The sequence below is a fragment of the Channa argus genome, chromosome 6 (genome assembly GCF_033026475.1).
Source record: "Channa argus isolate prfri chromosome 6, Channa argus male v1.0, whole genome shotgun sequence".
In the NCBI taxonomy this organism is placed as follows: Eukaryota; Metazoa; Chordata; class Actinopteri; order Anabantiformes; family Channidae; genus Channa; species Channa argus.
In genome coordinates this window covers 17,146,903-17,271,200 of record NC_090202.1, presented here as the reverse complement: position 1 = coordinate 17,271,200, position 124,298 = coordinate 17,146,903, and the positions used below count along the sequence as shown (strand labels likewise).

The window sequence follows — 124,298 nt, the reverse complement described above, 5'->3', positions numbered from 1 at the left end:
ATGATTTATTAATGATCAGTGTAAAGAGTTTGCGTATGAAATCAACTGATAAATAAACTCCTACAACTTTAATATGTTCGCATTGGGTATGTTTTAATCCGTAGTATTATTCCTGCATAAAACATAAATATGCATTGGATTAAGCATCTAAACTGTCGCTGGGATCATGAAAGGGGAATATATAACATCAATTATAAATTGTGTTCTGCTCAGCCCGTGCAGATAAGATGGCAGCATCAGGGCTCAGTGTAAACTGTCAAGCAAAAGGCTTCAGTCTAATCAGGCAACTCCGACTTAGCAGCCCATAGTCAATAGTGTGTGTCAGGCCATGGTCATCAGCTAAAGAAATGATCATTTTAGAGGTCATACCTGCAGGAAATGGAATTGCTGCTTCCATTCGTGGAGGGAGGAGGCAAAGAGCAAGTGTGATTTTTCTTAATTTTTTCTGGGCTGTCTTTGCTGTAGTATTCTTTTTCCTCCAGCTACTGTACCTACAGTATAAATCCCCTCAACCCTACCCCCACCTACACTCTCACATTCACTCCCCCTTTGGCTCCATCCTTCATTACTTTGTACCACCTCCTCCCAGGCTTCATTAGCTCTGATTGATCTCTTGTCAGACCTTATGGCACCACAATAAACTGCATTGTTACTAGTGGCAAGTAATGAAAAGAAGTGGGAATGAAAATCTGAGGATGAGATAATGTAATTCTTGAAAAGAAAATCAAAGTCCAAAGATATGCCAGTGAGGCTAATAGGTGACTATAAATTGGTCATTAGTGAGTGTGAAAGGTTGCCTGTGTGTCAGCTCTGTGATAGACTGTAACCTGTTAAGGGCTACTGACCCACTGACTGACTATTATTCAAGAAAAGATGGCCCAAAGTATTTACTGTGCTAAAGGAAAACCCAAAAAACAGAATCATAAAATAAAATGTTGTACAATACACACCAACAGTAACAATAACTGCATCACTTAAAAATAAGAAAATGCATGAGGGTTCACAATCTGTCAACAACTTAACCAGCCATTACATGGAGGTTATGTTATGTCCACTACAGGTGTGCTCATGCACATGATTGACAATACGCTTGGCCTAGTTCATTGCTGGAGCTGTTTGTGTACACCTGCATGTTCCAGGTGTAACTGCCCAGATGTATTTCCAGTGTTTACTTAGTTAATACCTTTGACCTTTAAGAGGGACCAGATGTCACTGTCACATCTATACTGTAATTGTAGATGAAAGGCATGTACTCAGTACATTTATTCCAAACCTCTTATTGCTTGTCATGTTGACAGTAGTCGAGTGGGTCATTTCAGTTGTCATAACTTCTTTCCTGTGACAAATTATCACATGCATGCAATAAAATGCCAGTGTGATGGGTGGACATGTCAATCCCTAATATATGTTCTTGATCTTAATTGTTGTATCCCACTTTTAATTGCTACATCATTATATAAAACACCCACAATATAAAAAAAATTTTGAAAATTTATTTTTTGTGTTTTCATATGATCCATGTGGAGAATTTCACAAAGCCTACTTTTTCACCAGCAGAGTACTTCCGAATTTTTGTAAATCGGTCACACTGACCAGAACACACATTTCCAAGGTTGCATGATAATGCAGGCAATATTACCCTGTTTAGCCTGCCAGTTTTATATTTGGTGCTGCATGAGGAGTGAAGCTAGGCACCAGTATTTAACAACACGGTGGACTAGTGGATGCATGCATTAGGAGGAATGTTCGTAATGGAAAATCTGTATCTGAACAAGCTGGTAGATATTTAACTTAAACAAATAACTGTTTTGTCAACATATTGGGCAAACTTATACTGAAATATTTTGAGGATACCAGCAGCTGGAATATGCGGCATATTTTTTCAGTAGGTTCTATAATTTCTTTCTTAATACACATTGACACAAATCTTATGATAAAGCATCAGTAGAAGCCTCATATAATGAGCAATCACTACCAAACAACATTCAAAGTGATGCAAAAAAACTTTGCACTAATTATAACCATGTTAATCAGGTTTGACATGAATCAACATTGTTCTATTTCTATTGTTTCACTGGAAAAAAAAATTCACAACCTCACAGTCAAGGGTGAGTTTCCAGAATAGTACAGATGTTAAAAAAATTCTTCACTAACACAGACATCCTCAAATGAATGGTGTGTGCTCTATTAGTCTTTTCATGATGCAGATTTTCTTCATTATGAAATATTGTAAACTGAATAAAATTTGTAATACAGAGTTATTGCATTAATGTTTTAAATTCGGCATTTTGAACTGGGAAATTGAATTGAATGTGGTTGGTTTGCAAAACACTACAGTCCAGACACAGTGACACCGTGTGGAGGAAAGAGGCAAAGCAGCAGGTGATTACACTCACTCACTGCTCTGCTTAGAAGATATTAAGGCTCTCCTTAGATGTTTGGCCTTATGAACATAGGAGTGAATGCCTGTGCACTGACATATGAGGTATTTTTGCAATTGTGTAACAGCTGTAATGATTCCAATTTCGGGTGTCTGTTGCTTACAATCCATTAGTGATTGACACTCTGAAGGAGTTTAAAGCTGTGTCGTTTCCTATAAGAGCTAAGTAAAAGTGGCTGATGATACTAATGTCCAAGGACAAAACAATCAAACCTGCAGATTTTAAGTTTATAGTACATTCTAAGTGAAGAGTAAACAAACATTTGATGTCATACCTTGATAAACCTTTTTTTATTTCCCTATGACAAGAATGAAAAAATATATAGATCCTCAGAACCCTCAGAAGCAAATGGCAGTTTAAATGTGAATATTTATTGGACTTTTTCAGCCCACTGCCTCATTTGTCATGTAGTCTTTTCTCGGCCCAAGCCCATCACTGTCAAAAGCTTTTGCATCCTGGCATTAGAGCAACTTCTTCCACTAATTGGTATGTGTTAAAAATACAGTCTGCATAGAGATGCTGTCACGTTAAGAACAGAAGGATTTTATAACCTCTGATTTCGTCCATCCCTGAGATATTCATGTGAAAGGTTTGCAAGTTTAGAGATAACCTTCTCCTGCTACATTTTGTTATGCAGGAAGGAGCTGTCAGGCCATCACTGCAACCACTGACATGCAGAGATTAGTCTTTGTAACTTTCTTTGGTAACTAGTCTTAGCTCCATATTGCAATTGTATCCTATCCAAAGATCTTCTTGAAACCAAAAATATGTTCTAATACTGTTTAGACAGCAAATTGAAGATGTCTGACATAGTAAAAACATATGTAACTCCATTATGGCACCAGTTGGCTCAGTGAACATCAGGCTGGGATACACAAGTCTCCTTGATAAAATCCCAGCCCATATGCCAGGTGTGTCGTTGAAAAAGCCACTCAGCTCCTTGTGCAATGCCTGTAGCTGCCCACTGCTTCCCCCTAAGGGGATGGGTTAAATGCAGTGAACAAATTTCATTGTACAGTAACATGTACAACCCTAATTCCAAAGAAGTTGGGACAATGGGTAAAACATAAACAAAAACAGAATGCAATGATTTGCTAATCTCATCGGCCCATATTTTATTCACAATAGAACATAAACATCATATCTGATGTTGACGCTGAGATAATTTACCATTTCATGAAAATTATTAGCTCATTGTGAGTTTGTTGGCAGCAACACTCTCAAAAAACCTGGAACCAGGGCAACAAAAGGCTGGAGAAGTAATTGAATTTGACTATTAAACCAGATACTGCATACATCACAACAGCATGGCTTCGCAGAAGAGTCTGCTGAACTGGGTGATGCTGATGGAGAAGGTTGAGGAACTTGAGGATGCTGATGGAGTACAGAGAGGGTCATGCGGAGTTGCATTGTGTCTTTGTAGATTTAGAGAAAGCATATGACAGGGAGGAGCTTCAGAACAACGGAGAGTGTTCGAAAAGAGATGAAGAGGCGAGTGCAAGCAGGTTGGAACGGGTGGAGAAAAGGTCAGGCGTTTTGTGTGAAAAAAGACTATCAGCGAGAATGAAAGGAAAGGTGTTCAAGACAGTGGTGAGACCAGCGATGTTGTTCGGCTCAGAGACAGTGGCACTGAAGAAAAGACAGGAGGCAGAGCTGGAAATAGCAGAGCTTAAGATGTTGAAGTTGTTTTTGCGAATGATGAGGATGGACAGGATCAGGAATGAGGACATCAGAGGGACAGCTCATGTTAGCTGTTTCAGAGATAAAGTCAGAGAGGCCAGATTTAGGCGGTTTGGACATGTACAGATGAGAGATGGTGAATATATCGGTAGAAGGATGCTGAGGTTGGACCTGCCAGGCAGGAGGTTGGAGCTGCCAGGCAGGAGGTCTAGAGGAAGACCAAAGAAGAGATTAATGGAGTGAGAGAGGACATGAAGTTAGTTGGTGTGAGAGAAGAAGATGCAGAGGACAGGGTTAGATGGAGGCACATGATTCGCTGTTGTGACCCCTGAAAGGGAACAGCCGAAAGGAGAAGAAAAAGCTGAACTGGTGATGTGTTGCTGTCATCAAATTCAAAATGGGATAATTTTTTTCCATGAAATGTTCAAATGCTTCAGCTTCAACATCTGATATGTTATTAATGTTCAACTGCGAATAAAATATGTGTTCATGAGATTTGCAAATCATTCTGCTTTTATTTACGTTTTACACATCGTCCCAACTTCTTTGAAATTGGGATTGTACATGTACTCAATGACAACAAAAAAGGTTCTTCTTCATTAGATTGGATGAAGCCCAGTAGTATATAATAATAGTAGTAGAAAGAAGAAATTGTCACAAACCCTGATCATGCTTTTATCATTCTCCACTGGTTCCTGCTGAGATGCATATCTGCATCTTTAATTTTTCAGACAAGATAATTTTGTCCTCAAAATGTGTGCTGACAAAGTGCATTAACATCTTTTTAAATGTCTTTGCAGCTCATCTTTGTATTAAGATAAGAAGCAAATGTGTGACAAGCACAGCTGGGGATTTCAGTGCTTGGCATTTTGCATTTTGACAAATTTTCTCTGAGAATGATTGAAATGGAAAGAAAATGCTCAGTAACCCAGGAAAGCAGTGCATTTTATAGCAGTTTTAATTGTGAGGAGACCTAACCTTTATGAAACGGCTTTATAATTTACGGCATAAATCTGGCTTTAAATAATACATGTGATACTGTTAATACTTATAGAGTCCTGATAGTTCGTGTGGAATTACGTGTATAGATCAAGGGCTTTTGGCTTGTCCCTTCAGAGGTCACCCCAGCAGAACATATCCCCCACGTCGTACTATTGAGTTATTAATCATTGTCAACCTGCTTTTCCAGAGTTACTCCAGATGACATCATCTGAACTCCTAACGATGAAAAAGAAGCTTAGCTAGAAGCAGAGAAATAGTTTAATATAGGGAATTCAGAGGGAAGTTTTAAAGCTTCAGTGTACAATTACAATCTGAAGAAAAGCCAAAGAAAGCAAGTTGAAAAATTTGTATAGTTGCCCTTTAAAGCTTGAATTATTATTAATTTGTAAACTGTAGTAGATGCTTTTTTAAAAAATGAACTAGTTTGGACTAGTGTGTTTAGGGTGGAGGCCAAGCCAAGGGAAGCACAGCATGAATAAAGTGAGGCAGGAAATAGACCTTAAAGACGATGCAGATTTATCCCATTATAATAGATGTTATGTATAACTTCTGTTTTGTGCTGTGATTACATTCTTTGGGTCCATGTTTACTGAGTCATTTTTTATTTACTTTTTCTTTTTTTTAACATGTGAAGACACATGTGAAGACACACCTAAATTTTCCTTTTTTTAAGTGGTCTTGACAACATGTTGAACATTTACCAGCTTCAAACGAATACCTTGGTCAAGTGTCAACAGTTATTAAAAAAGATTTCAGTTTTTTTATTTCACTGCCTACAAAGTGCTGTCTTTTGCAGTAAATCACCAATTTCTCAAAAATCTAAACAAACATCAAAATTACTTTATGAACAGCACAATAAGGGACCTAACTCTAGGTAACATTTGTTGCAGAAAGCCTGCAAATTTCCAGTAGAATCAATGCTGCTCAAAGTCTATTAGGCAATATTATGCAGGACAACTCTAACTTTTCAACCCAGTATTTTTCCACTGATGTTCAGAAGTGTTTATATTTTTGTTGATGCAAAACATATGCATATTGCATATTACCTATGCTGGGTTTGTAGGTCACTCTGTAATGAAGTGATCAGGGATTTCTTTTTCTCATGAACAGACTAACATATTTATTAAAGCCTGACAAAAATCATAAAAAGTCCAGTATTGTTTATTTGAGCGTTCCAGCTGAGAGAAAGTCTCATACCATCATGACACGTAGTTGTAAAAGGCACTTAAGGGCTGTAAGTAATCAAGTTTTGTGTTTTGTATTAATAAGTTTAGCATGCATTTAAAGATAATAAAAACTTCTAAAATCCCACCAAAAATGACCACATTTGTCCCTTGTCATTTTGTTACAAATGATGCTGATACATATTTTTTTTATTATTCAGTGCCTGTTCGACACAGCCCTGCCAGCAGATTTTCACGTTGTTGGTTAATTTTTTCGTCATTATTATTCAGTGGCAGTAATTGTCTCAGATGGCACTGCTATCAATCGAGCATAGTGCCCTGAGCTCTTCAGTTTTTAAACCAGCCCAACAATCAGCGCAGCTGTGGTGTGGTGGCCCTTCGCCAAGCTGTTGTCTAATATCAAAGGAATTAAAAATGAGAATCACCTTTGAATAAAAATAAATACATTAATTAATTAAATAAAACTTAAACCTCGTTTTAACTGCTTTAAGATTTAGAGAAAAAAAGTCATGAAATCCTAATCTTGTTCTGTGTCAACAGTATTGTATTGGCTGTCAATAGACTACACGCATACAACTCAAAACATCCACTCCCCAGCAATTAATCTCCGTAGCCTCTGTTGTTTTATTCCATCACTTATGTTCTATGAAAATCATCAGAACACACCTCTGTATTTGTGTTAAGGGGGAGTGGGGCTAGGGGGCTGCGGCTGTTGCTTGGTTGAAGACGACTGTATTGAGCTGGAAAGTGTTTATATTTAATTGATAGTGACAACATTGTGCCAGGGATGTGTGAAGCATATTATTATTGGTGATAATGTTTAACGAAGGAAAGTGATACATAAATTATACTCTCTTTTTTATCATGAACAACTATTCCAGTGGCAACAAGATTAATATAACAAATTAACATCAGGTGCTAAATGCTATTCCAAACGATTCCACCGTCACATCACATTAACTTGCCAAATACTGGCACTGGCATATTTTAGAATTCCCCAAAACACTGGTCATCAAAGTGTGTGTGTGTGTGCGCGTGTGTGAGTGTGTACATGTGTCTACAGTAAATAATGCCCCACAGGCCTTTCGTCATTGGGATGCAGAGAACCAAAACCATACATATATAGAACATGTAGGTTTTTACATTCACATAGTTATTATTCAGCTGGGGATTTGAGTTTACAAGTGTAAGTCTCCCTGCAGCAGTGACCTGGTTCCACTGGCAGCCATACATGCGCATGCCTTAACACTGCCCCCACAGTGTTTGAAAGATAATGTGTTAATGCTTCGGATCATGACCTGTTCTTTTACTTTTCTATACTTTCCCTTCCCATCAAAGTAATCTGGCCTTTCTGTTGTTGAGCGTTACTAGTGCTTTGCACCTTTGTTTTGAAGCCTCTGCATTCGACTCATAAAGGTGTCTCTTGACTGTAGACTTTGACAATGACAAGCTTACCTCCCCAATTGAAAAGGAGCCATGGACAGAATTCTGTGGTCATCCACCTCAGTTGTCTTCCATGGTCTTCCAGGCGTTTTGCTGTTGCTGAACTTGACAGTTAATTCCTTCTTTTTAAGAATGTTCCAATCTGTTGTATTAGCCACTCCCAGTGTTTTGTTTTTTTTTATGTTTCCAGTGGGTTGGTTTTGTTTTTTCAGCCTTATGAAGGCCTCCTTCACCTGCATAGACGTCTTCCTCTTTGGACCTGTTGAGAGTTCCAGTTAACAGTTACTACCATAAATGTAACACTCAGAACCACCTCCAGGCCTTTATCTGTGTGATTTATCATGAAGTAATGAGGGTCTTTTGTCAAACCTGTTGAATTGAAGTTAAAAGATTTGAGTGACGTCTGTGTTTTACCTCAAATTCAATGTGGTGGTTTACAGAGGCCAAATGCCAAAAAACATATCATTTTTCCAATAGGTAAAAGCCTAATTGAATGTAAACTGAAATTCACAAAACAAGTTCACTTAACGAAAGCTATCAGGTTGACTCAACTGTTCTAGTCATGGACAGTCATTAAATACACATTGTCTTTCCTTTTCTCATTTATTTGTGTAAAGAACCAGTTCCTTATTTGACATTAAGTAGTTAGAGCTGCTCCCAGGGATGTTGCTAAATTTGACTGGGGCTGAATTTAATAGTAACCTTTTTCGTCATCTGTTTTTTTAATCATATGATGAGGGGGAAAAAAATTATTAAAGACACACAAAAAGTTTCCATCATGACTAATTTCTACAATAAAAAAAAGGGTATCTGTATTTTATTTCCAGTAATCGCTTTAAAAAGGAGGTAACTTTAACAAATAATTCATTCAACTCAACATTTCAAACTGAAACACTTTTAAATTAAACAACTTATGTGTATTAGTTGTACAGCGGTCTGAAAAATCAATTTAGACATTCTAATCTGAAAACTTTGTAAAGCCTACATTTACTTTAAGTTAACAAGAGAAGTTTAATTGAGTTGGCTAATTGCTGTATAATGTTTTACAGTTTAAGAAAATATCATAATAAACTATAAATCTAGTTCAACTGCCAGTTTATAGATCAAAAGCTAAGATCAAAAGTCTTGCAGTAGTGGAGGACACAGGTAAGATTGGCACTTGGTGCCAGATGTATTAAACCCAAAGAAATATGAGTTTGTGTGTGTGTGTGTTTTGGTGGGAGGTTACTTCATGTTTTTGTGGGCGTAAACACTCACCTGGATGATTTTAGCATAGTGAGGCAAGACTGTATAAATGCACACAGGTGTTAGCGTGAGGGACATAGGTGAAGGACACACTGGGACACCCACTGTCACAATAAGAAAAACAGACAGTGAGGAAGAGAAGCTTTCGGCTGAAGATTGCCATTCATCAACATCTTTTTTCATCTCATATTGCACAGGTAAGTTTGTAGTTTTTAAGTTTGCACTTAAGTTACTTTACATTTGTGTCGAAATAGTACATTTATATCTGTATATCATCATAATATTTATGAACTAGTGCTCAGCCTTTAATAGAAGAACAAAAAACATACTACAAAGGAGGAATCATGGCTCATAAAGACTTCCAGTAATCTTTAATTTACTTTAATTTAATTTTAATCAAAGGTATTGCTAAATGCTGCTGTAGCAGGATTTGTTCGCTGATCATTGACTCTGATATTAGAATGTGTCAAGAATTTAAATAAGCGAAAAAATTAGCTCTTAAATATGAAATGAATATTGATGGCGCATGGTAAACGATGCATAGAAGTACCTTGAGTAGTAAAACTACTCATTTACAGCTTACTAGCCTTGTTTTTATTTGTCTTCACTATAGGTCTGAGTTATACGTTATCATTCCAGATTTAAACAAGCTGCACAGTGTGATAATTTGAGAGCTGAAAACAAAAACACAAAAACTCACTGGACTGATTATATTGTAAAAAACTATACTCACTGAGAAGCATGCCGTGATCCAAATAGGTAGTTTGCATGAGTTGGCAAGAACAGAGGCCATATTTATTTGGAAACCTCTGCACAGCCAACACTACCAGTTACCATCCATCAAGCAGCAGACTTATATAAAGTCAGAGATTGTAAATGTCTGTGAGCAGATGGTCTTCTGGCTTGCTTTACCCAAATTATTTTAATGCCACCTTTCCTTTTTCTGCACTAAAATGCAGAAAACAAAGATGAACCTTGTGTAGACATACTTGCATAGGACCAAAGTTTTTAAATTATTTGGCTTATTTATGTGTTATGCTTCAGTGGAAACTTGTGTTTCTCATTAACTTCAGGTCTTTACTGCAGTACTGAATCCAACCCAGATAATAGTCTTTCAGTAAGGATTAAAATTGCAGTGAGACAGAGCAAGCTTGGAACATGTAAGACTGTATGTAAGCAGTCCACAGTGAGCAAAGAATTTGGAGCAGTATAACAGGAATGATACATACTGTTTACAGAAATGGGACATGTGTTCACTGGAAGTGTATGAAGTTAGCTTTTTTATACTTGTTAGTCTCCATAAAACAAATTTGTTGACATTACTAGGGCTGCCAAAGTGTGTTGGGGCACCAGCTGCAGTCAAATCGACTATAAACAGTGAAACATACAGTTTTTATTTTGCAGAATACATTTTCTGTTTCTTTGATTAAACTATGAGACTGTTTTTCTTCAGGAAGTCTTTCGGAAATTACTGTGCAGCGACTAAATGCTATTCTGCTTTATTGTCTTATAGGTCATCTGCTTTTAGAAAATGTGTGGATCCTTGAGCAGACGTATTAGGGACTGTCTGTCAAGCCGAAAAAACAACAGAACCAGACTAGTGGGCAAAGATGGTCGATGCAACATTGCATACGGAAACATCAAGTACGCCAATCACTATGCATTTGTGGCGGATTTCTGGACCACTTTAGTGGAGATCCAATGGCGTTATGTTCTCTTGTTCTTCATTGGTTCGTTCACCATCACCTGGTTCCTTTTTGCCCTGCTGTGGTATTGGATTGCCAAAAACAATGGAGACCTGTATTGGCAAAACCCCTCCTCAGACCACAAACCATGTATTTGGGGGGTTTGGGGACTCACCACAGCGTTCCTCTACTCCCTTGAAACCCAGACAACTATAGGATATGGTGTGAGAGCAGTCACACCTTATTGCCCAGGGGGGGTGGCCCTAGTCACCATCCAGGCCGTTTTTGGAGCCTTTTTTAACTGCTTCATGTGTGGGCTCGTCATGTCGAAAATCTCTTCACCTAAAAAGAGGGGAAAGACCATTACGTTTAGTGAAATGGCTGTCATCAGCCCCAAAAACGGTTCTCTTTGCTTATCAATCAGAGTGGCCAACCTGCGGAAGAGCCTGATGATAGGAAGCCAGATCTATGGCAAGCTGCTGAGAACAAAAAACACACTAGATGGGGAGACAGTCATCATTGACCAGGTCAACATTGACTTCATGGTGGATGCGGGGAAGGACAGCCTCTTCTTCGTATACCCTTTCACCCTCCACCACATCATCGACAAGAACAGCCCTTTTTTTGAGATGACGGAGGACACGCTTCACAAGCAAGACTTTGAGCTGGTCGTTTTCCTAGATGGCACAGCAGAGTCCACCAGCTCTTCCCACCAAGTGCGGACCTCCTTTGTTCCTCAGGAGATCATGTGGGGCTACGACTTCTTGCCTATCATCTCTAAAAGCAAGGACGACAAGTATAGAGTAGATTTCTCCAACTTCTCCAAGGTGGTGCCCGTGACCACTGCAGAGAGTACCTACTGTTTCTACAACATCAGCAGTCATCTTCCCCACCCCAGTGATGGCTATGACAACCAGGGCTTTGAGGTGATTGAAATCGGCGATCGATCACATGTCACAACAATGTGACATAGAGACAGTGGTAGCAATGAGCATCAGCAACTGAGACGGGTAGGGGCTATTTTAAATGCAGCTATTTGTATGTATAACCTCCTACTCTATCTCTGACCAGGAGACAAGATCATGCTAGATATGTAGCTACAATTGAAAATAAAGGTTTTTCATACTTGCATACTTGCACAGGTACTACACATACTGTATGTGCTCTTGCTATAAATGAAGAGAAGTGATTCCAATTTACCTCTAGCCTTGCATGAGTATAGAGAAGCAGAGAAGCACAGTCCTGTATATAAAACTTGAATAAACTTGACGGATTATGTGAAGCATAATTTTTTTTTCTCGGCTTTGTTGCTGTCAGTGAGTGAGACTAAACTAAAGTGGTACTTCAGTAATTTATGCAACTGTAGGGTGCTTTACACAAAGATATGTTTGGACTTGAACTATACTATTCAGACACTAAGGCACTAGCTAGGGTTGGACTCAGGGGTCAGTCTTTTCTTTTTGGTGATGTAGTTGTGTTTTATTACTGTATTTTTGTTTCCTATACAATGATTTCTAGTTGTTTAAGTCTTTCTTTTTAAAACTGATGTCATAGTACATTGAATAAAAGCTATTTTTGCAATCAAAAATGTCTTTGTTGTCATATTATTATTCTCAGTGTCGAAAAGGTCAAAGGCAACATACTGACAGGTGCCAGGCACAGCTTTAAATCTATGAACAACGTGACAGCAAACAGGTACCCCGACACAACAGACTGAGATGAAAGCTGTTGCTTACTGTCTGTTTTTTCACAGGTGCATAACATATAGCTAGTCCACTACATTTAGAGATATAACAGCACATATTGTATGCTAGCGTGACATTGTATCAGGTGTGGTTAAGGCAGACCCCCCACCATGACCCACCAACAGTTTTCATTAGAGTTGCACCCAGGGATGTTGTTGTAGAAACCAATTATGGTAATAAGGACAATCAGGGTAAAATATTGTGCGTATGTATACTTAAGACAAGTAAGAGAAACTAATAAGTAGCATACATATGATGCATGTGCAATGCATATGACATTTACATTCATAGTCCAGTATATTGTGAAAACTATGATTTCTTACACACTTAAATGAATAATGGGGTATCGTGACAGCTGCGATTGTCTCCAGCACCCCTGTGACCCCTAACAGGACAAACTGTTGAACATAATGGATCGATGAATGGACGTGTATGACCAAACAACACGGAAAACCGCTACTGTCCCCGAACACCTCACTTTCAGTGTGCCATCACAGCCCTACTGAAACAATAAAACCCCATCCACTAAGATTTGGAGGTGGCTTATGACTCCAGTGTGGGTCTCCTATAGCTGGTACTTCATTTTTCTCAATGATATGATGAATTGTCCACATACTCTATGCCAATGTCTGCACATTAGTGCTGCACCAAACAATGGCACATGTAGTCTGACATGAAATATAAATAATTTAAATTAAAACACTGTAGAATTCAACAGTAGGACTACAGCTGCATCTAAACAAACTACACACAAAGTACAGCTTGATTTAATTGTCCAATCAAATCTACAAAATAATTTTGATAAAAGTTAAAATTACAACAAAGAAAGGATTCATTGCATCACTGTTGTATTGGCCTGCATTAGGTGTATCTAATAAACCAGTAACTAAGAGCATATTATTTTAAATGGAACATGCAGTTTCCTGTAACCTTGTCACAGTTAGTTTGTGCATAAATTAGATTATTTTACAATCAGATAGCAAGCCTTCTAAGGATGATCAAGATAAAGATCTTTGGGTCTAAGCTCTTTTCGTCTATAAATCATGTGGGAATCCAGGTGAAAAAGCTACACCTCAATCATATTTGAAATATTAGATTGTTTTGTTAGATTTAATGCATGCTTTGATTTCTAATACAAATGCAAACACAGGTGGCTAACACAACTGTTTAAAAAGGTAAAGTACAGATACACACTTGGAATGTCTAACAATACTAAAATATGACACAACTTAAATTTATTTTACACATCTTAGACAATTGTTGCAAAAAAGCCCCTATTAAGACATCAATGTGGGTTGTAAAACACCTGATAGCAACTTTGATTTAATCTGTCCAGATAATCTTGCGAACCCGGGGACAACTGAAGATAAAATGAGAGGTAAAAACATTTATTTTGTCACATTATCCTATACAAAAGCTCTTTTCCAAAGGGTAGAACTTTATACATTTCCGGAATGACAATATTAATAATAATAATAATACAATGGTTAATTGTAAAATTATAGACATATATATATTTATAATTTTTTTGATATCCAAAATACATTGCATATATGAAGTAGCACAGATTCTTTTTCCTATATAATGCTTATGAACATGGAAGGTAAGGGTACATTAGAATAATTTTTTTATGCTACAAATTACATTCCCTTTTTTATTTGTTCCTTTAAAGCTATAAATCTTCAGAAGAAGCTGGTTGGTAGTATTTTGCGTAAAATACCTGAAATTGTTTAATGCACAGGAAAAGCTACCAATCCCAGGGCTATTTGATATGAAAAGTGATTCACTACAGAAATAAACCATCATTATCACATGTGGTATATATTGAGTAAAGGCAATCCCTGGCTATTGGATTATGATTCAAGCAGGCATTCATAGTTTTGGGAATACATGAAAATATTTTGTGCACGTTAGGCACTTAGAATGTTACAACTGAATTTCGGAGAAAAAAAAAAATTACAATAACAAGAAATCAAAATTGTTAAAATGTATAGCCCAAATGTACAGATATAAAAACGCTTAAAATGCCAAACACACTACTTAGCAGAAATGGACTCAAAATGTTTGCATTTTTGACCGAGGTCAACTCGTATTAATTCTCTTGAATTTTTATACTGTGTCACATATGAAAATAACTCTGCATAATTTATACAGTAAGTTGCTTTAATGCCTAGTTGACTGATGCTTATAAAATAATAAAAAATAGGTCTGACAAACGCACAGCGTTTGCGAATCTGAGGATTTCTTTGTTTCACCTCGTCATACTTTATTGGTCTTGTTCTCTGATAAACTACTTAGTCCCAAGTAATTTATTTTCAAGTGTCCATTTTTCAGTTACTTTAAAGGAATACTTTTGCTATCAACAGCCTTGAACAGCTGAAGATGGATATGTTTTGACATGTAATTACTACATGGTGGTGATGATGATGATGATGATGGAATCCTGACTCGAGATTCATGTGCATTTTGCTGGGCTTTAGATCAGTGAGAAACTAACATTCAAACACACATGCTGCTCGCAAACTAGGATCCAGCCCTGGTAAAATTGCATCTGAAAATTACTTGCTGCTAAGCCACTTCTCTGTGCTGACCTGTATAGTCCTGACTGGCCTACATAGAGAAAGGACATGCAGGATCAGCTGTTGTTGTTAGAGTGCACATCAAAATCAAAAAATGTCAGATGTCTAGTGATCAATTAAACTGGTTTGTGTATCTTACAGTGCATCAGTAAGATCAAACACTCTTTATTTTTTAATAATTAGAAAATATATGGTATAAAACAGCAGGCAAGGCAGAGCTTCATTTTAGCACATAAGAAACCATGTAGTAGTAAAAGTATGCACTCATGGTACTATAGGGTATTTTGGAGAAAAACCACCACCACCAACAACAAACACATCCACAAAAATATCCAACACATACAGCCTTGTGTCCTCTTCTGTAAATAATATCTACAAAATCACTTCTGGATCATGTTTTAGATTCAGACAGGTGCAGCAATCATGGTCTTAAGTGTAAAGGAAGTTTCTCGGTAAAAGGTTTTTACAACGCTCTTACAAAATGCAAACATCTGACAAATTTTGATTTGGCTGCAGGGTGTCCCCTTTTACATCTGTTTCACAAACCAAAAGGCATTCACATTAATACTGACATGGTCGAGCAACAGAACATCTGGAATTGGCATGGCTGAAAGGCAACAACATGGCAAACATTTTATAGCCTTGTGTGTGGCCCCCTGAAAATATCTGACCTGGGTTGAATTATAGTTGCAAATTACTTAAATTACATCTTGACTCAGCTTCCCTAGCACAACAAGTCCACTGTACACGTCGCCCATCTTGAACTCCGCACACAAAACAAAAAAAGCATTTTAAGTACTGTAATTGAGTTGACCCAGGTCAGCAAAAAATACAGCGCTTCCCTCTCTGGCATTTAACTCTTCTCTAGCCTTCCAGTTTGGAGGATAAATTAAATTGTGATTGGCATATTCCAGTTGCCAGATTTCTTTCAGTGCTGAGATAAGTCCATCTCTTTAAGAGCTCCTCCTTGTCCACCGAATTCCAGAAGACTCTCCTCACAAACATAAAGAAGTGCAGATGGACAGACGAGCAGGCGGAAACAGAGGAAACCGAGGGCTAGATGTGGTGGGAAAAAGAAATCCCTACAAGGCTGTAGACAAGTGGAAAAGGCAGATGCTTTAAGGCATAATGTACATAATGTACTGAGGAGGATGCAGATTGAGACCCATAAATAATGGGCCCATGTCTGGTACTGTTGCGGGCTTAGGAAGCAGACAGACTCAGGTTGTTTCTCCTGTCCTCAGGTTTTGGTTTGGGAAGATTTTAGGAAGGAAGAAAAAGGCACAGGAAAATCAGACGCATGTCCAAATACATTTACAAACAGTTGCTATTCCTATAAAGATAAGTAGTATTCCATTTTGAACAATAGCATCCAGTTGTTTAGAAATTCCTACATATAAAAAAAATCCTTCATTAAAACATCCTTCATTCAGGAGTTTCTTTAGAGGACAAATACCTCTATCCATTTAGTCTTCATTGGTTTGGCATTAGTGGGAGTGCAGGTCAGCAATTGTGGACTTTTTTGTGACAAAGGGAAAGTTTTTAGTGGGTGGTGGTTGGTCAAAGAGTAGTCTTTTAATAGTAACTTCCCAAGTGAGATGGCACATGGGTGTTAGGATGGCGGGGAACATTGGTGTTAGAGTAGATGCCTGCAGTGGGCGAGCTCCAATACGGAGCAGTGGGTCCAAAGAAGTTGGAGGAGGTGACAGGCATTGAAGAAGGGTGAGGGGATACAAAGTTGACCTTCTGCTGGTGGGGGTGATAGGAAGGCACATAGGCTAGATCTGTGGGATACTTATACATGGAGGACTCGGTGGGGTGCGGCTGCAGCGCCTGAGCGATGCCGTGGAAGTCAAACTTGTAGGCATAGCGCTTGCCGTGCACCTTGGTCATGATATTTTTGTCATAGTAGTAACGCAGCGCACGGCTCAGCTTGTCATAGTTCATGTTGGGTTTGCTTTTTCGCTCGCCCCAGCGCCTCGCCACCTCGTCTGGGTCTGTCATCTTGAACTCCCCGTTGGTCCCCTCCCAGGTGATGCAGCCAGCATTTGCACTGTCAGACAGAAGCTCCAGGAGAAATTGCCACAGTTGGATCTGACCTGAACCTGATGGTGGACACAAACACCGGTCAAAAAAATAAAAGCAGGCTCATCCACATAAGAGCTTGTTCAAATAAACTAGTACCGCTTCTATCCTTCAGTTAATTCTGAAAAACTGCCTATTCAGAAAAAGTATGACTGGAATATGCTCAAAATCTTACCTGGATTGGCTAAGCGGCTACTGGTAGGACCCAGAATTTGGTAAGGATCTGTGGACAAAAGGATACTGTATTGTTTTCGATTGACATAAACGTATGTGATCTGTACTGAGTAGTATCCACACTTTACATCTGGTTAAAACATTCCATTTCAGGTTGAAAAATAAAATAGAAAATGCACAACAATGACAAAATTACGGTCCAGGTTTCTGTTAGTGTGAGTAAAATAAAAAAATGACAAAACAAATAATGAAATTCCCGTATATGCACTTTTCTGAAGTTGTTAAAACATAGTAATGCTGAGAATTGCAAAATAACATTAAAAACCTTTGTTATGAAGTCTGGCACATAAGGGAGCTGATACCAGACTAACAAATTATTTTTAAGTTTGCACTAATAAAGACAATCACAGGGTAAACCAATACCTGGCTGAGCTCTGGGCTGCTCAGTAGATTTGGTTACATTTTGAGTAACAACTGGTGAGCCTGCAGAGAGACAGAGAGACAACCAGGGAAGGAGACACGGACACACACAGAGAAAAAGGGTTTAGTAGGGATCAGTGGGGTGGCTACAGATAACCAAGTGATACATCTTGAAGGCACGTCAGCAGAGGTCCAAAGTAAATAAGTCAGTAGCTGGTGGCTGGACTGACTTCTTTTGGCTTTGCGGTCATTACAACAAAGGTTGTAATCTTTACAACCCAAGGCCTAGATATTTGAGTCTCTCCCAAATGTCTAGACCTTGTGGATATTGGAAATGCCTCAAGTATGATCCAGACTCCAGTTCAGTAAAGTAAGCAGGTAAAATGTAGAATTACATCCCTTTCTGCAGTATAGTTACAGCCAATAATAAAAGCATTAAGATGGTCTAAACATTTAAATGTGTGTGTCCTCACCTTTGCCACTGTGCATGTTGTTTGACCATCCCGTCCGTCGTACAGCATCATATGAAGTGTCTGGGGAGGACAGAAAAAAGGAGGGAGAACAAGTTTTTATAAACTTTGTGTTGTTTTGGTCCAACTTCTAAAAGATCAGTGATGCACCTGCGGTGAGAAGTATTTGTAGAACTCAGAGTTGTCTGACCTGAAGACCTTTTACCTATACAGTCTTTAAATTAGCCTGTGTGTGTGTGACAACTGGAAGTCATGTCTCATACTGTGTTTGCTATAGGCTGTTGAAGACATGCTACTGTTTCAACACAAAACAGGGAGACTGATGCCAAATTGGCATCAATAAATCTATCGAAAAATGGTTCAAGATGCTCTTTACTGGATATCTGGACAACATAGTGTGGGTTTGGTGGTCACACTGTGGTGCTAAAATGTAGATGGCACAATGTTTGACAAAGAGTACAGTTGGTTGAGCAGCTTGCAAGAATCTGACCACAAATAATGGAAGTGATGCAAATTAACGTACAACAGTCAGACAGATAGACAAACACACACACACGCACACACACGTTCTTCCTGTGTTCCCACATATGCGGCTTCTATGAAACTTTGACACACAGCCAAATTGGCGCAGTTTGCATGAGTTCTACCTGCTGTTTGTCTTTGGTTCAAATCAGAGTGTGAAGCTGGACTACTTCCAATAACAAGCAATCACTCTGACTGGAGCAGATAAAACAGAGCATGTATCATTCCCTTGGCATATTCACTGTGCACCTGGCCAGCACCTTTGATGGTTTGTATTATTGCGGCCTAAAACAATTCAAATACTTGCCAGAATTCAAGGGAATATGATGTGTATTGCAGTTAGATATGCTTTACACTCCATTCACACTGCTACTGTGATCTGCAAATGCTTTTGTCAGCAGTGTTTCTCCCACAGGGTTGTGAACGGAGGCGGTGTAAACGTGATGACAGATGTTCCTGGGATCAGCAAGGTGTTGGAAGGTCAGGAGGCAAACCAATACCCCTCCCCTGAATCTATGAAAAGCAAGCTTATTGATAAAGGAAGAGGGATAACAAACCTTGCAAACCTTGGACCAAAACAGTTTATGAATCAATAAATAGAAGCAGGCCTTCATCGCTAACTTAACATGTGGCTCGCATTGGATTTTACAATATGTAAATTTTTTAAATAAGCTAGATAGATATGATCATTAAAGTATGCTGACAACAGGCCATGGTACAGTATTTTGTGTGTGTATTTGTGTGGGAGGCTGTTTGTTTGCCAGACATAAATATGCATGTCTTTCAAATTATTCTCATTTGTTTTATAAAGGGTGTTTTAAATCATATCAAGAAGCTGTCAATCATTATAAAAAGACAACTTAGTGAAAAATCACCTTGACTATAATTCTTTTTAATGTTCCTACATGAAAAGCCATTTAAAGCTCTTCTTCACAACAGCAGGTATGGGCTTTGTGTGCCACCCTGAACTATGTGACCTTCACAGCCAAGCTAGTGAAACATCCAGTGGCTGCAAATTGACCATCTGCTGACACTACCTGCACAGCCGGTTCCATGCACTTCACCATACTGCCCTCTTGTGGATATCACAACTCCTTAACCCACTGCAACCACGAAAACAAACGTTTCCAATTCAAATGTTTTGTTGCCTTTTGTCCCCTTTCCTTAGTAGCTGCATATTCTCAAATGGGAAAACTTCTTACTGCTTAGGGGCCTCTTGATCTCCTTACTAATTTCTAGCATTTCAACTTTTAACCCCCCTGTCATTTGAGCAAAGGATCTATTCCTGTCTGCAAACAACAAGAGGGGGGTCTGCTCTCTGTGGAAAGGGGGAGTTCAGGGGAGAAAAATGCAAAAGCAAAAATTGTAAAAAATAAAATGAAGGAATAGAATAAAACTAGCAACAAGGTAAAAACAGTGAATGAATTAGAATATGATCAAACTAATACACGAAAAGATTGGGAAATAGAATGAAAGACAAAAAGAACGAAAAGGAGGGCAAATAATAAGCCGGCTGCCGTGGCTCAGCAGGGCTGTCAGGTTCAATCTAGTGTAGGCCGGTAGGATAGCCAAGGAGCAGTGACTGGGGGAGAGTCCTGGGAGACTTGTGTTTCCTGCCTGCTTTGCCTGCAGACAACCTTTCTTTGTTTTACTGGCCCTTTTTTCCCCTCTACTCACTGCCAGCACCCCCTCTCTCCATCTACTCTACACCACCCTGAAAAAAACACAACGGGGCTACCTCCATCTACGTGCAGAGAGCAGCTTTCAAGCAGAACACATAGTGGGGGAGAAGCACAGATGAATGACAGAGAAGGTGAAAAAAAGTTTTTAAAAAATTGACAATGAAGATGGAGACAGTGTGGATAAGTGCATAATAACGCATGGAAGAGAAACTAAGGAAAAAGTTACTAGAGGGAGGAGAAAAATAATGGAAAAAAAAAAGTCAGACAAAATACAACTTTGGAATTTCAAAAGAAAATAATGGCAGCAAATCCAGCTACTGTCTGGTATGGGCAGGGGGTGGAGACCGTAGTAAAACAGGCTTATACTGATCTTTTTGATACATTATGTGTTGTTGTTGTGTAACTTCCAAACAATTTTCCTTTTTCAACATGCAAGCAAAAATAGAGCACACTGGATCACTCTGTTCGGCTGCTAATTGGACTGAATAAAAAGTGGTAAAGTGGAAGTGAAAGTGCAGAAGAAGGAAGAAGCAGCAGATGTAAAACATACAAAGCCCAGTTGGTCGAGGGTATGCAATGCAAGCCACCCATGCAAACATATACACAGGCCCGAATGTGCACACACAGAGCTGCCTCATCCCCAACCACCCCCTCCCACTTTCATTTTTCCAGGCCTTGCTCTTACTGCGACTTGAGCCAGTTTCCACTCTGGTCTGGGGTGTGGTGCATGCTCCTGGGAGATTTTGACTGCAGGACCAGTTAGTCAAAACAAGACCCGAGTGCTAGACAGTGAGGGAGAGAGAGGCCGAGAGACGTACAGAGTGAAAGAGAGAGGAGGGAGACTGAGTGGGAGAAAAGGACACAACAACTTGAACATACAGGGTGAGATAGAGAAAGAGAAGACAACGAGAAAGCCGAGTCATGGACTGTTTTTAACCCGGAGTCTGAGCAAAGGGGGGAGACTCAGACAGGACAACCTTTCTTAAAACCCATAATACAGGTGCTTTAAAAACTATCTGTGTGAGGAAGGAGCCATAAAAGGAGGAGAATGATGGCAAGGTACAGAACGTAGACGCAGTGAGGAGACAGTGGGTGCAGAAGAACAGAAAAGCCTCAACTTAAAGGACATTCAAGGGAGGACAACATTGCTGCAAACAAACAAATGGCAAAATATGCTGACATTATTCTCTTTTTAATTCAAGGAGAGAATACTAATACATTTTTTTCTGTGATTTGAAAATTCAGCAACCGTGTCATGACAGCTTGTGACATAACAGTGACATAACACAACAGGTGTTGCATTTTTAAATGGCTCACTTTAAGTCACATTGCCACTTTTATTTGGGAGCAAAACAATTACATTCACAGATGTGAATCATCTCTTTTCCTCAGTAACTGAAAAGCAGTGGAGAATATGAGCTTTTGTGCTGCAAATCATAAAACTCCAGTATTTCAGAGCAGCATCACATTAAAATTAAGAAAGAGACTTAACACAAGGGAAAAAAGCTAGAGAAGTAGCCTACAACCAGAAAGGTCAATGTACAGTCCCCAATATACTCACTTAAAAGAAATGTAAATGTATATTCTAATACATGCTGGACTAAGACATATAAGAACCCACCCACACACATGCCTATCTACAGCCAGATATCCTTCAGATAGATTCAAACAGAAGCCACAAACACACACACAGGCACACACACTTTCATAGCTGCTGCATTCCGTGTTTTATATGCTCTCCTTTATTCATAACATTGCATTTTACACCAGCGAGTCTGGAGCAGATTAAGGGTTGTCTCCTGCTGTATGATCGTGCTTACTCTACCCCAAAGAGTCTGTATGGTATTTGACTGTACTCGAAAGGCAATATGAACTTGAACATCTGGCAATGCTGATCTGAGAAAATGTTGATAAAGGCCTCTCCTGAAGCGAAACGTCTTTTATTGTTGAGTCACTAAGGCCTAACTGCAATTTAAATGGGTTTTGTTTTTCAACTTATTTCACATTTTCCATGAAAGTAACATTTCGAAATATTTAGTATTAGAATTTAACTTTTAATACAAAGTTTTAAACAGAAAATGTTTCATTAAAAAAATAATATGGACGTGGTTGCATTTCCTAGTTCTTGAATAGTCCCCCTGTTGGTTTTTCTCCTCTAGAAGCTGTAAACAGGGTGGGATCACGAGACAGCAGCCCATAATAGAAGTCACCTCTTGTGAACGGGAAATGCTGATGAAGGGAGTGACCCTCTATTCCTGCCATTCCAAATACCTGGTGCTGAGAACCAGGAAGTCCAGGGTCGGGGGTGACTGAGCAGAATCTTATCTGGCCTGCCCATTGGTGTACTGGTATTCAAGCTAAGGCGAGAACAAGTGCATAGCCTGCTAATGCTCACCACTGGGGGAGATAGAGGGAGGCAGAGGGCATTCTCTGACACTTATCAGACCTACTGTTTCCTCTCCTCCTGCCTTGATAGTGCCCCTCATCCTGTGAGCAAGGCTATCATTGTTATTACAGTCCTTTCTCTCATCTCTGGTGGTGACACTGTATAGTCGCATGTAAAGGATGTGTTATTTTTTTACGGATATGCAATGCAGCCTTCAGCTAGTTTGTGTTTTTTCACCATAAAATAATGTTTGCAGAGCGAAAAGGTATCCAGAGCGAAGAGAGACAATTATCCTGAGCTGCTCTGGGTGTTGTTCTTAGACACCCAGCTTGACTTTGGCAAAAATTACTGTACCGACATCAAAGCAAATCCTTTTCTGCCGCACTTCTAATTTAGAGCGTTGTATAGTTACTAACAAAGTGTTTGTGACCAAAAAAATTATATGCTGTTATCTTGCATTTATTCCACTTGCAAAACATATTTATACATTGACAAGCAGTATTGATCTTTTAATAAGCACACATCTGATCTAAAACAAAACTATACAGCAATGTCTTGTAAATCCCACTTTAGATTTTGTTACACAAGTATGCACCACAGGATTTTGTAGACATTGTTGTAATTGTTATGGCCTACAATGTTTTTATGACAGCTTTTCCAAAAAATGCATGGCAACACTGGAGCTTACGTAGCAGAAATGTCAGTCATTAAGGGAAATGTTTTAAAAGTTTGCATATCACGCACAGTTTTCTATAATCATGTTCAAGGTAAAGCTAAGAGCTTGTACAAATTTACAGAAAGAAATGTTAACTCACTATTAAGGATGTGCCCATATTTTCCTCACATCTAAACACAGGACATTTGTAGGGCTGTACAATATGTACAATAGCTGACCACTTTGTGATATTTAATAAGCTTGTGTTTTAAAATGTATCTGTTGTCTTCTGTTGCTGGTATTGTGATATATTGTTGTTGTTGTATTGTATATTGTCACAAAACCGCTAGGTTGGTGATATATTGACATTGTGAGCAAAATATTGTGATTGCATCATGATTCCTACCCCATTACTATCCATTCATTCATGTATACTTTCTTTTTCAATTAGCCTTTTCTCCACCTGTGCAATTCCCATTGTTGCTTCACCACCTGTCCCTGTTGCCTGTCTCTCCAATAAATAATCTCATCCACATGCCTTATGTCCCACTTCTTTATCGTAATTGCTTCATGGACAATCTGTTCTTGCTCATATGTTTTCTTCCTTTCACGCTTGCTGCTGTTGATGGAATTGATCAGCACAATGCTTTTGTCTCGTTGTTAATATGCCTCTATTTTGAGACTACTCTCCCCTCTGAGCTGTGTTGTTACAGCGTTCAGGTAGTGGTTCTGAATAGCACCGTCTGCTGTAGCAGCTTGGCTTAAACAAAGGATGCACCTGCCCAGAGCTTTGTCACTGGAAATCAGTGACTGCATGTGCTTTGGATCTGTGTAAGGCCTCTGTATTCTCAAGTATGTGTGTGCTCTGCATGCATTTGTTTTTATCTGCAGGTCTGAAGCTGTGAGTACTACAAAGCACAATTCACCCTTTTTGTGGCTTTTACAGAATTCTTTGCTCACTCTGACTTTTAATTTCTTACCTCTCTCCGTTCATATAACACAATCACACAAATCCAAATATACAGACCCATGACTGGAGTACAGACTAGAAAATAAAGAAATTAAAGTACTCCTACCCTCTTTGGCAGCCAGGCGTGGTGAAGGGTCTGTGTGAGATGGCGCATTGTAGGCTAACGATGAGCTACCTGTAATAAAAAGATATAAAAGAGGCAAGAGTTAAACAAAAAAATCCCCCAAATCTGCACTATAACTTTATAAGGGCATGGTTTGCACGTGCAAGTGTTTTTTTGCAAAAATCATTAAAAAAAAAAAAACAGTAGCCAGCAGGTGGCAGTACAAGGTTTAGCTCAATTCCTGTGTAGCAGTACAATGTCCTTTTTATTTCTTGAATAGTCTTCTTGATTTGTCTTCAAAATTAATCTCAGGGGGAAAAATAATTTTTGACACATAAATCATTTCTCAAATAAAGCAAATCCAGCACACAGTCAGCCCTCGGAATAAAGGAGATCCCTGTAGCTCGTCAGCATTTTGACTGCACACCCTCTTGAATGTGAATAATTAAGTTGGAGAAGCTAGACTCTACATATGGTTGCCTATTCATTTCACCTTATGGAGCAGAGCTCTGCACTGCATTCCTCCACTTAGACAGGCACCCTGGGCGGCACCAAAATGCTCTCTTAATTTTAGCTGCCCCCAGGCATAAATCAGCGAGTGGAAAAACAGACCCAAAAATGCAATGAGAAAACACAAGAACAGCTACTACGTGTAAGTGTTAAGATTTAACACTAAGGCGGCGAAGGGGAGCTGCTGAGTAAAGGAGAAACCTTTTCTGAATGGAGCAATCCGAGAGGAACACAACTGAAACAGAAAATTAAGTTGCTCCAATGGTGCTTTTCTTGAGATTTGATGCAGGTCCTAAATTACTGTGCTAGGTTTGGGGGGAGTGAAGGGGCCCATGATGGCAGACTAGGGCTCTGTTTTTTTAGGGGGTAGCTGGGGAGAAGAGTGTGGTGCTCTACAAACGTATTCTAACCTCCCAACACCCCACCTCTCCCACTTCAGCCTACTCCACAGCACCCCCAAGGCTCTGGGTCAAGTTTAGAAACCTGGGGGCCTCAGAACAGGGGAGCCATTGTATGAGACCGGGTCCCTGCACAGCAATCAAACACAGCTTCCCGTACAAAAATAATTCCACACGTGTGTCAGTGCAAGTACACAGGGGTAAGTGAGCCACCAAAACACCATCTTTGGAATGAGGAAGAAAGTTTGAGAGAAAGATGAACAGACTGACAGAAAATCAGAGGGAGAGAAGGGAGGAGGAAGGGGCTGTTAACCCTTTTCCTACTGTGTTCCACATATGTGGGCTGACCCAGACAGGCAAACAGGCAGCCTTGCTGAGAAAACCTCAAACCATCCCACAGAGAAATTCAGGCCTGCTGTATGACAGAGAGCGAGAGTGAGTGGGAGCGTAGAACTGAGTGAGAGAGACAGAGAGACACCCCAGCTGATACTTTAGTGGAGGGGGTCTTGGCTGTGCTGCATATTTATTTGGACGGCCTCTTCCTCTCTCAGAAAACAAACATATCCCAGTAATCTGACAGCACAGTGGGAGGACTGGCCAGTGTTCAGCCTTTAAGACCCCCACTCTCTCTTTAACTACGCAGTCGCATCTGTTCAGAGTCTGTTAGATTACATAATACCCACCACAATTTTTTTTTAAAGCCCTTTCCTTAAGTTTGGCATGTCTATAATATTGACAGAGATCTTTCATGGCTTGTTCAGCATTGTGATAGTCCTCCATTTGGGCCCTGCTGTTTATTCTGTACAGCTTGATCGTTCTATTGCCTGACAATGTGGTCTGACTTTTTGTTCCTACCATTTATTCAGCAAGTGTTTTAATCTTTTAAGGTATTTCTGTGATCTCACAGATGTCTACGAGAACATCACGGACACCAACAGTCGTCTCCTGCTACGGGTTGTGCGGAGAAGTCTACTGCGTGTCCTGAGTTGAAGAGCACCACGCAGAGAGCAAAGGTCACAACTTCTTCCAGCCCTGAACAAAACCGGGGATTCCTGAATTTAGGCTTACAGAAGCCACCAAGTTAGCAAGAGAAAGCATTTAAACAAAAGACCTTTTTCATTTAGTCTCCTTACACAGTGAGCCCATGCACCAAGATAAACCATACTAGGTCCGTCTGGTAACTGTAAAGAAAGCAGAGACACATCAGTCCTGAATCGAACTCCCATTAGTCATTGAGAAAACTGATCTACGTTAATGTAATTCCTGGGAATCCTGGGCTGGTACTAGGGTATTAAAGACTGTTCCTAAACAGATAACAACAAAAGTGGTTGTTAGGCTCAATACCTAAAATATAAAATGCTAAAAAAGAATGTATTAATAGTCCAACGACTTTAAATAATGAGGTGATGGCTGGATGGCTCAACAAAGTGAGGGAACTTGACACAATCCTGGACTGTTTGCATCCCCATTTCCTACTAAGAGTCATCATTGTTTCTGACAATCTTTCAAAGTTCACAACTTTAAGCCTCCTAACTGAACCACTGAAGTGTTTTTGTTGCCTAACCTTAAAGGCCAGACGAAGCCAGAACAAAACTCATTCATTTTTTGGATGTACTGTACCACATGCAAATTTGACAGCGCATTACTTCTGTTGGCGTATGTTGTCATCATGACATGTAATTGATTTGGCATTACCTTGCTCTTTTCCAATTGCAGTATGTAGTTACAGTGCATTGCAAAAGGGAAATATTTGAATTCATTTTTGGTATTAAAGTAAAATGAAATAACATAACAAAAACTTCACTGATTGTAATCCAAGGTTTTCCACAAGTGCCCAACACTAACATTCTTAACTGGAAATTGGGTTGCAAGTACAACTAATATGCATCTGTAAGCAGCTAGCTTCAATTATGGCTGAGCTGATCACAGTATTTACATGAATAGCAACTGCTTATTATCCACCTCCACTTATGTTAATGTGACATGTACATAAATTCCTGTAGTGCTAAGTGTCTGAACCTCAGCAGTCAAGTGAGCAGCCGCAGACTGCGCTGTAATGGTGGCTAACAGCAGACAGCTAACAGTAAAGGGCGCGGAGCCAGGCCGTTGAGCCTCTCTGCACCAGTGATAATCTGCCAATAGAAAGAAGTAATGCAAGGGGAGCTCAATAAAAAATGTTGTGAGGGGAGAAAGAGGGGAGAGAGAGTGAGAGAAAGAGCTCTCCAGCCCTCATTTTTCCCTACTCAGCCTTCAAGCCCAGATGTTTATGGTCTGTATAAACTATTGAGGGCTCGAGAATGTCCCCCACTCTGCAACGAGCAGTAATAGTGCAGAAGCCCAGACTTATCACTTTCTCTCTCTCTCTGTCTCTCTCTCTGTGTCTTGACTCCCTCACTGTAAATCCACCCAGACACACAAGCAACAGCGACAGCTGGGAAACAGAACTATTGCTATTCTCCAACAGCACTCAATCATGACCACCTCGGACAGTTTCCACACATTTAACCCCCCCCGCCAAAGGTTTGCTTTTCTATCTCATATTCACTTTCTCTAACAGTTTTTTTTCCTGCCCTTGTCCTCAAATAACTACTGTAAAATCCATCTTTTAAAGACGGAGATCTTTCTTGATCTAATTTCTACTATTATGCCTCACAATTGTCCCTCATTACTTTCTCTCATTACTCCCTCCTTTTATTTCTGCCTTCTCGCCTCTCTTTCTGCCCCCCTCTTCTCGCATCTCTGTTTGTCAGAGGATACAGTCTCTCTTTGTCTGAGGTTTTCAGTCTGCTCCCTTTCCAGCACATGTGGTATCAAACCGACCTACGTAGGTGCGATAAAGCAAACAGTCCATGGTCCCTCCCTGACAGACTAATTTGAACAAATTCTCAAATTGCACCCCAAATTGAAAACACATTGGGGTGCGGGCGGCCATCATGTATGAAAATCTGAAAAAGTGACCAACAATGAGGTTGAAATAAAGCCTGGGCAACTACCCTTGTTACTGCAAGCAGCTGAATAGCCAGACAAAACTTCAGATTGTGCCCGCGGTTACACCAGTGTGGGTGTCTGAATGATATTTCCGTGCATGACGTGGCAGGAATGTTTTGTTATGGTATGGCTGTAGGGTGGGGAAGTGTGTCCCTGCCCCGTGCCGAGTGTACATGCAGTGCTTAATGACTCCTAGGAATGTTAATCAGAGGTTCAATAAACAGAACCAAACACACACACACATGATGCACACAGATGTGTATGAATGTGTGTGTTTGCTTTATCATCCATCTTTTGGAGAAGAATGAAGGCAATATAGACTGGTGAATGGGGTTGATAGAAGACATCACATGACCTGCAATCACTAATACTTCCAGGGCTTGGCTCAGCCTTTACCCTCTCTGTTTTTCTCTATTCTGGAATCTCAGCCCAGCTCCAGTTCTCGTGAGTAAAGCCAGAGGTCTATTTTCTGGACGGAGTTTGCTCCTCATCTATGATTGTGTTTGTTTGTGCTTTGGGGGAGAAGAGAGAACAGCTTCAGTTTCCAAATCATCAGCCCTGCACTGTGTGCAAATAGCATCAACCCTCCTCCTCTTCCTCGCCATCCAATTCCTTTTTAGTCTTCCCTTAGCGTTTATTTACTAATAGGGTTGCTTTTGCCCTTAGCCTCGCAGTGTCACCGATACCCACTGCACTAAGACAGGTCAGTCCGGGCCAGTCACTGGATGGGAGCATTCATCTTTTTGACTGTCTGGAATGGATCCAAAGCAATTTCAACTGCCAACTGTAGAGGATTCCCAAGGTATCTTTTCTATATCCAAAACACACAAGGCCTAAATAAAAAAAGGGCACCAATGGGCAGAGTCATGGCGCAGCACGCCTAAGCCATGGCTAAGTCCTGCAGTCAGTGACCATAATGAAAACTGCTCTACGGAGTGTGCCCAGTGGCAGCCAGCGCTACACAATGAGGCTGTTATACTCATGACAAGCATCTCTCTCTGCCCAGACGCTGTGCACGGAGAAAACTGTTGACACCCACAAAATACAGTTCCCATTACATCACATTGAGGTCCATCGCGATTTTTTGGGAGTAATGTTAAATTTAGTTGAGCTATCCATCACTCCACCCAACTTGGTGTCACAAAATTCTGCAGCCGCAGCAGACACACCTCTCGCAAATTTAAAGTACAGATTGCAAAGAGTTCAAAGATGAGACAAGTTGTTCTCTGTGTGTAACAATGAATTATCTGCTTATATTTATACTAAACAATAAACATACGTCTTGGCTGAACACATCCGTGTGTCTTCAAACTGCATGCCAGATGTTACATCTTATATTAAAATGCAATCTGCATACTGCCTCAGAAAATTGGCTTTGTTTCCCCACCGAAACATTTGAAGCTGGATTGTGCTAAGGTTCTCTTCAAAGGTAAGAGGCTCAAATTTAGTTGCTTCCATTGCAAATTGCAGATCAACTTTCTTTGCTGTGCTGAATACACAGGCCTAGCGTGATTCCTGAGGCAATGCACCTGGGCTTCATCTTTCTGTGGACCACATGGAATAAGGCAATGCAAAGTGTAGTGGGGGATGTAGTCGATGGTTATCTTGAGGGGGGGAAGAAACCCACTTGGTTTCCACAGCTCTACTTAATATTGGGTAGACATTACAGCAAAATGAGTTTCCAGTAAAAGCATTTTCATCGATGGAAATATGAATATAGTGTGGTACCAAGAAAAAAAAAAGAACAACTTATTTTTCCTGCTTTGGCAGATTTTCATTCTCACTTCTCATTAAAAACTGAGGATAGTTTTTAGTCTGACAGTTGATTTTAACTCTAACCACTCTTTCTGTCAAAGACAGATGCCTTTAGTCTTGGCACAAACAGCATGTATAGCAGGGATAGAAAAAGAATAGTTACCAAAAGCTGATTATCTTATACTTTTAATTTACTAGTTTTTCTGTTTCTTTTTCTATTAAGCAATTGACAACCTTTTTTTTGTTTGGGTCCGAAAATGTGTTTCAATTGCAACCAATCAGGCATCGCCCAATTATTGATTTGGTTTGTCTTTATACATAATTTCCACATCGTGTACTTACTTTCCCTGAGGTAATTAAGATGAGAGACGAGCACTTCAGTATTGTATTGGGTGGTGAGCCGGAGGAAGTCATCCTTGCTCATCTTGCAGAGCTCTTTGCCGTCTGTGTTCTGAAACATGGCCGTGTCAATCTCTAACAGGCCGTATTCCTTGATGGCCCACTCTAGCCACTGGCGCACATGGTCCTGGGACCACAAAAAGGGGTCTGCCGGAAGTCAGAGCAAGACAGAGGAGGTTTGATGACTGTATAATCAAGTACAGAGCTGGGAGACACTAGTATATAAGAATAGTATAAGAGTAGTATATAAGTAGTAGTATATAAGAATATTCAGACATTTGACAGAAAAGTAACAAACATTCAGATGTTTACAAACCTTTTCTCTCTTAGTGTAACCACATAAGTTTGTACGAGTAGCGGGACTCGATTTCAGCTAAATCACAAAGAAGACTTAATTCTGAAATCTCTTCTTCTATTTGTAAGAAAGCTAAAACAACCCAACACATGACATTTGCAAATACTACTGGCCCCATTTCATACATGCTGCACGGTCAATCTGGAAACCAAAGCTCCAAACTTGCCAATTGTAATTAAGGAGTGGCCTACACATAGAGTTCCTAATGGGTTAAAAGATGAGTTGCCTTTTGCATCAATTGAGCACTAAAACTCAAATATCTTGGTCATTTTACCACGAAAAATACTGTCCTTCTCTATCTGGCTTTCTAGATTTATTGTAACAACATAATCAGTGTATGAATTGTAGTTATTTTCCTGAGGTCTTTATCCCTTACGCTGCACTTGTTACCACTTTAACTATAATGTGTCAGTTACTGAAAGATCAAGTCTGTGAGTCCAGTGAATAAATGCAGGCCTGGCAGACAAACAGAAATCTCTACCTGCATGCAATCAGCCGTGCTCCCACGGGTGACGTAAAACACTGGAACAATGCTTTAGTCTGTGAAATCGCTAAATAAAAATGGGACTCATAAAACATTTATAGCATTGGCAAAATGATACCAAAACAGAAGTGATTCGGCACCACAGGACCTGCACCTGTATAAATATGCAGCGAATAAACAGATCCTCTCCTTCATGAACACAGATAACATTCACCCGTCTTCATCTCATGACACATTTGTTTTTTTTATGAACAGTTTACATTGCAAAGTCAAAAAGATATTCTTACCAGCAGGTACAATAACTCTTCGCTCATTGGTAGTCATGTTGGGGGGAGGGGCGTTCTTCTCATCCATGTAGCTTCCATAGTTCATCTGAGATGTGTCGTTACCCCCCACCAGCTTATTACATTTACCCACACTGCAGTCCACTGGAGACTCCCTGCTACATAAACACACATATACAAGTTAAGTTGTAAAAATATTATCAGCAGATAAATTGGGTGTGTTGGTTTTCTTTTCCAGCCATTGACTTTGGCATGGCATATTTAAGCCCTAGATTGAGCCAAGATATTGAAGATTAGAAGCAAAAGTGACAGTTAGTTGTAGCAAAAGAAATGGACTGTTGAATGACAAATGACAATGTTTGAAACAGCAGCTGTACTAACGAACACCAAATGTCCAATGTGTCTCAAAATGCAATATGTCTCTAATTGTCTTTAAAAAACAGAATTTCACATAACACAAAAGAATGTCAGACACAGGAAGTGGTCGCCCCGACTTACCTGGATCCATTCATGTGCTCGTATTCTCTTTTGACGTTCACTCGCACTTGTTGGTTGATCCACTCTTGCTGTGGGGGTAATGGGTTGATTTTTTGGGTTTGGCTGTAGTCCTGTGTGCCAGATGCAGTCATGTCTGTCTTGGGGAGAGGGGCAGCAGCAGCGTACGGAGGCTCAAATAAGGACTGGTCTTCACTCACCACTGATAGCGCCTCCTGTAGGTGTAGAGAACAAGTACTTGGCTTAAAGTTTTTGACTCCAATTCCAAAAACATCTATATTTAGCTATTCTACCTATAGCCAACGATACTAAAGCACTGTTGTCTTACATTTTCAATATAAATAAGCCACCTAGATGTTAAGGTAATTTTTTTAATTTTAAGTGTATAATTTCTTTTTTTTTATAATTTCTGAAAACATCCCTAAATTAAATGTAAAAATTCTATTAGCAAAAATAGCTTCTCTCTCATGAGAGCCACAGACTTTACTGTACTTGATCAAGACATAGACTTACATAGATGGTTAGAAAGGAATTAGGTTTGTCCATACAAGTTTGGCTGCCCTGCCTTTGTTCTAGGTTTCCACATAGAATTCAACTACCCAGTTTCCTGTCATTGTCACAAGGGCTCAGACATGCAATGTGTGTTTGGATAAAACTATAAGTTTTTCTTCGCATGCCCTTTTTGAGGGTAATTATTTAGGCACAGTGATTTCCTAAAGCCAGCTGGAAGACATTTTATATTTCAGTTTTTGTATACATTTAACAACCACCAAATGTTAGTGTTGCTCATTGTGTATTGTGTGTGTTTATTGCGCCTCTGTACAGATTCAAGCTACCGTCCTTAGTTTGTTTTTAGGTAAAGCTCTGCTAACAACCTGCTGACTCTAGCTTCTTATTCAATGAACATTTATGAGAGCAATATCAGTCTTCAATCCCTTAAAAAAAATCCAACTATTTATTTTAGAGTGGGAAGATACTGTCATGCAACAAGTATGATATGACTGCAACATGAGCAACATCAATCTCTCAGAAACTTGTGATGTCCAGTTTTCACTCTCTTGTGTATTTTTGTTTACAGCGATTATGTGCAGTTTTGGGTCATATCACCGTTTGCCATCCTAAGTAGTTTGTGTATAGAGCCCACATAGCAACGGTAGCTTCCTGTTGATTTTAGCATGACGTCAATCATGCCCACAGTGGAGTCAGAGTTGTACAATTTGGCACATGATCCAATTTGTATGGCTTTTCTGTTATACACATTTCATTCTACTTTTCTCATTACAAATTATAAAAAATTTGTAAAATTCTACTCAATTTTCCCAGACTCATGGATGTGTAATCATTTTCTAGTGACTTCTTAACGTCACTGTATCCTAACATCCCCTGTCAGGCCCTGACGTGTCTGGGTCTCGGGCTTCCCTCCATAGCTGAAGACTCAACAGAAGCAAGTAGGGTCACAACTACACTGACCCCTTTGCTGTGGCTCAGCTGGAGCAATGTAAGTTTATTAAAGAAAACAAACGTAGAAACTCAGAGCTGGCCAAGATATTATGTGGTTACAACATGCTCTCCACTGGAAGTAAAGAATGGCTTATTTACTGTGCGGGTCACTTTTTAGTGTTTGACAGTGACCAGTAACCCACTGAGACCTGTGCCACTCATAAACTTTCAGCTGGCACAGAATAATTGTTTGTAATGAATTGCTGAGTCAGCCTTTGTCATTATTGTCCCATTCATCATTGTTAAAAACAACCAACCCAACAAATGCAAAAGATAATAAGTCAGAATATCAAGTGAAATCATTACAGTTATATGATTCTGCGAAGGATTACGCTTGACTCTGATGCACATCTGGATCTGATGGGATTTAATGGCACAGCTTAGACTGAGACGTGTCTAATCCCTGCGGACTGAATTATTTCATTTCAGAATGCCACATATCTGCTTCAGGGAGAAAACACTACTTGATATTCATTGATCAATATTTCCAACATGTAGCCTTTTGCATTCTCTAAAATGTTACTTTTATGAAAATGTAATCCTCATGAGCTCGCAGAACGTCAGTACCATTCCTTTGTAAGACATTTCATGCGAGTAGAAACTCTTTACTTATGTTTGTTTGAAGGATAACAGTGTGCATATGGTCATTGTAGAAGGCATTTTCAGTGGCACTGGAACTGACTACAATATTTAGGTAGTACTTATACACTCTGTTAATATACCACAGTGACGTGACAGCGATGCTCTCTCACCAGCTCAATTTTGACCCTGAGTTGAAAACTTCAACACGTGAAACCACAGTGTTTTAAAATCTGTGTATGTAAAATTTGTAAAGAAAAAGTTTTGAAAACATTTAGCATTTCATTATTTCAAACCTTTTGAGCCCTGCCTGTCTAATTTTTGGACCAAATAACTAATGATTGAAGACAAAATTAATTTAATAAATAATTCTCATCTAAAGTCTGATCTAATAAGAGAATGTATCAGATGAAGTCTTATATAATTTATTCACTGAGGTTATATGGTGACCTTTTTGTCAAATGATAAAAATTGCATTTGTACTATAGTGCCCCCTGTTGTAATCTCACACTCCTAATACTGGTTGTGTCTATACCAGTAAAAGCGTAATATGGATAGAAAAATGTAAAAAGTGTGACATCAAAATAGCTTTTTATTGCTGATTTTGTGAACACCCTGACCTAAAATACACATGTGTTCTGTTTTAATAATGTGTTGAAGTAAACTGACAAGTCCAACTGCCTGTGAATCAAAGTTCAGACAAATCTTGGCTTTTGCAATGAATTTGCCTCCACACAGTTAGAAAAGGTTTGGCTTGTGCCACATGGCAAATACAAAATAATGTGTGAGGCCTACTTTTCAGGTTAACGGTTGAATAAAAAAGCTGAACCTTTCCAGAGTGTTTAACCATCTCGCCAGAATTAGATTTTCCAGTGATTTCATCAGTGGATCCATCATAGACTGATCACTGGCAGCAGGACTCACTATCTGAGCAGAGCACAGCAGCTAGTCTGAGGATGATAAAGTGTAGAAGAGTGAGGGAATGTCTCATTACAGCCTGATAAGGGCTTAGTCAACTACTTTAACTGTTGCACGTTATATTTACAGTGACATATCAGCCTGTGCAATTGAAGCCATGATTGGCAAGTGGTGTGTGCTTATCAAGATTGCTGTGGTATTTTAAAAATAGGGGCATGGATGAAAGACCAATGCCAGTTTTCTGTGTTTTCTTTCCAGTATCTGAGGAACACACACATACTGCCAGTGACAGCTTAAGGCAGTTACAGTTGGATTTTTGTTTCTCTATCTCACAATGGTTGTGAAATGGTTATGCCACTTTTAAGCAACAGACATGAACGTATCATGATCATGTCTGAATATATAGTCACAATTTCTAAAATATATTTTTAAAAACCCAGTCTTCAAAAACATCATGAAATTATGAATGACGTCTGAAGTCATACATCTTTCTGCAGTGCCACAGACAATGGGGGCCAACATCAAATGAACTGCAGCTCAGCTGTGAAGCTGCAAACATCGTTATAAGTATTGTGTGAGTGTGACACCTGCTGGGAGTCACCTCTGTTCTGTTTACATGAGGCAAGTCTATCTCTCAAAATGCGTCACGACGCGTCTGGAGCAGACTGGATACATGCAATAGCTCCACATCCAGACTACACGTGTGTCTATTTGGCGTTCACACACAGCCATCCAGCAGGAGCCACCCAGGGGAGGCATTCCTGCCTTTTGTTTAAGGAGGAAGAGGAAACCTGTCAGGAAAAGATTGTGTAGAACGGGAAGCTCTCATGGCTAGAGAGCCCTTCCTTTCTTTTACCGAGTGTGAATGCAGCTAGCAGCCAGTCATTTATACCCAGGGATTCAATTATGATTACACTGATTCACACAGCTGCTTGATTTGTTACAAACACGCAGAGTGAGGCAGTGGAGGTCTGCGTGGAATTCATCCTCTATAAATAAAACAGTCACGAGAGAGGTAAATGGCGGGATTGAAGTGGTTATATGCAGGCTAACGTTTTTGTCTGGCCACCGTTTACACTCTTCCAAAACTCACACCACACCCAGCCGCCACAAACCCGCAGCTTTAAATTTCCGAAAAGAAAACAAGTCGCATCACTTTTCAGTAACATATAAGGGAAAATGCAGATGCTGCGTTCTTCTCGGCTTACACTTGTTAACCGGAGGACACAGAGTGAACGAATCGCTGGGTGAACTATTAGGGACTTGCCATTCAACATCTGGCGACTGCAGACATACATCTGGAATTTGAATGTCGGAGGCCAGTAGCCAAAGTTAATGTAGACCAGCGCTCTCGACTACCAACATACCATTTCAAAATAGTTGTGCAACTATATAAGGAGCAAGCCAAGGTATCATTGTGAAGCCCTGTGGTTTAAAGTGTTGCAAACTGTGCAGTTGCCGCATGAAGTTACCAAATGACAGCTTTCCTTACACTTTGAGAAAACCCTGTCGACAACAGAGGGAGAGTGATGACAACAACCAACAACCAACAACATCGACAAAGAAATGCAAAAACACCCAACAGCAAATAACAAACACCAAACCATCACAGTTTTCGAGCCACGACAAGATCGTCGGACCGAGCCGGGCTGTGTGCCACACCGCTGTTGCGCAGCTCGACACATCTTATCCAGCAGTAGCTTTCATCCGCTCACGGCTATTGCTCAATCCCCGCTGCCCAGACTAAACCAAATCCTTGAACTTGTGGATCAGTTATACCTATATGAAACCGCACTCTACGGAGTGTTGTCTGAGACCAAAAGCCAATCCTTTGTGTTTTTCCAGACGTGCGTAATTGTGCGCCTGCTCACTCCGCCAAATCCAAAGCGTGATTCAGATTTAGCCTTAAATCCACTCTGTAGCGTATCCTCTCAACCAGGCAGCTTATTGTAAAGGGAAGGGGATACTTTCAAAGAAAGGAGAAAAGAAGGAAATCTGGTTACCGCTTTCAGACCGAGAGAAAAATGCCGCTCATCGTCGTCGGACTGGAGGTCCCAGCTCACAAACCGACACAGAGGGGCATTTCAACCCGTTGCTTAAAAAAGGAGGCGCAACTCCGAAAAACAGTCTCCCACAAACTCATACACCCCGTTCTCCACCCTTACCTTAATAGTTCCGTCCATTTTGCGCAATTTTCAGCGGACCCCGACAATATCCCAAACATGACACGCTCTTGAATTAATTCCTGCCCCCCGGTATGTGGCGGAGAGAAAGAGACACTTTTACCGGATTGAGTTTTTTTTCTTTCCCCTAAATTTGGGAAGTGAAGTCACCACTGTTGAGAAGGTTGAGAAGGAAGCTGTGTGTCACCGAAAGCCCTGCCTTCAAAAAAGCAGGATACTGTCCCAGAGAGATAAGCAGGGAAAACAATTGAGTGTTCGCTCCGCTGTTATGTTTTTCTGCTCGGAAATATTTACAGGATGGGTGCCTGCGTTGTGCACAGCTATTGCTGTGTTGCCTGGTGTAAAATAGTGTTGCGTGTTTTGCTTTCTGTAACAGATTGTGTGGATGGTTTTATATTTATTGGACTGAATTATTTCTGCACACATTTAACTGAGGTTTTCTGGAATGAGGCTGATTGTCGCAGGACACTCAAAATTATGGGATCCCCCTGTTTTGAATCCCCTTTACGTCTGCTCATCAGCCCATTTTATCCTACATTTCATAGTGAAAGTAATAAAAAAAAGTCATTGAACGTGGGTGAATGTTTCTCTCAAGCTTACTGCTGATGGAGCTCTAAATCAAAACAGAAGAGAAACATCAACACCTACGATGGGAGTTGTTGCAACCCCCTCTTTTTTCAGCTCTACGTGAAGCCTCTGTGAAGGTTTCCTGAGACACCATTAATAAAATCCCAGCATTCATCTAGTAACCGCGCCACAGACTGACGGACTGCTCAGCACAAAACTGAATGGATGAAATGCAGCCTGCATCAACACAATGAACACAAATGGATATTATTATTATTATTATAGCCTATGTTTAAGCTCAACAAGAACGTTTCCTTTTCCCTTCCCCCACATAGGTGTTTTTTGTTTGTTTGTTTGTTTGTTTGTTTGTTTGTTTGTTTTTGTTCTGCTCTGTGGAATTGCTCTTATCAATTCAAGCACAATTTCTTTCCAGATGCCAGACAGACCAGTTCAAGGAACCTCAGATGTCACCAATTCATTGCTGCATTCAGCATTTCAGATGTTTATTTTTTTTCTTAAAGAGAAATTGGCCACATGAATACATAAGTAGCTTAGTTTTACAGACTTGAGTTTGGCTTTAGACCAAAATGGATGTATCTAGGAGCTACTCTGCCAGGTTTTATAATGTTTATTAATACCATGAGGCTTAGTTGAAATTATGATGTTGAATATGTTTGAATGTGTTTGGATTTAAACAGTGACTGTGCCGCCACAACGACTGACAGCAGGGCCGGCCAGTCTGCTCTTGACTTGGGGGTCTGGTTTGGCTTTGGGCCCCCCACCCTTGGGACCACCACATCTGGATCCTGCTAAGGGTCAAGGCTTCTCCTGCCTGAGGCCAGTTCAGACTCGTGTAATTAAGAGAGACACCTTGTTTAACTCTTTGATGACTGGTTTGGTTTCGTTTCTGTTATTCTACACATTCCAGTGTCTAAAGGTTTCATATACTCACTGGCATTATAGGGACGCTGGTGATAAAGTGACAAATTAAAGAGGTACTTAAGCTGTGACCTTGAGTTGGGGATTCTCCATTGTGACCACTTATACAAGCACGTATCTCTATTCTGCCAGTAAGACACTCTGGTGTTTGTCTTTGGATGTGTGTCATCATGTTTCCATTGATAAAAAAAACAAAACAAAAAAGGTTTACCTTTCATCCCCCTGGAAAGGCCAAAGTTAGTTTAGGTTGTGTAAATAAGTGTGTAAAACAACGTTTTCTACATTTGCAAATTTACAGGATGCTTTTCAAATGACACTGAACCTTCAGGCTCCATCTCTGTACCTGCAATCATTAAGCTTATTAGAAGAACTGGGGGTCCAGGACCTACCAAGACCATAATGAATACAGTGGTAACAAACATTTTGGAAGGCCAATAAACAGATGCAAGTTGGTTTACACAGCGAACCACAGAACATCTGGCTTGACACTGGAACTAGACAGCCAGACATTTCTTCCTTACACCACGAGCCAGTAGCTCCTCTGTCTCTCCGCTAGGGCAACAAGCCAGAGGGGGGCGGACACTAAGCTGAGTTTATGTTTAGCAGTTTTTCAATTGTTGAACCATCCTTTTTTTTTTTTTTTTGATTTATCATAAATGAAGATCTACTAAGACTAAGTGTTTATTAAGAATTTGGTTTATAGTCGGTATGGAGGAAACTATGAGTATTTAGTCTTATGGTAGTCACACAGTCAAAACACATCTGTCAAAAGGGGAAGGTTGAATTAAAATATTTCTTTAATAAAGGCTGTTTTCTTGACACTGCTCTGCCTCATACAACGAAGGTGGAAATTGTTTAGATGAAAAACAGAACAAATCAATATGCAAATGGTATTTATTTCAAACATGCTAACACTTAAACCTGTCATATGCTGCCTATCAAATCACAGTGTCACAGAGTAGTCTTTAAGGTTTTGTATTTTTTAGCATCACTTGTCAGTCTTTGCCTGGTCACAAACACACGAGAGCCTCATTTGTTAATTTCTGAAACGATGCCTCTGAGTGTTGTTGGAAACCTTTCTGCAGAGTGTTATTCAAGCGAAGAAATAGCCCCAGTCCGCGTGAGCCTGCTGTTTATTAGACTGCAGACTTGTATTCAGATCATTCCTTCTCTCGGGCTAACAGACAGCCCGAGTCAAAATACTGAAGGCAAAACGTGGAGTCTGCAGCACACTCAAGCACGAACTGTCTGGCCTCTCGCTCTAGGCCATAATTAATTTGAGATTTATTTTTATTGGAGAGTTCCAGTCTCGCCTGACCTTAACCAAACAAAACCAAATGCTGGGCCGTGGATTCGCTTGATTGAAGAATATTTCTTTTACATTTTGCATTGAGGCATGCCACATTCTGACCAATATCTTCATGAATGCGAGTAAGAGAGCGTAGCACTCGCACGCACAAAATACACGCTAAACCTGACTCCGGGCGGAAGAAAAAAAAATTAAATTAAATAAAATAGAAAAACAATCAGAAATAATCTAGGTTGCATTTCCCAAGCAAATCAAAGACAATATGACATGCGAACACAGTAAAATCGGAAGTTAACTGAATAAAATCCCTTTGGTCTCTGTTCCATTTTTCTCTCCTTCACTGGTCTCCTGACTTTTTAGGCAGCAGCGACGCATTGAAAAGCAAAACATTCCTCACAACAACTCAAGAATTGTTCTGAGGCCTGAAACACCGAGACTCTCTGCAGTGGCACAAACCAGGATGAAGGGAGCCCTTATTCAAAGGGGGGCAAGTCTTCAAAACATTAACGAGCCCCCCCCCCCCCCCCCCCCCCCCCCCAAGAATAATACCTTGATTATAAAGATATTACCTTAACTCGACTGTGCACAATGGCTCATTTTAATGAGGCACAATTCGAGCAGTCAGTCTTCGCAGATTCTGATGATAAATGTGAGCAAACGTCATGAAAACACCCAAATTCACACACACAAGCAGCTGAGAGCAACTGTGCACACGGGGCTTGACATAAAGCGGGTATGATTTTGCCTTAGTGTCGAAAACAAACATTTTATGGTAAGAGTGCGTCAGATCTGTATAGTTGCTGGTGTTCACTTTGCGCCATATGTGACGCGGTTTTATGTGAAAACCAGATGTGCAAAGCTCGCTTTATTTACATTCTGTGGACTGTGGTGGAGAGAGAGAGGGAGAGAGAGAGAGAGAGAGAGAGAGCATGAAAATAAACTGTAGCAAAAACAATCTATACCAACAGCGTGTTTTGGATTGTAGAAATATAAGGCAAATCGATTACCAACCACAACAGGCCAGAGCCACAGCGCATTTTCCGATGACTTTACAATGTCAGCATAGAGACATTTTCAACTAGAGTGGATAATAAAAAGCTGGCAATTATCTGCAGCAAATACACAGGTGCCGAACGTACGTCACTGTAAAACATCTATACAGTAAGTCGTGTTTGATGTTTTAAATACTAAAATCTCCATTAGGCCATTTTCACTTAATTGACTCGGTTTAAAAACAATTTTAGACTAAGAATTCTTCTTCTTCTTTAGATTTATTGATTTGTTTTACAATATTTTTCCAGTCTCAGCCACAAGAAATGAAAGAACCCAGATTGTCTGTCGAACTTTACCTGATCGAGGAGGCGGTGGTGTCTTACCTTGACGTAAGACGACGTGTCAGGGACAGTTTGAAACATGTCTATTGGCAGACAGTCCCAAGGGTGCTCGATGTCCAATGGGCTCTAAGGAGAGAAAATGATAGATAACTATTAATGTTGCTGTTATTATTATTATTATTATTATTATTATTATTATTATTATTATTATTATTATTATTATTATTATTATTATTATTATTATTATTATTATTAATTGAATGATTTTAACATGTTTTAAACATGGCAGCTTGGTGTTGCACAGCAAACACTGACAGAGCACCGCTGCTTCTGTGCACTTCCACGTAGGGTACTCATGGGTTACCACTTCCACCAAAATAAAGGGAAAGTCACATTTGCTTAATGGCTCCCCTGTATTTCTCACTGCACTAATAATAGCTTCATTCATTCATACAAACTTGATTTTTCCAGCAGTGGTCAGAGGTAGCAGATACGGGGTAGAGTTTTTTCAATTGCTCATATATTAAAAACGTACAAATTGCGATTATACTTCTAACCTACGGGTAACAGATGAATTACTCCAAGTCGTTGGGCAGAAAGAAGAATTGCAGGGCCCCATCCCAACCCCCATCACGTTTTCCCCTAAAGCTTACCACATATTGAAACGCTTTTCGCTTTAATAAGTGCAGCTTACAAAGTCTAGGGTGAAAGGGCACTTAGAGGACGGTGTCTTTAGCCCTTCCCTCCCTGCGCAATTATTAGGAAGGCAGTTGCATATACCATCACAGTTGGCTGTGTGATAAAGCAAATGAATGTGTACGGACCTCTACATTGGCACTAAGGGCGCATCAGTAATGGCCTACAAGGCCTATGGGACATCTTTTCCCTGTTCAGTAGCATGCGTGTTCTGACCTGTCAGGATTATAAATATACAAGCATCAACCTTTTTTTCTAGCGCTAATTGTGCTGAATTAGCGCTGGATGCAGATCCCGGGCCCTTGTACCTGACAGGCACACTGAAGAAAAAACATTAATACAAACAATGAAAACACATGGGGACTTATAGCTCACGCACTCAGGAGTTTAATGGCACTATTCACAAATGCAATTTTTTTTAAAACTCAACTTCAAGTTTCTGCGGAAGTTCTTTTGTTTTGTTGGGCATTTATTCCAGCCCAGGAGAGGGGGCTTATGAATGTAGCATAGTTCAGATATTTGTACAGGACCTTTTTTTTTTGTCTTCTCGGCTCCTGCAGGCAAATGCAGGGCTCGCCTCATAAAGTTTCCCAAATGCATCCAATTTCTACGCGGTAAAAGGAACATAGGATACCGCATCTGCAGCCAATTAGACAGACGAGGACTGGTGAATAACGGCGTGAACCTTCCTCCGAGACAGCCCCGTGGGCCTGGACCCCTCTAGTGTTACATTTTAAGCATCTTACCTTGCTGTTATCCATCATAAACGAGAGCCAACAGATTCTCCACTATTACGACTTATTATTAGCATTTTACCTCTACTTTTCTAAAGTGAGACCGCGACGAGGCGAGCTGTCAAAAGATGAATATTTTCGATGGCAAAACTCAAATTTAAGTCAGCCCCCGTTTGCGGCACAACTTTAAATAACAAGTCCGATGCAACGAGACACGAGCATTGACAGACATAGGAGATGAAGGCTGCAGCTTCATTTCACTGTCATCCACAAACAACCTGCAGCTTTTAACAATGCGGCTGTGCTTCAAATATAGTAACAAAACTAGTGAAACTGATTTATTGTCGTCCTGCATGTACACCTACGCTGCAGAGTTTGCAGGATCTAAGCAAACGCGAAATCGTCTTTGGTATTTTACTTACTCACCTGTCGCGTTATTGTGCCGGTCGCTTGATCTTTTTTTTTTTTTTCGATTTAATCACTCCACCTCCAATTCTAAATAATTAGTCCAGGCCAGGCAGAGCCGTTTGCCAATGATGATGACAGTGAGTTATTTTGAAAGGGGCTGCAAAGGAGCGTCGGGTGTATGAATGGAAATGTTACTGAGATGGGGAAGCCGCGACCAATGAGCAGAGAGAGAAAACCTCCCCTTGCCTGCCGTGTGAGGCCACTGAACCATGAAATAAGGGAGAAGCAGGGAGAGAAACAGCGTCATAAATCTGCTTCGGAAAGTATTGTGGAGTAGAAAAGTGTCGATAAAATGTTTCTGGGCAGGTTTTTTTTTTTAGGAATTCACAACAGTGCAGTGCTGCGTGTGCGTAAATTGCCATAACAAACAGCCAGGCGACTGTAACATCACCACAAACAACAGGTTTCCCTCCAAGAAACTGTAAAGTATCTCACCTCTCAACGTTGCTTCTGCAAAGAATCATGTGATCTGACACAACTTGACAGACTAAACGTCATTTATAAAAACTAAACATGAGCGGGATTGTTTAGGGAAAAAAATACAAAAACACATTTATCCTACTCTGAAAAGTAAATCTTTATTCCCTTCACTTCGGCTAAGGATAAATAAAAGCTCGGTCATGGCTAAAGATGTGTGTATGTGTGTGCATTTAAATAATCAGTCACCAACAGCCTTTATTCAGGAGGTTCATTCATGTCCCTGTCTATCCTCGTGGTGACAGGTCCCGTAGGAGCAGAGCAGCAATGAGAGTTCCTCTGCAGCCCGTTTGTCTCTTCCTGCTCAGTTGACCCCACTCAGTTCACTAACTTCATTTCCTCCACATTGCTGCGTTCGTCTTCGACCAAGAGTCCCCCCAAGGATGTGGGGCAATTCACGGTGAGCAAAGTCGCCCAACCATAGCATTTTATAGCCTTGTCAGGGTCGCTATTTCACGCAGAGCAACCAAAGTGTAAGAGAGAAATCACCTGAAACTTTTTTTAATGCACAGTAGAGCCTATTCGACACGCGGTGCCAGGTGTGAACTTGTTGTGAGGTGTGGGACAATCATTGCAACAAGCATCTTTTTGGATAGTTATTATTACATCTTGGATATTTGGTTTCATGTTAAACGGGGTCGTTTATTTATTGTAGGAAGAAATTCAGTAATGACGCTCAATAATAAATAAAAATAGAAAAACCCTCCATCTATAAAAGACAAGTTTGATTGACTTCGCTGCGTTTTTTTTTCGCGGTCATCTGGTAAAAAGGTCGTCTTTCATCACCGCGGCTAGACCTTCTGTTTGTTGCACTGTTTCCTAATGCAATGATTAAGAAAAACAACATTGATAATAGTGTTCCCAGCACCAAACAATGGACGGAAACCCTAACATCCGTTTTACTGAAAAATGGCATTCATGTGCCTGCTGTGTTGCCTTCCTGAGGATACAGTAGAGTAAGTTTTCTAACACATTTGGACAGCAACTATTAAATTCTAAAAAAAAAAGAGAGAGAGAGAGAGAGACTTAAATGACACCCACTGTTCTATACCAATATATCTAAACATCAAGTTTAATATAGTTAATTCTAGCACTTGTTTTGCTGACAATCCAAAGCAGGTCGAAAACCTGCTGTTTGTCAGAATTTTCAGACGGTTTGTGTTTTTCAAGAGGCAGAAAAGCACAATGCATTTACAAATTCTTCAGGTCTGGTTGTTTCATCAAGGCTTGCATTATCCAAGACTTCTTGTTTTGTGCTTTTGTGGTTGTAATGACATAATGGACTGCATTCCTCTTGAGGAGGCTTCAGATACACAGAGTACACACACATAAACCATGTAGATAATGGATGAAGGTATCTTTGCAAAGACATAAACCCAATCTGCATAAAGGCCAAACAATCTGCTAGTTTTCCCTGTGCAGTTCACTGCCAGTCTTTCACTGTTAACATTTGAGAGCTCCTTCTCTTGGGATTTCACTAAAATACTTGTAGTGAGAAGTTGTGCGCAACCTTCAGACATCTGCGATTGCATCGCCTGGAGTAAATGAAGCTCCTTACTCTGAACTGTAATGAGTTATTTATTTATTTGAAGGATCTACCAAGACACAATCTGGAGATGGAGATTGGTTCTATTCAAGCTCTTTTTCTTTTTCTGTTTTTCTCCATGGGGAGAGAGAAAATGGCAGTGTGGCACCAGGGGAAGGCAGGGCAGAATGTGCAATCTTTTCACTCAAGCTCCCCGACAAGTCATGTGCCCAACATGAAACAGCATGCAAGCAGAGGCCTTATGTTCAAGAATCAAAGGCCCTTCAAACTGGATATTTATGTAATTTTTATGTTTTTAATCACAAACAAGACTTATAGGAGAAATTGGGGCCGTGTTTAAAAATAATCACTGTAATATCTTAATATATTGTCTCTTTATAACCTATCCTGACCTTTGTCCCCTCTCCGGACAATTACATGCAAGACACTGACTGAATAAAGCCCTGACTGTACCAGGAGACTGTACTAAAACAGCAGTGGACGCCAGATCATTACAAATTGCTCACAAAATGCAGTATGCAGACAATAACCCAGTTGTGTGAAGTGATAATTAGCAAGGGGAAGTGTTAAATTAAAGCAAAGTAGTCTTTTTATGAGACAGGCTTTTATGAAGGTTAAAGCATCCCCATAAATTAACGACCTCCCAATGTCTCCCACTGTGTTGCCACTCATCACATCCAGAGCAAACCGCTGATACATCCATTAAATGACCTAATCCCTTCAGTCTTGGTATTCCTGCCCCTAGGGGTTGCCCTGAAATTAATGCTTGGGATATTGGATGTTGGGAGAGTGATAGGTGGTGTCCAGACAAAATGCTGTCATTACAATGTGTTCTTGTGTGCACGTAATCAAAAGAAAAGTGAATGTGTTTGGGTCAGTGCCTGTTGAAGCTTTTTGTCAGCAGTGTGTGTCCATATAATTACTTTTCACAACACCGCAAAATACTGTGAATTCCTCTGCTCTGAGAGTATGTATGAGGATTTCCCAGACCACTTATCTTAAGGCAATTCAGCTGTAATTGTGGACACACCCTGCTTCTAGTTCAGACTGGGCATTGGGAACAAGGTGCTCACTTTACATTTCGAATCAAGGCTGGTTGCCAAGGGAGAGTCATCTCTACATGAACAACATGAGGCTGAAATAAAGCCCCTGAAAATGACTGCTCCTGTGGAAAAAAAAGCCAGCTGAGCTGGAGTAGGAGGAAAGCAGTGCCATTTAGAAACCTAAATCATCCCCTTAACTATAAATCTACTGACCGCTCATCATTCAGCAGCATTTTAAAAAGCCCTTAAAGAAAAACACTGAGTGAAATGAATATGCTGTCACCTCTCATTTGGGTCTGGCCCTCTGGCTCAATAAGAAAAGTGTTGTTCCCTGGAAGGCTCCTAGCCCAGGCTGAGCTCTCAGGTTTAGGATTTACCCCTCTCCCGCATTCTCAAGGCTTTTACTTTGAGGCCCGTGTCTCTCTTTCCTCCCCCATGTCCCCCCAGACATGTCTGACAGGCTGAACTCGATGTGGGCTGCTCACCAGACTACAAAAATCATTCATCTGTGCCTTCAGACGGTCAAATCTGGATCTAATAAAGGGAGCTTGCCTATTGATCCTATTCATAGGGAGAGGTGGTGCCAACTGTCACCACTGGAGGGCTCTCTGGCCCAAGCTAGAAGTGACTCACTGTGATGCCCTTTTTCTCAGAGTCACTATGAACAAGCAGTGGTGACATTTTTAGGTACTGTAAGTTAGCTCAGCTGATTTATGTTAAATTTATAAAGCCTTTATTTGCCAAGACTTTTTTACGTTTACATCTGTGTGAAACATTAACTTTGACACGTGTGTGACTTTTCTAAAGGCAAAACAATGCTTTCCTTCGAGCTTCACATCTGCATATAACGTGTTTGTTTGCTATTCTGAGCTGTTTTGGGGCTTTACTAAAAGGCCTGTAGGGTTACTGAGGTCAGCGACAACAGTGGCACCCTCCCAGTTCACCTGTGGCATAAACAAACATGTGAAACAGGAAACACGAGCTGCTGTGCACTGACAAAGTGCCAACCAGATGAGGGAAAGGCATTGTTTTCTTCTAAGCACCCAAATGAAGTAAAGAATGCGAGTACAGCCCGCAAACCAGCACAAGAAACCTCCTTACACAAGTCGACATGGATACAACTGCCCCTGAGAATGAAAGAGGAGAGAGGCAGCAAGATGGGGATGGAGTCTCAACAGTAGATTTTTGGGTTGTGTTTATGTGTGGGTGAGGGCACTACCCAAAACCCTTAGGTAAACCACAGCATTCCACTCCCGGTCTTGAAGAGACAGAGTGATGCTGTCATCACGGGTATTTGGGGAACAAAGTGTTAGCACATGGTGAGGGCTATTTGAGAGGGCTGGTGAGATGCACAGAAGCCAGTAGGTGGCCGTGCCAGCCTTCTAATTGGATTCTGACAGGGCATGTCAAGTAGTGTTTTAGGGAAAGTTGATTCAGAAATGCTCCAGCTTTATTTTCAGATAAGTTTACAAAGTGTCCAAAAATATCAAAATGTCATATTGGGATTTTTTTTATTCAAAACCAAGCAGATAGAAGTTTTTCTAATGTCATGCTACTGGTAAAAGTGTTTAAGAACTCTGGTGTCTGTATTTCAGAGATCAAATGATAGAGGGCAGAGTTGAGCTTTGAATTTTGTGGTAGCTTCAGAGTGTCATGTCAAGCTTCAGATTTAAACTTTTTCTCAATATTTAAACCTCATATACCAGTTGCAGGATAAATGTATACATTTTCAAATATCAGCATGCTAATGCAAACCTTCAGAGTTGCAGATTTCCTCAGAAAAAAACCTGTGAACCTGTGATCTCCAGCATACCTCTGTTAAGCCTATAATATTTTTAATTTAAACTCTAGTTAACTTTGTAAAAAAAACAGTACATACTAGTGAACCTTCCTGATTTAGAAGTCAAATGAAAACTTGAGGTTTTTGATATTGTGTGTACACGTTTTTTTTTGCATTTTTATGTTTGGCTTTGGTCTGTAATTCACAGACCTAAAGTGACAAAATGCAGGGCTTGGTAAAATGGTAAGGTGCCATACTGAAAGCATCTTCCATCCATAGACAGACAGCAGAGAGGGTCAGCAGTCTGAATGACGACAGGCCCAGATTGCATGTAGAAAAAGAAAAAAAAAGCTGAGTGCTAGGAAAAGAGAGAACGAAGACGAGAAAGAGAATCGTGTGGGTGTGAGGAAGGGGGTGAGAGCATGGCAAGTAGTGTAGTGTGTTGACAAAGGGTGGTTAGATAGGGCGTGAGGCTATGGGAGAAAGAGAAAGTGTTTTGCTGAGGGGGTGTTATGGAGAAAGGGATTCTGAAAAGGAAAGAGAAGGCTGAAGAGAAGGAAATGAAATGGAAGTGAGGCGTCAAAAAGAGAAACAGCTTGTTTCCGTGCTGAAAATCCATGGCGCAATGTGGACTTAATATCCTTAAACTATCAACTGAGCTCTAAAAATAGCCCCATTTCTGCACAGTAAGAGGTGGGAGTGGGAGTGGGAGTAGGGGTGAGTGAGGTGTAGGTGAATAGGACCGGCTGGCGGTTGTAAATGGGACTCTGGGAGTGAAAAGTTGGAGACAAAGAAACACCATCCTGACAGACAGCAGTGATGAGAGATTTCATGGCTGTGCCCACATGTGTATGTAAAAGAGATAGACAGAAAGGAGAGTGATAATGTGGGAGTACGAGTGTGAATGTAGAAAGAGAGAACCCCAATCAAGCTCACTTACTGCACTACTTTCCCTTGGTAAACACTCTTAGAGAAACACTCTTTCTGTGATCATTGTAGTGCTTTTGAATAGTTGAATGGCTGAATTACAACAAATTGGCTGCAGTGAGAAATACATTCAGGGCGTTTTCTGGCACCTGGTATCTAGTTACAATGTGGTGTCAGATTTCTCATAAAAGTATGAGCTCAGAAAACATATGGCACTATTACTGATTCAAGTAACCTTCAGTGCATGAAGTTGTTAAAACTGGCTGTGATGCATCAGTAGTTGCATGTATGAGAATTTGCTTTTTGAAACAACTGAGCTCCATTTTAATTCTTACACGTATTGTAAGAAACACACTGAACCCAAGTGGAACAACACAGTATGGTTTTATATAAATAATGATCTTTCAATATATATATATATATATATATATATATATATATATATATATATATAATAAGTAGAGCTGTTTTCAACACCCAACCCTTCAGCACACACACGCGCACACAAAACACACACACCTGCATTTTTATTTTCATTTTGAGCTGAGTCTGATGAGTTGTTGCAAAATAAAACATGAATCTAGACTCTGGACGTGAGACAGACTCCAGACAGAAACCCAGCTACTGACAAGCAGCTCCTTCTTCCCTCTCATCACCCTGATAAGCCTTCCCCTGCAGCCTGGGCTGAATGAGTTGAATCGAGCCGACAGGTCTACTAGTGGCACTGATGTTGTTATCGGTGTGAACACAAGAGGGACAAAGTAGACCTAATGATGCCTTTTTCTCACAATACATGACGAGGGAATACCCAAGCTGATTTACAGGCTCACATAAGGTCCTTAAACACCCCCAATAAAAATGCAGCCAGATCTTTAAGATGGAATGCTCCCTGGTGTTGTACGTTGAAGATGAACTGGTGGGTTAACCCCGTGAAGAGAGATAATAAACAGGGAGACTGTCCAGTTGACAAGCAGAAAAAACTGCATTCTGATTGTTTAGACTGTAATCTGTGATTCTTTGAGCGAACGTGACTTACTGATCATCACCTTTAAATCTAATCACTCCAGTAGAAAGCTTGAGAAAGATCGGCTTAAATGAATATTAACAAGAATCCGAGCTGATTGAGCTAAGTTTGTCCATACCACGTGTTTGTTGAGTTGTTACTCATGTCCCTAAATAGGGCATTCAATAAGAAATGTCTCCCCTCCTCAAACAAGTTTCTCTTTTTCTTGTTGTTCTCAACACTTTTCTAAGGACATGATCTGTCTGTTCTTTGTTCTGTTTGTCTCCCCATCTGTCTCACTGATTACCCTCTATCTACAGTCCATGCCTCCCTGGCCTGCCTCTCCACCTCTCCTCTCTTGCTCCAGCCTTCTCTCACTTTTCTAATGAGAGTGTGTGTTACACAGGCATTTAGAAAACCTCCTCTGCTAATTACATGACAACCATCTCGTTCTGGGACACTAATGAAGAGGAATAGTGAGCTCGAGACGCCACTGGAGTGGTGGTGTGTGTGCATGTGTGTGTGTGTCTATGTGTGCTTGAGAGAGTGTGGGGTCAAACCAGCCACTGGGTGGGGTGTTTGTATGTGTGTGTGTGTGTGTGTGTGTGTGTGTGTGTGTGTGTGTGTGTGTGTGTGTGTGTGTGTATGAAAGTGTGCATTGGGGGGAGTATTCTGGCGCCAGGCCAGCAGTTTATCAACCAGGGCATGTTGGTCTCAGCATCTAATTTTCTCCCTCCCTCCTCAGTTCCTTTTTTTCTTTCATCTAACTACACTCTGAACAAAATATCAGTATAAGGATGTTATTAGGAACTAAAGACACATAATATTAATATGAGTAACTCAAACTTTACACTTAGTAATGACAATGAGCGTTTTGAAAGAGGCATTTTTCTTCCAGAGGCTTTGAATTCAAATAAATGCTAAAACTTCTCATCGTCCTGTGTGCAGCATAACACTAAACAAGTGTTAGTTTGAATTGTGGGCTGAGTTGGAAATGGGCATATCAGTAATTATACAAAAGAAACGAGACAGAAAAACCCGATACAGTACATACTCACTAATAGAGGCTGCAGATAAACCTACACGCAGAGGAGACAGAACACATAAAGGGAGAGAGAGCGACCTAGGCAGAAGTCCAGCAACTCAGCATGTGATTTGGAGGAACTCTTTCTGTCAAGAGGCACACTCGAACAGAAGATCGCTGTCCCGTTCGATCCCCTCGTGAAACGCTTGGGAAACACAAACCATCTGGAGGCTACAGTGCACACTCTCAACCCATCAAATATTGAGGATGTTTGTCTGATTTACAGAGCCTATTTAGGACTGTTTGGACAACTTGGCTGAGGGATTGGTGCTTTAATTAAAGATAATATCAAAAACTAATATTGCCCCCAAAACCCTTGCCTCACAGTCAACAGTGCAACAAAGTCACATCTCTGTGGGTGAGGGTGAGAGTCTTAACCACAAAACACATCTAAATGAATCTAGTCAAGCCTGATAAAAAGGCCTCTCCATGTTGCATTGAGGTTACTACCCCAACGTCCCCCACTTTCTCTCTGCTTTTGCCAATAGCAGCGCAGACTCTTCCAGACCCAAGCCCCACCGCAGTGATGGCATATTGATACTGTCATAAAATATCACATCCTCACTTTATTCATTAGAACTGGGCTTTAATCTAAAAATATCATGGGCAGGGAATAAAACAGAGTTTTCAGCAGCTGAAAGATTAGGCCTCTACTTCTTTCACTGAGCACCACAGCTCGGAAACACTGGGGCCCAAAATAGATGTTCTTGTCATAAAGGGCTCCTTCTTTGTAGTCAGCATACAGCAACAACATCTGCAGGGCAGTTTCTATGGGGGGAGCAGATTCGGGCAGGCTATCAAAGAGAGAGGCGATCTCCTGTGAGAAGTGGTGGGTGGAGGATTCCATATTCTCTCTCTCTTCTTTTTTTTCCCATCTCACTCGTCTTTTTCTCTATTTCTTGCTTCCAAAAATCTGTAGCAATCAGGACGATGCTAATAAAAGACCATTAATATCACCTGTCAGCGCTATCTTTGGAAGATCCAAAAGTAGAAAATTAGACCAAAGGATTCACAGTCTGGAGCTGCTCACCAAGACACAGGACACCAAGTGGAGGACAGACAACAGTATGGTTTGGTTTACTGGTTTAAATTAAGCCTTATGATGACAGAAATCCATCGATGTCCCACTATAACGACAACAAAAGGACTGTAGTGGAGTCCTTCTTTAAATCAAAAATATTTAATTTGGTATTCCTGTCTGAAACATGAGGTTTTTAAAATGTACGTGTCAAATCATGGCTTGTCCAATTTTGTTTTGCACTTAAACCAAAGTTTCAACTCAAATTGCTCTTTTTTTGTGTGTTTTCTTAAAGGCTAATCAGTAAATGTTTCTAAATTGGCCTAAACTGAGCAGCAATACTTGGGATTATTACTTCTCCAAAGATGGTGAGGATAAGAACATGACCCATACATGACTCCTGGTATTCTTTAAAGGTCATGAAAACTTTAATATTAAAGTTTAAGTTATCTTGTTGATTGGTTTAGGTGAGGAGTGAGGCACTGAAGAAAAAGTACAGTATGTTAAGCATTTCACAAATTCTTGAACAAATGGTCCAAAATCCAGTTTAATTCAGAGCCAATGTAGATGCAAGAGCCCTGTACGGCTTTACTGAGAGGGTCATAGTAAAGGTTAAAAACCCTTGCAGGTTATTTGACTGATGGATTTTACAGGGAGTGATGGCAAGGTGTTCACTATCTGTTTAATGTTAAACATGAGCATGGCCAGCACATCCACAGAGGCTCTGAACGGAAAAAGGTGGCACCATAATGGGGAGGTGAAAGGCAAAGGAGCAGCGTGATGATAGTAGCTTCATGCGGAGCAGAAGTGTATCGAAGGCCTTTCCTTTGAACTCGTGAGCCAGCTAATTGAAACAGTATTGCTGGGGCATCAGCTGAAGATCTGGGTTGCATTCATCCCTGCTTTTATTCAATTTGGTTTCATCGCCGAGCCGCGTCCCATGCTTTTCGCTCCACATGGCAATAAGTCATAGCCTCACCTTTTACCCTCGACATGTTGCCCATCTGTGTCCCCTGGGGGCCTGGGATTCTGAGGCCCACAGAACGCAAAGAGATTCAGACGAGGTCTTGAGAAAATGCAGGCCGCCTGCCACTGAGCCCCTTATGGTACATCTTCACGCCTCTCACCTTGGACTTGACCCCCTCCCCCCCCCCCCCCCCCCCCCCAGCTCCTGACTCTCATACACACACAGACACACACCTCCTTACCCTGAGACTTTTTTCAAGATTTACTGTTAAGAGCAGTGGCTGTCAGGAGGTTTGAACCGTGCACTTTCTAATTTAAACAAATGGTGCACTGGGGTCACGGAATTATCATGGACCCACAAGGTGTTTCAGATGACTCGCAAGTGTTGAGTGTTAAGCTTATAGAGAAAGAGGGTGAGAGAGGCAGACTTAAGAGAGAGTAAGAGTCAGTGCTCTGTGTCGTTAGGTAGCAATTCAGTGGAAAGGTTTTGAGCGTGCAGTGTGGAAATAAAGTGAGAAATAAGCAAATAGATAAACCCTCACACTCATTCCTAGTTATCATCCTGCGTGGTACTGGGGGGGTGGGGAGGGCTTCTAATTTTGCAGAAGAGTGGTCAGTGCATTTGGCATTGCTTTAATCAGTGTCCCCCACACACTGGCTTTTAGTTCAAGTTACAAGGTAGAGAATGATATGATAGTCAGTGATGTACAGTAAATAAAAATTCTTGATGCAGATGCTTCCAAGGTGTATTTTCGCAACTACTGAAACAAACTGATATGACAGCTGCAGCTCCACCAATAGTTCAATTTGATGTCAGACTAGGCTAGACCAACCATGCAGGACAATGGTAGTCTTAGCAGATATTTACCAGCAAATATAGAATATCAATGTTTGATAAAAATTAAAATAAAAGAAAACAGTTCAGACGTGGCTTATTGGTGCTTTAAATAAACATCTGCCCAGACAGATAAACACATACACACAGATGTTATTTTTCAGATGACAACATCACAGGAAGATCAGTCATTGTCATTGTCATCACGCCTGTCTCTGTGCGAGGTTTTCCTGCCACTTTCCTGCTATTTTTCCCAGTGACTATGTGCAAGAGAAAAAAACAAACTAACAAATAAACGGGATTCAAATTTAGCTTAAAACAAGCTCTTTCTATTGAAACGCCATAGAAAGGAGAGAACGTGTATGTAGGAGAGAACGAGTGTATAAAAATGATGAGTCTGAAATGACAAATCAGTTGTTTCTTTTTTTAAATTCATGGTTTCTTTAAAGTGTCAAGTACTGAATAAAGTGCTCGTTGGCTTCTTAATGGAAACATATATTCTACTTCACCCATGAGTATGAGATGTTAAAGTAAAGTGCACAGCTGGAAATATTCTAAGAAAAGTTAGCTCACACTGAAGCCATTACTGAACACGCCAGACTCTGCACAAGTGTGCACCTGTGCTGTGCCTGTCTGTGAACCGCGACTGCAACTGCATGTGAAGTCCAAAGATTACATGCAGGGGAAAAATGGGATTTGGAGAGAATCAGTGTACGACTGAGGGAGGGACTAGGAGAGTGCATAATATTTCTTCCTCTGTGGGACTCGCTGCGAGCAGGTACAGCATCTCTGTGCAGTCCACCGCTCAGCTGGTACGTTCAGCTGCCCAGCCTTAACACTTAACAGGAAACTTCTCACACCGCAGTCGGTAAGTCCAAACTTTTATCGCACTAGACCAACACAAGTGAGACTGTGTGTTGAATTATCGGTGCTTGGAGTTTGATGGGCAAAGGTGAAAGTGTTGGCTCTAAAGTTTCTGTTTTTGTTCCCGTCAGGAATTCTCATCAGGCGTGCAGCGCCCCTTTTTAATTGAGTCGCGCTGCTTTTAATCTGTTTCAGTTCTGCTTTTTCTTCCGACCGCACACCAACGTTTAAGCAAGAAAGAAAGTTGCATGTCCTGCCCGTTTTTATCTTTTTGTGTTAATGAACTTCTATTTCCTTTACTTTGTGAGCTTGTAACTGCCTCAAAATAGAGCACATGAATTATAAAATGCGTAAATAGTAGCTATTTATACCACGTGATGCATAATTAGGGCTATATGAATGCTTTATTTTTTCATGTATTTATTTGGTATTTTTTGTTTTTTAATCCAGCAAATCAATCAGATTTAAGTAAATGCCTAAAGGTAGTGCATGAATTTGAATGCCATAAGTGATTTGCACATTGTTCACTTTGTGTATGGGTACTTTCTTGTGAAACAAGAGCATCTGAATCTTTTTGAGCTGGTGAACATCTGCAAGCATTGAGCACTGGCGCATCTTTCCTCACTTTGTCAGCAGCTGCCATAAACTAGATATGCTGAATTGCTTAACATATGAATATGAGGAAGATGGGACCTGCCACTGCCCATATACACCATTCCTCCTCTGATGTAATACTTCAGCTCACTTTTACAGCTTCTTTTGTTGATGCTGCTTCAAGCAAACAATGTTAAGTGATAAGCAAAATGTGTAGGAGGGGAGGAAGGAGAGGAAGAGGAAGGAAAAGAGAAGGATTAGGACGAGAGTTTGAGGCAGATGAGAGGAGGAGACAGTTTTGCAAAAGGAGGGAGTTGGTGAGGGAGAAGTGATGGAAATGTTCTTTGGCTGACAAGCCTTTAAATAAATGGATTTAGTGAAAGTCATTTTTATTCTCAAACAATTACGCAGTGTTTGCTTTAAACATATTACATCTGTAAGCCCTAAAACTTAGTTCAAGCAAAGTTTGGAGGTGACCACATGATAATGTGTTTTCAATAAGCTCCAAACACTAGTTCGGATGCTGCAGGTTATTGTAACTCAGCTCAAAATGTTCTTACTGCCTCTCTTTCACCTCCCTTTCTTTCTCTTTCTCTCTCTCTTTTTCTCTCTTACACATCTACATTTACAAAGAGAAACACACGTGCCCATACACACACACACACAAACACACACACACACACACACACAGGCACACACACACACATAGCATATACCACACACTTGCTCATAAAGTGTAAACAGTGGCTGATAGATAGGTCACTCCATCCCAGCTCGTCTGTTTGCGCGTTGATCTTTTCAGCAGGCCCTGCTTCTCCTGTCCACAGTGTCCGTGATGAGTTACTACATGGATCCAGTTTCCTACACAGCCCTTCACCCCTGTGACCGCATGGGTGCAATGGTAAGACCTCCCTCGTAAATTACCTTTGTGTTCAGACAGCCTCGGCAACCCACCACGCGGCCGGTCAGGACTGTAAAGGGAATGATCCTCTGTGTGTGTGTATATGTTTGTTAGCAGCTCAGTGACAGCACAGGAGTGTGAGCAGGAGCATCACCTCACAGGAACACTCTCTCTGAATATTTTTCCCTGCTGGGTTTGGTCCACTAGTGTTGCGCTATTAGTGTCTCTTTCTGTACATGCTGTTCCTCACGATTTCATCAAAAGTTAGCAAACAGAGCGGTTGAACAAGGCGACTTTCTACAGGGATGTGAACTCTACTGCATTGCATAACCAACCTACACCAAGATGCACTTCTCTTTAGCAACTAATATTGTAAATACTGAGACCTGTCGGGCTCCAATATCTTTACTAAGCAATCAAATTGAAGTCAGCCCATTCCTTCTGAATAACACTTTTCTCAGCTAAGCCACCCGCACAGTGCTCGCAGCAGTCTGTTTGCAAGAACACCAAGACTCTTAACGCTTTCCAAATGAGAGAGCTGAATACGGAGTCAGAGACAGTGCTTGCTGGGAACATTGGGATTCCTGTCAGGTGAGCATTTGAAGGGTGGAGGCCAAGGAGCGGCAAAATAAATGCCTCCATTTGTATGCAGAGCATTGGCACATTAGGATAAGAGACTGAGGTTATATGCAAATGGCAACCCTACTCTGGCCTGATAGAAGTTCCCTGGGTCCTAATTGGCTCAGGTGGTGGGGCTTGCCTTTGAAATTGAGACTACTGTATACCAAGGCAGACCTGGTCAATAGGTGAACCTAGGTCACCCGGTAGCTCTATTCTCTTGAATTTACATGAATTATCAGCAAAAAGCAGAGGGCCCGATTTGTTGTTTCTTTTTTGTTTTTTGCTTTTTTTTTGTTTTTTTCATTTTTATGTTTCCACTTTAGTGATTGTCAGCATCTCACATGCATCATTAAAACTGTGTGCAGATTGCAGTGGAGAAGGATACGGGCTCCAGCAATAAAGAAAGAGATATCTGAAGCCACCTCACTACAAAGGATTCTAAAAAACATACAGAGATATTATGTATATGTATGTGTGTGTGTGTGTATATATATATATATATATATATATATATATATATATATATATATATATATATATATATATATATATATATATATATATATATATTACAATGTAAAGCTTCTCTACTGTAGTACATGTACATAAGCAACAGAAGAGCCCTTTTTCTTATCCAGTTTTTTGTTGAACTGACATGCAGTTAACCTCATTTTGTCGTTTTCACACAGATTTCTTTTATTATTAAACACAAACACCTTTATACTGTAGCACTTTGCTTGGTTAAACAGAACTGCAGAGAGAGACACCAAGTAGTTCAGATAAGACTGTTCATTGCCCTCAGTGTGTTTGCATATAATAGTTTGTTTGTATATAATAGAAACATTACATTTATATATACATGTGTGTGTGTGTGTGTTTGTGTGTGTGTGTGTGTGTGTCCCTTAACTTTTCTTAATGAAGTGGTGCTTTCACAGCATTCTGTGAGCCACATTTATTGAACAGCATTGGCTGCCTCTTTTCAAGACAGCCTCACCTTTCAAACACTACCTGAAGCACTGGGTGGAGCATGTGTTAGCGAAGCAGAATGGGGAGGAGGGCCGAGCAGGGGGGATTGAATTAGAGCCTATAATGTCATTCTGTATTAAATAGAGATTTCAGACAAAATACTTGCTATTTTGTCTCATCAGGTGTGGCGGTTAGCTGATGTGTTATAGTACAGAGAACATTGGGTAGTTTCAAAATTGTGCACCCAATGTTATGATAGACTAAAAGTTTTGGACAGGAAAAACAACATCAAATACACATATATAGCATTTACTGCACTCAAACGCAATAGTGTGGTTCATTAACTGCTCAGATCTGTGAGATTTGTACTTATTATTGTAATTGTATGAGTCGGAATGATGTTATCTTTCTGAGAGAAAGTGTTTAGTTAATGTCACATTTGGATCAGACTTCACAGGAGTGAAAACCTATATCTCTTAATCTATATAACCTATTTTAATGTATCAAAGTCTTAGTGTTTTCTATATTTTGGCCTATGGTTCTATGATTGTTTGAAATGAACAATTATCTGTCCTCTAGTAATACAGTCTCACTATAATGGCATAATCATTCTTAATAAATAATTTAAATAAAGTTAAGTGCACAGTTTGGTCAAAACAGGGCAGATGAAAGTTAGATGTAAATTATCTTATGAATCAAATATTCCAATGATTTACAGTATATCATAAACATGATGATGTGGAATAGAGATAGATAACTGTTTTTATAAATACGTTTTTCTCGGTAAAGTATTGATTATACTGTACATTTTGGTTAACTACCCCATTCGATTTTCAAATTGTAGACCGCATTGAAAATTTCTCTACACTGATCAAAGAAAATTGTTATCTGCATCTGTCTAATCCATAAATCATCCATGTAGTTCCTTTCATAGCTATCTTACTTTTGCTTCCTTGCTGACTGTGCTGATTGGCGATGGCAGCTCCCCACACAAACGTCTAAAGAGCTTCATGATCTTCCCTTCCTGATCCTCTAGTCAGGTTAGACATCCATAAAGCTGGCCAGCTACTGATAAATGCTGCTGTGCTTAAACAGGCCCTTCTTATCAGATCGGCAGTCACCGTGTCAGTCTGTCAGTTAACATGTGACTCACACTGCTTTACTTCTCTATTTTTCTAGCAACACACTATTCATGTTAACATCATTTAAACATTAAGAGTGTTGGTTGTGTAATCAAACCTCTAATTGGGGGCAGCAGTTAGGAAACCTGGAGTCAAATGAATTAAAGTAGATTGAAGGTGTAGGCTAGAGCTACTTTGACTTTTAAAATACTCAAACATTTGCAAATGATGAAACCTAAAGAAACTAACAATCACCAAATGAGCTAAGATGATGTTAAAAGCACAAAAAACATTTACGAAGTTCAACATTTACAAATCACAGTGCATGGTTGCAGTGTCCGTGTCTTAGGGCCTGGACAGTCTGCCATAATCAAAAATACGCTAACTAAATCTAGTACAAAATTACAAAGATCGCTTTTTCAGTCAGAGTCCAGACTTAACCTGTGAAATGCTGAATGACCACAAGACCTCATATGGGTTCATTCGATTGGCTGTTGGACAGACATGTAATATACGCAGACAAACAGACTTCTAGTCATACTACAATGGAGTACACGTGTATTATTAATGAGACAAAAAAGGCAATACGAATAGAAAATAGGAAATATTATTTTTACTAACAAATGTTAAACTAGCAAATGCTTATTTAGTGCAGTACACTTACACTTGAGTTAAACTAAAAATATGTAAACGTTTTACTTGACTTTGCTTTAGAATTACTCTTGACTTAGTAATGACTACTCATAATTACTATTTCATTCCATGGGAAATATACTTTCTATTCCAAATGACGCATACAGTAGGTGTCAAAAAGAATTACTACTCTACTAGTAGTAGAGTACTAGACGTTTTCTCCAGCTAACATTAAATTACAGTCAATTTAATAAGATTATTTGATTATTACCTATCACATAATCAACTGCTTTCCAGAGTCCTATTCACTGCATTTCAGTTGGGGTACAGTACATTTATCATTAAAAAACTGAAAAAAAAAACTCCACTGATAGAGGCCACCAAGACATCTATAATTCATCTGAATGAGTTACAAGCCTCCTCAGCTGAGATGGAAAACAACTACAGGTCCAGGTTCTTTACTAGTCACAGATCTTTCTCTATTGAGCTGTTGAAACTGCCTAAAAATGACCAAAAGTGCTTTAATAGGACTACTGTCAAACAAAATGAATGTTGTCTTGCAACACTGCACATTTGCCAAAATATATTATATATTACAGTGGCATATTTTGCTGCAAGATCAGATGTTTTAGTGAATAAAAAAATATTTTGTCTGGAAACATTTCAATGTATTTGGAACTCACCTTTTAAGTTACATGTCAGCATGTTAGAAGTAGGTATTGTTGATAACTAAGTAACATTAACAAAGTTGTTAGTTAAGGAGGATTGTAAAACAAACATACCTATGACACATGAAACAAATGTTCATTTTACCCCATTCTGGCAGATTTAAATATATGTTGCACATTCCCTTTGTATGCAAGAAAACAAGAACATTGCTGAGCTGAAACTAAACATTGTAAATTGCTTTTGGTCTCTTTTTATAATTTACAAGTACTATATTAACAAATGGGAAACTTTTGTAAGTAGATTAGCATCAAATAAAAAAATAGAAACTAAAGTATTTCTTAGTTATTAAAATTTAATAAAACTTTAGCAGACATCATGTCAAGGCAGGCATAGTCTTGTGAGAAAAATATCAATTATTTGTTCACATCAGTTTTAAACCGAAAGGTTCATATATATCTATTTAGGTTTTTACAGCTGACAAATGAGGGTTTTGATATGCTAAAAATGGCCACGCTGCTATCTTCTCCACTACTATCTCTTGTATCCACATAGAATTCCATATCTCTCTTGGCTCCACTGTCAAGTGCTGACTTTAGATTTCCCCCTTGGTGAAACCTCTTACGTGAACATTGCTGTGATAAGCAGGATAAAACCACACAGCCAAGATAAACTGAATGAGTCAAATTTAGTCGCAAAGGTTATCTGTGAGAGAAAAACAATGAAAAAAAAATAGTTTTCACAATCCAAGGTTATGCTGTCGACTAAAGCTGCTGGAAAATTTGATCAGTTGATTTCCGCTTAATCTGTCATTACACACTCAGGCAAAGGAATAAATAGTTTTCAATGGTCAACAGATTAGTCTTTGCTTATTCAATTGTTACTCAGAAACACACACATAGTTAAAACAATGGCAAGAAAAAAATAGTTCAGTGTTTTATTCAGAGCTGTTTTGGATTATCTTCTTAAACATAAGCACTGTAAAGGAGTCATTGGTTACTGCAGTGCAGTTACTGAAGTGTTCATACTGAAATTCGTATGACTAAAAAACATACATTTACATTCGTTTCACTGGAGTGTTGCAACACCGCGTAAAATATATGTCACTTTCATGCCACCCAGTTCATTGTGACTAAACCACACTGTGTGTTGTTTGTCTCCAGAGACATAATGGAGGGGTAGCTGTGGGCCCTCAGATCCAGCTACCAGGTGTGGTCCACCCTCAGCAGCAGTTTTACCCATCACAGCCCCTTTACCACCAGGAGATACCGCTACAGGAGGTACCCAATGGGCATGATGTGTGTCCCACAGGTAAGAAATGGACACAGTCTGACATCAAACAGAGTATGCTACTAAAACCAGAAGCAAAATGCAACCAATCAGGGTCAGCATTTAGTCTACTCTGTTTGTCACATAGTTTTCTGATACCAGAAACGTACCTTTATTTTTAAATGCATTTTTTAGCTAACCTATCATTAATATTTTTAAAATTCACTAAACCTAAAATGCACAACCCTCTTTTTTCGTCACTGTCTTCGCTTCAATAATCTACTCTTTTACTAAAAATAGTCAATAGTTCATTGTGAAAAAACAACTCAGAGAAAACAAAAGGCTTTGTGTTAACTGGAATGAAGAAATTGATGAATAGGCAATCAGTCATACTCTAGCATTCAAGCCTGTTAATCTTGACATTCATAAATGTAACTCCCTCATTTAGATTTTTTTTGAACACATACACACACCCACACCCACACACACACACACACACACACACACACACACACACACACACACACACACACACAAATGCACATACACAGTCTCGACTTGGCCTGTTGTTCTGCCTCAGCTCCACAATGGGTTGGTGAGGCTGACCTCGAGGGCAATGTCTTTACCAGATACCCCTTGCTCCTTTTCTCTCCCACTCTTCTGGTGACAACCAAATGCCCTGGATTTTTCTGCTAACAATCCTTTTTCTTTTTTTTTTTAACAAATGAGTTTTATTTTAATACTGGAACATTCCTTCCAGTGCATTTGCCTGTGCTTGACTCTGGGCCTCTTCTCGTCCTCAAAAGTGATTGATGCTGGTGGACTGAGGGACATACACCACGGGAGTCGAGAGTAGGGGTGCTGGGGGGGGGGGGGGGGGGGGGGGGGGGGGGGGGGGGGGGAGCGCAAGCTTTCTTCCCGTCACCTCCCTGAGCTGGATGCAGGGGGCAAGACAGAGGGCCAAAGGGCGGCCATCTTTTTCCCAAGCCTCTCGTTTGGTCTCTGGAGAGGTGGAGGGGGCCTGAGTGTGCATGTGTGTGTCTGTTTGTGTGTGAATGAGAGGGAGTCAGGATTTGATGGGATTTGCTGATGTTTGTTGCCAGAGACACACTCCTTCGGAGCCCTCACTTCATTGCTCCCAGCACTAAACCGTTGACATAACACATTGCTGGGTGGAAAAAAAATGAGCCGAGCATTGACCTTTTTTTTCTTCGCCCTTCTAAATTTTACACTATGCAGACTACAGGTCTAAGAGCATTTGTGGCACCTGGAGGTGCTGTTATAGTCTTTTCTTGTTGGGTGGTGCTATATGTAACTTTCTGTGCTACCAGCATATGGCGTTATGAGTGTTTGCTAACCTCAAAAGCAGCTAAGCAACCTCTGACACACCCAGGAGCCGTTGATTTGACCTGACACACCCAGGAGCCGTTGATTTGACTCATTTCTCTCAAACTGAAAACAAGATCTCCCATTTAATATTTTGAATGTGCAATTTCAGAACCCTCTTATTCAGTTTGTACATAACTAGAAATGGAAATACAAATAGCTTTAGCCTTATCTGGCTCTTTAAGTGGTTTAGTATGTCTGCTTTAGGTCATGAGTACCTAGCATTCCTCTTTACCAGTCAAGTAGTGTTAGTTTCAGTTTAGGTGACTTTGCTCATTAATAGTGAAGAAATAAGCCTTTGTAATTTTGTCAATAATATGAGACATTTTAATCATCTGAAGATTTGCTTAAGATTTAGGGAATAATTTGACTTTGCTAGTAGGGTTGTATACTTACACAATCCACCTTCACAGTTAAAATTGAATTATCTGGGGGAGCTGTCAATCAGACTGTAGAGCAGTTGTGTGTGTATCGGGGTTGGCTGTGGATGGTTCGTGGTCCAGTCCCGAGTTCCTCGTGGCCACTTACCAGTGTTACCTTGAAAAAGACCCTGCACCATCATCTATGTGCAGTTATCCAACAACAATTTCTCTGTGGGTATCAAATGGTAAATGGTAAATGGTCTGCACTTATATAGCGCTTTTCTACCTATTGGCACTCAAAGCGCTTTACACTGCTTCTTATTTACCCAATCACACTCACAATCACACACACATTCATACACCGATGGGGGAGCTGCTATGCAGCTGGCCAACACTCACCGGGAGCAACTAAGTTGGGGTTCAGTGTCTTGCTCAAGGACACTTTGACATGTGACCAGAGGAGCCAGGGATTGAACCAACAACTGTGAGATTGGTGGACAACCGCTCTACCTTCCTGCGCCACAGTCGCCCCTAAGTCACTCAATAAATAAATAAATACACAAATAAATTCAGAGAAAGTAAACTGCCATCAGCAGCTAAACTAGTATATCAAATGGAAACTCCTGTCACAGTGTTCTGTCAGTTCTCGGGGAAACTAGACTATAATACAAATTCTAACAAGTTAAATAGGGAAAAGTCATCACTGCAATCAGTGAAATATTCACACATACTTTGCTTACTCCATTAAAATCAATGAGTAACTTTTAGAGGCCCCACAGATAAAACCTTAGTTAACATCTCACAAACTAAATTCAGTGTCTCCGATATAATGGATGATACATTTTATTTATCTTGGTGGTTACATTACAGAGAATCTTACAGCTAAAATCGCTTTTTGGCTCTTGGCTGTTGTTAAAATGAAATATGCTGGTGTGAGAAAGAGATTACAGAGCAGATGTGAGGCGGAGATGTTGGACGTTAAAGGACCATCGCATGTTTGGCCCATAGCCCAATGTCACACACACTGCTTCCTGACAACAGCCATGCCATGGTGATGTTTACACTAGCCAAGCTCAAGTTTTTACTATCCGACATACACACCACAGGGTCTGCTGGAAAGTCCTATACCAGAAATGCCCTTTGTGTGTGTGTCTGTGTGTGTGGGAAACCGATAGAGTAAGTGTGTTATTTTGCGCAAACTCAGTCAAATCTACAGACACAGATATCAGACATTCATACACACTCCACAAACATCCTGCAGTGATGCACACTCCACATATTCATTCATTAAATTCACACCCTGCACTCTGGTGTGTATTGTATTCCAGCATCCTCCCATTCAGTAAAGCTTATACACATGCACACACACATATCCACACACATATCCACTCCCAGGCACTGGTGAGTTCACTGTACATTTAAACATCCACTCCCATTTAGTGCACACAGACACAGCTGTGATCTGGCACTCAGGGACCATTGGCCTCTGTTTTACTTGATGTGATTTGACAGCTGGACAGTTAGAAGAGGAGGGGAAAGGGGTGGAAAGCAAAGGAGAGTGGGCGGAATAAAGTTTGAGGAGAGAAGACAGATAAGAAGAGGGATAATTCACAAGGCTGGGACTGGCGTTGGTGGGAGAAGAGGAGGAACTGGATGTGGAGCCCGAGAGGGGGGAGATTTGGAGCTTCGCCTCTGATGAGGGGCACGTCCTCACGGGCGCAGGCCCATTTTTTATTTTTAAAAGTAAACAGGCAGCCTGCGGGGGTCTGGGGGGTTATGGGAAAGAAGGAAACAGTGATGCTAATCAGGCCGGCGCACACTTCCCCCTCCAACAATACAGTAAAACAAAACAAGAGAGAGAAATACGGAAAGCAATGAAAAACTGTGGAGGAATGAGCGACAATGCTGCCAGGGTCCTAGATTTGAACTGCATAATGTGATGATAGTTTTGAGGCAAGAGGTGTTAGTTAATAAACAAAGGAAAGATGTAATCTGTTACCCTGTACATTTGTAGATTTTATTTTTAGAAATTTGAACGGTTTAAGTAAATTTCCAAATTAGATTTCTAAGAAGCGGTTGCATTGTGTATTGAAATCAGTTTACAGTAAAGTCATTCTGGAATTTCTGCCCTATGTGTTAAAGTGCGCATGTCCTGCACTAAAAATAGACAATCTTAGAGACTTATTTCTGGCAAATATAATGTTTCTTTTGATAACCCATCACATTTATTAAGTATTATTAAGTATTTATTAAGTTTATTAAGTATTTTAGTCAATAAATACTCTTCACCTTAAGACATGTCTCAATACTTTTCTCTCCTATGTACTGTATGCCTATTTAGAGTGGCCATTTACTTTCTATTAGTGTTTTTAAAGATTCTTATAGAATTTCTTTTTTTCCAGAGTTCTACAAGTTTTATTACTAGGAAGTGCGAATGTGGTAAGTTCCTCTCTGAAGTGTGGTGACTAATTACAAAGCTCTCCAGTTGGAGAACATACAGTTCTGAAAACATGCAATCACTGATGGGTGATGATGCAACAGATGCCAGCTCATCAGGAAAGGTGGTGCTTTAAAGATTCCTAAGAGAGACCTCCTATTGTTTTAATGTTTGTATTGTGATCTTAGCAATATTCACAGACTGTTAACTACAAGGAGTGTGCACTAGGGATGGCAAGAGTGAATACGTCTTACTGTGTCTGGTAATATGCATTCAAGTACATAATATTGTATTCAAGGTTCAGTTCTTCCCTAACACTTAATGTAAAGAGCATTCATGTAACAATTAAGTAGTAACCAATGGTATTTTCACAGCCAAATTATCATCTCCTCAGAGTGTACCATTCCTTTGAGTGTTGCTCTTAACTATATAATACAGGCTTTATTTATTCAGTTAGAAATATATTAAAACCACAAACTGATGTATTTTCCCTTTAGATGTGAGAACTAGCGAAGCTTTATCTGAGAGAATGGTGGTAACAGAGAGGAGGCCGGGCAAGACAGGGAAAGGGAGGTCTGGGAGGCAAAGAGACTCTAAGGGGGGTGGGGATAATTGAATTATCTGCACAATGGAGTGATGGGGGGCACGTGGTGCCGCTAATGGAGGAAGAGATGTCCTTTTTAGCGAAGCTAATTGTTCAGAAAAGAGCTGAGCCTTTGTTCAGGGAGGCCCTGCTCCTTTCCCAGTGCACTTACACGCACACAGTTTGGTAGCATGCACACACATAGACATATGCAATCAGAGACACAAACACACACGCGCACATACTCTCAGAAGAGACTTTGGAATGTGAGGAGCAAGAGGGATCTACACAAGCACATCACACATGCATCAGCACGCACTCACACACAGACATACACACAGGGACACACTGCTCCTGTCCCAGCTAACCCTCTGATCTCAGCAGGGGTGCATCTAGCCTGTTGTACTTTCAGACAGCAACCACCACAGATGAGCTGAGACTGAGCCACTAGACAGAGGCCACAAGGAACCTACTGTTTTACTGTTTGACTGTCTGCTCTGCGTTTGTGTGTGTGCGTGTGTGCATGCATGTGTGCGCGTGACCATCACCCATCTGTTTGTGTGCTTGAGTGCCTGTAAATGAGGGACTGAGTGATTATGTGCTAAATGTTTTATATTCACTCAACATGTGAAAACTGTCATACCATATCTTAAAGATGGTTTACATTTTCCTTTTGTCTTGGCCAAAACACTATTCCAGGTTTTACTGTGAATGAAAAAAAGATGGGATGTTGACATATAAATACTTGAAGCTACAAAAACTACCTCACTGCAAAGGTACCAATACCAAAGACAAATACCTCTTGACAGCTGTATGGATTGCTCTAAATCGAATAACCTTTCAGTTAACTCTGTGAAAAGTAGCAGGTGCAACGGTTACATCTAAGGTTTATAGACAGGCAGACAACACAGATGTGCCAGTGAGAGACAGACAGGGAACAGGAGAGAGCAGCAAGGAGAAAGAGAGCTGCTTTACCTAGGGGTGCTACTATACAGCAAAGCAAATGAGTGAAGCCAGCTAACTGTCAAAACCATGGCAACTGCATTTGCCAGGTGAAGAAAAGAGACACAGAAACCAAAATTTGTTTGATCTGGGACATGTGTCCTCAAGTGTACTGGTTCAAAAACACTGGCTGCTTCTTAAGAGTGTAAGGCAATATCTGTAAAAAGGAAATGACACATTTTTTGTGTGTGTGTGTGTGTGTGGGGGGGGGGGGGGGGCATGCAAAATTTTTACATAGGCTATTGCTGCAGAGATAAATTCTCTGGCAATAAACTGAATGTTTTTTATTTGCCTGTAAGATTTAAAAAAAGAATGGAAATCATTGTCCTCATGTTAGTGTACTGTTCATAAAAAGTGTTTGTCCTTGGGGTCATTGTACACCAGGCAGTCTGAAGGCAATTTGAACTGTGTGTTGCTGCACTAAGAAACAATTAGTAACAAATTGTACTGGGATCTACAAGAGAAATGTATTAAAATGTTTCCTGGCATTTACTCTGGAGAATTCATTTTGATCTTATTAGTTTTAATATGTATTCGGAAAATGAATTGGTAGAACATTCAGAATGCTTTTACCAAAAGATATACTATTAACAAGTGAAGTTGTATAGAAGGGAACCTAAATTGAAAATGGGTTACAGTGACGCCAGTCCAGATATTAGTCAGCAACACCATTAAACCCTTAATGGCTGCCCTTAGGCACAGAAGGACCTGGACTGTCCTTTTAAGAGCAGATACAAGGGAGTTCATTAACAGAAAACAAAGAGATCTAGTCAGAGAGAGTGAGTGACTGGCTGACTGAGATAAAGTGAGAGGTACTGTCCCCCCTTCCATTCTTTTCCTCCATCGCCCCCACTATTTTGCCCCTGATGAGGCAGCTTCTCTCACCGCAGAACCCACCGCTGCTCTTCCCAGACGGGGCTCCTATCAGGCCAATGAAACCTGATCCAGGGCTGCTAATGGAGCCGGTGAAGTACCACCGGTTTAAAAATCCATGTGTGATCAATATCCCTGGCTCCCCAGCCTCCATCCAGATTATCCTATTTAGAAGTACATGTATACAGTGCATGCAAGAAGTATACTGTTTGCAGGTTGTACCATGTAACTAACAAGGTTGATCATGATGAGGAGGGTTTATATAAAAAATAAGGGTGATGCCTCAAGATGCCATAATACTGCTTTTTGCTGAAGCTCAAAGTTCACTTTTTGCTAAAAGCTGTGGGTTCCATTGGAACTTCTGTGGGAATTACTATAATAATCTGCTATTACTGTGTTTTGTTGCCATGGGATGTGTTCCCTAATGGCAGTGTTTGCTCAGAATGGAGCCTTACTGTGGCTAAAAAGCACAATCTTTCTCTTGTCTTTGTTCTTTTCCAGAGGCAGAGCAAGTTCTTGATTAAATTTCCAGCAAGGCATGGCCATCGTCTCCGATTATTGTTGATAAGAAAGCACAAAAGTTTAAAAGAAATGAAAACTAAGAATTAGAACAGGCAATTTGCCTTGTCCACACCACATTTGTATTGATGCTACGTATGACAGATGACCAAATATTTATACAACTAAACTACTGTTATGTACCTGCTTAATTTTTATAATATGATAACTTAAAAGCTGTACTTATTTACAATGCTTTACTTCAGTACTTTACCTGATGTGGTTGTTTAAAGAAAAAATAATAGACATGCTTTGTTTTTTAAATTGATTTGTAGTCTACAAGGTGAACAGGAAGTTCCCTGAGGCGTCTATAAAGAAGCACTGCATGTAGAACACAGAACACAGACAGTCCAAACTCTCCTTTTAGGTCTGAAGGTAGAGAGAATATGCCTGTTTTAGATACGCAGAGGAAATATAACAATACTGGCGAAATTATGGAGCCCACACTGTAACATATTGATATTATACATTTTTTTTTTGATTCTGTTCCACGTTATTTCCTTTATATTGTCCTTTATACTTCCAGTATAATTTCCTTTAGGGTCAGATACTTGCTGGTTTGCTTCTGTTGGCTGAATGAACTATTGTCCTTTTTGGGTAGTATCCCTCCAATGGTGTGGTTAAGCATTACTTCAGTTCTCTCTCAGGCTGCTTAACAGCCCTCACATCTCCAGAGTGTTTCTCATCCCTGTTAAACACGAGTAATTTGCGGGAAGACTCCTGAGTCTGATGACGCGCAGGGGTACTAGTGGGGGGGGGGTTAATAGTAGTAGTAGTAGTATTAGTGTGTAAGAGAGATAGAGAGAGAGACGGGGGGTGGGGGAGAGGAGGAGGAGTGTGTGTGTGTGTGTGTGTGTGTGTGTGGGGGGGGGGTTGACTTGTAATTGAATTGTGAATCAACTGATCAACTGGCAAGTCAGCTCAAACACCGCCCCCCTTAGCTGTCGTCGCTCTTCGCAATGCAACGCCCATCGACACTGATAGAGAGGAAGGAGTGAGTGTGTGAGTGAGTGAGTAAGAAAGAACGAGGAAAAGAGGGAGTGTGTGTACATGCACCGGAGAGGGAAAGAGGGAAAGAGAAATAGAAGTTAGGGGGTGAAAGAAACTGAATCGGGTTCTAGTGTGAGAGGACAGATAAAAAGAAAACAACCAGGAGATTTGACCGGGGTGCAAATAGAACAGAAGAGGAGATTTTTCCCCTTATAGTGTGTTTGTGGAGCTGTTAGAATAAAAAAAGAGGGACGCGGCGTTGTCAAGTCACTGTGATCTGATGATCATGACGGCAGCTGTCGATATGAAACCGACGTTAACCATCATAAAGCCTGAAAAAATGGACGGTGAGTAGCCTGATACAACTCTTCAGTAAGAGCCTGACAGTTAGCACGGGACTAACGTTACTCCTAAATGTGGTCTTCGTAACAGAAGCGTCTGGTGGGGCAAACTGTTAATTATCCGTAATTGGATGCGACGATCAGAGACATAACGTGCTTCGGTGTGAAGATGGTGTTGGTTGCTCAATACTGGACTGAACACTAGATTAAAAAAAAAAAAAAAACACACTGGAGTCGTGTAAAAGGCTCTACTGTATGTGCGTGTTTCTTATTGTTACTCAATGAATCCGGCTTTTACTGGTCTGTTTGTAACATTTAGCTACACACAAGGTTTGACACTGCGTGTTTGTGTGTCAAACTAGGCATCCAAAAAATAAAAAATAAATAATAATAATAATAATAAAGTTAAACGCCTCATTCTTCTTCTTCTTATTATTATTATTTACATTTGAAGAACTTCGTCTCCAGAGTAGAATTAGTCACTGAGAAGCAAAATTATTGTAACTCCTTTACATGTAGCTGACATACTTTGAGACACATTAAATGCTTTGAACTAATCATGCTCTGAACTAATTTCCCTTTTCAGATTTGCATTATGGATCCTTGTGTAAGTCAAGTTTTGTCAAGTTTACTACTGATACATGCTTTGTAGGTTTGTTGTAGCCCACAAATGATATCCCTCTCTCTTTCATCCTGCTTTGATCTCACCAGGGATCTGTCACCGTCTCCTCTCTCTCCCATCTAAGCAGCCATCTCTGACCCATATATTCAGTACCACTCTGGGAGAGCCAGGGCTTTCTGGCCTGCCATTATGGGAGATGGGCAGTGGTGGTGCCTAATCACCCCCTCCCGACCAACCCCACTCTCTTCTCTACTTCCCTTCTTTCTTCTCTACCCACCCCTCCTCTTTGGTGGTTTAAACTGACTTTCCAGAGGGAAGGAGAGGCAGGCTGAGGTGATGAATCTGCATTGCTGAGGCTTGTTTCTCTGACTCCACTGCCTGGAAGACTTGGTTTGCTCCAGGGGTAGTCCAGGGCACAGCTAGGGAAGCCTGCAATGCTGAACTTTGTTTGTCTTTGGTTATAAACTCTGCATGGTTTCACTTCTCAGTTTCTACATAGAGTGATGTTACCACATGGTGGCATGTTTGGATTATTTGCATTAAGAGCTTTTTGCATTTACTAATCCCTTGTGCTTTTAAGACTCAGGTGGCGTTGTTAGTAAAGCAACAGACAGTTTTGATGCATCATGGAAATTTGATACTAACTGTTAGTGTTGACCCACTATAGAGCTGTGACTTACCACATTAACCACCTTCTTATCACCCTGAATACCTGCCGAGCATCGATTCACACATACATATCTCACATACTAACATTACAAAGTGCTGACAGCTGCAGTTAAGTTGCCAAAGTGTAGCGCTATCTTGCAAAACCATTTCGCAATGCTTGCTCCTGCTTACGCTCACTTGGGTGCACTCAGGTCAACTTGAGGCTGCCAAGGAGCAGTTCATAACATCACACAAACACATCTCTCACAAATATAGGCTGCTTGGTATTTCCATGCTTACAAGTTAAATGTATGACAAATGTCTTTAATCTGACCACAGCATGGACGCTTTTTTGTTCTGCATGCATGTCAAATGCGATGCCAGACTACTTGGTTACCGAAAGAGATAAGCCCTCCAGACAAAACTAAAATGCATTTGTTGATTTGTCAGATTATGAAAGCAGTAGTTCTCCCAGTGGACACAACTTTGTGGCTTTTCACACGCAAGCACAAAGACGGAACTGCAGAGTTTTTTTTTTCTTTAAACACCTGCAACCACATAGTGTACATACATGCCCTGCTAACAGACACAAGTCCTTTTCATATTGTTTATTTTCCTTTGTAATGGAAGTCCAGCCAGCATCATCTTACCCAAGGCCTGTCCTCTCTCTCAGAGGTAATACTTTTTAAAGAGCTCACACACTGCCAGGGTCAGAGGTGGACACAAACAGGGCTTGTAATGTTCTGCCAAGCTTTTATTCCTCTTTCTGGTGTTATAGTTTTCAATTCCTGACACTGCACACTTACTTCAGTGTAACCCAGGTTGCAGTAGCTTGTTATTGGAAGCATCATGTTGCCATAACAAAGCTGTCAGCTCTACAGGGAAGAGTTTTAAAGTAAAGAGAGTGTTATTGAACAGGGAAAGTGTTGGATTGTGACGTTAAGGACATAAAAGCATAATATTCATATTCATCTAAAAGTTTCTTGGAGTTCTTTTTGAGTGCTACGGTATATTCAGGTAACAATGTTAAGTGGTTAAGTAAAGAAAAACAACTGTGTACAGTAAAAGTCTGTTTAAGGCTTGGGTGACTTTCCTTGTGTTCGTCAGGTCAAGGTTCAATAACTGACAGGAATGTTTGTGAGCATGCCCTGCTGGGTGGCATGCGTGGAGGGATAAGAGCTTGAGGGGGAGGTTTGCTTTTTGATCAAGACGTTGCTTATTGTAATAACTGGCATGCCTGATGCTTCTCCTGAGAATCCTTACAAGGCATCTTGTTCCGCGCCCGCCACATGCAGTATGCATACAAGCACACAAAAGCCATATCGTAGGGATGACGCTTAGAAAGACTTCACCGACTTTCTTTTCCAAGGTCCCTCCCATGCTGGTAGTGTGGAGCGGGCTAAATGTGTGTCAAAACAGAGGGAGTTGCATATGCTTTGGGGTTTTTGCTTCAGTGTGTTTGTGTCAGCACTCCTTCAGTAGCGCAGTGTAATACTGTATATGCCAGTGTTTGAGTGTGAGTAGCTGCCTGGCAGCTGTGCAAACACTGTTTGGGTGATCCAGGCTTCTCTTGATGTGGTCCATCACTGAATCGGGCCAAACGGCGCAAACCAGTCATCTGATGTGCACTGCATCAAACTGGAGATGATATGGTTTTCTCCACAACTCCATTAGTCATTGCAGTGTTCGGGACATAAAACATACGTCATTGCATAATGTTTGAGCAGGCCATGTCTGCGCCTAGAGGGTAACAAAAAGCAGCTTTCTCAATAGGCTTCCCTGTGCTGGTTGATTTGTCAACATACTGGGTGGATACCAGTCAATTGCATGTCTGTGAGTTTCCACAATAACCTTGTCTTTCTTCCTTTTCTGCACTGCCTACTGATGCCACTATGTTACACCAAATGGGTTATTCCCACCTCTCAGCCAATGTCTCATTCGTTTCTCCTTCACTCAGCTTGTCATCTCCTGTGTTGCCCATATAAACATAAAACTGTTAGACTGTGTGGGTCCTATCTCTGTGCTTCCCTGGTGAATACACGCCTTAAACTTTGCTTTATGAAGCTTAGTCATAAAGTAAGGCGTGTTAGCACCAGATACATCAGTCTGCTAAATAACAAGCATATGGTAGGAAAGAGAATGAGGGGGTGGGCTGAGGTGTGGTTGATATGATGGTAGTGAAAATGTGTTTGGCATGTTGGAAAAATTATTAGAAATCAAAATGATGAGAACCCCCCTCTCTTAGCAATCAGTGTTCTTATTAACGTAAGTTCTGCAAAAAAGCCCACTGCCAAAACAAAACAAAATGGGTTCTTTGGCTTGGGAAATGAAGCATTACCAAGCACTTTTCATTTCTTCTTGCTTTTCATTCTTTTTTTGTAAAAGACAACTTCTGTCAATTATTTACCCACCAACCCACACACACACACAGATTTTTTTCCTGTAGTGTTTCTCCCCCTCCTTTTTCTTTCTTCCTATCTTTCCACATCTTTCTGTTGGGCACATGAGTTTCTGTCATTGCACCTTGATGTGGTATATGTTGAGTTCCTAGTGGGTGCATTTTGTCCCATCCCCAGCCATTCCTTACTTGTAATCCCTGAGTCATGGCACTAGACGCCTGCTACACCACATGCCACTGGCTGATTGACTTTGTGCTTGCTTACTAGTTTCTGCTACCACAGACCTCTCCTGTCTTTACATTTTCAGTCTGACTATGAACCCTAACTGCCCAGGGTGTTCCCCAAATGGCTGCACAACCACCCATGCATCACAACGTCCTCCTGTATACTCTATAACTGTTTCTCTGCTCTTGCTTTCTTGCTGTTTTTGTTTTATGTCTCCACATTTAGGAGCAATGTTTCCTGGAATGGAAACTGGCCTACAATAGAAACATGCCTGTTTTGAGATTCAGTCAACTGGCCTGCAAGACAGTGAGTTTGTTTCAGCACAGATGCACAGCTGTCCACAACGAGGGCATGTCACTCATTTTGTTTAGTTCGCGTTCCAGATTTTCTTCCTCTGTTTTCTCTTTTGTCTGCATTTGTGGTACACCACCTGTTTTTGGAGTCAGCATGAATTGTCAGGTGGACAAATGGGGCACAGCCACTGATGTGTTGTGTGATCAGACATACAGTATCAGAGTTATACTGATTAATTTGCCTGCCAAAGCAATAAAAGAAAAGATAAAGAAAGGTGTGATTATGTATGTGGCAGACTGTGTAGTGTTGGTGCAGTGAAATGGGAGGCACATGTTATGGCTGCTATGGAAGGTGGTGGTGGTGTGTGTGTGTGTGTGTGTGTGTGTGTGTGTTTGTGTGTGTGAGGTGGGGGGTCTGCTGATGAAGTTATAGCTATGAAAGTAACAGCAGCTGGATTCCTTAGCTTTGTCTGCCTAGCCTGACCTCCTCAGTATAAGTTTTTTTTTTTAACATATTAAAATAAATTGACTTGGACATGAATGGAACTTGAGTAATTTTTAACAGAACCACCATTATTAGTTTGTAGAACATTTTCCTTTGGCTTTGACATATGAGAAATGCTCATTAGAGATGCTCTGTTGCTACTGAAAATATGTTATTGAAAGCATAGTTACAAGGTAACTGAGTCATTGAGCAGGAACTTTACAAGATATGGTCATTGCTTTCATCATGACCAGTCACACTGTCAAATGAAGCAGCACAGTATCCCCTGAAGTCCAGTCATTGTTTGATGGAATGAGTCACAGTCTGACTGAGCTTGCGTGTGTGTGTCTCCGTGTGTGTGTGTCTTTGTGTGTGTGTGGGTGTTTATGGGTGTGCGTATGTCATGGGGGGAAGAGAAAAATGTAGAGAGGGAGATGGAGATGACAAGGTGAGCGCGGGTTTTCACAGCTTCAGTGATATTCACATGTTGTGGAAATCACTTTCATCTCTTGTTGCAAAACATTGAGTTGCAGATATCTGTCTTCCAGTTCCAGTTATGAAATCGTGATTTACATCTTTTAATCAGCTCAGGCAGCCTATAGTGAGGTGTTTCAAGTTGTTGTAAAAAATACAACATATCTTAAATAAGGAAAAGAAGGAGACAGATGTGCCCAGATGTTTGATGTTTCGTGCTTCTATTAGCCATGGAGCCTAAACTGAGCTTAAAATAGATGGTAATTCATCATCTTGAGCAGAAACCATTTTGCCACTTAGACCACAAGTCATTTTTGGTCACATTAGAGGAAAACAAGAAAGCTTGTGAAGCACATTAGTGATTGTAAAACAAAAGTGGAATGTGAAGTATGCAACATGAAAACACTGTGGTCTGAGGGGAATTTATTTATCAAGTATTCATCTGTCGTCCATACTGTAGCTTGCCTTCAAACAAGCAACAAGCTCTTATATATGGATTTTGTATAATTAGACTCAGCCGTTACAAGTCATGTATGTACACATACTGCAGAAAACAGTGATCGAGCAGCAAACAGTTCCACTGGCGTGCGTGAATGCGTGCCTGTGTGCAGTCCCAAATAGTTCACATTGATATCAGGACCCTGGTGGTGGAATGTATCAGTTTGGACTAAAAATGGGGCAGGCATCATGTTTTGCGGAAAAAATGCAACACAGAGAGTAAACTGTTTGTCAGATCTGTGGTGTGTTTGGTTTAACGCCTAAACAGTTCCCCCAGAGCATCCCCTGCCTGTTTACAACTGGGATGGAGCCTGGGAGGCAGGCTAGCTGGAATACAAATAGGCTAATGCCACCTGCACTCTCCAGTAGAGGACTCACCTGTGGGTTTCCTTTGTCCCCACTATGATGAACACTGATGGACAGAACAGTCAGTCAAATATTCAAGATATTCAGAAGTCATCCAAAACCTGGGAAAAGTGTTGTCACATCTCCGTTTCTATAGTGCTTTGATGCATACTGGATTTTTTTCCTAATTTATTTTTTGTAGCCTCCTTAAAGTAATGGAGAACGTGAAGATTGTGCAATGTTACTGTTGCTTAACTTTTCATACTTGAGGCAAATCTAAAACGCGAGCCTCCCTTTTTACGCTGTTTAATATCACATAGCAACAAAATGTAAATAAACAACTATAGGCCAAATTCAGCCTTTTTCTGTTTCGCTCCTTCTTCTCAAAAGAAAAAACATTTTCCACCAGGGTTTTAGTAAAAATATGTTTAGCATGTGTTGGTGATGGCACGGATCATTTCAAACCCAGAGGTAATGTCATACCAAGCGCCGAGACTTTGGCATAAACACTACAGTTAATGCACTTTCACATCACGAGCTAATATGATTTTAGAGATGGAGGGAGTGGAAGAAAGAAAGACAGCGTGGCAGCCATGGGGTATTAGTCTCCCTTATTGTCTGCCTTTAGTAGCCGGTGTGTCTGTGGTGGAGACGATCCTGGACAACTCTAGTTTCATGGCAAAGACAGATGTCAGCTGTAGTGGCTTTGTCCCATGCAGCTGCTTTACACCACCACAGGCTTGTGCTTCAAGAGGGCAGCCAGAAGCCAGTGGTGGAGACCTAAGAATAAAACTAGTGTTCTAGCACTATTCTCTGTGATGGTGGAATGGCCCTGGTTTGGATCTCTTTAGGTCAATAGTTGGGTCTAGGTCTGGTTTGGCATATTTACGTTGGTTTGAAACAGGTCTACACTTCTATTTCTGGTCCCTGACATTGAGATGGAAAACTAAACAGTAGAGCAACTGGCTGAACAAGTAGCCCTCTCAAAACTAGACTGCCACCCCGTCTTCCTACTCTTGCTCTGCTGCAGCCTTCAGCCACCACTTTATCACCCAGTCCGCCTGAATAGGCTCCCTTCATGTTGGTCAGGTTTATGACTCTGCGTTCTCAGACCAGGGGTCCAGATATGGATCTCCATCAAAGGCTCTCTCACATACCACTGTCACTCCTGGTCTGATGTGGGTAGAATGGTCTGCTTTAAAGAGTCAATTTTAAGCCCTTGGCAAAATACCCAGGCCTTTTCATTGCACCTTTTTGTGACCCTGCTGATATGTACCTGTGTTCTTATATCTAGGTAGGGAATGATGCCTCAGTGGTGGGTCAAAAATGTTTGACAGTCACCTGAACCTACAATTTACCTCACTTCACACAGGAAGTGGCAACTTAGCCACAGGAAATGGACCCTTTTACCTTAGACTTGCTTAAAGAATGGTAAAGAGACAGATGAAAATAAATTACTCAACTTAACTGAATAGCCTTTAATATGTTTATTATTTTTATTTTCTTTTCCGTCGTCTTTCCTTCCCTCACATAAACCAACACCCACTCGCTGGTTAAATGATACAGGGCTATTTATAGCTCAATTTCATGATAGAAAGCATATTGTCCCTTATTTGTTGAGTCTGGTTGCCTGCTCTGCTTGTATCATTGCATCATTCTGAGTGGAGGCAGCAATCTAGGCTTTATGAATGAATGAGTCTCCGCCAGAGGCTGGGAGATGGCACTGATCCCACTGTGATGTCACTCCAGAGGCAAGGAGAAGAGAGGGAGCTTTATGAGACCTCCCATTCATTGGTCTGTCTCTTTCTCTCTCTTTGACTGTCTGTGCTCACCCCCAGTTCTCTTGTCCTGTCATGGGCTCATATTACAGGCTGGTGCCCCCCCCCCCCCCCCCCCCCCCTCCCTCCCCAACCTCAGACAGACAGACACACACGCATACTCAGTCAACCCCTCACCCATTCGAGATGCTCCTTTGCCATCTTCCCCTAGCCCAGCCCCATTCTGCCCTGCCCAGCCCTGCCTTTTCCATCCCCACAGACTTTGAACCCGGCCGCAAAAATCCCAATTTCACGCCCACGCTCTGGCGCACAAGTGAAGAAGGCTGCTGATTTAGTTCACGTATGTGTATGTGTTTTTTTGTGTGTGTGTCATTTTAACAGCCCAAGATGCCAAAGAAATTCTCCATCTAAGGTTGGGTTGGGGCTTGGTCACAAGGGCAGGGCAGTAAAGGTGCACAGTCAGTCAGATTCCCTGGGGGAAATATCCCCGTCACACTCAGCAGACTGTCCATTACTGATATCATTGCAAGATGGGAGTGGCTAATCAATACTTTTTACTGTACATCCAGACTAAACATTAGGCTCACTTAATCAGTGATTCTTAGAACAAATTGACTTATTTTTCTATCTACATCATTAGAAGAAATTGGTTTCATTGCATACTTTTCTTTGCAAATGCTGTTTTCACTTTGAGTCTTCTTAGTGAACTGCGAATGCCATAATGTTGCCCGTGATTTACACCCACTCCCACATTTCGTGAGCTAAGTGGATGGAACTCATTTTGCGGACAGACCCACACTGTCTAATGTGGAAAGTGATGACTTGTGGATGCTCTAACTCTTAGTACGTACTGACCATTCTGTATCTAATGGGACTCGTAGGCATTGAAATCCTATCAGGACTTCATCATTTACTAGAGACTGTCTAGATTCAAGCTCGCCTCTCACTAATGGATGCACACTGTACATTAGCTCTTCCACGGATAACTTACATATGGATCATTCACCATGGAGAGTGTTCTATTATCATTGCAATTTTAGGTCTTACAATGTTGCTGTGACCTCTGCTTTTTGTTTTTAAGATTTCCGCTCACAAAAAATCTACAGAGCAATGTGTACACGTACAGTATATGAAAGTGAAGCATTTTGATAAAAGTGCAATTGCACTGCCACATAACTATTCAGCCTTAAAATGCATTTGTTGTGCTTCAAATTGCTACAAGACAGAGAAAAATCCAGTTTCCCAAGAAGCGGTGAGGGGTGGGGGTTGCAAGTAATTCAAAATAAAAATAAAAGAAATCACACAAATTGCAGCGCACATTTTAATTTTCTCTATAATCATGGTTCACACATTTCTCTCTTTAGAGTGCCTAATGGTAGTTCTCATGCAAGATGGTGTTGAGTGTCTTTGATGGAGGATTTAGTGCTAAAGTGGGTTCAAGTCTGTGTGGGCAAGTACAGGCTGGGTCTGGGTTGATAAAAGCAATGTAGAGGGAGGGGTGTAAACGGTTCGAAAGTGCAGACAAACTCCACTCCATCCAGTTTAAATAAACTGCCACATCTTGCCTTCACATCAAAGCACAGACTGTGTCTGAGCCCCAGTCCCATCTCAGTTTTGCAGCAGTTTGCAACATGTATGTTTTTGCACTCCCAACTGCACAACTTAAAGGAAAAATGAGCTCAGTAGAGGCCTTGACAACCCTGCTCTCGGGGGCACATTTTATGCAAAGACATCTTGCTCTTAATGTCATTGTGAAACTGCATGGTTTATTTCAATATGCAAGATGTATCTGACAATAGTTTAGCAGAGGTCTTATCTAAGTTTGTAAAACAGTGTTTATTTTCAGCTCCTCTACCTTACTTTACTTGTGACCAGTATGAATAACTTTCTGTTTGTTCATTAACGTAACAGAGCAATATATTATTACAAGCCTTAATTAAATCATATGAAGAAGCAAAGAGTTCTTTTGTGTCCTTTGCCTCGTGTTTGTTGCAAGGTTTCTTTCTTAAGAGAGTGGGGGAAAAATAGAGGGAAAAAAGAAACTGGGAGACCTAATTTTACAAACAGCCAGACAGACATTGGTTACATGCGCGAAAGAGGGACAGCTGCTGTGCATTCCAGACGAGGTCGAGACGTCAGCGAGTGCTGAAAACAAGCATGAACTGTAAGTTGCCCCAGTGTACTGCTGGCAGAAAAAACCACCAGCCACTCGAGATGCCAGAACATCTGGGTTAGGCAATTTGTAGTTCTGTGGTAGTGACAAGATTTCTCCTCATCACTAGTGTGCCTTCAGGTTAATCTTTTGGGATCTGCGGTCTAAGAGTTTTAATTGACGCACAAGTTAAACAGATAAGAATGATGAGTTAAAGAGAGAGACATAATGCAAAAGCTTAAAGTTTGTGTGTACCCTGAGCTGCTAAACTGATGCTGTTTAAAGGTTTTCTCCATGCACTGTACCCCAAGCACCCAAACAAAGTTGATCAGACAATTTATGTTAGGAAATCATACTGAAGACTCTATACGATTGAGATAAATTCATATATTGGCATTTTGTGGACACTTTGCAGCATAAGTGTTTGGGTCCATGCCTTTTAATTGGAACTCGTGGGCATTTATGTGTCTATGAACAAACCATTTGTTGAGTTTTGGCTAGATTAGTTTTAAGCAGTTGATTGTAGTGTTAGTAGCCTAGAGGTCTTTCCCCTTTTCCCCTCATCATCCTCCCTTCTTTGCCCCTTTATCCTACACTTTTGCAGGCTGGCCAATCTAATTAGATGAGTGCAAGTCATCAGGCACTGTTTAAAGCCATCAAAGGGAGTTCTGTTCCCCACTGGGTGCCCACTGGCTGTGAGCAGAAAACAGTAAGCCTAGTGTGTGACTGAGACCCTTGAGACAGCCCTCCCCTATCTCTCTTAGCCACCCGCCAGCAGCCATGGTGACATCATCACTTTATCCCTCGACCCTTGACCTCCCAAAACGTTTGACCCTATGCTTGGTCTGGTGACAGTAGGCTTACTGTGTAGGGTCAGCATGGTAGGAGGGCTAGCAGGGGTCATGGTGTCACTGATGGGCACCAGCTATTGCTCTCCCACCCAGGGTATGTGGGTGCGAGAAAGGTTATTATTTTAAGTTTGTGTGAAAAAAGTTGTTCCCTGCAAGTGTCAGATGAGTGAGATTTAGATTTAATTTTGAAATCCTAGAAACATAAATAAAAATAAAAAAAAAGTCTGAAAGCATAAACAATCTAACAAAACTCATCATTCAGAAAAACAATCTGCTAATGTCTGCTCTAAATTGCTATTCAACCTGCTGAAACAAACTTGTATCTTTGTATGCAAAAATAGTGCACAGACAGTTTGTGGACCCATCAGATCCAATTGTGTGACCGCTCTACCTTAAGTAGATTGGATCTAATATGGAGACACTGTCTGCTTAGACTGGATGTAATTGTTGAGTCATGTTGTTGATCACGGTCATGTAGAACTCCATTGATTTTGTTTCTATGTGGGTCCATGTGCGTGTCTGTGTAAATTTCTATCTGAACTACATTTACAAGTGTATCTTTACCACCTTGTCTCTGTCTGAATTAAATTGTGTTGCAATTTATGCAATTCATTCATTGTTGTTGCTTGAGTCAATAATATTTGAAACAACATATACTAATAACATATTCATAGTCAGTGTGTAGTAATTAGTTATTGTAAATGTAAAAGTTTTCTTTGCCTTTTGTGATTGGCAGATCCGGAATGTGGAGATGTCCCCCTGCTTACTCCAGGAAGCAAAGAGATGATGTCCCAGGCTCTGAAGGCAACCTTCAGTGGCTTCACAAAGGAACAGCAGCGGCTGGGCATTCCCAAAGGTAAGACTGCTTGAATTCCCATTAGTTCCCTTTTTCCCTATTTAAACAGGATCAAGATTTTCTTGTGAGAAATGAAATTCCAGGTAAGAATAGGCCCTGAAAACCCCCAACCATGTCTGCTGTCAGGTCTGCACGTTCATTGGACCTTTTCACATCATTGCCTGATTTAGAGCGTTTACTGAAGGCTTCTGTTAGGATTAATTAAAAGCCAGGAGAAAACCAATTATTTCAAAAATGACCTACCATTACGTACATGTCAGTATAGGCAGACTGACAGGCTTTGGCATCCAAAGAATCTAGACAAAGAGACAGACATAATGATGATTTAACTTTCTAAGTTGATACTAACCACAGTTATGCTGTTTGGAACCAGCATGACTTTCAGTATCTATCTATCTAACTCTACTAAAACTACAAGCATGCTTCTGGCCTTTCATTGCGTTTACTTGTTGTATCCACTGCTATCTCTTTGTTGTTGATTGACTTGTTATTGGTAGTTGTATTTACCACAGAGGTGGTGTGAAAGTTGGCATCAAAACCAAAGATCTGAGTTTCTCACTGTGAAAGCAAAAGATAATCATCATGTGCTGCACTTTAGAGTGCTACCAGAGAAACCAGACACGTTAAAATTTTATTTGTAAGTTCGTACCAGTGACATGTGACATTAGAAGAACGAGTAAGTGTGTGGATAGGATTAAATAGACCACAAATAAACCTTTTTAAAGTTTAATTTGCTTCAGAAATCACAAAAGGATATAGCAGAACATTTAACACTTATTCTGATCCTCAGATCCAAGACAGTGGACAGAGAACCATGTGGCTGAGTGGCTAACGTGGACAGTAAATGAGTTCAGTCTGAAGAACGTTGATTTTGACAAGTTCTGCATGAATGGAGCCAGCCTGTGTGCAATGGGAAAAGAACGATTCCTGGACCTAGCACCTGACTTTGTGGGTGACATCCTTTGGGAACATTTAGAAATGCTTCAGAAAGGTAAGGCCACATTAGTCTGATGCCATTAGTCTGATTGCTGAAAGGGATTGTTTTGTGCACTAAAAGATGGCTTTAAGATGGAGACAAGAAGCTAAGAGACTTTTTATCTCACATATTACATAAACACTCACCACCAAGGGTGATATCACTGCTTGCACAGATTAAAGAGTATGTTGGCATTTGCTATAGTAACAGGAGTCAAACAGGAAGACACAGTTTAGCTAGGATCATTAATTTTTCAGAATGCTGGATGCAGTTACACGATACATGAAATCAATGATCAGGTCACTGACTCTTGTTCTATATCTATTTTTCATGAAGAAGATACAAAACATTACCCCATCAATGGACTGACCTCCAACTTCCAGGAGTCCCGTTATACCTCAGACTACTTTGTCAGTAAGTGCTCATCACACTCGTTCTCAATCAATCTGCATGAAAGCACAATATCAATGTTAATGCAAAAACTGAAAAAGAGTGGCGTAAATTCAAGAGGTCATATATCACAGGAAATAATTTGGCCTCACTTACTTTTGCTGAGGTTAGGTGTAACTGGTAACCTGCCCAAAATGTGCTCAGGATTGTGTTTTATTATGGACTATTCACAGACTATTAATATGGGCAGCAGTTGAGCACAAGACGGATAATGTCTCCTCTAAGATTGATTGTCCTCTATTCTGCCTTACTTTCATCCCTGCTTTCTATTTACACTGTTTTCCTTTTGTGTCCCCAGGCTACGGTGTTGAGCATGCTCAGTGTGTCCCTCCTTCTGAATACTCAGAGCCTGGCTTCATCACAGAGTCCTATCAAACACTTCATCCCATCAGTTCAGAGGAACTCCTGACGCTCAAATATGAGAGTGAATACCCTGCTGTCATCTTACGTGACACGCCCCTCAATCCGCTCCAGGGGGACTACTTTTCTGTGAAGCAGGAGGTGGTATCCCCTGACAACATGTGTGTGGGACGCCTCAGCAGAGGTGAGGGGTCATATCTAGATATGAGGAATAGTTCTGAGGTTTAAGCACAAAATATGATTTGTCTTGAGAAATCCTGCAGGGAACTGCTGCAGCGAAGTTGTGCTCAAACGTTTGCATGGATTGAGTGCTTGATAAATGTGTCCATATGTGCGTGCATGTGATTGTGTGGGTGCAGCTAAATGTTAAGTGTTTCTGTGGGTGCCTGTGTGCGTGTTTTTGTGCTGAAGCTACCAGAATCTTGTCATGCCACATCAGTGTGTATGTATTAGAAGAGAAGAAAAGCAGGCCCTCTGGTTGGTTTGTGGTTCAAGCAAAGCAGCCTCATGTACTCTAGACTGGGTTGGGGAAAAAAAAGAAAACTCTATTGTTTTTGTCAGAGTGATACACGAAGCAAAGCCACAACGTGTTCTCTTCTTGCCGCCTGTCCTTTATGTAAAACAGTTCAAGTGGTGTAACCTTCAAGTCTTTTCCTCGACTCAGCCTTAAGGTTCTGGGTAAAGAGATAGAGGTGTCATCCTCAGTTAGCAAGCGTGGGGTTTTCTCATGAAACTGTTTGCTTTTCTGAACGCACACACTTATTTGCTCTCCCAGTGATAGTTTACAGAGGAATTATCAGTGTGGTTTACATTCATAGCCATAAAACTAGGATTTTCTTCTCGCAATCCCCCAGCTGTATAAATGAATAGCATGTGCCCTGTACACTACGCACTACTTCCAGTGCTTTAAGCATTTGCCTGCAAGATATGAGGTTCAGTCCTCACACATAAAACATACTAAACTTTTGATGGTTGCGCTGTGCTCTCGCAACTTGGGAAAGTATTTTGTAATGCAACTGATATCCACATGTGGCTTCAATTCCAGCATTCTGCATCAATCGAAATGCTGCATTATCTGCCATTTGTTAATCACGCTACTGAAAGACTCCTCTTATCTTTCCCAAGGTCAAACATAAAAAGGCAATTTGTTTGATTTCCCTCCATTTAAAATCAAATCCAAAAGGTGCTTGTATACATGAAATGAGGTGTGAAGTGGAGAGATATGTTACACTGTACAAAACAATATTACTTGGTGATAATGTGAGTAATTTAGTGATAAGGGTCTAATGTCACATTATATAAATATTATTCATGTACCAAAGACCCTTTACTGTACAATGAATCGTCATACTGAAATGTTCTAGAGGAAAAGCACTGCCAAAAAGATCACTCAAATTCAAGCTTTATTAAAGAGCTTTTGATGAGATATGTATTAAAATATGTAGTTCGCAGTTTATGCCACTGTAACAAGTTTCTCTTTGTCTCCTCTACTCAGGTAAGCTTGGGGGCCAGGACTCCTTTGAGAGCATTGAGAGCTTTGAAAGTTGTGACCGACTGACCCAGTCGTGGAGCAGCCAGTCGTCATTCAGCAGTCTGCAGAGGGTACCTTCATATGACAGCTTCGACTCAGAAGACTACCCCGCTGCCTTGCACAGCCACAAGCCCAAGGGCACCTTCAAAGACTATGTGAGGGAACGCTCCGACCTCAGCAAGGATAAACCTGTCATCCCAGCAGCAGCTCTGGCTGGATACACAGGTAAGATGTCATGAGGTCATAGTTTATACATTATAATTTTGTATAGAGTCTCTACCTCGAAAATTGCTGTAGCTTTTTATAGACCTTTTTTCACAGCAGACATTTTTAAAATGTCATAGCAGGAAAAGCACAGGCTAACCAATGACATTAATCATAGCTCTGTTCCATTTAAGTCAGACAATATACACATTTCCCTGGTATTAGTGTGCACAGAAGGAAATGCATTCTGTATCAACTTTAATAGTTTCACAACATAGCAAAAAAAATTGCATTGAAAATTGTCTAGGCTTATTGGTCCAAGGCTGTATTGGCCAGAAATGTTGGTGGTGAAGATCTCAAACACAGTGTTACTCTTTTGTAATATATTATCTCCCAGACTGCAGGATTTATTTCTATAAGACATACAATACAGTGTAGCTGTAACGTTATTGTTGCTCTGCAAAAAGCCTCAGATGTGTCATGAGCTTTAAAAACCCCTCCCCTAAAAAACCTTTTACCCAGGCAGCCCAAGTCATGCACATTACAGGAAACAGAAAAGATTTTGATAATTCTTTCTTTTTCTTCTTCTTCTTCTTCTTCTTCTTCTCCTTCTGCTTTTATTCTTCTTTATCTCATGCTTTTGTTTTGTCTTCACTTCTCATCTAGTGTACCTTCTTGTTATCTGCAGCCCGCATCTCAACCTATTTTTTTTCCAGGTCGTCCTAGCAACACTGGTGAAACATAGAAATTATGCCTGCCCCTGCACATAGCACCAAAGTAAAATAATCTCTTCATCTCATGAAGCATCTTCATATTCGTACATGCTCAAAGTGCTAGTGTATGAATGTTCTCCAAGTTCAGTGAGATGTGGAGATATCTGCAGGCTTCTCTTCAGCAAGTGCACTATTTTAGCATCTATCGTGGTTTAGGGTTCGAAAAGGTGCATGAAAAAAATGCTTCTGTTACTACATTTAACACCACGTATATATATGTTAACATTAAGCTATAAATACCTCTGTATAAGGAAATTATATAAGAAAGCAATTAAGTCTTGTCTGGTGTTGTTTACCTGCCTCTCATGTCGAATACTGCAATAGTAAAATAGGCAATAAAACTAAAACCTTTATAGTTATGTAGAGTTTGCTTAATTTTTTATGATGTTATTGCTGTATAAAAATTATGGTAAAAAAAAAGTTACAGTGCAGATATTGAATCTTCTCTTGAAGTGGTTGGGACTTTTTCGGCCATGTTTAAATTATAGTCACAAGGCTGCGAGATTGCAAGAATTGAAAAGGGGGAAATCCAGGCTTTTTTTGTCAACGTCACTAACAATGCATATATCAGAATCCAACAAACTGTCCCAAAGTCATTATGCGCAAGATAATTGGTCATTTGTAAGGTTGTTAGTTCAAAAGTCGCTTATAGAACAAGTATTCATTCACAGTGATGTTGGAAAGATGTAGTAATGTACATATAATCAAATAATGAAGCGCAAGTCCCTCTAGTGACAATTAAGGGCTGTGTTGCTCTCTGGAAAAAAAAAAGTATAAAACAACCAAGAATAAAAAAAAAAAAAAGCATATAAATGTGATGCATGAACAGAATTTAGTCAGATGTAAAAAGGAAAAAGGACACCTTTCTGAGATGACTTTTGTCCAAGAACAAGTTTGAGGAAGATTTGACCAAATCTGCATTTTTTTTTTTAAAACAGCATTACCCATATTACATCTAAATGTAAACTCAAGCAAGTGGAAATATAATCCTTTACCACCTTAGCAAATCTACATCGCAACACTCTGATTCAATTTACCGCTTCAGCCATGATATCTGACATGTATCAGTTATTACAAGAGGATAGATGAGTCCAAAGAGCTCATGTGTGAAAGCCTGGCGAGTGCTTCCAGCCTAATGCATAATAATGTATTCTCACTGAGGGGAATGTACTTCCTCTGAGCTTTTACACAATGGGAAAAGGGAAAGATGAAAAAAGAAATCATGCTAAAATACCCCAATTTTCCTGAAAGAGGGAAATGTCAAGCATTCTACTCTGGTCCTAGCTGCTATTAAGAGCAGTGTGGGTGTGTAGTCCCTCAAAAATGGAAACCTTTTTCGAGTGTATATCTCCCTTCAGACAGGGAGAGCAAGGGAGAAAAAGAGAAACCCTAACCATTGAACATTTCAAAAACAATTAAACCTCATAATAAAGAACCATTTAACGTATAACTTCAAAATCCATGTTTATGGTAGCTTGGCAGCTTGACAGCTTGCTCTGCTCGGCTTCCTGTCTCAGGCATTGGGTGACAGGTGATACTTGTAGTGAGGACGAGGAGTCTGATAAGGCTACAGAAAGATAAGTGAAGCTCCCGTTGTCATTTCCGTGGTTTCCTGTGATCATTTGCTATTTACACCTCTGTCACAGTAATCTCAAATCTTTACAATATGGTGAACTCTCAGTCTGTATCATACTTTTTTTTTTCTCTATCTCACAGGTACAGACATACAGATGCACACACTAGATTTAGTCTAGTGATTAAAAAAATGGTTAAAATACTGTTATCATAGTTTAATCAGTGTATCTAATTAAACACTGCATATTAGTTAGTTTTACGTTTTCTAATAGTGTAACAATGATTGGGATTTTTTTTTTTTTTTTTTACTTACTAAATAGCTTTTAGGGCCAATCGCCATCCTGCTGTCTTGGTCTAGCTTCATATTCTCATTAAGCATGCCACGGGTCAGTGAGCCTCCACCCCTCTCACCCCTTTTGCTACACTGTAAAGTTTTTCAATGAGGCCCATTGTGCATGAGATTTATAACATATTTTTGGAAACCATTTTTTTTTTCAAAGGGTCGCCTACATTCCAGCATGAGAGCATAGTGGCTGGTAAAATGGCATGGTATTACCCTTATGTGAGCTTGCTGTTACAGTAGCAGACTTTTGGAATGCGATTTGAGTCTATCTGAAAGAGACTTGGTGTTTCACAGCTACTTATTTTCTAAAGTCAGTATGGCTGTTGTCATGCACCATCTCCAGTCCTAGCAGGAGTAAAGAGGCTGAAACGACATTTCAAGTGTTCAGCCCACATGTCTGTTTCCCTGAAAGCTTTTGTTTGTGTTGTATAAGGGTACATTTGGTTTTCTGAGGCACTCGAGAGAGGTGACTTTTGCTTAGCTTCAGTTTTGCTAAAGCGGTGTGCTGCATAGGCAGGTGTGATTTCAACATCGCCTCAAAAGTGGGTGAGTTAGCGTATGTGCTGAAAAACCACAAGATCAAAGAGCATTGCAGTGAATCTAGTTCAGACAAAACCAGTCTTTTTTGGTTGCCTTTGTTCTGCTTTCCCTCCTTTTTCCATGAGATGTAATAAAGTCATGTAATAACACTGAAGTTTGGTCTTACCAGGTTATTGTATTACCCATTATTCCTAAAAATGCTTTTTATTTTAAGAGTATAGATGATTTGGCACCTACTCTCTGTCACACAGACACTCAGTCAGTATTCAGGTTTCTAAGATGTATTACTGGAGGCAGCCCTTCTTATTTTAAACTAGTGATTTCATCGGTATGGAACTCATAAAGACACAGACTCTAGATTCAAATACTACACAGTGCAACTTGCAGACAAGGGAATACATGATGAATGGGACTGTTGTATTTAGTAGGACATTTGGTTCCACTGCTGCACTTCAGTCTGGCCCAGATTAGAATGTTTGCCATGTCCCTCTTTAGACATAAGTGAGTTATTGGCATGCATATTTTACAATTTCATACATAGAAATAGACACTGCACTAAAGCATTGCTCTTATTTCCTTTTTAAAATCTATTTTTTTATTAACAGTATATTTTTCATAGTCTTGGCAGTGTGTCCCACTTATGTAAATTGTTAAACTGGAAATCTCCCTCTACCCAAATATTTGTTTTATCACCCCTGGGTTTTAGCATCAACATAGAATACAGTAGATGCAATGCACTGCGTTGTTATATATATTTTATAGTACTTTGGAGCTCTGAACAAACAATGGGACTACAGAACTAATCTGTATCGTGATTTCTTTCCCCAAGCTCATGCTTAGCTAGTTAATCCCCCACAACTGTTTTATGCCTTAACAACATTGTGTCTTCTCAGTGTAAACAGCTCTTCCTTTAATGCACACCTTCTGTCCCTCTCCCATCTGTTCCGCAGGCAGCGGCCCCATCCAGCTCTGGCAGTTTCTACTAGAGCTGCTGACCGACAAGTCTTGCCAGTCCTTCATCAGCTGGACAGGCGACGGCTGGGAGTTCAAACTTTCTGACCCTGATGAGGTGAGAGGTCATGACCCTACTGGTCACCGGCACACGTGCTGGGAGGTCCTGAGTAGATAGCCAGATGGACAAGATGTATTCTTATTTCCCAAAAAACTTTTGCGTGCCTCATTAATGTGCATCAGTAGCAAGTGATTTATAAATAATATTTTAATACCATCTTTATTTGAATTTTTTTATGTTATTAGGTTGCGCGAAGGTGGGGCAAAAGGAAAAACAAGCCCAAGATGAACTACGAGAAGCTGAGCCGTGGCCTACGCTACTACTATGACAAGAACATCATTCACAAGACCTCGGGAAAGCGCTACGTCTACCGCTTTGTTTGTGACTTAAAAAGCCTGCTGGGGTACACACCTGAGGAGCTGCATGCAATGTTGGACGTAAAGCCTGATACGGACGAGTGAAAGTGGAGAATAAAAAAAAGGAGTGAAGATGAAAGTTAAGAAGCCACATGGACTGAAAGTAGTCTTAACTGTTTGATAGTCCGTAAACCATTTTTTTTGGGGACCAACACGTTTTTAATGACTAACGCTGGTCTTTGTCAGTTTCAAGCTCCTGTCCCTCAGACCATGTTTTCAAGGCACAAGCCAGAAGCCTGTATTCATCCGTTGTTGCATTTGAGGTGTGTGTGTATGTGAGTGTGTGTCTGATTGTGCGCGTGTGTGACATATACTAGTGTTATTTAGCAGCTCAAGGCAGACAAAGTGCTATTGGTCAGAATTAAGGTTCTGTTCTGCCTAAGTAGCAAAGTCAGAAGACATGAGGACCCAGACAGAAATTGTGAGACAACCAAGAGAGAGAGCGAAGAATATAAAATGATTAATGTCATCTTATGGGGTAAACGGAGAGCAGCAGTAGGAGGTTCCTGCTACAGAAATGGTTGCCAAAATGTAAAAACTGAACTGAAGAACGTGTAATGTCATGTTTACTTACCTGTTCACTGCAAGCAGAGAGTTATCAGCTTGGACCAAAAACTGTTGTTTATAATTTGTTGTTTGAGAAGTTTATGCCAGTATTATAATATTGATGTTAAGAACACCCACTGTCCACCTACACCTCATATATTGGAAACAGTAATTTGTTTATGTTTTCAATTAGGGTGGAACCAAATGTTAGATGTCATTAGAAGTTTAATTGTTGTGTTCTCTAAGAGCCTTTAACTGAAATGTGCTGATTTTTGATCAGACAACACTATAGACGCTGGCCCTGTGCTTTTTGGGGTTTGAGGACCTGGTAAGATTACTCATACCAAGAGTGTCTGATAGACAGACAACTGAAAGTAGCCGTTGTGTTTGAAACTGACGCTTTCACCTTTACGTACATGTTTGCCACCTTGTTAGAGAGACATTGACTGAAACTTCTTCATTTTTGCATATACCACCAGTATTAACAAACTGTAGACAATCTATGTGGAGAACTTCAGGAGATTATGGTAAAGAGAATTGTTTAATGTGCAAATTAGATGCATCATTGTCGGTTCACTGTCCAGTGTTGCTTTAGAATTGTTGGAATGATCTTCTGTCTATACAATAAAAACACAAATTAAGTTGTTGAGGTAGTAATTTGACAAAATCCTAAGAAGGTCAGTGTGTTTTTATATTTTTCTTTTGTTATGCAGTACATTCTAGCCAAGAAGAAGAGGTTGCAGCATAGTGGGAAGGTACAGTGTAGGAAAATTAGAAAAAAGCGGCAGGAAATAGGAAGATGTTGACTAGAGGGAACAAGAAGCTGTACGAGAGTAAAAGGACTCTGTGGGTCGATTGTAAGGTTTGATAGCGTGTGACTGACAGAAATTATGCAAGTTGGCATTGCTTGGGGGTTTGCATTAAATGTACTTGGTTTGCTGCTGCCATTAAGGCTAGATGCAGCTTTGAGATGAAATCTGATTGCAGACATACAGGACTAGTGAAAGACATGAATTGGAATTGTTGGCTTGTGTGTTACTCATCTATGAACAAAATGATTAGGTTAATTTCATATTGAGTGGCTCATCTATGATTCCACCCACATTTATGCAGTTTGCGTAGAATACATGCTAAGAGATTCACTGGTTACAACTGAGCAAATTGGCAACAATTTCCTCCCAACACTGGGAAAAGTGGCTGTACACTGGCTTTATGGGAAATGCCAAAGTTAAATATCATCTTAGAATACAATGTTATTGTTTACAGTGGCTGAATGTTACCCATATGTATGAAAATAGCTTTTGAGATGTCTATTTGTACAGATTGTATTTCATAATGCTTTACTGAGATCCAGATAACATAAATAAGCAAGAGACAAAGCAGGAATAATAACCAAAACCCATGTGAGGTCTTTGGCCACAGTGCTTCCGGTATCATCCACACTGATGGAAGACAGGGACCACAAATCGTTCACATCTTTGTAAAGTGTTGAGTTTTCTTTGATCTTTTGTTAATGTGTTGGAAAGCACAGCTTAAGGAAAAATAGAAACTCCTCCTGTGAGTGCGCAAAGGAGATGCCGTTTGTGTACATAATGTTTAATTGGCTAGAAGCTTGTCCATCTTCATCCAACACTGACGGACAAATCCTTGCCCGTGATTGTCATTCCACACCAAAAATAGTACATATTAATAAATAAACTGCACTGTTCTCCCATTCTTTTCTGCATTTTGGAGTTGAGGTATCAACACACTGTTTTGCTTTTACCCATAGTTTCCCCTGATGCCAGTGATTCATTTAAAAGACAATGTTAATGGTTTTTAAACATAACTTAAGGGTTGCCAATGCCCTTAACCACGTTTTTTTGTTTGTTTTTTTTGTTTTGTTTTTTTCCCCCAACACAATGTCAGAATGTCGATATGTTTGGCTCCATAAAATCTATGTGATTATAGAAGATTTCTGTTACTTAAAATGTTAATACTTTAAAATTATTTTGTCAGGAAAATGTTAACTGTCAGAAATTATTGCAGGTCTTATGTATTGTTGAATCTTAGTCAGGCAAATGTATACACACCATGTTTGTGGCATATGCATATCTGGATTTAGAAGGAAAAAAACTTTTTTTGTTTTTGATATTGTTTTTTTGTATATTTTATAGTGTCTCTGTATTTTTGTTATGAGATCATTTTTTATTGTATTTAGTTCACACACATTTGAATATTTTTCAATAATTTATATTTTATAAAAGACAAGAGATGCAGACAGCTGGTGCTTTCATGGGAATTTAAAGGTAGTGCAGGACAAAATAATGTAGCGATTTTTGTTGACTTTGTTTTTGTTTTTATTATTTTTTTATATAGAGAATAGACCTGTCTGCTAGAGATATTAGGCTGATGCTGGCCCATCAATGATTTCTGCTGGAAAGGTTTTATAAACTGTAGCTTCTATTTCTAAAGTGTACTTCAAAATGTTATAAAATATATGTGAACTAAGATTTCATAACTGTGTGTGGTGTCAATATTTTGATTCTGGTACATAATAACAATATGTGTTACACATACTATGTAACAATGTCACTAGTACTATAATAGTACAATATACAAGTATTACAAGATTAATACTTTTATCCTATATATGAGTACAGTATACTAAACTTTTAAAAGACAAGATGTGGTAATATTTTGGAGTATTAAATATAGTTACTGTAGATAACTTTGCACTTCTTTGAGGCAACATGATGTTATTTTCTCATCTCATCAGCAGGAAATCTTGTGGTCTAAGATGCGGAGTTGAATCATCAAACTCAAAGTTCCTTAAAACATTGGCTCTTTTATATGTTTCAACATTAAGTCATCAGAGGTTTCCACAGAATGTGGGTTTTTTTTAACACTAAGTGACTGTATAAGTGCAGGAACTTGATAATGCAATTGTGTCACCGATTACATAATTTCATACATATATAGTATACATTATGTGTATCCACACAATACTTTGTATGCATTGATGATTTCAGTGAACAATTGATTCTGCAACCATCCCCAGGTGAGTGTGGCAAAAATTAAACAAATGTATACTTGAGTCAAATCAACACACCAGTGCATCAAAGGGTTTCTTTGGGTTCCCTTTGAAATACGTGCAAGCTATGGTGTGTCGAAGTTTTAATGAGTGTTTCCCGCGTACACTGATGAGGTGACGTCAAATCAGAACCAGCACACTGGGACCCATTCATGTGCTTCTTACCTCGGGCTCTTATAAATTCCACTGTAGATAGAAAACATACAGACCCATGGCCTGCCTCCCAAAACTGCGCAGCTGTTTGGCCCCACTGCAGCAGTATAGGAATAAAGCCAGTGTGCAGGGCCAACTGAACCCCAGTTTTAAAGAATGGTAGTCTGAATGTAGAAACAACAGACAAGTTACATGGAAACATTTTAAGCACAGACACAATTTTAGGTTCTTTTTCTTGTTTTACTCAATAGAAAGCAAGCATGATAGAGCTGTGTTTAGTCAAAATAAAACCCATATTCTCCTGTTGGACCAGTCACTGGTGTTCTTGGCAGAGGGAAGGTTGGATTTACACAGGTGGTTCATCTCTTGTTCCACCTCCTTCGCTCTGACTGGACTGATGATCAAGACCAGACCATTCCTAGGCAGGTTTTTAAATACTTGTCTGGACAGTGCACATCCAACAGACACAGAACAAAATCCAAACCATTATGATACCACTCATATCTACTTATTCCTCATCCAAACAGACACAAAGCTGACTTGCACACCTACTTTTGCACCTCTTCCACAGAAAGCTTCTACTGGTTTAAAATTGTTTTGAAAAGTGAAAGACACAAAAGAGAGACATAAAGCGAAGAGGAAGTCTGTGCAGAAAGTGAGAACTGTCACCTAACAATTGCAGAAAGATGTCGGATGATTTCTGCTTCTCCTGACAAAAAGTATCACCTCCTGTTTTCAGCAGCTTACAGCACTCTTGACACTGGAGCGTGCCCCTTTTGTCAGATTTCAAATCTAAATATTTATCTAATGGGTCTCACTGAGCTGTATCTGTCTCATGTATGCAGTCTTAACATGACTAAGAATGACAGGGAGGAAGATTAAATGATGAACAAGTGTGGTCATGAAGTTGCGAAATACTGGCCGTCTTAGGTGCACAGTTGCAATGAAAACGTGAAATTCTGGAGTGAATATGTTAGGGCAAATCAATAAGTAATCATAAATGCCCGCTGGATTAAGCTTCTTAGCCCACTGCATGTGAAAATGTATGCTTATTAGAAAGTGATTTTGTGCATTCAGATACTACGTCTGTAAAGTTCTTCAAACACACCCACACTTATTAACATAACAGATACTATGTAGAGAATATGCTTTTATGTCCTTTCTTTGTCACACATACTTCTCTGGTGCCATTTAAAGCTTTAAAACAACACCGTGTCTTTAAAGGACAGCCTGAGAGTAACATTTAAAAATGGAAAGCCTTACTGAACATCTACAGCAAGCTAAAGGCTCATTATGCACGTGATTAGTATGAGGCAAAATAACTTTTGACTTTAGGCAGTATACATTTTAGAACATTTCTGTGTAGGAGTAAAACAGATCGAATGGGGGATGGAAACTGACTTATAGATGGTGGATTGATTGCAGCTGCATACTAAAATCCATCTTTGATTGAAGAATTGGAAGAAGCACCAGTCTTTAGATTTTTGAAATAATAAAGTACTTACCTTTTTATTACAGCAGTATTTAACTTCTGCTAAATATTTCTATTTCAGTAGCAATGCTTAATGTTGTGCTCCATTGCTTTTCAAACATGTCCTTTGTTAAGGTTAAGTCTTAATTAATAACATTCAAATGAAAAATTAGACAACACTGTGGCTGTGCCAAATTACGGAAAAACAGCCTGAGCAAACCGATAACATGTGGCAGCAAAGTTTTGTGGTCGTCATAGTAATTTGTTATAGATTTAGTAAATCTGTCCTTGTATCTCTTAAACCAATCACACTGGGGTGTGCAACAAAGCTAACTGCACAAACTGCTTTTGTGGTGAAACAGTGTATATGTATGCTATAAATCTGAGGAAATTACAGTGCATACAAATGTGAAGATCAGAGAAGCAGAAGTGGTATTTCAATCATACACTTTGAAAATATTGTATAACATTTTAGGGAAATGTATGATATCTAATCAAACATTGGAGGGCACAATATAACACAGTCTGTGAATCATCACTGTAAAAACTCTGTCAGCTTTAAACTTTGGCCACAATGCTTTAACAGACGGCAGTCTTCAGATTTAGGACCTAATGGACCTTCAGCTATAATAGGGATAAAATGCAACTATATCTAAACTCACTGCCCTGAATTAACATCCTCTTCATAAAAAGAGAATCCCTGTGACGCACAGGAGACCAACTCAGTGGTTCCATTACGCAGAGAAGTTGTGAAATATGACCAATGTGTCCCCTAAGGGTCCTGATGGCCCAACTTAAGACACAGATGCCTGGGATATATGCATGTCCTCGTGGTTGGGCTACTACAGAGTCTAATAATGTCTGGGGACTAACATAACATCAATTTGATCCACACCGCCTTCTTAAATATGACTCTTCTCATGCAGAGAGACCGAGAGTTTGGAGTTGATTGGGTTCATTGCCATAGCTCTGTTTTTGCACACTAGATTTAGAGTTTGAGTTTAGCACTCAAGCGGTGTGAATATGTCCAGTCTAGTCACTTTGACTCAGTTCAGAGTCACATTTGTCTGTAAGACACAGTCTGACTTTACACATAGACTGTGTGGGAAATTAAATTGGTTTCCCAGGCCCGACCATGTATTGCATACTGTAAACTCTGGTAAGACCAACACGAGTGAGTTTACGTATGTTGGTGACAATGAACAATAGCACACCTCTACTCACAACTAATGATATAACAGTTCAGCCATAACATTAGGACTACTTTGCTAATATTGGGTAGGTCCTCCTTTTGGCATCAAAACAGCTCTGACACATTGGAGAATGGACCCAAAAAGACCTGTGAAAATGTTCTCACACAAGACATCAGCAAGATTTATTTAGTCCTCAAAGTTGCGAAGTGGGGCCTCCCTCCATGGATCTTGGTGGTTTTTCTGCCGGTCTTTATTGCAAATCCTCTCAAGCTTAGTCAGGTTGTCTCTGGACATGTTCAATAGGGTTTAAGTCGGGGCTCTGGCTGGGCCACTCTAGGACAGTTGAAATGTCCATAAGACACTCCTATGTTGTCTTGGCTGCTTGGTTACGATTGTTGTCATGTTGGAAGGTGCTTCAGCCCAATCTGAGGTCCTGAGCCATGTGGAACACATTTCTATTGAGTATATCTCTGTACTTTAATCCAGTCAACTTTTCCTCAACCCTGAGCAGTCTCCCAGTCCTAATGGTAAAAAAACCCCCAACAGCATGATGCTGCAACCACCATGCCTCACAGTTGGGATGGTATTGAGCAGGTGATGAACGGTGCCTGATTTCCTCCAGACATAACATTTAGAATTGAGGCCAAACAGTTCAATGTTGCCCGTCAGGGTCAAAAATCAAGGGAGATTCCAAGGGAGATATTGTGTCTTTTTCACTCAGCCGCTCTGCCATATAGCCCAGTTCAGTGGAGGGCTGCAGTAATGTTTATCCTTCTGGAACTTTGCCCCATCTCCACACAGTATCTCCAGACCTCAGTCAGAGTGACCCTTGGGTTCTTGGTTGTCTATCTTACTTAGACTCTTCTCCCCCGACTGTTCAGTTTGGCTGGGCGACTAGCTCTTGGAAGACCCCTGGTTGTGCCAGACTTCTTCCCTATGAGAACTGTGCTCTTGGGAGCCTGCAATGCAGCAGATTATTTTTTTTTTGTAGCCTTCCCCAAATCTGTGCCTTGCAATAACCCTGTTTCCGAGCTCTGCATTCAGTTCGTTTGACCTTATGGCTTTTGTTCCAATATAGTACGCATTTTTAGCAGTGAGGTCTTCTAAAAAGAGGTGTGTGCCTTTCCAACTCATGATCAATTAGTCGAAGTGTTGAAACATCTTAGCAACGATCAGGAGAGTTAGTCTCAAGTGTTGTTGTAAAGGGTCTGAATACTTATGCCTGAAGCTTGTCACGCCATATCCAAAATACCCCAAGTCTGCTATTGGTGCAAAAAGTCCTTCACCAAAGTACTGAGTAAAAGGTATGAATACTTACGTACATGTCAAATTTCAGTTTTTTCAGACATTTCTAAACTTACGTTATTTTTACTTTTCATTAAGGGATACTGAGTGTAGAGCCCTGGCCCATCATGATCCTGCTGTCAGTTACTTCACTAAACCACCTTTGGTAAGTCCTGATTACTGCAGACTGAGAACATGCCACAGTCATCTAACTTTTGCAATTTGGCCCATGTCAAAGTCTTTCAATTCCTCACATTACATTTTCACACGATTTTTCCTGAAAGAATTCAGTGTTTATTTTCTACCTAATATATCCTTCCCAAACCAGGTGCCATTGTAATAAAGATAATCAGTATTATTTCATTTGTTTAATTAACTTGTCAGTGATCATTATGTTATGGCTGATCGGTGCTGACCCAATGTGTATTAATAATGACAACTTGGGACTTTGTGAGAGACATCTTTTGTGTTACTTATTCAGTCTAACTTACTGACTTCAGTGTTACTTATTCAGGAAACAATGGTTTACCTGATGATAATTTGGAAAAACCTCTGGAATAGTGTAATATTTTACGGAATCAATGTTTGATTTATGTTGTTGTTTTTTACTTCCACAAATATTAGTTCCTGCACAAAATTAAAAGTCTGAGCTCAACCTCCTTCTTGACCCTAAAATCAATGCTCTTTTGTAAAATGCATTTTCTTATTCAATAAATGGAAATTGATGTGTATGGCCTTGGGTCTTCAACGGCATACATTGACTTTCTCATTAAACATAAAGGAGACTCTCTGACAGACCACCAATGACTGTCACTAACAGAAAGTGTGTCTTCCTCAGCTAAAGCACCTATGATCTAAAGGTCTAAACTTCTTCTGTCCCTCTTCTGTCCCCCCCCTCCTCCTATTCATTGCATTGTTGTGTCTGAGATGTGTTGAACCACATGTCTTGGCAGGCATGGTGACTGTATTATCCAGGTTTATGAAGGGCAGATCCAGGCCATCCCCTGCTTTGGCTGATAATTTGCATTTTTATTGCCATTGTCGCATCCTCAGTTAATACACCATTGACTCCCAGAGCCACCCTTGGACCCAACGGCATCACCTTGCTATCCCAGCTGAAATGAGAGTGCCTGCTGGCCTCCAATTCTGCAGTGGCTAAAGCTCAGGTACCAGTCGACCTGGCATTCTAGGACGGAAATGGAGTGTCCTCTCATGTTAATGTGGACTTTCCATTAGGAAAGATGATTGATTTGTGCTGTGCTGTTGCTGTGAATAGGCAATAGAGTGACACAATAAAAGAGTGAAATGGGGCTTTGTGTGCAGGTGAGACCATATGTGAACTAGAGTATGACTGAATCAGGGTGCTGATGATGCAGGGAGCAGAGAGGTGAGGTGAGGGGAGAGGGGGGTTGGGGCTGGAGAGGAAGAGAGATGAAAGATGGAATGGAAAGTTGAATACAGGGAATTGAAGGTTAGGGGGTGGAGGGATGAGTGGAAGAGGAAGACAAGAGGTGTGGAAGATCTAAAATGCATTGATTTTAATCATTGTCCTCAAAGTAGATGATATAAGACCGCAGAAAAGAGATCTTTAGGTCAGCTTTCTTTCCATGCACAATATCAGTCAGTCATATAAGTCAGTAAGGCGACAAGGAACATTGTTACAATGTTTGTATAAGCACTAAGAGAGAGTGAGAGGGAGGGAGAGTTCAGCTGGATTAAAACAAGTTTTGGTGACTGTCCAGTTGAACAAGCAAATGTTTTAGCTTTTCTTTTACTGGTGTCCACTGGGATTCAGCAACTTTCCCAGGACATCTGCTCCCAACGCCCACGTTTCAACCTCCATCCAATAGGAGGACTTCTTTACCAGTGGATTCAGTGCAGGGATTGGCTGCCCAGGCCAGGGCCCAGAAAGGGAAGGCTGAGCCCTGAGAATTTTCCGAAACATTTTCCTCTCTTTCTTGCCTTTTGCCAACATCTGCTTCCAATCAGTGTTACTGAAAAGGCCGCTTCTCTTTCTCTCTGCTGTCTGGGTTACACACACATGCATGCACACACCCACACACATAAATAGACATATGCACACTTGCACAAGACAACCTCCTTTTACAGATTTCTTATTCCGCTTTTACATTTTACACTTAACTGATGGCTATTTATTTTACCCTGCCTAGTTTATTTAGTTTATTTTGTGGACTTAGTAATGCTGTGCTCTGTTTAAACTGTTTCAGAGAAGCATTGATTCAGCTGTATGATCATTTTGGAGGTTGTTGCTTGGGTTAAAGTGTATTGCAATATGCATCATTATTTATCCTCATAAAAATGGGGTGGACACAGCGACCACTTCCTAGTATAATACTCTATACTAGTGGTATAGACCACCACACAAACATGTGTTCATAGTTTACAAGGAATAATACATCATCATTTATGAACCTCAGATCGCACTCATCTAAATTAGAGACACAGTAGTTAACAAAAAATATTTTACAAAAACATCAAATGTCCTTGTAACTGCTGCCCTCAGCACTTCAACCCATTTCTTTCATTTCTTCTATTGCATGACCTCGAACTACAACAAGACAACAAACTGCAGCAAACCCTGCTTATTATAGCAGGTACTTTCCATAGATCAGAAATAAGCATAGTGATTCACTCAAGTCAAAGAGAAACACACTATGTAAGCAGCAGCTACTCCAGTTCTTAGGAATAGCTCACTATTATCACTAAGGCAGTCTATGTTGTTCCTGCCAGCAAACTGCTTAATAGGCTTTGGCCCCCATGGCTAAACAATCATGGGAGAAATAACTTGGAGGTTATGAGGTTTGTCAAGTGAAATTTGGGAGTTATTACTTACAGGGCAATGCAACAGCTGGGCCGAACTGTCCAGGCTAGCCCTCCACAAACCCCAAATTTTCATAGACAGCAACAAGGGGAAAAAACGGGCTACGTATATTATACATGATGAAACTCTACTGAGCCTCTAGGAAATGTTAAATTTAACAATACATTTAAATGCTGTTACAGTTTCATAATTACTCATAAAGTGACAGAACAAATGAAAACTGTTGGCAATGGAAGAACTCCTCCAGAATAAGATATCACTGCCTGATTTTGAGCATCCTCCCCAAAGACCTTTTAGTCATAGCACCATTGTTTTTTTTAATCTAGCTTCTGCTGGCCAAGAGCTGATTTACAGCGCAGAAGTGCTGACTAGTTTTTAAGAGTAAGCCTGGGTCAGAATTAGTACATTTATAGTGTGCCATTCAAGACTAACCTAAAGTTTTCTACGAATCGAAATCAAGTTCTTTATGAGGGATTTCTTTCATTTCTTTGTTCTTTCCTTCATCTTTTTGTTTGTTTTATCGGCCTCTCCACTACTGTTAGGAGAAGATGTAGTTGCTGTCAACTATGCTTGCACCTACGCAAAATGGTGCTCTAATGCACCCTGCCTTGATTTGGAGTGTCGGTTCTGCATGTTGTCAGAAATTCACGCTACACATATGCGAGATGCAGTCCCTTGTATGGCCAGTGGGGCAGTATATAAACGATCTCGAAACGAAGCAGCAGCTTTGAATCACAACAATAAAAAAGCAGAAGTGGAAAAATTGAAGTTCATGAAAAAGAAATGTGGTAGTTGCTCAGGCATGATTAATTCAATTCAATTCAATTCAACTTTATTTATATAGCACCAATTCACAACAAAGTCATCTCAGGGCACTTTACAGAATAAAGTCAAGATTATAAAGATATATAAAAGGAACCCAACAATTCCCCCTGGAGCAAGCCATAGGCAACAGTGGAGAGGAAAAAACACCTGCGGAAAGGGACAGAGAGAGGGGGACAGAGGAGGACAAAGACAACTACGGGAGAGAACACACAGAGTTAATGACATACAGTGGTGACAATTGCGGGATGAGAGGAGAGGAGAGATGGTCAAGATTAGGCCCCAGTCTGCCCCCTTGTGGCTAACCTTTTAAAGCGTTCAGACAAACACAACTAACGCAAGAAATATGAACAATGATGCCGACGATGCAGACGTTGTTAACACATATGCATTGATAGAAGTATTTCTGTGCCCTTCACAATAGGGTATGCAAGATGTAGCCACACTTAGACAGTGGGGCGGTATTTAAACGTTCTTCGCATCGGCTTCAATGATAGCAGAAAGTTTGGGGAAACACATACCGAATCTGTTCACAACTATCCACATCAACATACCTAACATTTTTTTCCTCCCTGTTTTTGCTGCGGTGATCTAAAAATGAAACATTTTACAACTTACAATGGCATTTATTTATAATGTGAAAAGCAGACGAAGAAATGGCATTGTCAGGTGAGGGATGGAACTACTCTGCCCCTTGTGGCTGCCTTTTTAAATCCTGCAGACATACACAGACTGTGAAAGGAAGTATGTGAACAATGACGCTGATGACACTGCCATTGTTTACACTTAGGTATTGATAAAAAGCAAGCATATCAGGACCCTTACACATATTACAGAGCCATGGTGAATGTCATCTGTGCCATTTAACATTTGGAACTAATGCATTTTTTATATTCCAATTTAAAAGTGGTGGAACGTGGTGGTGTCATACTAAAACTTTTTATTATGCACAATATAATTGTAAACAAATGTCAGTGAATTTACACAGAAGAAATGTCAAGCAATGCTAATAACAGTTGTAGGACAGTAGATTTTGTCTTGGCAAAAGGGCTTGCTATATAGAATAACATATAATCATACCAATCATGTTTTTGCTCAGCCTTTATATCTCTGTCAGTCTGCATTACAAAGCCTCACTTGCAATTACCTTTGCCCATACTAGCCATTTTGTAAGCAAATACAGAAAAAACTAAAATAGTTGATGATTGAGAATGAATAGATAGAGAGAATAAGCATGTGAAGCGAATGATGCAGGCTGGGAAAGCAACAACAAATATAAATTAGCTACACAGATGATAAACAAAAACATAAGAAAAAAAAACATTTTTAAATGTAGAAACCTTTTTTTTTTTGTTGATTGTTGATTGATTTAATTGCACCAATGTGAATTTGTTGTTCTACTTTTATCCCCACTGTCCTCTTTCTTGCTGTTGGCTGCAGGCTGCCTGCTCACTAACACATGTCTGACTTATACCTCTGAGTCACTTGCTTTTTCTGACGCATGCAGCTCACATGGTTCTGCCCAGCAAACACAAAGCAAACAAAAATATAAAACATGGTGACTGTAATCTTGGGCCACTTACAGTCATGTACAATAGGATGGGGTGGATGGGGTGGGTGGGGTCTGTGAAAACCAAATATCAACACCTGCTGTCCCTCAGTGTAGAGTGAGTCATGAGAACTGGCTGATGATGTGCTTTAGGACATGCTGCATGCTCTTTTTTGGCTTACCTTGGGGAGGAGGTGGCTGAGCAATTGCTCCACAGAAATGTGCTCAGATGTTTCTTTTTTCTTTGGTTTTTTTAGATAAGTTGGAATGGTAGCAGGAACCCAGGGGATAATGTTCAAGGTCATAATCAATTGCGTTTCCATTAAAGATTTTCCCTTTCTGATTAGAATTACCGTGGAGCTTTTATATATCTCCGCCATGTGAGGAATTTAAGCACAGGCCCTTGTGCAAAGACCACAGTGAGTGAAGTAAGCTGTTTCAACCTTTGACACTCAGCATGTTAAAGTTTTGTGGGAAAGGACAGAAACACCCGGGGTCAGTGTGAAGACATATGTATACAATTTGAATGTTACAATAACACAGTGAGTACTTTTGGTTGTTCTCGAGCTAGGAGTTATAATAGCATAGAGTGGGGGGTGGGGAGTAAATTCAAGGAGAATAGCAGCTCCGCTGGCACCCCAGGAGAAAGGAGCCATGAGTAGCAGACTCAACAGTTGTGGACGTTTCAGGTGAGGGTTTCTAGAGAGGATGATGAACGGGAAGCCAAACATGGTCTCTACTACCTACAAGAGAGAGAGTGCAGTCAATATCTGTTAAATTTTTTTGGTGTCTTTCAAAACAGTTGTTAAAATTGTTGGATAAATATAAATAAGATATAATAAATGTAATAAGATATAATTTACTTTAAGTCCATTTCTGTCTATATAATTTTTACTGTTTCAGTGTCTTCAAACAGTTGCAAAGAAATGTTTTACTACAATAAATAGAAATTCTTTAGGAGCTGTTTTTGGTTCATTCCACACTAGTCAACCACACCATTAACACCACCTGTGGTTATTTTTAAAAATAATTATTTTGAACTAATTAGGATTGAAATCTAACCTAAGTCCTTTTAGTGCCTGTCTTTTGTTTGACACCTTTTCTATATTCTGTTATGATGACCTGTTACCACATCTACGTAGAGCTTAACACTGCGAACGGGTCTGAGTAGGAATGCTGCCCGATTCTCAGCATTTTATTTATATAAGAGAAATTACCAGATGTGAAATTATAATTACAATGCTTCCAGTGCACAACAGCCACTGTGCAGGTCACAGTCCAGGTGAGACACTCGGGTGGACAATTCTTCTACTCTGTTGTTACACGGGAAGCAAAAAAGTAAATAAAAAAAACGTGCCTGAACGTGAAATTGTAATGCCAGCTCTGCATATATGTGTTAACCATAGTGAGTTTGTCTAACTGCTTCGAAGATGCTAAAACAACAGCTGTGTGTGCTCTGCTGACTGTTTAGCCTGATTTGTCCCATAACTAAATAACTGACCAAGTTCTGGAAGCGTTCATTAGCAGCCTCCACACTAATGCTGCCCCCCTCCCTGCAGCTGAACAGGCAAACCACATCAGATGGAGAAGAAAACATTATCAGTGAGTGATACTGACTGATATCTATAGTAAATTTAAACCTCACGCAGTTAATAATTTTAGGACTTTTTTATATTTTAAGTAGATAAAAGGATAAGCACAAATATTATCTGACATTGCAGAAACTAATTAATGAATTTTCATAGACTTGTCAGTTAATTGTCTTCACCAACACAGCACCTGGTACTACTGTACGTGTACATTCCAATGCCAGTAGCAATAAAAGTAAACTGTGAGTAGATAAAAAATGATTACTTTTCAATTCACTGCAGTTAACTGGAAGAAGTCTCAGAAGTCACCGCAATGATCCCACGATGTTGGAACGAGCTACCAAACTCTGCACGCTCAGCAGACTCACTCCCAATATTCAAAAAACTGCTGAAAACAGAACTCTTCTGCATCTTCCTATGCACTTAAATGCATGCATTAGAAAAAAACTACTTTTCTGCTTTTTCTCGAACTAGCATCTCGTGAAATGTGAAAACACTTTTCTGATAGGACTTTTCTTCGATGTTTTCTCCTTGACTTAGATTCTCGCTTGCCTTGTACCTCACTTGTAAGTTGCTTTGGATAAAAGCGTCTGCTAAATGACTAAATGTAAAATGTAAATGTAGAATTTCCCTCAGACCTTTATAGCAACAACCAGACACCGTTATCACCATATTTTTAAAGTAGCAGCAAATACCCCTGCAACCCACACGGTCAATAGCATCTCACCTATATTTGCATATGCCTTAAAAACTTTCTGTGGCTGCTAAGTAATCATGTATTTATTGTGACTCTGTGATATTTTTTCCACAATAAAACAATATGTGTGCTCACATCCCCTTTTTCTCCCAGTGTGTGAAAAAGAATAAAGTCATATGATGATCTGCCAAGAAGCTCTTGCTCACATAACCACAAACCATTCCCTCATGCCCCACCCCACACATACACAAATACACACTGTGGCAATTCTTGCCTACAGCGTCTGACAATGCATGCATCTTACAAGAAATTAAATTTAAAAAAAACAGCTGAAATAAAGACATGTTCTGCCCTGGCTGTTTTTCCAAGTGTCCTTATCTCGGTCTGAATAAACAAGGCTCTCCTGGTGACTCAGAGCTAATGTAAAGCAGACATGGATTTGGTGCCAACTGGTCACAGCTTCTCTGAGACAATGAAACCTAGAGATGACAAGAAAAAAAATTTAATGGCATGTTTAGAATGATGGGGTGAAAGGGGAGCGTGGGGAAACAGAGGGAGGATAGTGACTGTTCACATGCTGTGGAGGAGACAAGCGCTTCTCAGGTCACAGAGTTTCCCATACAAAGATCCACTCTCTCACATATGGACACTGAATCAGCTGCAGTAGGTTGGGCTGAAGGGTGAGTTGAGAAAAGGCTTTGCATGTGAACATATAGCAGTTATGATTTATGCATCTTTGTGTATTTTTACATTTTAAGCATTTTTAAAAAAAAATCTGGGACTTCACATGAGTTTTCTCTTGATCTCCTCCTCTCACATAAAAACACGAAGTGTGAGTTGTAGAACAATATCCTCATTCCTATAGCAATGACTCCTGCTGCAGACATGCAAAGATCTTAAATGATAATGCTCTCTAAGCTTAGGTAAAGGTCAATGATCTCTCTTTAGTTCTCTGTTTTCTCATATTTTGGCACTTTCGTCCTGCTCATTGGTGTGAATTAGCTTAATCTACGCATGTGTGTCCATGTATTTGGCTTGTTATAGTTTTTGACACTACACAGACCCTCCTGTTCTTTATCAGTTTAACACACAGGGACTAGCCAGAGATTACTCACCAAGCCACCATGCAGTCTGTCGGGTTCCAAATGGGCATTGTGTAATCTGCATTTCTCAAATTTAGGCCATGAATGCAGCTGGATGAGAGTCATTGCAATTAAAATGATTGTTATAGCAGCAATTACTCTAACCATTGCTTAATGCAAAAGAAGTGAAAAAACAGAGAAAACTATGAGTTTGAAAAAAGCGGAAAGCAGACATTCATAGATGAAAACAACTGTCAAAGCTGCATCAATCAGTAGCCCTCCCATGACCGTTTCACGCAAGCCAAAGAGGTGTTTACATACATCTTTTTAAGTGCAAACAAGAAGTCACGATTCACTGGCGCAATCCAACCTCAATGACTCCCACTGCAACTTGTGTGGCACTTTCTGTTTGGTCTAACGCAAGGTGAAACAACACAGCAAAGAAAACAGTCATGAACTGAGCTATCTTTAACAAGCTGGTGCTGCAACTGCAGCGATAGGTTTAGAGTCTGGGACGGCTGCCTGAGCACACTCAGTGGGACACACTTCTAGGCTTTTCCCACATCACTGGGGGCCGGGGGGCCAGGGTCTGAGGCGAGAGGTGGGCTCCTTGCTCCACAACAATCTTCTGGGCTGTGGCTGGGAAAGGCTATGGGCCAGTGTTCTCACCATCTCCCCCTATAGTCACTAACACGGCAGAGATTGAGAGAGAGAGAGAGAGAGAGAGAGAAAGGGGGGAAAAGTGAAAGAGAAGTGGCCAGAGAGCAGAACAGGCACCCCACACTAATGTGTGGTCAGAGAGTTAGCTCAGAGTACTGACTATGAGGACAGCTGATGTATTTAGAGGGAGCTGCTTGTCAGGTGATAACATACTGAATTAAAGCAGTGTGGAGTGACTGGCAAAAATGATCTGCTCCTGAAAGTGAAAGAAAATGATGTCCACTTTGATCTTAGTTAAATTAGATTAAGTTGAGTTTGTGTTTATTACAATATCAAAAGACTGGGGTCAACCTTTAAACTTCTCATCAGACAACTGTGCAACATTTCTGTCTAAAAATAAGTGCATAATTATTATTTAAAGCTTTTGATGTGGTTATAATTTTACTGATTGCTTTTAACTCAGATAATATTCAACAGTACATTCTGTCTTCTTTTACTCTGTACTCAGCATATACCACGATTATCATCAGTTCTACAAAGTATTGGTTTCAGCCCAGTAAAATTACTGGTACATCAGATCTACTTTAATCTACATTGTGTATATTGCTTTGTTTACTTTGTATAAATCCCAGTTAGATATACTCCTACTATTGTGAAATATCTGTGTGTTTATTTATCTAATAAATTAATACTGTTACTAGTTTTATTGACAAAACAATTTTCTTGTACTGAGACTAATGACAATCTCATCTAATAAAGTGGTTGTGTCTAATTTCTGTACATAAATAATTTAATACACAATACACACATGAAACTAAACCAAACAAAACAAAACAAAACAAAAGAAATAAAGGTTTAGTCGAGTTTATGTATAAGAAAAATTACTTTTTTCTGCAAGTAGAAATACATGACATTACCAAATTTCACTCAGGCTTCCTGTTACTTAAAAAAGTACATTTTGACTGTGTACAAAAAGTACATTTTGACAGTTATGGTGACAGTACTTGAAAAAACCCCCAGCAGCACAGACGTACTCTTAAAATCCTTAAAGTAGAGTAGATACTCTATATAGCTCAGGCAGGTACAGCACTTTCAGTTTCTGTACACTCAGTCACCCCTCCCTGTTAGCAGATGAGGAGAAGTTGGCAGCAATGGCAGCACTGATAAGCCCCGGTGAGCAGAAGGAGACAGGGTGGAGGCTGGAGTCTGTTTGAGGGTCATTGACCAGGCAACCATTAGCAGCTCGCTTTACAGTTGTAAACACATAGCATTATAATTGTGTAGTGGTCACATATGAGCGCACACACATACACACACACAAACACACACACACACACACACACACACACACACACACACACACACACACACACACTTACACTGGAATGCCCAGGGGGAAGTATTACAGATTTGACATTCCTCTACATTTTCAGTTTAGCTGAAACTGTTGTTCTCAATAGCTTTTACTATTTCCTGTTCAAACACACAGACAAGCACACACTCCCCCGCTAAAAGAATCAAATACCAAAAACCACCTTTATCTAACCACCTCATCCAGCTCATCCAGAAGTAAGTTTTGACTGCAGCTGCAGAACTGAACACCTTCACCCAGTTTGATCTCAAATATTGGCAGAGTGACAGGCCTGTAAGTGTTCTGTAGGACTCAAGCATTGTGTAGAGAATTGTGAGTGAAATTCTGACCTACACAATGACACTACCACTACAAGCCAGAAGATGAAATACTTCAAAACTAAATACTTCACTATGTAATTTCAGCCTGTTATCGTTCACAGTTTATACTTCCTTTTCCCTGACATAAAGGTTCCTACTTTGCTCAAAGAGCTGCATTTTGTCTAAGTGTTCAAAAATTCAATGGAATAGTGCATTGCTAGTATAAACATAATGTTTCAACACAATTATCTTCCACTTGCCACAGAATCATCCACCTCTTAGAAAGTGAGCTGTTGAGGCATTTTCATGGTTTCTACTTGTCGTCAGATGAACACAGACATGCTTCTATTCCTAGTACAATTAGGGGTATGGCAGTAATCATGCATGCGGTGTCGACATAAAATCTAATTTTGATCATATGATCATTGTTGTATTGTATGCGTATAAGAACAATGTTTAATGATAAGCTGCTTTCATGACTCATGATATGAGAGGACAAATAAACCATGATTGTGCAGTTAACTGAGTAATACCACAAGGAAGCTCCCCCAGGTTTTGAATCACACGTGCTTCCTTTTGTTTTGTCAACCAACGCTTTTAACAATTGTGGTTAGTAGCTGTAATTGTGCTGTCACAGGGTACAGTGGTACATAACATCTCCTGACCTAACAACTAACCAGTTAAGCGGTACTACTTTTGCTGTGACAGCAATTCACATGGAGACATTTAAATGTTTAACATGGACCGGGTCTATGCAGTTTGGTGGTTAGCTTGTGTTTAAAATCATGAAGCTGCAATGTTACACACATTTCAGCTGCTAAAACTTAAAAGCAACCACTGCTAAAATGGAAACCTTTAAATCAGCTTGAGTTAAATCACTCTCTGTGAACTGAAACTTAATTCACACATTGCGGCATAATTCATACTATGCTATTGATAATAAAAACAATGGTTACACGAAGAAACCTGCAAAAAACCAGTTTAAGAGTTACCAATTAACCTAACATGCATGTTTTTGGACTGTGGGAGGAAACCTTAATACGCAGAGAGACCCACGCAAGCACGGGAAGATACAAACTCCTCACAGAATGACCACGACCGGCCTGAACATACTACCCACAACCTTCTAGCTGTGAGGCTGCAGCGCTCAGCACTCCACCACTGTGCTGCCCAACCAGTCACACATGTATGTAAATAGAGGGTTAGTGCTAATAAGTAACTTTCCAAAGACAAAGACAAATGTGTAATTGGATTTTCATATCACTGCAGAAACAAATTGATTCAAATTAATACAGATGCCGCTTCATCATCAAAATGGTTAGAGCTCTATCAGCTGTAAATGCATGGTAGTCTGGTAGATGGTACTCTTAATGCATGCAAGCCAAGTCCCTCTTAGAGCAACTAGACATATGTGAACACAAGTGCATAAAGATAGACGTCATCCCTGGGGTCTGCATGTAGAAGCAATTTATAAATTATCATCTTACACTGAGGCCAGGAAGACATTAATGCAGGCCATCTGTAGGTGTCAGGGGTAAATCTATGTATTTATAAACATGGTCACGTTCATTTTTTTAAACCTGAGGATGAATACAGAGATGATTTATCAATTCACCTTTCGTGTCCCCCACTCTCTTTCATTCTTTCTCCCACCTCTGGGGAATTAATCAGCTGTCTGACACATGCACCAAGGCAGACAGGGGGCAGACAGAAGGAAGGAGATAGGAAGAAAGAGGATTGGGGGTGGCTTTTGGGAGGGATAAGGGTGGCACGAGTCAAATTGGAAACATATCCTTTCAACTTGTCCTATCTGAGTATTTTATCTGTAGAAGGAGGAACAAGAGTGATGACCCCTACAGTTCAAAGGCCTAACTCAATTCAGGGACGAAACGGTGGCCAACTCCTCACAAGACAAACCAACTGTAATGTTTGCTAAAAACGAAAAGTGCAGAGCACAACTATTCTTGGAACAACCACAACTCATCACGGACAAAAAGGAAGGGTTTGAAAAGAGGGGTTTGAAAAGAGGGTTTCCTTCCGCCTCTCTTAATTTTTTTATTTGAGCCAATAATATTAAAATATAAATAGATTGTTCTTAAATTAAATTAAGAGACGACTATTGGATAGAATCAAGGACAAATGTGGGGCAGTTCTCCTTCCCCCAACACCTTAAACAAGAAGGACTGGTGTGCCTATGGCCCATCACCCAGTCTCTATTTTTATCTGGACCCAGGTGGGATTGGATCCAGATGGGGCAGCTGATCACCTCCCTTTTTCTCTCTCCGTGATCTGAGCTAAAGTTTTTGCGCTCTGATCTAACCCCTTTAGTGCCAGCCACACATCATCCCTTAGAGACCAAGTGGACAGCAGGGAATTGAATGAAGCATCGACAAAGCGTCCGCATGTGTGAACCTGAGCAAGTGTCATTTCTATAACGATATGGAAATCCAATTACAGGGTGAAAAGTGTTTTTTCTTCATCATTGATTACCACACAAACAAGACATTAATGGTAACCCCGTGACTTGTTTGTAATGAGATCATTCACAATGACCTCACAAATCAGCGAGTGGGCCGAGACACAAGTAATAACTTGTGGTTTAGAGATTTAGGTTTCTGTGAAAGAAGCACAGCACAGAAATACACAACATTACAACACGGAACAAATAAATAGATAAATAAACAGTTCAGTGGTGACTTGGCAGCTTGACTTCATTATGGACAAATTCATTTTAAGAGTTAGGGCAAGAGGGGGTCATGTCTAGTGATCTAATTGCAGGGTAGAATACCCCAGACCCTATGGGTTAACCTAACAGGAAACCTGGAGGATACACCCTATTAGGCCTGTGCTTCCTGCTACTTTGAGGCATGTACAATTTATGAGCCCAGAGGTATGGTGCACCATTGCAGATCTGATGGATTTCCTCTTTCATTTACAAAAAAAGACTAAGCTGCTGCATTTTATGGAGAAAAATGAGAGAGAGAGAAAGAAAAGCAGATAAGGTGAATAAAAGAACCATCTGCAGGGCACTCTGCAAAGCCTTGTGCCAAACAGTCTGGAAAGAATCACACATCTTGGCAGTACATGCTATAAATATGCTCTGATCCTTATAATTCAAATGAAATGTACGAAGATATTAAATAGATCCTGTTGCTTGAAAGCCAGTGTAGTGTATATTGATGTGAGAACAGTGGTGTGAGTACAGTAAGTCACCAGGAATAGACTCATACTAGAAATAACTCAAAATTGAAAACAGATTTACGGAGAAGTCTTGACAGGCTAACCTACATCTTTGTGATGCTGAAATGACTAGCGCTTTAAAACCACTGTTGTTCGAACTATCAAATGTGCTGAAACTGTCACTACATTTCCATGTGATTGAAGTTTGTTGTTGAAGTCTCTTCTCTGGAAGTGGTGTCAAGCTGAAAAAATGACATACAGTAATTGTAACTTGCAAGTTGACGTAAGAAGGAAAACCACAATGCAATGAATAGCAAAGCAGGGCCGCTATCTGTTTATTACACTACCTACAGCACTTCTGTTGTACAGTATCACTGCAATCTCTAGCTTACGATAATGATTATTTTAAGTTTTTATACATGGTGAACTGCTGTCAGTCTGGGGTGATGCTGGTGTACGGGGTTTGTTTGTGTGTGGGTTAAGAGAAGTGGCACTTATACATTTACCAAAACCATCAAACAATGTCTCTGCAAGCTGTCTGCAGGTTTCAGACACTCACTTCATGATGTAATATATGCGACAGGTTCTCGTTTTCAGACGCCTCGCCTCGCAGTGCTGCAGTGTAGCGTGACAGCCAACTTCTGGTGTAAGTTTCTGCAGATGTTATTTTCTACCATAGAAGTTACTGTATGTGTATGTTATTTTTTTACATTCAGACCCAGCACAGTTGTAAAAAAGTTGTTTGTATAAATGATCTATAATTAAAAAAAAATACTAACATAGCTAATGAAATAAAAGAAAAAAGAAAAAAAAAATTATTTATAATATATTATATTAACTATATTATACTATCATCATGATTCAGAGAACAGGGGCATGGCAAAAGACAAAAGAGGGATGAAAGGAAGTAGGAAGAGCAGGGGGAATGGGGTTAGGGTGAGACTAGGCTGGTTTAAAGAGTTGTCCCAAGAGCTGGAAGAAGAAATATGTCAGGAAGAGGAGGATGAGACGGAAGATAGGCAAGCAGTCTCCACTGCTGTCAGTGATGATAGAGTAACTCAGCATCTTGTAAGAGACTGTCTCCAACTATTATCAAGCTGCTGTAAAACACTGATCCCTGCACAGCTCCTATACAGACGCTGTAGAATTCAGTTTGCCACTGAAGTAGAAGATCAAAGCCAGAAAGTCTGTGATGGCACTTTCAACATTAACTAGTTTATCGTAAACTGTGATCCTGCGTTCTGGATGAAGATACAACAAGTTCAAAACATTTCACTATTCATCCTCGTAGATTCTTCAGTCTGAAAAAAAGTTGGTGGGGAACCCAGATATCTGGAGGCCTAATCAACCTTCAGATAACTTCAGCTGGATGACTGAGAATCTTCACTGAAATATGTGCCTATTATATATGTGAGAGCCAAACCTAACATTGGGGTCAAGAGTTATTTGTCAAATTTGGACAGGTCCACTTATTATCTCAGCGTTTATGGTCCAAGATTTAGGCATAATATTTGAGAAGGAAAAAGGACAAAATGGGTTAAAAACAAAAACCAACCTTTTTTTTCATATTTCACACTAAACTGTTTTTTCATAACTGACTAAATGTTATTGATATTTAGTAACGATCTAAAATAAGGAAAAATGTCCTTCCTTTCTGTTTGACAGTTTGTTATTGAATCTCTGTGTATATAAAATATGAGCTAAAAAGCTCCTCTACAGTATGCTCAGCAGTGGATAAGTTTCCCCCGACTATTTCCTTCCGTGCAGTGACGTGTAGAGTGTGTTTCTTGTTATCATGTGGTAAAAGAGTAAAATAAGGCATCATTAAATCATTTTATGTAGGTTTATTACTGTACATAGCACTATTTACATGCAAGTAGGGGTAAACTTATGAACATCATAAAGAGTTTTACAGTGATTCTTGATTGAGTTGATCATACTTGACGTGATGGTCATTAATTTTAACAATGCCTAGTATATGTCAATACTCATCCAACAAAAATGCTGAAGACGTGTTGCTGCATTGACATATAACACAATGCTGTGTACGTGTCTAGACTGTAGTATTGTTTATTAAATACTTTGTATGATATAAATGTAATAATGATATTATTGTTCTTATTTAGTCTGGAATTGTACTTAGTGAAAAGGTGACTTTGGCTGCCATCCAAACTATCCCTTAAACTAAACAAAGGACATTATTAGATACCGAAAGAATGGTGAATGCAGTCACGTAGGCCTGGATGACTGTACTTCGGCTGGCTGATTATCATTTACTGTATGATTGACTATTTTAGTTGTACCTCAGTAAAGGAGATAGAGGTAGTACAATTACATAATGTCCTAAGAAGCACTAAGTGAAAAATCCTCCCATTTGTCCCTCCGGAGGGGCAGAGCACTTGCCCTGTATCAAAAATAACTTCCCTCTCCCACTAACAGAAGATGACATTTGGCATATAATTTAGTCTTGTCGCCAAGTTACTATCAGCATGGGGCCTTAGGTAAACACATTTGATGGAACCCAAAGGTCTAGCACCAACACAAGGCTGGGAGGAACGCGCACAGGCTCTTGGCCCTGCAAAGAATCAGCAGAAGCCAAGCAGGAAACATCTGGAAGACCCAGTGCAAGCAGATGTCGGAATGAGATAACACTCACAAGTTAGAGTTCAGCTCTGTATGATGAAGCTTTGTAACATCCAGGTGGGCTGTAGCCTTGAATCCAACAGCTCAAAGGTCTAAATAATCAAACTGCAGTTGTTTTTCTTTTTTTCCCCCTCGAATTAGTATCTGGTTGAGGCTGTGAATGTTGTCAGTAACTTGTGTTCCATTGTTTCACGTTTCAGTTTGATCCATTGTCAGCTAGACTCTCATGAGACCGCCTTTATACAATGTTTTTTTGCCTTTCCAGGTCACCATTTACATCATTTCCTGCCATAGTTTTAGCATCGGCTGGGCAACAAAGTAAAGCATGCATGAATGGTCAGCCATTCACTTATATTGCTCATGCTTCAGTTCATTGTTTTGCTGGAGATTGTTTAATACTGAATTGCAGTGCCAACTGTATTGTTTATTTGCGATTGCTCATCTAAACACTTGAGTCCATATATTCTGAAAAACAAAAGACTGCCACAAAACTGGCACAACTGTGTGTGCATGTGATTGCAATTTGCAGTTTAAGCGGTAAAATTGCGTTATTGCGTTGTGATTTTTAACCCTTCGCCTCACCATCGCCACAAACAAATATACTCACTCGTCCCTTATGAATGCTGATTACTTTGCGTGCAGAACATCACAGAGAAGAAACAACAGATAAATTATGAAGAAAAGTATGTCATTCGCACAGATGAGTAGAATCCACAGGGGAGGTTTGGTTCCTGTTAAACTATAAAAAGGTCCCTCTTGGGATATGAGATCTGAAGTGGAACTCACAGATTGTTCTGCAATCAGAGGCGACTGCACTCCACCAGCCTGGATCATCATAAACTGATAAATAATGGGTCCTTGGCAGGGAAAGTTAAAGAAAAAGTTTCTCAGAAGGAGAATGTGAATAGGTAATTTTATTTGGATAGTTCAAGCAATTCCTTCACCTCAGTGTCAGGGCATGGTCACATATTAAACAGCAGTCAACGTTTCAGAGAAGCTTATTTTAAAATCCCAAACTGCACATTTAAAACCCCATGAGGATTGAGTGAAAAACTACATTTAGAGCCATTTCTGTATGTGTCAGCGGATTGTGAGTGTTGCTGTAAATAACATAAAAAGTTTTGAAGGAACCCAATAATCTGTTGAAATCTGTGTTGAGAGAAAAAGAATGCACTCAAGATAGGACTAACTAACATGTGAATCTATTTATGAATTTTTCATAAACAATTAAGAAAAGACTCATTATACTGTAGAACATGCTGTTGTAAATGTTTTAATAAAGCTGAATTTAGACTCTAGATTTATTTAGATCTCACAGGACATGACAATTATCTTATAATCAGGTCACAAGCTGACCACACTGGGATACATCAGGGGACCCAGACATGACTCAGATTTCCCCCAGTCTATGCTACCTAAGCGACACCCTGAGTTATTAAAGGCATATACAAAACTACCCTTGGGATGACCACTGGTCAATCACACAAACAGGAAGTAGAGAAGAGGTCAGTAAATGTGGGGAGGAAGTGTTGGCAAACCGCAACAATACAAGAGGAGGAAACCCCCCTTTATAAATAGGAACAGACCCCTGTAGTGCATTGGCTGGGGTCACGACCGGAGGGATGGGAGACAATAGGGGAGCAAGGCTGTTGGCTGAGTAGTGTAGGTGTAATGGGTCTGTGCGACCGAGATAGACGGACATCAAGGGTCACAGAGGACATAAGCAGGCGGCCAAAAAACAAGACTGAAGTGCAAAATAATTCAAGCCTCTTCTGTTGGAAACAAACAACAAAAGTGGTCTTATCGAAAGATTGTTCAATTACTGTAACTAAAAGTTAAACAAGTTTCTGTTGCATCTGAAAAGGATGCAACAGACACATAAATACAAAGCATTAAAATGGCAGATGCCCTAAAAAATTGAAGACAACACTTTAGACACTTTAGTAGAAGTTGAACTCATGTAGCATATATCCAATTGGCTCCTCAATTCCTTTGTTTGCATGTCTACCTACTGAATGTAGCATAAATGTGCCTGGGGAGAAAAGGTCTTCCTGCTCGTCACCTGAAGCAGTCTGTTAAGCTGTTAAGCAGGGCACTTCCACTGAGTTTCAGTGAATAATTATGACAACTGCGGCCAGACACTTCCAAAAGGAAATCCCCAACCAGGCCAGACACAACAATGTAATTATTACAACAATGAACTATCTCCCAGCACTGTTTCTCAGGTTGAGTCAGATGGAGCGCATGTTTAAAAAGAAGCAGAATAATAATAAGAAGAAGAAAAAGAAGCAGACGAAGAAGAAGAGGGCGTATTTAACTGCGATTTTAAGATTTTGTCATTGTGAGCACAGCAGCAAAACCTCCTGCAAACGTTCCGTTCGTTTCAACTTTCACTTTTGACTAAATATTATTTGTTATTAATCAGCCTGGATTTGTTGTTGTTTACAATGTCTTTGCATCAGAGTACATTGTGAAATACTGTGATTTGCATACAATAGGTGAGCTGCAGCAATATCCTCTGCGTAGTTCATCTAAGTTGGTTCGAATGCCATTAATGAAATGACTCTTAACACCAGATGTAGAACATATCTTTAGAACTAATGTGTTTAACTGAAAAAGGGGAGCTGGAATGTCAAATGATAATGACAGAGGAGACACATCACACCTGTGGGAAAAGAACAACTGTCATCGTGAGAGGCATGTCCTCAGATAAAAAATGACAAGCGTAATTGTGACAAAAAGAGCACAGGGTCTTTGGGCCTGCAACAGATCATGCATCAATTACTGCATTTGGATTGATTTTGACAGGTTTAAATGTGGTACATAAGTAGATAATGGTTTGAGAGATAATGGAAATTTCACTGAGCCACACACCACCACACTGTCAAAAAGATAAATTGTCGGGTCACGAAAAGGACTAAAACAAAAGCTGAATATTTAGTTGACAAGTATGCATATATTTGAATGATTATTAGTTCACTTTCTTCTCTGCAATTTATCGTCTTTTGGGAAGGAAATTATATTGATGTTGGTTGGATGACTCACATGACATGTCAAAATCAAGTACACATCGCTGATTGCTCCAATAACACTGACTGATCAATGTTAATTATTATTAAATATAATGAAAAAGTGTGTGTCCAGTTACATATTAACAGTAAGGCAAAGTGAATGTTGTGCAATGTGCACCACCAAACATCATGACATTCCTACATCTAGACATAAACTGCATTGCATGGCAACAGTGGGACCCCAAGCAGCACGATGAAGTCTCCAAGGAATTGCCTAAGCCAGGGGAGTTTGTAACATGGAGGGCTTAGAGCAGCGACTGAGGCCTTTCACCTTGGCGCTGTTAACAGGCAGGGCTGTGATCCCAAGGCCTTTTAAAGACCCCCTTGGGTTTAGGGCTGTAACCAGAGAGTTGCAATAACAGAGGAGGAAAACACCATGCAGTGGAGCCTCATAGTATGGCATGGTAGGCTCAAACCCACCCCCTGCTCATGGCCTAGAGAAAGGTCACAGGGTAAGAGAAACTTTTTTTTCTTCTTCCACCTCTCTTTCCCTCTGTTTCTCTCTCTTGCTCTCTCAATCATAGATCAGTTAGGCAGGAGGTCAGATGGAGGTGGGCTCCCTGGGGCCTGTGGTGGATGGACACAGTGGCTAAGGTCAAAAGGCCCCCTCAACCTCCACCTCCCGTTGGAAGACATTTATCACAATGCCCTGAATGAGAGATGGGACCAGTAAAAGCACGATACCCTTCTAGCAATGTGCACGTATACATGAGTGGATGTGTGCATACTGTAAGTATTTTGTTGCACATGCCTTTCTCAGAGTTGAGACTATGCCCGAAGCAGCACTCCCTCTGTGTGGTAAAATTCACTGCATGGGCCTCTCTCCTATGGTGTTTGACTTGGCTGTTCTTTCCAGAAGTTTATATTGCTGTGTGTGTGATGGTACAAGAATTTGGTCTGAAGTTGTTAATATCTGAATATTTGTGAAAGCTCTTTAATTTTAAAAATGTGCACTTGTGTGGATAGCTCAGTGGTGGATATTCTGCCTCACCATTGTATGCTGTTGTGTTCAGTGCAGATGGTTGAAATTAGCCTCACTTTCAAACAGCCATTAGGGCCACCATTACTTGTTTGTGTGTCTTGACTGCCTATAGAATATAGAGCTGGTTTCAAAGGTATCAACTTTAAATAAAACATCTGACTCTATTGCACTTTTGTTTTATTGAACTTGAAACATTTATACTGCACTAAAATGTGCAATTCAAAAATGCAATAAAACAAAAACTGAATATCTAATTTTTTAATTGTTTCATTTGCATTAGTTGGTTGAAATATGTTAAGTCACTGTGGACTTAACACTTAATGTCGTCTACAGGAGCAAACGTTGAGTGTATAGTTTGTAGATCTCACAAGTTACCAGAAGCATCCGCAGTTCAGGATCTGTCTTAACATATGTCATTGCACCGAAACCATGGATTGCTCTCGGTTTCATATCACAGATAAAGTTTGGTGATTGTAAAGTGTAATCAGGCTACATTACCTGCCAGTTCAAACCCTTGTGCATCAGCTTAGTTAAACAGAGGAATGGAAAAATTGAAAGGTCAAGTTGAGTGGCGGTTGATTCAGAGCAGCAGCTTTGGTAACCTGATTTTATTTTCCCCTCATGCTAGATTTGTTTGTGTGAACTGAGCAGAGTTTTAAAGAACCTTTTTTTTTGTGTGTCACACCTTCAAGAGGGGTTGGTAAACAAATGCTATGGATCCCATGGGTGTGTAGCGTGACGAACCGCAGAGCCTTATTTGCTCCTGCTTGTCTCAGCTTGCGGCTGTGTATTTCTGTCCCTGTGAAGATGCAAAGGTAGCATGGTAGGACACACATCAGCAGACAAACATGTGTGCACACACCCTTGCAGACACGTACACACACACACACACACACACACACACACACACACACACACACACACACACACTCACATACAGACACACACAAACACACACATGCACACACACACGCACCCACACAAACAAAAGTACTTAAACACACAGCACCTTGCAACAAAGCAACCAAAAATAACAGGCACCTGTTGCTCAAACCACAATGTCTACAATGAAGCCAAATTAGAGCGTTTCCCTGGCAACAGCAATTTCAATCACAAGCCACAGCAGCGGCCCAGAAAACAACTACACTTAAACAATGCTGATATGTGAGTCACCAGTAAACAAACTAATGCATGTGTGTGTGTGTGTGTGTGTGACTGTGTGTGTGTGTGCACACCAATTTTAGTCTTTAGTGGATGTGTACAGTCTCTAACTTATGAGGGAAGACCTTCACTGTTGTTTGAGGACAAAAGGAGACCACGGTAATTATCAGTGGTTGATGATTGCAAAGTTCATTGCAAGACTTCTACTGATGTAACACAAATACATGATACTGCTGCAGACTTTTACACCAGGAACTAGTTTGGATGTTCACTGAATAGCTCATGGTTTACTGTCATGTGTTGTAGGGGCTCCTCTAGTGGTCACATCTTGAAGTTTGCATGCTCTCAACATCTACTTATAATTTAAGTCAGTGAGAGCTGTGCAGAGCAGTGCAACAGCTTTTGACAGACAAACAGCAATGACCTAATTACACTGATTAGGTGAATGCATATGAATACAAACAAATGGGAGGGAGGGAATGTAAAGGGCATTTAGGCCCTTTACTGCTACAATTTGCATTGTGCCAAAGAAGGGCTCGAGTCTTTATTAAGGGAGTGGGCCTAATGTTTTGTATACAAATGTGTTCATGTGAACTAAAGTGGGGGTGAGTGAATACAAAAAGGAGGTGGTGATCATAGGAGCCTCACTTCTTCACAAAAGAAAGCTTAATTGGAAGCACATGTGTTGCACTGTGCAGCAGTTTTGGGTGGCTGGGGTGAGGTGGGGGGTATATGTTGCCATTGTGAATGGGGGTGTTGCTGATGGGAGAAAGAAAAAGAGGAAGGAAAAAATCTGTTTGTTGGGGGTGGGTGCTGGGGTTCTAGTGGACGGGAGGGCATGAGAATGTAAACTTCAATGTAAGTGAGCCAATTTACTCAGGCCTGGGAATACGGAGCTGTGAGGGTGGGGCAGCACGAGCGAACCTGATTTAAACCATATTGTTCAACAACCAAAATAAATAGATAACCACTTACCGTGTACAGTAAGTTGTGTAAGATCTTAAAAGTAAAGACCCATGTCCTGTTTCCATCTCTTTCGCTTGTCTCACCATGATCCCTTTGATGTGCAGCTACCCTGTGCCATCTAAAAAAAAACTCGACATTTCTCATTTCTTATTTCTACACAAGACTCAAACATGACTAATACAATTTAGGTGATAATGTACATCAAGATCTTTATTCATGTTGGCTCACAGCAATAAAAGGAAGGAAGGAATATAATTCATAGATGATGGGATTGAATGAATTTATGTTGTAATTATGATTCATAATGATAATAAACTTCTAACTACCATAATTCTCTTGAACAAATTGAGCAATAAAACTCATGCCTTAAGTCAACCCTTGTTCGGATGATACATGAAGCTACTGTACCATGGCCTCTTCATTTGAACAGTTTTATTTCGCCCTTCAGCCCCCTGCTTCTGCAACAGGAGACCAACATGAAAACAAAAGTACATAGGACTGAGCATATACACGTTCCCTCTGTGGCTCACTTAGATTTATACACATTCATAAAAATGGGCCCAAAATGTCTGGCTCAGGGCCCAAAATCCCATCCTTGTGTTTGGATGACAGCCAGGAAAATAATGTCTGACCAGAAAGAACACAACTGTTTAAATAAAAAAGGGCAAGCAGGTGAAAGAAGAGGTGACTGATGTGAACTGGGGGTTGGTGAAAGTGAAATAACAGGGAATAAAATGCAGAAAGTGGAAGACAAGGATGGTGAAGAGGTTGGGATTGGGCTGGAGAAAAAGAAATTAAAGTCATTGAGGTTGAGATGGACACCCTACAAGGTATGATAACAGGGGTTACATCTCTCTCGACCTAAACTCTACCTCCATCACTCGTTTCATTTCCCCCACCCTCAAAGTCTCCTCTGGCAGCACCTGAATCCTGTGTCTCATCAAAGCTACCTGCCAGGGATTAACCAGAACCTGTTACCCCTCAGTGTCAGATGACTGAGCTCTCTCTGTCTCTTTCTCCCGCTTTCTCTCACCCACATCAACACACACACACACATGCACTGTGAAAGTCTGTAATAGGAACCAGCTGGGCATTCAAGGCCGTGCAGCGGGCCAGACAGACCCATTCATAACCCTCTAGTGAGTTTTAATGAAGGTGGGTTCTGGGGCAGCAACAGTGTGGAGAAACTGGGAAAATGATGAAAGAAGAGAAGATACTTTGACTCCTTTTTCCTCACTCCCTGTACCTTCCAACCAATGAATGTACTGTACCCAATCTGCACATTTAATCTATTTATTTATAGTGAGCTGCTGTGCTATTCTTCCCCAGCTGCTGTTCTTTGCACAAAGTCGATACCAGTGACTATTTCATCATGGATGCTGTACACAAGAATGAATATGTGAAGACATTGTGTTCTTAATGGTAGGGAAAAATATATAAGATCACACTTTTAGAGGTATATATTATCACCCACACATAGGTACCCCTCTCTTTACACCCATTTACCTTCCTTTTAGCACTAATGATTATTCAAGAAACTTAAATCCATTAATTAAAACCATTAATAATACTCTTGAGTTTCAGTGGCTTTTATGAATCTTGGAGAATCTCATATCTACTGACAAATATGGTGTCCTGGTAAGATTCACAAACCAGACCTATTAATACTGAGTAATATAGGTAACATTCACAGAGCTGTCAAGGCCCACATAGTTCATTATGAAGCCCATATCCCAAACCAGAGGTTCGTCTTCTTCTCAGATGCACTTTGGGGGAATGTACACATCTAATAGTCATAGCATTTGATGAAGTATCTTTTTTTAAACACAATAAATGCCAAATTCCGAGAAGTGTTGTAAAGTTTTGACTCATTTCTTAATATGTATGTGAGAGCAGGACTGTTTCAGACAGTTATCACCTCCATTTTGGTTTTTCCGTGGGTGGATGGGTGGCATGTAACCTGAGCTGGTGAAGTAACAGTGAAGAAACAGCGCTTTACACCCTGGGGTCAGACTGATGTGAACACCAATAAACTAAGCACTGGCACACATTCCTTTTCTTAAACACACATAGATGCATCTATGACAAACAAACATGCTCTGCAAAAGCTAAAAACTTAAAAAGTCTAAAGATTTTCCATCCAGAAAAGTTTCGACTTAACTTGGCACAGGTTTGAGGTTGTTTTGACAATACTCAGACATTGTTGATTACACTGACTATTTAAAAATCTATTTCTCATTTGAGCCTGCGGAAGGCTTCCTCTAGGAGGTGTATGTGGGTGTAATGACGCTTGATTAAAACTGTGAGGAGGTCCACTGCAACACAACCAAACAAATTCATTAGGGGCAGCGTTTCTCTTGACATGCACACTAATACAGTACTGTACTGTACATGCATGTTTTCAGTGGGCAGATGGAGAGAAATCAGGGGGTTTGTCGCAAACCTCCCACGCTCTCCACTTCAGCCCTGGTGGCCGCACCAGCCTTTGATATTCCCCACATAATAACCGTGTGGTTTTTCAGCTAACCCCAGGAATGTTCATATGAAACAAATAGCAAAACACATGACTATGTTGCGCAGTGTCTTGTCGGTGTATGGTAATGATCCAGGAAATATTTCAGTCATGTAGAAGCTTGATTTAATCTTACTTTCTCCTCCTAAACCATTTTAGGATTAAACCGTAGTTTGTGCAAGCATTAGGCTGCGTTATTGTGATTAACTGTTAAATAAGCTTTGGTGATACTTTTAAAAGCATGCACAGATGACACTCAGGAGTAGAATTATTTTATTTAATGCTAAGCCAAACATAATACAATGCATAAAATATGCTGTTAAAAAATATTACAATTATAACTCATATAGATATAATGAACAATACTGTTTAGCTAGAGAGAGATATATTATTGTTGCTGACGCAACATGGCTTTTTTTTGCTACACTATGTCAAATATTTGGCAGCCATGTTTGCTTAGTTAAATGAATCGTAATCAACAACACATTCTAATTAGAAATATACTTAATACAGTATCTGATGCACAAACACAGAAAACCAATGTGTACCCAAGTTTCCTGGGTGTGGTGATTGATATTAATCTCACACAAGGCTGATGGGTTGTATGTGCTGAGTGGGGGGAAGAGGTCATCCAGAGTTGAAAGAGGATGGCTCCCTTGTTCTGATGGGCTTTCCTTTCTCTGATCGTCGTCTACAAACGGGGCTGAATCACCAACCAGTGTTCACTAAGTCGAAGTGCGGGCCAAGAATGCAGAAGCTGCTGGGTGGCGTGCTGGGTGACTTCCTGTCTGAGGGGTCTTCTCGCAGTTATAATGTGATCTGCCCTTGGTCCAAAAATAACCAGTGCCCCTGTAGGAGATGGCGGTGCAAAGCTTGTGTAGCAGTAATGCAGCCTGTCCAGCTTCCTGCCTTAGAGGATGCAGAAAAGATAGAGCTGATAGTGGCGTAAAGTCACTTATACTGTCAGCAGCTGGGAAGACCCAGAAATGACCATTATTTGTGTAAAAGTCTATCCATTTGTTTAAGTCATAACACTTAACACATAACACTTGCAATCAATCCGTTACAGCTACGATTTGTTTTTCTCAAATGTTGCTTTTGTGACTTTCGGCCATTATCTTAATGTTCTGCAGC

The 124,298-nt window shown here is 40.3% G+C and overlaps 3 protein-coding genes across 16 annotated transcripts; 2 read left to right on the top strand and 1 right to left on the bottom strand.

Moving 5' to 3' along the window:
- The first annotated feature begins 9,039 nt into the window (after positions 1-9,039).
- Positions 9,040-12,268, top strand: LOC137128651 (ATP-sensitive inward rectifier potassium channel 1-like). The gene is made up of 2 exons (XM_067507009.1): positions 9,040-9,192; positions 10,509-12,268. Exon 2 carries the CDS (start codon positions 10,527-10,529, stop codon positions 11,646-11,648), a length of 1,122 nt encoding a protein of 373 aa, XP_067363110.1. The 5' UTR covers positions 9,040-9,192; positions 10,509-10,526; the 3' UTR covers positions 11,649-12,268.
- A 908-nt stretch (positions 12,269-13,176) lies between these two features.
- fli1 (Fli-1 proto-oncogene, ETS transcription factor) lies at positions 13,177-43,485 on the bottom strand. 9 transcript variants are annotated; one of them, XM_067507001.1, is made up of 10 exons: positions 43,325-43,485; positions 41,484-41,594; positions 32,143-32,354; positions 31,648-31,799; positions 30,465-30,668; positions 24,475-24,543; positions 18,157-18,216; positions 17,687-17,746; positions 17,265-17,312; positions 13,177-17,109 (listed from the first exon to the last, which is right to left on the bottom strand). In XM_067507001.1, exons 2-10 carry the CDS (start codon positions 41,547-41,549, stop codon positions 16,580-16,582), a joined length of 1,401 nt encoding a protein of 466 aa, XP_067363102.1. In that variant the 5' UTR covers positions 41,550-41,594; positions 43,325-43,485; the 3' UTR covers positions 13,177-16,579. The 9 variants fall into 9 exon arrangements, with proteins under 9 accessions (XP_067363102.1, XP_067363100.1, XP_067363103.1 ...); XM_067506999.1 differs by having other exon boundaries at positions 31,648-31,802; positions 43,325-43,484; XM_067507002.1 differs by having other exon boundaries at positions 31,648-31,802; positions 41,511-41,594; positions 43,325-43,484.
- Positions 43,486-54,772: 11,287 nt separating this feature from the next.
- ets1 (v-ets avian erythroblastosis virus E26 oncogene homolog 1) lies at positions 54,773-93,063 on the top strand. 6 transcript variants are annotated; one of them, XM_067507239.1, is made up of 10 exons: positions 54,773-54,913; positions 56,331-56,404; positions 61,575-61,722; positions 81,718-81,837; positions 82,628-82,828; positions 83,150-83,227; positions 83,562-83,807; positions 85,119-85,379; positions 89,540-89,658; positions 89,847-93,063. In XM_067507239.1, exons 2-10 carry the CDS (start codon positions 56,339-56,341, stop codon positions 90,060-90,062), a joined length of 1,455 nt encoding a protein of 484 aa, XP_067363340.1. In that variant the 5' UTR covers positions 54,773-54,913; positions 56,331-56,338; the 3' UTR covers positions 90,063-93,063. The 6 variants fall into 6 exon arrangements, with proteins under 6 accessions (XP_067363340.1, XP_067363341.1, XP_067363342.1 ...); XM_067507243.1 differs by lacking the exons at positions 54,773-54,913; positions 56,331-56,404; positions 61,575-61,722 and adding exons at positions 69,860-70,218; positions 70,799-70,819; positions 74,332-74,412; XM_067507240.1 differs by lacking the exon at positions 54,773-54,913 and having other exon boundaries at positions 56,138-56,404.
- Positions 93,064-124,298: the final 31,235 nt, after the last annotated feature.

Bases quoted from the DNA above. Each gene is read 5' to 3' on its own strand.
- fli1 (XM_067506999.1), bottom strand. From the start codon at position 41,549: ATGTTTCAAACTGTCCCTGACACGTCGTCTTACGTCAAGGTAAGACAC. The intron at 32,355-41,483 runs GTAAAGTTCGAC...CTACACCTACAG, and splicing joins ACCACCGCCTCCTCGATCAG to GAGGCGCTATCAGTGGTGAG. The intron at 17,110-17,264 runs GTAAGATTTTGA...GTCCACCATCAG, and splicing joins TAGCCGCTTAGCCAATCCAG to GTTCAGGTCAGATCCAACTG.
- ets1 (XM_067507239.1), top strand. From the start codon at position 56,339: ATGAGTTACTACATGGATCCAGTTTCCTACACAGCCCTTCACCCCTGT. The intron at 81,838-82,627 runs GTAAGACTGCTT...TCTGATCCTCAG, and splicing joins GCGGCTGGGCATTCCCAAAG to ATCCAAGACAGTGGACAGAG. The intron at 85,380-89,539 runs GTAAGATGTCAT...TCTGTTCCGCAG, and splicing joins AGCTCTGGCTGGATACACAG to GCAGCGGCCCCATCCAGCTC.
- LOC137128651 (XM_067507009.1), top strand. From the start codon at position 10,527: ATGTGTGGATCCTTGAGCAGACGTATTAGGGACTGTCTGTCAAGCCGA.